The sequence below is a fragment of the Bos javanicus genome, chromosome 27 (assembly GCF_032452875.1).
Source record: "Bos javanicus breed banteng chromosome 27, ARS-OSU_banteng_1.0, whole genome shotgun sequence".
Taxonomy (NCBI): Eukaryota; Metazoa; Chordata; class Mammalia; order Artiodactyla; family Bovidae; genus Bos; species Bos javanicus.
The window spans coordinates 9,135,411-9,279,589 of record NC_083894.1 but is presented as its reverse complement, the minus strand read 5'-3'; the positions used below and the strand labels follow the sequence as shown (position 1 = coordinate 9,279,589).

The 144,179-nt window shown below is 37.7% G+C and overlaps 1 long non-coding RNA gene across 1 annotated transcript; it reads left to right on the top strand.

The window, feature by feature from the left end:
* Positions 1-33,547: 33,547 nt before the first annotated feature.
* Positions 33,548-131,894, top strand: LOC133240124 (uncharacterized). The gene is made up of 5 exons (XR_009734118.1): positions 33,548-33,692; positions 36,286-36,399; positions 123,772-123,860; positions 129,479-129,538; positions 131,598-131,894. It is a non-coding gene; the product is annotated as an uncharacterized LOC133240124 (long non-coding RNA).
* Positions 131,895-144,179: the final 12,285 nt, after the last annotated feature.

Genomic DNA, 144,179 nt, shown 5'->3' with positions numbered 1-144,179 from the left:
GTGTGTCATAAATAGCATTTGTTGAGATATGTTCCCTCTATTCCCTAATATTTAGTTGTTTCCATGAATGAGTGTTGAATTTTGTCAAAAACTCTTTCTAAATCTATTGAGATGATCATATAATTTTCATCTTTAAATGTGTTAATATACTATATCATGCACTAAAGTGTTTTGTGGATATTGAACAGTTATTGCCTCTATAGGATAAATCCCAGTTACTCATGGGGTATGACCATTTTAATGCATTACTGAATTTGGCTTGCTAATATTTTGCTGAGGATTTTTGCATCTGTGTTTGGCAGTCATACTGGCCTGTAATTTTTTTGATGGCATCTTTGTATTGTTTTGTTATCATGGTGATGCTGACCTTGTAGGATGAGTTCAAAAGCATTCCTTCCTCTGCAGTTTTTGGAATAGTTTTGAGAAGGATAGTTAACTCTTCTTTATATGTTTGGTTAAAATCTTTTGTGATTAATCTGATCCTGGACTTTTGTTTGTTGGAGGCTTTTGATGACTGATTCAATTTCATTACTTATAATTGGTATGTTCATATCTTATATTTCTTCCTGATTTGGTCTTAGGAGATTGTACATTTCTAGGAATTTATCCATTTTCTCTAGAGTGTCCATTTTATTGACATATAATTGTTCATAGTAATTTCTAATAACCCTTTGTATTTCTATGGTGTTGGTATAACTTCTCTTTCATTTCTGACTTTATGTATTTGGGTCCTTTTTTTGTTCTTGATGACTAGACTAGATGTTCTAGATGAAGATTTATCAATTTTGTTTATTTTTTAAAGGAACAGCTCCTAGTTCCATTGATCTTTTCTATTTTCTTAGTGTCTATTTCATTTATTTCTGCTCTGATCTTATGAATTCTTTCCTTCTATAACTTTGGGGTTTTTTATTCTTCTAGTTCCCTTAGCAGTAAGGTTAGATTACTTTGAGATTTTTCTTGTTTCCTAAAGTGGGTTTGAATTGCAATAAACTTCCCTCTTAGAATTCCATTTGCTAAGGCCCATATATTTTGGATCATTGTGTTTTCATTATTGTCTATCTCCAGGTATTCTTTATTCTGTCTTTAATTTCTTTACCCATAGGTGTTTTTTTTTTTTTTTAGTAGCATATTGTTTAACCTCCACATGACTGTATTATTGCAGGTTTTCTTGTATTTGATCTAGTCTCATAACACTATGGTCAGAAAAGATGCTTAATTTGATTCCAGTCTTTTTAAATGGACTGAGACTTGTTTTGTATCTTAGCATATGATCTATCCTGGCAAATCTCCCATGTGCACTTAAAGGTAATGTGTAGTCTGCTGTTATGCAGTGAAATATTATTTATTAAGCTTATCTGGTGTAATGTATTTGAGGCTAGATTCTTCTTATTGATTTTCTATTAGGATGATTCATCCAATGATGTAAGTGGAGGTATTAATATACTTTTCTATTGACATTATTGTATTACTGTCAATATCTTCCTTTATGTCTGCTATATTGATGTATTTAGGTGTTTCTACGTTGAGTGCAAAAATATTTACAATATCCTCTTATTGGGTTGATCCTTTGTTGTTATGTAATGTCCCTCTTTCTTTATCTCTTGTTGCAGTCTTAAAGTGTTTTTTATTTGATGTAGTTCTTCTTTTTTATTTTTAATTAGAGGAAATTGCTCTACAGTATTGTGTTGACCCCTGTTACACATCAGCACGAATCAGCCACAGATATACATATGTCCCTCCCACCTCCCACCCACCCCACCGCTGCAGGTCGACACAGAACACTGGTTTGAGCTCCCTGTGTCACTCCAAATCCTCACTTGCTGGCTGTTTTACAAAGGTAACATACATGTTTCCATGCATCCTCTCAATTAGTCCCACTCTCTCCTCCTGCCACTGCTCTCTTCTGTTTCCATTTTTTCCATTTTCAGTCTGTGCGTGCTTTAGATCTGAAGTAAGTGTCCTACAGGGGTCATTGTTTTTCATCTATTTTAATAGATTTTAAAAAATTAATTCTATTTTTTAATAGATTATGGCACCCCACTCCAGTACTCTTGCCTGGAAAATCCCAGGGACAGAGGAGCCTGGTGGGCTGGAGTCCATGGGGTCGCTACGAGTCGGACACGACTGAGCGACTTCCTTTCACTTTTCACTTCCATGCATTGGAGAAGAAAATGGCAACCCACTCCAGTTTCTTGCCTGGAGAATCCCAGGGACGGGGGTGCCTGGCGGGCTTCCATTTATGGGGTCGCACAGAGTCAGACACAACTGAAGTGACTTAGCAGCAAAAATCTATTCAGTCACCCTATGTTTTTTTATTGGAGTGTTTAGTCTATTTACATTTAAAATAATTATTGATAGGCAATATGTGTTTATTGTTATTACACTTAAAGTAATTACTGATAAGCAGTTGGTTTTTGTTCTTTTCTTCTTTGCTCTCTCACCTTGTGATTTGATGACCAATTTCAGTGTTTTGTTTGAATCCTATTCCCTTTTTTTCTATCTATATAGTTTCTGATTGTGATGATCTTAAGTGGATCACTTAAGTTTAAACATGTCCTAACAAGTCTGCATTCTTATTCTCTCCCTTGTGATGTCTTTTTTTGTAAAAAACTTATATTTGAGTATAACCACTTAACAATGTTGTGATAATTTCAGGTGGACAGCAAAGGGACTCAGTCATACATATGCATATGTATACTCTTCCCCCAAACTCCCTCCCATCCAAGCTGTCACATAACAGTAGGCTGAGTTCCCTGTACTATATACAGTAGGTTATCCATTTTAAATATTACAGTGTGTACTATTGATCCCAAACTCCCTACCTATTTTGTTTTGTGTGTTTAATTGCTTATTGTGGCTATAGATGCTTTTACTATTTTTCTCTTTTAGCCTTCCAAATAGCTTTATAAGTTCCGAATCTACTAACTTTACTATAGTCAAGTCAAGTCAAAGTCATTCAGTTGTGTCCGATTCTTGCGACCCCATGGACTACAGCCTGCAAGGTTCCTCTGTCCATGGAATTCTCCAGGAAAGAATACTGGAGTGGGTTGCCATTTCCTTCTCCAACTTTACTATATGTTTTCCCAAATATAAAATGAGATTTTATATTTGTAATTGTAGTATTTTCTCCTTAGAGAAATGTCTTGAACTTTTTTTTGTCTAAAACCAGTCTAATGTTTCAGAATTCTCTTAGTTTTTGCTTCTCTATAAAAGTCTTTATCTCTTCTTCAAATATGAATGATAGCCTTGACAGAAGAGTATTCTTGGTTTGTTTTTGTTTTTGCTTTCATCACTTTGAATATATTTTCCAACTCCCTTATGTCCTACAAAATTTTTGCTGAAAACCCAATTCACCACTGTATGGGAATTCTCTTGTACATAACTAGTTACTTCTTTCTTCTTTCTTGATATTTTTAGTATACTTTAACAATTTCAAAATGCCTTTATTTTCCATAAGTACAGATTTTAATCCAGAAATGTAAACATCCCTGGATCAGAAGATTCATTATCTATATGGGGTTTAACAAATGATTTCCTTCTTTGACACTCATTGTACTGTAAGAATCAATGGTCAGCTTCTGTGTGTGATGTGAAGTTCTGAATTCAGAACAGGAGAGTTACAAGAGTGGCCCTGCCTTCAGGTTAGAGTTGAATAGTAATGGGCAGAGTCCTGAATTAAAGACACACTATTGCTTCCTCGGTGAGCAGAACTAGAGCACAAGATTCTGCTATTTGGAATAGATCAGTGACAAGAATCCCCCTGAGATGCCTAGACTAATGCACCTACAAGGGGACAATGCAGAAGGAATGAAATGTGTCAGTTTTGGGAAAAGTTAAAGGCTGTTAGTGTTGAAAGGTCAGATAACCCACTCCTATTGACCAACACACATTACTTTAAAAAACAGTTCATCATTTTCACTGGTAAACAGCAGTTAGTATAAATTCCTACTTTTTTTAACCTTTAATTTTTGCTATTTTATGTTTAAATTTTATTTTATAATATAGTTGATGTACAATGTTACATGTTAGTTCCCAGCATACATCAATGTGTTAGTTTTAGTTATACATATTCATGTATCCTTTATTTTTAAAGATTCTTTTCCCATATAAGTTATTATAGATCATTGAGTAGACTTCCCTATGCTATACAGTATACAGTAGGTCCTGTTGATTATCTGTTTTATATATAGCAGTGCTCATATATTAATCTCAATCTCCTAATTTATCTCCTCTCTCACCCGACCTTTCTTCTTTGGTTACATAATTTTGTTTTCTATAATGAGTCTATATCTGTTTTGAAAATAAGTTCATTTTTACAATTTTTTTAGATTGTACATGTAAGTGATATCATGTGATATTTATTTCTCTCTGACTTCACTCAATAGGACAATCTCAGGCCCATCTATGGTGCTGCAAATGAAATTATTTTGTTCTTTCTCATTGCTGATTAAATTCCATTCTATATATCTACCACATCTTTATCGGTTCCTCCGTCAATGGACATCTAGGTTGCTTCCATGTCCTACTGTGAATAGTGCTACAGTGAATATCGGGGTGCCTGTATCTTTTAGAATTACGGTTTTCTCCATCTATATGCCCGGGAGTTGGAGTAGCTGGGTCATATGATAGCTCTACTTTTAACATTTTAAGGATCTCCATTCTGTTATCCATAGTAACTGTGTCAATTTACATCCCTACCAACAGTGTAGGAGGGCTCCTTTCTATCCACACCCTTTCCAGCATTTGTTTGTTTGTAGATTTCTTGATGTTGGCCATTCTGACCTGTGTTAGGTGATACCTTACTGTAGTTTTGACTCAATTCTTTAACAATTGTGATGTTGAACATCTCTTCATGTGCCTTGTGGCCATCTGTATGTCTTCCCTGGAGAGATGTCTATTTAGGTCCTACAGCCACTTTTGAATGGGTTGGTTGGTATTGAGCTGTATGAGCTGTTCGAGTATTTTGGTGATTAATGCCTTGTCAATTGCTTCATTTGCAAATATTTTCTCCCATTCTGAGGGTTGTCTTTTGATTTTGTTTATGGTTTCCTTTGCTGTGCAGAAGATTATAAGTTTAATTAGGTCCCACTTGTTTATTTTTATTTTCATTACTCTAGGAGGTGGGTCAAAAAGATCTTACTCTGATTTATGTCAGAATATATTCCTTATGTTTTCCTCAAAGAGTTTTACAGTATTTCACCTTACATTTAGGTCTTTAATCCATTTTGAGTTTATTTTTGTGTATGTAGTTAAGGAGTGTTTTGATTTCATTCTTTTATATGCAGTTGCCAACATCCGCTGGATCATGGAAAAAGCAAGAGAGTTCCAGAAAAGCATCTATTTCTGCTTTATTGACTATGCCAAAGCCTTTGACTGGGTGGATCACAATAAACTGTGGAAAATTCTGAGAGAGATGGGAATACCAGACCACCTGATCTGCCTGTTGAGAAATTTGTATGCAGGTCAGGAAGCAACAATTAGAACTGGACATGGAAAAACAGACTGGTTCCAAATAGGAAAAGGAGTACATCAAGGCTGTATATTGTCACCTTGCTTATTTAACTTATATGCAGAGTACATCATGAGAAACGCTGGACTGGAAGAAACACAAGCTGGAATCAAGATTGCGGGGAGAAGTATCAATAACCTCAGATATGCAGATGACACCACCCTTATGGCAGAAAGTGAAGAGGAACTAAAAAGCCTCTTGATGAAAGTGAAAGTGGAGAGTGAAAAAGTTGGCTTAAAGCTCAACACTCAGAAAACGAAGATCATGGCATCCGTTCCCATCACTTCATGGGAAATAGATGGGGAAACAGTGGAAACAGTATCAGACTTTATTTTTCTGGGCTCCAAAATCACTACAGATGGTGACTGCAGCCATGAAGTTAAAAGACGCTTAACTCCTTGAAAGGAAAGTTATGAGCAACCTAGATAGCATATTGAAAAGCAGAGACATTACTTGGCCAACAAAGGTTCGTCTAGTCAAGGCTATGGTTTTTCCTGTGGTCATGTATGGATGTGAGAGTTGGACTGTGAAGAAGGCTGAGCACTGAAGAATTGATGCTTTTGAACTGTGGTGTTGGAGAAGACTCTTGAGAGTCCCTTGGACTGCAAAGAGATCCACCAGTCCATTCTGAAGGAGATCAGGCCTGGGATTTCTTTGGAAGGAATGATGCTAAAGCTAAAACTCCAGTACTTTGGCCACCTCATGGGAAGTGTTGACTCATTGGAAAAGTCTCTGATGCTGGGAGGGATTGGGGGCAAGAGGAGAAGGGGATGACAGTGGATGAGATGACTGGATGGCATCACTGACTCGATGGACATGAGTCTGGGTGAACTCCGGGAGGTGGTGATGGACAGGGAGGCCTGGCATGCTGCGATTCATGGGGTTGCAAAGAGTTGGACACGACTGAGTGACTGATCTGATCTGATCTGATCTGATATGCAGTTGTCCAGTTTTCTCAGCACCATTTATGAAGAGACTGTCTTTTCTCCATTGTATATTCTTGCCTCCTTGGCCATAGATTAGATGACCATAGGCAAATGGGTTTATCTCAGGGCTTTCTAGTTCCTTTGATCTATATTTCTGTTTTTGTGCCACTACTGTCTGTCTTGACTGCTGTAGCTTTGTAGTATTGTCTGAGGTCAGGAAGCCTGATAACTTGAGCTTTTTTTTTTTTTTTTTTTTTCTTTAAGGTCATTTTGGTTATTTAGAGTTTTTGTGTTTTCATACAAATTGTAAATTATCCTGTTCTAATTTTGAGGGGGAAATGCCATTGGGAACTTGATAGGGACTGCACTGAATCTCTAAATTGCTTTTGGAGGTATAATCATTTTCACAGCATCCATTCTTCCAATCCAAGAACATGGTATATATCGCCATCTGTTTTTTATCACCTTTTATTTCTTTCATCAGTATTTTCTGTATTTCTGAGTACAGGTCTTTTGCTTTCTTAGGTAGGTTTATTACCAGGTTTTTTTTTTAATCATAAATAAGGAATTGTTTATCATAAATAAGGAATTGTTTCCTTATTTTCTCTTTCTGATCTTGCATTGTTAATGTATAGAAATGCAAGAGGTTTACTTGCATTAATTTTGTATCCTGTAGTCTTACTGAATTCATTGATGAGCTCTAGTAGTTTTCTGGTAGCATCTTTAGGATATCCTATGTACAGTATCAGGTCATATGTAAACAGTGACAGTTTTATTTCTTCCTTTCCAATTTGGATCCTTTTAGTTTCTTATTCTTTAATTGTCATGGCTAAAATTTCCAAAACTATGTTTAATAACAGTGGCAAGAGTAGTCATCCTTGTCCTGTTCCTAATATTAGAGGGACTATTTTGTTTTTCACCACTGAGAATGATGTATGCTATGGGTTTGTCATATATGACCTTAAATTGATGCTTTTGAACTGTGGTGTTGGAGAAGACTCTTGAGAGTCCCTTGGACTGCAAGGAGATCCAACCAGTCCATTCTGAAGGAGATCAGCCCTGGGATTTCTTTGGAAGGAATGATGCTAAAGCTGAAACTCCAGTACTTTGGCCACCTCATGCAAAGAGTTGACTCATTGGAAAAGACTCTGATGCTCGGAGGGATTGGGGGCAGGAGGAGAAGGGGATGACAGAGGATGAGATGGCTGGATGGCATCACTGACTCGATGGATGTGAGTCTCAGTGAACTCCGGGAGTTGGTGATGGACAGGGAGGCCTGGCATGCTGCAATTCATGGGGTCGCAAAGAGTCGGACATAACTGAGCAACTGAACTGAACTGAAGTTCCCTCTATTCCCATTTCTAGAGTGTTTTTATGGGTATGAAATTTCGTCAAAAGCTTTTTCTGCATATATTGAGATGCATGTGTAGTCATTCTTCAGTTTGTTAATGTGGTGTATCACACTGATTGATTTGCAGATACTGAAGAATCCTTGCATCCCTGAGATAAATCCCACATGATAGTGCTGTAGGATTCTTTCAATGTGTTGTTGGATTCAGTTTGATAGTATTTTGTTGAGGATATTTGCATATATGTTCATCAGTGATATTGACCTGTGATTTTGTTTTTTATGATTTCCTTGTCTGATTTTGGTGTCAGAGTGATGGTGGCCTCCTAGAATGAGCTTGGGAGTGTTTCACCTGCAGCTTTTTTAGAATTGTTTTAGAAGGATATGTGTTAACTCCTCTTATCTAAATGTTTGATTGAGTTCACATGTGAAGCTATTTGTCTTAGACTCTCATTTGTTGTAGGTTCTTTAGTCACAGGTCCAACTTCAGTACTTGTGATTAGTCTGTTCATGTTTTGTGTTTCTTCCTAGATCAATCTTAGAAGATTGAGTTTCTAGGCATCTATCCATTTCTTCTTAAAGGTTTCCATTTTACTGGCATATACTTGTTTGTATTAGTCTCTTACAATCCTTTGTATTTCTATAGTGTCAGTTGTAACTTCTCCTTTTTCATTTCTAGTTTTATTGACTTGAATTCTTTTTCTTGATGAGTCTGGCTAAAGGTCTTATCAATTTTAAAAGCTGGGGTCTTTAAAAAGATAAAAGTTCCATTGATTTTTTAAAATTGTAGAGTATAATTGATTTATAACATTACATTAGTTTCTGGGGTACAAATGAATCCCTATATGTATATATATGTCCCCTCCATCTTGGACCTCCCTCACACCCCTCTAGGTTATCACAGAGCACCGAGCTGAGCTCCCTGTGCTATACACTAGCTATCTCTTTCACACATGATAGTGGATACATGTCAATCCTAATCTCCAATTCATTCCACCCTCCCTTTGTACCACTGTATCCATTCTCTATCCCTGCATTTCTGTTCCAGCCCTGTAAAAAGGTTCATCTGTACCATGTCTCTAGATTCCACATATATGTGTTAGTATGTGATGTTTGGTTTTCTCTGTCTCTAGATTCCACATATGCGTGTTAGTATGTGATGTTTGGTTTTCTCTGACTTACTTCACTCTTGTTCTATCCACATGTCTACAAATGACCCAGTTGTGCTCCTTTTATGGCTGAGTGATATTTGGTTGTACATATGTACCACACCCACTTTATCCATTCATCTGTTGATGGATATTTAGGTTGGTTCCATGTCCTGGCTGTTGTAAACAGTGCTGCAGTGAACATTGGGATGCATGTATCTTTCTGTATTATGAGTTACTCAGGCTATATGTGCAGTAGTGGGATTTCTGGGTCATGTGGTAGTTCTAATTTTAAGTTTTTAAGGCACCTCCACACAGTTCTCCATAGTAACTTTATCAATTTACATTCCCATGAACAGTGCAGGAGGGTTTCCTTTTCTCTACATGCTCTAAAGTATTTGTAGAAATTTTTGATGGTGGCCATTCTGACCAGTGTGAAGTGATATACCTCACTGTAGTTTCAACTTACGTTTTCTAATGATTAGTGATGGTGAATATCTTGGTTGATTTCCACTACTTAGTCTTCTAGTTCTCTGATCCATTCCTCTATCACCTAATCTACTATAGATTCCTTCTAGTGCACTCCAGTATTCTTGCCTGGAAAATCCCATGGACGGAGGAGCCTGGTGGGCTGCCGTCTATGGGGTCACACAGAGTCGGACACGACTGAAGTGACTTAGCAGCAGCAGCAGCAGTGCACATTTTATTGGATCTGTTTTTATATCCTTTAACTCTGTTAAATTTGTCTTCATCCTTTCTGCTCCAGAGTTTGTTGAACATAACTATGGTCATTATCTTAAACTTCTTTTGGGAAAATTAGTTACCTTTATTTCACTTAGTTCTGGGGTTTTGTCTTATGCCTTCATTTGGAAAATAGTCCTCTAATTCTTTGAATTGATTACATTTTAGGTAGCCCAGTTGCATTTCTCAATCTTCAAGTAGCAGCCTTATGTAGGAGGCCCTGGGCCCAGCAGCACACTCTCCTCTGGGCACCAGAGCTGCATTCTCTACGGCACCCCCATGTTGGCTGGTAGGTGAAGCTATTCCCTGACCCAGTTGGGTGCCAGGCCCTGTCTTGTCCATTTTAACCACTTGTGTGTCTTTGGAGGATTGTCTGTTTAGGTCTTCTGCTCAGTTTTTGATCGAGCTGTTTCTTACTGAGCCTGCATGAACTGTTTGTATATTCTGGAGATTAATCCCTTGTCAGTTGGTTCATTTGCAAATAGTTTCTCCCATTCTGAAAGTTGTTTCTTCATCTTGTTTATGGTTTCCTTTGCTGTGCAGAAGTTTTTAAGTTTATTCAGGTCTCATTTGTTTATTTTTGTTTTTATTTTTATTACTCTAGCAGGTGGGTCAAAAAAGATCTTACTCTGATTTATGTCACAGTATTTTCCCTATGTTTTCCTTGAAGAGTTTTATAGTATCTAGTCTTACCTTTAGGTCTTTAATCAATTTTGAGTTCATTTTTGGGTTAGGGGATGTTCTGAGTTCATTGTTTAACATGTGGCTGCCCAGTGTTCCCAGCACCACTTACAAAAGAAACTATCATCTTTTCTCCATTGTATTTTCTTCTTGCCTCCTTGGTCATAGGTTAGATGACCATAGGTATGTGGACCATAGGTACGTGAGCTTTCTGTCCTATACCATTGAAATACACCTCTGTTTTTATGCTAGTTTCATTGATCTCTGAGTATTCTCTGGGGTTTGACCAGTGACCTCTGGCTCTTCAGGAGACACTCCTAACCCTGTGGGTAGGTCTGTCCTGGGTCCCATTCCATGAGAAACTCTGTGTATGTCCTCTAAGACTGCAGTCTCTGTTTCCCAGAGTCCTGGGAGCTCCTGCCTTCAAACACAAATGTTCTTGGGCTCCTCCTAATGTCAACCCCCCAGGCTGGGGAGTCTGACACAGGTCTCAGAGTTCTCATTCTTGTTAAATTTCTCTTCCTTCTTTCAGCACCAGAGTTTGTTGAACATGTTTATGGCTGTTATCTTAAACTTTTTTGGGGTAAAGTAGTTATTTTCTTTTAACTTAGTTCTTATAAAGTTTTGTCTTATGCCTTCATTTGAAAAATATTCCTCGAATTCTTTGAATTTATTACTACATTTTAGCTGGCCCGGGTGCATTTCCCAGTCTTCAAGAAGTAGCCTTATGTAGGCGGCCCAGCAGCACACACTCCTCTGGGCCCCAGAGCTGCGTTTCTCTGCAGCCCGCTTGGGGGCGCCCTCTGTTTTCGTCTCCTGAGGCAGTTTGACTACTGCAGGTTAAGGAGGTGAGGCTGTTCCCTGGCCCAGCTGGGTGCCAGGCTCCGTCTTGTGCTGTGGTTGGTGACCCACTGACAGGCGGATCCTAGGGCACTTACTGTGCCATCTGGGGTCCCAGGCTGGTAGCAATTTTACAGGTGTATTTCCTTTTCAAAGAAGAAATGTTGGTTTTGGCCAATATTTCTAATGCTTATAGTTTTCTTTCCCATCATTTCTGCTTTTTAATTTCCTTTATTCAGCTTATTCTGAGCTTTAATACTATTTGCTTTGTTTTCTGTGTCTTATACTGGTGGAAAATTTAACATAATGTGGCAGATATTCAAAATTTAACTTTGTTGGCAATTTAGCATGTTTTTATCATTTTTGCTTTTACCTAGAATTAGCCTTATGGTACTTTTAGTGTTTCAGTGACATGGAAATGCTTTAGTGATCATCACAATGCTTTGTAAATGCAAATATTCACTTAGTAATACATTTAAAGCAATTTAGAAAGGATGCAATGCTAGACTGATTTATTGTCATTTACTTGTTAAATGTAGATGCAGAGAACACTCTAGTGGTTATCAGAGGGGAGAAGGGAAGTGTAGGTACAAGATAGGAGAAGGGGATTAAGGTGTCCAAACCTCTAGATATAACACAAATAACATACAACAGTGTAATAATTTTAACTGGAGTATAATCTATAAAAACATTGAATCACTGTGTTGTACACCTAAAACTAACATTGTAAATCCACTATACTTCAATATAAAAAGATAATTGCCTTAAATTTTATTAATTGAGTAATCTAAAATGAGAGCACCCAGACGTCTAAAGAATATTAACTGTTAAGCTAAATTTTCTTGTTTGCCTCTTTATATAATTAAGTGAGTCACATAATTTTAAGTTCGTCACTCTTTAAAACCTTTGTTCTATGGCTAAAGAATTTTGATTGTATATTTTCATAAGTTAAAACATTAAGAAAATTAAGATCACAGCCTTTTAGGTCTAATATACTCAGATAGCACTTAATAAAATAGATTTAAACATTGCATTTCTTTTAAGTAATAGAAATGAACCCCAAGGAGAAAAGCAACAGAAACTCCAGAAGTACTATGTTAGAAGTTGCTTATTTTCATTATTAATTGATATGGCCCTAGTATTTCTATATTCTATAAAACCAAATAATAACAAATGAATGCTGCTAAGTCACTTCAGTTGTGTCCGACTCTGTGCGACCCCAGAGACGGCAGCCCACCAGGCTCCCCCGTCCCTGGGATTCTCCAGGCAAGAACACTGGAGTGGGTTGCCATTTCCTTCTCCAATGCATGAAAGTGAAAGTGAAGTCGCTCAGTCGTGTCCAACACTCAGCGACCCCGTGGACTGCAGCCTACCAGGCTGCTCTGTCCATGGTCCATGGGATTTTCCAGGCAAGAGTGCTGGAGTGGGGTGCCATTAAATGACATTAAAACAAACTCCAAGTGGTATTACAAAGACCACTTTAAAGTATGAGTGAGGTTGCCTAGATATTAAAACCCACCTGGCCATTTCATCCTTTTATCTTTGCTGCTTTGCAGAGATAATTTAGTTCTAAGTCGATATGTCAATCTGTTTTAACTATTAAAATTTCTAACTAAAAAAAAAATCATTTCATACTTTAAAATACTCTTGGATAATAAAATATAGACTAAATTGGAAACACTAAATACAATAGCACACAATGAAATAATAAGTATTGCTTGGGATCACACATATTTTATCTGAAATATTTTAATGGATTCCCACCTGTATTGTGTAGCATTCTCCCTGCAGTGATGAAATCAATGGATCTTTGATTAGTTGCACAGTTGCAGTCATTTTTGAAAGTATTTTCCTATCACCATCACATTACTAGATATAAACAACATTGACCATTCTCAAAATAATTTTATTAAGACACAGTTAATGCTAAACTGAACAAAACCAGACACAAGTCAGTGGTAACTCAGATTACGAACTTTGATGTCAACAGTCTTCTCTTCGAGAGCCAGCTGTAAAGATACCCAGCTTGAGGCATTTAGTTCATATTTCAATTTACTTATTTGTGAATGGGGATAAGAAGAATGCCTGCCTCGTAGCTATTATGAGAATTAAATAAAGCCATTTTTGTCACAGTATTTAGTACCTTAGAGATGTTCAATAGATGCCATAAAATATTGTTAAATAATTAGAAAGTAAATTGATTCAAGAGCTGCACAATGATGGGAAGAAGTTTGGGATGATTTTGTAATGCTATTAGAGTTGCCTGCAACCTTTAATCCAACTCCCAAACCCATCATCAAGACTCTGATACCCACCCTTACTGGCTGGGCAGCATCCCTCTTCCTTCTAAATGAAAGTGCAAATCACCAAAAGTAAACCAACTGGCCCCTCAGATGTGTTGGTGAAGGAGATAGTTTAACAAACTCTGCTAGTCAATCTCAGTATCAGCAATGGACAAAAAGCATTTCAGATGATTTAAATATGGGTCTCCATTCCCTGCTGGTGTGCTGCTCTAGACTGTTACTCTGAGCCTAAAATTGAGCTATTACCATAGGCAAATGTTATCTTCAGAATTAAAGTTGAAGTGGACTAGAATGGATCATGCATGTGGTGGGAAATATGCAAACTTCTAGTATTGCGTTAACAGGAAAAATAACCTAATGTCAATATTGAATGGAGTGTTGCTGAAATAAGTATATCAGAGAAATTCAGTAAGTAAAGAATCTGCCTGCAATGCAGGAAATGGGTTTGATTCCTGGGTCGGGAACATCCCCTAAAGAAGAAAATGGCAATGTACTTCAATATCCTCGCCTGGAAATCCCATGGATAGAGGAGCCTGGCAGGGGTACAGTCCATGGGGTCGCAAAGAGTGAGAGACATACAGAGAAATTCAGTGTATAATAGCATTATGTAAAGTATTTCAACTGAAATTAAAATCCTCATTGCCTAGTTTTGTGATTACCTGAGAAAAGATAAAAAGCATTTAGTCTGTCATATAAATAATATGTTTGATACATGCAGTGACCCAAAAGCCTAAATTTAAAATCATTTTTGCATAGTTTTCATTTTAGCAATGTTTCAGTTTATTCGTTTCTGAAATATCATTTTGGCTTTTCCGTGTCCTTCAAAATGCAAAAGCAATAAAATCCCTTATGTCTACTGAATAAAGGTTTTGATAACAAGGTATTCTGATATAGGTTTCAGTGTTTATAGGCAGTGAAACAAATTTTAATTTGAATATATTGTCCCATAAGGAGGCTTGTCATATAAATCAGTGGAAGCCTCAAACAATGATTCTTTATACCATCTAATTAACTGGAATTGACTACAAATATTCCACAGCACACTCTAAACAAGTTGAGAGCTAGTTGTCTTATTTATAATCAGTACTAAGTTATATGTATCTTAGCAGACAAAGAGCCACTAAATAACCTTTTTCCTAAGACTACGAGCACTTCCTGTGAGTTTTATGACAGTGCTCAAGAAAGAGATACCAGGCACTTACGCACTGGGTACTTATTCTCCACACCGCACAGTCATTGCCATACTGATCAGGAACATTCCTAAAGAACACATTACCAGATTTTTTTGAAATGTGTCTAACTCAGCTCAGGAGCAATTTCTTTTTTGATATGTTCACTTTATTACTTCTTTAAACTATTGGCGCCCATTAGAATTTTGATCTCACTGTAAAATAGGAAACATCACTACTTTGGTACTTGGTGAATAGGACCAACCAAAAAAATAAATAAAAGCTTTTGAAAGTAACATTTTAAAACTAGAAACATCTGTCAGAATTTGAAATAAATAGAATTTTTCTCTACATATTGGTGGAAAATCAGACTAAAGAATGGTAACAGAGAGATGACTACTTATTCTAGCCCCAGGGTGGGGAAAGGGTCTCAATTCACAGAGAGGAGGAATTACAACAAAAGTATGGTGATATTTTGACCCTATAGTAGCACCATCTGTATAGCAAGTACTTGGATTTGCAATGAAAAACAAAGTATCCATACTCCTTACAAGTCTGTAAGGAGTATGGATACTTAGACTGTTAAACATCTTGATGCATTTGGATGTTCAAATATTAAATGGGTACTGGAAAAAAAGTGGTGACTTGATCTACTTAACAATAAATAAAATAGAGTTTTAAGGACAATCAAGGATGGATTAAGGTGAGATGAGTATGAAAGGGATGGAATGGAATGGAATTGCTGAAGTGGGAAATGGTTGAGAAGCTCACGAAGGAAGAGTGGGAACATGGTAGGTAGTGAAGTGGGTGGACTGCAGGATCATTACTACTGCTCTCAGGCTTTGTGCAAGGTGTTTTATTTTTAAAATCTATTTCCACTTTGGGAAAGGAAATAAATTTTGAATGAAACTGTATTGCTTGGGGCTTAACAATGTGAAATAAATTCAGTAGTTATAGAAGGTAGAACCAAAGTCCACGAGATACCAATATATTATAGGTTCCAAACTATTAGGCATTTATCTCAGACTTTGTAGTATAACAGGCTTGTACCAAGCAGACCTAGAATTCAAGGGACCAAGAAATGGGCATTGGTAATGTGTTTCATAATTTAATAGTTTCCTTTGGTGGTTGTTATTTTGAAAAATTATTCCACATTTTACTTGACCTCGGAACACTAAGTTAGAGTAGATGTAATATGGAGTATCTATATGAAACCATGGATATTAGAAAAATAAAATTACAGAAAGTCTATTAATGTTATGTGGAAAATTACATAAATCCTGAATGATGATCTGCTATGATTAGATCAGCTTCTCGATTATGGAAGAGAAAACTGAATAGGGTAATGCACAGTGGGGGCAAAATGAAATGACTCCAACAAAGAAGTTTTAGGAATAGTTGATAAAACATCCACAGACTATTTCATTAAGATGCAAAAAATCAAAGAATATAGTATTTTTAAAACCTAAAATTGAGATATACTTGACATATAGAATTTTTGTTGTTGTTCAGTCATTCAGTCACGTCTGACTCTCTGTGACTCCAAGGACTGCAGCTCACCAGGCTTCCCTGTCCTACCCTATCTCCCAGAGTTTGCTCAAACTCATGTCCATTGGGGCTTCCTTTGTGGCTCAGCTGGTAGAGAATCCACCTGCAATGCAGGAAACCTGGGTTTCATCCCTGGGTTGGAAGGATCCCCTGGAGAAGGGAAAGGCCACCCACTCCAGTATTCTGACCTGGAGATTTCCATGGACTATATAGTCCATGGGGTCACAGAGTCGGAAACGACTGAGTGACTTTCACTCACTCACTCACTCATGTCCACTGAGTCAATGATGCCATCAATCACTCTGTCACCCCCTCTCCTCCTGCCCTCAGTCTTTCCCAGCATCACCATCTTTTCCAAAGAGCTGGCTCTTCAGCTCATATAACAGAATGCAGTATTGACTAACTTATACTGTATTTAGTCTGAGACAGTTTGAGAATACAGATCTTTGATGATCTCTGAACTTCTGTAGCATTTAAATATAAAACTGAGATTTGAATATAGGTGTACAGTCTTCTGAGTTGCTTCTGTTATGTGCTTACTAATTCTATTCCATACCATATAGCATAGCAAGGCCACTCTGTATTAAAAAAAAAAAGTATCCTTGCAAGTGAAGTAGCTATATAATTACCTATAATATTAGAATTTCCATAAGAAATACTTTATTCTGATTGTTTCTTATCTGAATACTTGCAGTTGCTTCATATCTGAATATTTACAAGCTTCATTTTTACCTGTCTTCAATTTTTTGAGCTCAGCTGTCAGTTTTATATGTCCAGATTTCTCGTCTAAAACATGGCTTTTTGCTTCATCTCTACCCAAGAATATGAATGGTTTGTTACCAGGGGGGCTTATACTTTTCCATCCCAGGTACCTACCATTTCCTCCCATTACACATATGGTTCCTTCTGGTTTGGGTTGCTTTTGCGATCTGCATGCGATTCTCTTTTGCTGTCAACATCTCTGCAGGTGTACTCAAGGAGACCACAAAACTGAAAAGGGACCCTAGAACTCAAATAGTGCTATTGGTTTTGCAAACAAGGAATGTGAACCAATAGTGTTAAATATTTATCCAAGATCAAACTGCACGTGTTTGCCTTCATTAGATCCTATATTCCATGCTTCTGCCTATTAGTTATATGTTCTCTCCATCTAAGCATTTAAGCTTAAATTTGTCTACACCAAAGCATGGATTACTAAACATTTAGTCATGAGCCTAACATTATCTAATAAAAAAAATAAGGTAATGAATATCAAATTTAAGTGACATCTTATCAATAAATCTATGTCCAAATACCACTTTCTTCTAGTAACTTTTCAGAGGTTCTTAAAATTACCAAGAAATGCTCCTTTCAAATTAGGTATATGTTCTTCAAATTTCAGCATCTCCGCCCTCCTTTTGAATCCCAGCACTTACAAAACCACTGGATGTTTTCTGGCGTCGTTCTTAGTACCAAGTTTTATGTTTTTCTGGCTGAGTCAGAAAATCAAAAGCTACATTAAGTATTTCAAACAGAGAAAGCTTAATTTGATTGCATAGCACTGTAAAGCCAGAAGAGGGAAAATGGAGAGGTGCTCAGATTACTTCCTACAAGCAGTAGCTGGCCTGGGTCTGTGGGGCGGAGGGAAGAGGTGCGGTTAGACATCAGAGTAGAGAGGAGGGGACGTGGGGATGGGCCTTAAAGTCGGGCAGCTGGTACTTCTTTGTTAAAGCATAGGTTGCTTTGTGTAGGTTCTGGCAACGCCAGAAGAAGCTGGGAGCTGGAATAAGGGAATGATTCGTTGCTACGCACCGATTCTGATGTAGACAAGCAGGAGAGACATCCTGCCCTTCTTTCTCCAGCCTGGTTCCCCTCCAATATCTTCAGCGAGTTAGACATAATCAGGAAAGGCCTGCTGGCAGGGGATTAGAATCTCAGCCGCAGCATCATAGAGGGGGCAGGAGGAGGAACATGGGCACGAAAGTGAGAGAGAGAAGATACTGACCGCAGCCCAGAGGACTAGGAAAGGAGTCGGGGAAGAACACTCCCTTGTGAGGATGTCAGAAAGGCGGGAGAGAAATTAGAAGCAGGAAGTGTGGGCAGCACTTCTGGAGTGTTCAGTATCATGGTTGAGCAAGAAATAGGGCAGGAGCTGCAAGGAGATTTGTTTTCAATCATCTCTATCAAAGTTTATTATGATAAAATCCATCTAATCGAAACACAGAACTCTTTCACCTCATAAAGTTTTCTCAAGCTCCTCCTCTGTCAACCCCATCCCACCCCAAGCTGCACAGTGAGTCTCTCTCAACCAGGCTAATTTAATTAATATTTGTACAACACCATATTGGAAGGAAAGTTATGACCAACCTAGATAGCATATTCAAAAGCAGAGACATTATTTTGCCAACAAAGGTCCGTCTAGTCAAGGCTATGGTTTGTCCTCTGGTCATGTATGGATGTGAGAGTTGGACTGTGAAGAAAGCTGAGTGCCGAAGAATTGGTGCTTTTGAACTGTGGTGTCGGAGAAGACTCTTGAGAGTCCCTTGGACTGCAAGGAGATCCAACCAGTCCATCCTAAAGGACGTCAGTCCTGGGTGTTCATTGGAAGGACTGATGCTGAAGCTGAAACTCCAGTACTTTGGCCACCTCATGCAAAGAGTTGACTCATTGGAAAAGACTCTGATGCTGGGAGGGATTGGGGGCAGGAGGAGAAGGGGACAACAGAAGATGAGATGGCTGGATGGCATCACCGACTCGATGAACATGAGTTTGAGTGAACTCTGGGAGTTGGTGATGGACAGGGAGGCCTGGCGTGCTGCGATTCATGGGGTTGCAAAGAGTCGGACACGACTGAGCAGCTGAACTGAACTGATATCCAGAATACACACACTCTTTTCAGACACTCATTAACAATCACATAGGCCATATCCTGTGCCATTAATAGCGAAGTGTAAAACATGAAATCGTGCGCACTGTGTTCTCTGACCACAAGGGAAGTGACCTAGAAATCAATTATAGAAAGTAACCTGGGAAAGGCTCACACGTGGGGGGAAATTAAACACCATACCTAATATGAAATGTGTGTCAAAGAATAAACCACAAGAGAAATTAGAAAACCTTTCAAGTGAACACTGTTTTTTTGAGTAGACAAATTATGTTTAAATGTTTAGATGGAGAGCATGTAAGTAATAGCCAGAAACATGGACTCTAGGATTAGAGGGAGAGTTTAGAGTACACTTTAGAATATTTGAATATATATGTGTGCTTATATATACATGTATATACACACAATAAATAAAGAACTCAAATCGATGACCTAAACTTCTACCTTAAGAAGTTGTTGAAATCTGAAAGTACAAAATGAAGTTTTAAAAACATTATCAAATATAAATAAATACAATGCCAATAACTTCTTGGTGTGAACACAATTTTAACCAGAATAATATATTTTTTAATATTCCTATATTAACTTTTAATGTAAAAAGGTAAAAATAAGGTAGTAGTAATACAGTTAGCTAAAACTGACCTGTCTTCCTATTGTAACCTTCTTCATTTATAAGGAAGATGTGACTAAAACTGAGGTTTAGAATATGACTGTGAGGCAGTACAACACCTAAAAATGTATGAAATATCAAAAAGGACGATGGACCATTTGTGGAAAACTCGTTATTAATGTACAGCATTTAGAGCTACTTTGTTGTACTGTTCCCAATCAATGCAAAATAATTGATGTGACTGTTGATTTTTTTTTTGATTATTTTATAGATCTGTAGAACAGTTCTGAATTCTTACACTGAAGTGTTGTAATATTTCTGGCCAATAATGACAGTTAGCAAATAGTGAATTTATTATACAACTTTTCTTAGATTAATTCATTCTAAAAGTTACTCTATTTCTATTGAGTCTAAACAAGGTGATCCTTTTGTATTTTTTTAAAGGTGATATAAGAGAAACTACACATTTTTTCTAAAGTAGTAATGGACACAGCCAACAGAAACCATTAAAATGACATGAATACATGTGAAAAAGTTTTCAGACAAAAATATTAATGAAAGACAATAGTGCATTGTTTGGAGCAACTGGAAATTATGGACTGTTGATAATGTCATCTGCCTTTGCAAATTTGAGTTGTCTATAATCTGGTGTTCCCTATGATTTAAATAATTTTTTTGATAACTGACTTTGGGACTGATCAGCCAAGTTAACATTTCAGGTACTTAAACATCTTAATTATCAGTTTGGAAACTTCCAGATTTGTCTTCTTTTAGTGCTAAGTTAGATTGGCTTAGGTGTGCAGATACACGTTCTCCCATAATTATCAGATCGCATGTGTCAAGTTTTCGCCTTTGTTATTGATTGGGAATATTTTACTATCTATCTGTGGGATGACATTATTAGTATGTTAAGAGCATTATAGGGATTTCTATTATAAGTTAACAATGGGAGTCTCCTGCAGTTTCTCAGCCTCTAAGACAAGCATCACACTGGTTTAGGTCCCTGTTCCATATCCTTCAGAATATCTGGTGCTATCCTTGTGAATATTTTGGAGATTCCTAAGAAAGCAAATATTCTTATAGCCCATTGTTTCAGAGATCTTTCTTTCACACGTGCTGTCTTTACTTTTCCCTTTCTTCATTCATGTATGTTCCTTGGTCACATTCTTTGAGTCAGTATCCACACAAATACACACCTACGTACAGGTGTGCACACAGAAGCCTACGTCCTTGTGTAGAGTCTGCCAATTAGCAAAAGTATCCATTTGGCCTACAGGACTTGACTGAAATTAGTGGTAACAATCAGCAAGTGATATTAAAAATCTCATGGCCTTTGTGTTCTTCCCCTCTATAAAGGAAAGGGAATGAAAACAATGGTCAGAAACCTACCTCAGAAGGATGGAGTGATGTAGAGCTAACACTGTCTCTGAGTGTGACAAGATGTATAAAGGGTGTTGCCAAGGAGGACGGAGGGCAGGGCAGCCGGGCTGAGGGCCCTGCCCTGATGCACACAGGTGCTCTGCTCTCTGGGTGCCAGCCAATGCCTCCCACACCTGTCATTAAAGACACTCACCTGCAGGCTTGGCTCTTTTTCAGTCTCCTCCTGCACTGTTTAACAAGCTTCTTTGAGGACTTCCACTGTGGCAAAGTGGAAGTCCTCAGTCATGTCCAGCTCTTAGTGACCCCACAGACTATACAGGCCATGGAATTCTCCAGGCCAGAATACTGGAGTGGGTAGCCTTTCCCTTCTCCAGGGGACCTTCCCAACCCAAGGATGGAACCGGGGTTTCCTGCATTGCAGGCAGATTCTTTACCAACTGAGCTATCAGGGAAGCCCTCCACTGTGGTAAGCAGGGTGCTAAAAACCATAACCATCTTCATGGATAAGTCTCTGTTTTTAAGGAGAAGTAGACAGCAGACAGTGGAGTCCACGATAGAATGAGAAAAAAAGAGTGAGCAATGCCACAGTCAAGGGGTATAGAGAGTCAGACAGCACAGATGAGACTGAAGTGATCTGAGGGAGTGGGCACGAGTTATGCTTGAGCTGTTTCTCATCTATTTCTAACAACAATGACCCTTAATAGTGGACTAATCTTCCTACCTCACTGATGTGCTTAGTCACTCAGTTGTGTCCAACTCTTTGTGACCCCATGGACCCCCACCACGCTCGTTTGTCCATGGAATTTTCCAGGCAAGAATACTGGAGTGGGTGCTCTTTCCTTTTCCAGGAATCTTTCCAACCCAAGGATCGAATCCAAGTCTCCTGCATTGCAGGTGGATTCTTTACTCTGAGCCCCCAGGGAAGCCCACACACTCTAAAGCAGTTCTTAGGAAAGCCACCATTGAGTAGGGACACTCCTCTTAAGAGTCAGATTGTTCTAGACGATTCAATTTTGGGAAAATGTCAGAGAGCAACTCGGCCAACATAGTTTTAAGAAGAGTGCTGTAGCATGATTTAGGAGAAAGGTACATCCCATAATAGTCTCGTGGGATGAGGCTATACCACAACAAGTGTCCAAATTAAGCACATCCCCGTATAATCAACATCAGGGATTCCCAGTCCCTACAGTATTCTTTGCTCACTACTTCAACATTTATCATAATGCTTAAAAGTTTCTAAGTAGGGATGCAGTATTTTGCTGTTGATATTAATTACAGCAAAAATAACTGAAAAAGTATATCTCATTTTTACAGTCACCTAAGAACCTATGGGCTTCCTTGATGACTCAGCAGTAAAGAATCTACCTGCCAATCCAGGAGATGTGGGTTGGATCCCTGGGTCTGGAAGATCCCCTGGAGAAGGAAACGACAATCCACTGTAGTACTCTTGCTTGGGAATCCTATGGACAGAGGAGCCTGGCAAGCTATAGTTTATGGGGTCACAAAAGAATCAGACAAGACTTAGCAAAGAATCAGACGTGACTTAGTCACTAAACAACAAAAATAAGAACATGTGATTCTTAATTTTCACATAATGGACTTAAATCACTTTCCTATCAGTAAGACTAATTTGACATTTCTGAAAATCCCAGCCATTCTTCTCTGATAGTTATCACATATGTGATGAGACCACGTTCTTCAAATTCTCAGAGTTCTAAAGAGGACTTCGACCATAATAAAAACAAACATGTAAATATGTATATGAAAACACGGTTATCAAATGCTTTCCTTTTTTTTCCCTCTGTAATTTTCTCATTGATGTTGAATAGACATTTTATTCTCAAATACTCACAGCTCTTTTGTGGTTAGTCGCTCAGTCCTGTCCAACACTTTCCTATCCCATGGACTAGTTCTGGAGGACAGATGGTAGCTTTTTCCTTTCTCCAGCAGATCTTCCTACCCCAGGAATCAAACTGGGGTCTCCTGCGTTGCAGGCATATTCTTTGAAATTAAAAGACGCTTGCTTCTTGGAAGAAAAGTTATGACCAACCTAGACAGCATGTTAAAAAGAAGAGACATCCCTTTGCCAACAAAGGTCCATCTAGTCAAAGCTATGGTTTTTCCAGTAGTCATGTATGGATGTGAGAGTTGGACTATAAAGAAAGCTGAGTGCCAAAGAATGGACGTTTTTGAACTGTGATATTGGAGAAGACTCTTGAGAGTTCTTTGGACTGCAAGATCCAACCAGTCCATCCTAAAGGAAATCAGTCCTGAATATTCATTGGAAAGACTGCTGCTGAAGCTGAAACTCTAATACTTTTTCCACCTGATGTGAAGAACTGACTCATTGGAAAAGATCCTGATGGTGGGAAAGATTGAAGGCGGGAGAAGAGGATGACAGAGGATGAGATGGTTGGATGGCATCACCGACTCAATGGACATGAGTTTGAGTAAACTCCAGGAGTTGGTGATGGACAGGGAGGCCTGGCGTGCTGCAGTCCATGGGGTCACAAAGAGTCGGACACAGCTGAGCGACGGAACTGAACTTGTGTGGTTATGTGCGGACGTGCACTGAGGGGTGTAACACTTGTCATCCAGTGAGCACGTTCCCAAGTGAGGTCAGGCAAGGGAACACTTGGCCTTCTCATTTCAGAGCCTGCACTACAAATGAGTCCTTTTCGTAGTATATTTATTTAGCCACATGTTTCATATTTGTGTGCTTATTGGTGACCTTGTATGGAAAAGCGCCTATCTGTCGTGCTGAAGTGGTGTCTAGTGTCTGTAACAGTAGAAGACTGAGATGTGCCTTATGAAGAAAACCCATGGGTTAAACAGACTTCGTCCAGGTGTGAATTAACAAATCACCAACACATTTTACATAAGATGTCTAAATAGAAACACACATAAGACAAGGCTGTGTCTTTACAGGTGGATGAACATGTGACCCAAATCTCATAGGAACTGTCTATCCCCAGGAGCGATGGTTCAGTGTTTACACAGACTTTATAGAACTACCACAAATAACAAGAGTTGACTTTGTCCATACTCAAGAAAAGATTTTTTTAAACGTTGTGAATTTTCCAAAATAATAAAAAGAGGTATAATGAGAATCCACATTTTCTAAGTACCCAATATTCACTAAACTCTGTCCAAAGTATAAAGCAAATGCAAATTTGCTTGGTCTTCACAACATGATGATGTAAACAAATGATCAGAAACATCAGATAACTTTCAAGCTTGTAGGTGACACAGCAGGGGCTAGACATATCTTTGTCTTCAGATTTTATATACTTTTTATTACAGCCTGCTGCCTAACAAGAGAGTTTCTAAATTCAGTTGATTTACATTACTAAACGTGAGAGACATTGTGAGTCTGAACTTCAAACTCAATGTTTTCCCTACCTCTCCCCTAATTGGCCCTGCACACTTCTTCATAACAATTAAATATATATGCATTTCTAGCTGTGTTTCACCTTATTATCTTTGGACTGAAATCCCAGTTAAATCCTCCTCTTCTCATTCTATATTCTGTTCTGTTCTCTAACTTCTCAATTCTTAATACCAGTCTTTAAGTTATTTTCTCTTCAATTTTTTTGTTGTTGTTCAAAAATCAAATTCTGCAGCTGCTTATAATTCCTCTGCAGGTGCCACTGATAGATAATTATTCCCTGTGGGTTTCTAGTACAATACCACGAGGCTCATTTATCACATACAATTACATCTATTCTAGTTTTAAAATGTTTTTTGTTTTGTTTTGTTTCTGGTAGACTTACAAGAAACATCATTATATCAATTTTCAACTAACATCTGTGGATAAAAAGCATTATAATACAAAAGAAGTGTCTTCAGGGTGCAGCTCAACATTATGTTTCTTTCTTTACTGCCTAAATAGCACTACACTCATTTTATTGTCTTGAAATTTTGGAGGAAAAGAGAAAGAAACAAAGCTTATTTTACCATGATAAAACTTGATAGAGTATGGTTTGCTATTAAGGACTTGAGGTTGGCAAGAGAGGAAACAGAATAGTGATTTCTTATACAAAGTTCTCACAATAAAAAGCAGCTTATAGCCTAAGTTCTTTTTTAAATATAAAAATAAGTGATAGAGGAAACACCCCCAATGAACTCACTTCCAGCAACTCCCAGGCATGCTACAGACAAGTAACTGAGCTTGAGAGTTATGGATAATGACACACAGGAACAAACCATGCTTTTCTGGGTATTTATGTCAGTCCTAATGTCAAGCCTTTAAGAAGGAAGGGGAAAGCATTTCAGCTAATATGCTTATATGGAAATCTTTCTTTAAAAATTGGTTGAGAAGCATTGTGTTTTTTTATCTTAAGCTAGACTATACTGTTTTAAACTGGTCAGAGAGAAACAGTGCTTGAAAATGGAAGTAATTATAAGAGCTCTTTCTGATAACAAAGTAATCATGTAGTGTTATGGATTGCTTGGCTGAATCAGCAAGAGGAATTTTCCATCAAAATGGCTTGAGAGTCAAGATTAGGAACAGAACTCCCTTGTAAAAATCGGGAGCTATTTCCATAAAAGCATAACCAAGTGGGTCTGAATGTATAAATTTGGAATAAAAGAGAACATGAAAAGTTCTGTTACTGTGTTGGGAGAAACATTTTTAGAGGAATTCTAAGACTCCACAGGGAAAAATGGGTTTGGGCCTTTTAAGATTGAGGAAGTTCTATCATTTCAGGTTATTCTAGAGAGGCTTTTAGGTGATCAAAGTATTTCTAAGTAACAGAAGGAGATGGAAGGTTTGAAGAATCAAATTGCATTATTTTGTTTGTGAGAGACTTGTTGAGTTTGGGCTGGAAGAAATGAGAGAATCTTTTAGAAGATTCTGGAAGGGAGTGGCGAAAGGCAGAGAGAGGAAGCACTAGTGAACAACACATGATCGTCCGCATATAAAACACAACGCGCTGGAGTCTGGGAGGCTACGGAGAGAAGGTGAAGAGAGGCTTACCATAGAGTTCTCTGGGAGGGGACCATGAGGAGGAGACTGGATTTCTGACCTGACAGAGGGTGACAAAATATATTCTTTGTACTTGGGGACAAGTTGGAGGATGGATTTTTGGGGGCTTCCCTGATAGCTCAATTAGTAAAGAACCCACCTGCAACGCAAGAGACCCCGGTTTGATTCCTGGGTTGGGAAGATCTGCTGAAGAAGGGATAGGCTACCCACTCCAGTATTCTTGGGCTTCCCTGGTGACTCAGTTGGTAAAAGAATCCGCCTGCAATGTGGAAGACCTGGGTTCACTCCCTGGGTTGTGAAAATCCCCTGGAGAAGGGAAAGGCTACCCACTCCAGTGTTCTGGCCTGGAGAATTCCATGGACTGTGTAGTCCATGGGGTTGCAAGGTGTCAGACACAACAGAGGGCATTTCACTTTCACTTGGAGGATGGGTTTATCTCCTGAGATATTCTGTGAACATGGAGAATCCATCCTTATGAAATGATTCGAAGTCTCATCTTAAATCACTGCCTCAGTTAGAGTGATGAGATATCCTGGTGCATCAGTGAAGGCGGCAGAGATGAAGGAAAAAACAGCACGTGACACATTGTTTTAAGAGCTCAGGGAAGCATCTCATGTGTGCAGCCCAAGCTTGGCTGGTGAAGTTGGGTAAGAAAGTTGACACTTACGAGGCTTCTTTCTCTAGGGAGGTGCCCAGAATTTGAGGAATCATTGAAGGCTCTCACAAAAAGACTATGATTAATAAGGGTAACTGATCAAACACCACTTGCTGGGAAGTTAATGGGACATTAAGCAAAAAGTATGTGGCTGGGAGAGAAAATTTTTAATATCACCTATCTTCACAGGAAACATCTAAAGCTCCAGGAATTAATTAAAATAATTTGCCCATTATGATTTAATCTAAATGCATACTTTCCACCACTCTAATTGCAAGTGGAAACCTTGCTGACACAGTGAAAAACTAGACAGCCCAGAGTTCAACTTGTTTGCCATATTACAAAGCATATAGCATTTCATTTTATATTTCTTTGTGATTTAACTTTGTGTCTATCTAATTTACTTTTCTCTGAATTCCCCTCCATTTCTGTCATCTTAATCAGATATTTTTCTGTCTCCTTTAATAACTTTATAACAGGATAATGTATAAATAAATATATTTTAATTCTTGCTTTTTTTGGATTTTCAAAATCATGTTCCTCTAACAGAAGACAATTTACTAATAATGCTTGGTTATTTTTATCAAGGCATGTATTGTCTTGGAGCCCTAATGATTTTCTACACCATGACACTGAGTGGTTATAACTAGGTACTGTGCATATTTAGAAGGTTAGCATTGCCACCTGAGAGCAACTTCCACAAATGTTAGTCCACATCCATAAGGTGACTTATATTCAATATTAATCAAGTGTGCAAAATTTCCACCCACTATGTAGTACACTGTAGCTGTTTTGATATATACTTGGAATATACAAAGCAAATAGGCTGAACACTGAAAAAGGTGACATTAAATTTATCAAATTTAACAGCATTCAGTGTCATTTTGAAAATAAAAGCAGTGAACCATTGCTGTATTTTCAGCTACTAATGTACACAGAATACAATACCGTTTTGTGTGAAGGAGAATTAAACCTATTTTCAACTTTAATAGCAATAACAATTTTTTCAAAATTGCTTTGATAATTAATCAAAGAGAAAGGAAAATTTTAGCAAAGGGTATTTTTCCTTTCAGTTAAAACGTAGGCACTGCCAAACTAACAACAAGAATATTGGGGAAAAGCTGTGAGATCAGAGTTTTTAAAACCATCAGAGATTTTGATATAAAGAAACCTAGATAAACTGAAATCCAGAAATAAACAAGATACAAAGCTGCCTTCAATCCTTTAAGACTGGTAGGAGAAAGAACCAACCAGATTGGGGTAAAGAGACTCCAGAGACTTTAAATGAACTTTTCCTAGCTGTCTGTGGCTTGTATGATGAAATCAGACTCAAGATAGAAACCAAAAGTCTGTCCCTACGCACCAGCTCCTTCCCACAGAGCCTTCTCTGTAGGCATGGGTCAGGTGAGGGTAGGGAAGACCTGAAAGCAATCACTCTAACCCTCTTCCTAAAGCTACAAAGGCTCTTCCTGAACGCACATCAGCAACCTACCACACTGGGAGAGCATCAAAGCTGAGCCACGTCAGCTACAGATGGACACGGCCTCCACCTTGCATGGAATAGAACAGGAAGTCCTGCCAAGGGCATGCAACTCCTAACACTTGGGGTGGAGCAGAGGGTCAGGTTCAAGAGCCCAGAGACATACCTAGTGATCCAAAAAGCTAGCAACTGTTCTGTTAAAAAAAAAAAAGAAGAAATCAACCATGGTTTGGAAAACTGGTGACTGGACCCTACAACATAGATCCCTACTCAGACTGCAAACTGTGCTGAAGGAAAAGTCCTAATCCTGCCCTGAAAATAGTGCAGTCCAGTGGGGAACTGAGCCCCAAACTAAAGCTGCAACAAGGCCCAGAAATACCTTAACTATCAATCAGACTGACAGATCTGCTACACTAGCAATCTGAGTGGTAAAGAAAATCTGGAATGTAGATAAGGCAGCACCCCGCCTTTCTCAGTGAAAATTATTACTTTTGTACTTACTGTTATTTTACATATATACAGTGGCAGGAATGCAGTAGATAACTATGAGACCTGAAGAAGCAGGAAATATGATTCATAATCAAAGAGGGAGATAAACAATAGCAGCAGACCCACAGATGACCCAGATGTAGGAACTAGCAGATAAGGACTCCAAGGTAATTAGAATAAATATGTTAGAGGAGCTAGAAAAAAAGCCAGGAGATATCAACAGAAAATGCAAATACTACAAATAAAGATTTAATTTGATTTCACCATAACCTCACTTGTAGAAATGCAGCAGAAATGTGTAAACTGAAAGCCCATACTTAGAAAGTATACAGGTTGAGTAAGCTGGGCTTCAGAGATTTGTGGAATCAACTTGTGTGTGACTGGAGAACCAGATGAAGACAGAGAACAGTTTTGAAGGGACAATGTGAGAATTATCTAACACTGATGAAAAAGCATGAAGCCATAAATCTAAGAAGGTCACTGAAACCCAAAAATTGTAAAACGGCAAAGAAAATTTCTGAAAAATTAAAATTTTTTAAATATTAAAAACTAGAAAATAAAGACATAGCACATAGCAGGTAAGTGATATGGATGATGATCTTCAGAAACAATGGAGGCCAGAGATGGAAGAATGTCATTTTAAGTGATGCAAGTAGGAAAAAAAAAACGAGCAAGTTCTTGTAAATTGAGAACTCTATATCCAATGAAAATATCCTTCACATGGCTGTATTCAAAATGAATAACCAACAAGGACCTACTGTATAGCACATGGGACTCTACTCAATGCTTTATGTGCCAGTCTGGATGAGAGGGGGACTGGGGGAGAATGGATACTACGTATGGCTTGAGTCCCTTCGCTCTTCACCTGAAATGACCACAACAATGTTAATCACCTATCCCCAATGCAAAATATAAAGTTTTTTTTTTTTTAATGTAGAATAAGTACAGTATCATACCATCAAAAATCTGAGAGAGTCATATTCCAGTAAACAAGCAACATGAGAAGTGTACAAAGATCTCTTATTCCTAAGAACAGCAGCAGTAGATGGAAGCCCTGATCTACAGGAAGGAATGAAAAGTGACTTGAATTATAAATAATTATTTAAACAAAACATTTTCTTTTTTTAAGATATATTATGGTGTGCAGCATAATGGCTTCCTAAGTAGGGAAAACCACTAGACCATTCAGCCATGACCTAAATCAAATCCCTTATGATTATACAATGGAAGTGAGAAATAGATTTAAGGGACTAGATCTGATAGAGTGCCTGATGAACTATGAACGGAGGTTCCTGACATTGCACAGGAGACAGGGATCAAGAACATCCCCATGGAAAAGAAATGCAAAATAGCAAAATGGCTGTCTGAGGAGGCCTTACAAATAGCTGTGAAAGGAAGAGAAGCAAAAAGCAAAGGAGAAAAGGAAAGACATAAGCATCTGAATGCAGAGTTCCAAAGAATAGCAAAGAGAGATAAGAAAGCTTCCTCTGTGATCAGTGCAAAGAAATAGAGGAAAGCAACAGAATGGGAAAGACTAGAGATCTCTTCAAGAAAATTAGAGATACCAAGGGAAATTTCATGCAAAGATGGGCTTGATAAAGGACAGAAATGGCATGGACCTAACAGAAGCAGAAGATATTAAGAAGAAGTGGCAAGAATACACAGAAGAACTGTACAAAAGAGATCTTCACGACCAAGATAATCATGATGGTGTGATCACTGACCTAAAGCCAGATATCCTGGAATGTGAAGTCAAGTGGGCCTTAGAAAGCATCACTATGAACAAAGCTAGTGGAGGTGATGAATCCCAGTTGAGCTATTTCATCCTGGAAGACGATGCTGTGAAAGTGCTACACTCAATATGCCAGCAAATTTGGAAAACTCAGAAGTGGCCACAGGACTGGAAAAGGTCAGTTTTCATTCCGATCCAAAAGAAAGGTAATGCCAAAGAATGCTCAAACTACCGCACAATTGCACTCATCTCACACACTAGTAAAGTAATGCTCAAAATTCTCCAAACCAGGATTCAGCAATACATGAACCGTGAACTTCCAGATGTTCAAGCTGGTTTTAGAAAAGGCAGAGGAACCAGAGATCAAATTGCCAACATCTGCTGGATCATGGAAAAAGGAAGAGAGTTCCAGAAAAACATCTATTTCTGCTTTATTGACTATGCCAAAACCTTTGACTGTGTGGATCACAATAAACTGTGGAAAATTCTGAAAGAGATGGGAATACCAGACCACCTGATCTTGAGAAATCTGTATGCAGGTCAGGAAGCAATGGTTAGAACTAGACATGGAACAACAGAATGGTTCCAAATAGGAAAAGGAGTACATCAAAGCTGTCTATTGTCACCCTGCTTATCTAACTTCTATGCCAAGTACATCATGAGAAACGCTGGGCTGGAAGAAGCACAAGCTGGAATCAAGATTGCTGGCGAAAATATCAATAACCTCAGATATGCAGATGACACCACCCTTATGACAGAAACTGAAGAGGAACTAAAAAGCCTCTTGATGAAAGTGGAAGAGGAGAGTGAAAAAGTTGGCTTAAAACTCAACATTGAGAAAACGAAGATCATGGCACCTGGTCCCATCCCTTCATGGGAAATAGATGGGGAAACAGCAGAAACAGTGTCAGACTTTATTTCTTGGGGCTCCAAAATCACTGCAGATGGTGATTGCAGCCATGAAATTAAAAGACGCTTACTCCTTGGAAGAAAAGTTATGACCAACCTAGATAGCATATTGAAAAGCAGAGACATTACTTTGCCAACAAAGGTCCGTCTAGTCAAGGCTATGGTTTTTCCAGTGGTCATGTATGGATGTGAGAGTTAGACTGTGAAGAAAGCCGAGTGCCAAAGAATTGATGCTTTTGAACTGTGGTGTTGGAGAAGACTCTTGAGAGTCCCTTGGACTGCAAGGAGATCCAACCAGTCCATCCTAAAGGAGATCAGTCCTGGGTGTTCATTGGAAGGACTGATGCTGAAGCTGAAACTCCAATACTTTGGCCACCTCATGTGAAGAGTTGACCCATTGGAAAAGACCCCGATGCTGTGAGGGATTGGGGGCAGGAGGAGAAGGGGACAACAGAGGATGAGATGAATGGAAGACATCACCGACTCAATGGACATGAGTTTGAGTGAACTCTGGGAGTTGGTGGTGGACAGGGAGGCCTGGCGTGCTGTGATTTATGGGGTTGCAAAGAGTCAGACACCACTGAGCGACTGAACTGAACTGAAAGATATCTAAATTCTAATCCCACACATTTGTGAACATTTAATTATATAGCAAATGGGAATTAAGGCAGTGGATTCAAGTCCGTCTGCTCCTGGGGCTGATTTTAAATAAGACAGTGGCTGGGCTTATCCAAGTAAAGCAGTGTAAACACAATGGTTCTTAAACATGGAAGGGGAAGACACAAGAGTGAGTATCTAAGTGATGTGACATGAGAAATATTAATAAATGTGTTCACAAATATTCCTGAATAAGTTGTTAATAAATAACTCAAAAAATGAAGGTGGAAACTTATGGGAAAATAAATGAATACTCAGTGTTCTAATCTAACAATATTGTACGATTCCTTTTTGGTGGACATTTTTTCATACTGAAGATCAATTAGCCTAAGAGTCATCGTGGTTCCTGGAGTAACAGGATGCCCCAGTGTCTGTATGTCATGGGTGACACTGAAATATCTGACTACTTTCTTTTGGAATTTGTAGGGCTTCCCAGGTGGCTCAGTGGTAAAAAAAAAATATATATATATATATGTGTATATATATATCCACCTGCCAATGCAGGAGATGCAGGTTTGATCCCTTGACAGGACAATCTCCTGTACTCTTGCCTGGGAAATCCCATAGATAGAGGAGTCTGGCTATCTACAGTTCATGGAATTGCAAAGATTGGACACAACTTAGCATCCACTCAGGACAGAAATCTTCTATATGCTAAGAAAGCTGTTATTTTTCAATGTGTGATTCCTATAAACCAGACAGTTCACTGGAAAATGAATAATGTTATAACTACAGCCTTAATTCATCTGGCACTGTGCTAGGCTGGGGATACAGCAATGAATAAATATAAATCATGTGTCCACCCTTTTTCACTTTCACCTAATCATCTGTACTGAGATGCTATAATTTAGCATTAAGATTCCTGTGTGCAACTGTCTTACTTCCATTATTAAAGAATATTTAAACTTTCAGAACAGAACACAAGAAACAGGCACAACATTATTATATATTTCAAAGTGATTACAGTCTAAATCTGCAATGTAATGAGTACAACTGTACATTTATACACCACGAAGCAGAACTAATGGCATATCTCTTGAGACATAACTTTTGTCATCAGGCTGCTCTAGTCAGCAGAGATCAGAATCTACCACTCACACAGGCTTGGGTTCCTGTATTTCCCCTGTCATGCATCAAATGCATCACTAGGATGGCATGCCAGTATCCCTTATTCTTGGTGAACATGACCAGTCTTTCAGGGTGTGCCACTCTCATTTTCTTTGAACACTAGACTGGGTAAATGCTTGCCTTCCATGACTTTTTTTGAATGGCAATGCAACATGCTGGTTGAGAACACTCCTTTGTATTCAGACTGCCTGGGTTTGAGTCCATTTACCAATTATATGACCAGAGATAAATTATTTTCCAGTGCCTCGGTTTACTTATTGAGAAAATAATGGCTTCTATCTTAGAGAGTTGTTGGGAATTAAATCAACACATGCAAAGTATTTAGAATCAAAGCCAGCACTTAGGTTTTGTGTAAGTAGGCAAAAGATAGGTAAGGCTGAAAAGCCAAGCAATAAATACATGGTTTTGGCCCCTTTGAATTTCCTAGCTTCCAGCTATTGATGGAACCTCTTGACTGAGAGCCATTATGTGGTCACTTGCCAGTCATCATAGAAAAGTTGGGAATCTGTAAAGACAGATTCTACGAAAGACACAGATTCTACAGAGCTTTTCCCTAGAGTCTCTAAGGGACCTCCCAGGAGAGTACCAGGTATGTGGTTACATTTCCCTTCTTAGAAAAAAAAGCCCCCAAACTTCCACTTAGAATTCATTTGGGAGACACTACCATAGTGACATATTTTACTCTAGTGTCCAAATTTATATCATTTTGCCTATTGATAAAACTGACATATGCTAAGATGGAAACAAGGCAGTCAACTTACCAAGTCTATTAACAGTAATGTTTTCTGTTGTGTTCATATTTAAGCCAATTAGGATAGCACTTTGGAACATATCAAAGACCCTTCATAGATGGGTGCAACTGATGAGTTGGAAATTGATGGATAAAATGATCAGAGATACAATGGATATTTATCTTACTCCTGCCAGTTTAATACATAAGGACTGATAAAAGAGCTTACATTAAATCATACTAAAATGTTCATTTCACTGGTTTAATAAAGCCAACTGACAAGAGTGGGTTGTCGTATGCTAGTAAGATATACACTAGACTGAGTTAGGAAAGTAAGAAGAGACAGAAGACTTTTGAAAATAGTTCCAAATTTATTATAAACCCAGGGGTAAGAGTATGTTTAAAACTTTTAAGATCAGCATAGAATAAACTACATTACGCTGTAAGTAAAAAATAATCCCCTGCTCTCAGGGGCTTAAAATCACAGATATGTTTTATTCATGCAGAAGTTGACTCTATATTTGTGTTACAATTGCATAGGCAGAAAGAAGGCATTATGGCTAACCATGCATTGAATGTTAAGGTTCCACCCAAATGTATTATGTCACTTCCACTCATGTCAGACACCGAATCAAGGAGCAAATTTACACTTAATTCAGTGACTGTAGGGAAGCTCAGTCCATTTGCAACAAAATATTTGATGAATACCACTAATGACTCCTCATGACTTTCATTCCCAAACACTGAAAATCTGTCTTTAGCTTAATTTTCATTGGAAAAATAATACCCGTCATATCTCTACCAAAGCAAAGTTGATATATCAAGATTAACTTTCTAAGAGGCTCCATCTGTAATTCTATTACAGTTTTCTAAGTGTGGTAGAGCACTTAACATGAGATCTGCCCTCTTAGCAAAATTTAAGCGTACAATTCTGTACAGATGGTATTGTACCCACATCTCTAGAAATCTTTCATCTTGCATAATTGAAACTTTATACCCACTAAACAGCAATTCCTCAGAAGGAGTTGCTGGTTTATATCTGTCTTTTAATGGATGGATATAATTTCAGCATATGAACTAAACATTTATTTTCCTTAGCATGATGGATATTTACATTTTTCAGCATTTGTGCTATTAAAGATAATATTGCATGTACATTTTTTACCTATTTATCATTTCTAAAGAGAGATTTCTAGTAATCAAATTGCTGAATCATAGTTGTTTATTGTAAGAAAATTACTTTCCAAAGGCTTATCAAATTTGTTCACCCATAAACTATAAAATAGCTTATTTCTATTTCTTTAAATTATGTGGATGTCAATTACTTTGGTATTTTTAAAAATTGAAACAATGATCTTAGGTGTGTTATGGTAAAAAAAAAAATCAGCTTTTACCTTTTTTTGCTCTGCTTGAAAAACCATGGTAAATAATAAATTCCACAAACAAAACAACTAAAGGAAATATATCTTATTGGTAACATTTAAATCTGCAAATTTGAGACCTAGAAAAAACTAGATCTGGCAAAATTAATAAAATTAATGCCTAAAAAGAAGTGACTGAAAATACATTCATTAAAAATTTTATTGATTAAAAATTAATGAAAGGATTTAATACAGATGTATTTTGGATTGTGAAATTTAAACCCACAGAAACTCTACATGCTTGAAATAATGGCATCAAGGAAGCCTTCAATGGCAAGAGTAATAGTTTATTAAAAAAAAAAAAAACTGATATGCTCTAAATAATCAACAAACCAAATATTTGAAATTTTCAAAAAAGCAATTAATCCTGAAGAAAATTATTTTATTATCAGTCCAAAAATGTGGAATAAATTAAAAGCATATAAATGGTGCTATTAAAAAAGCATAAAACAAGGGTTAAATTGGCTTAATTTCATTAGAGGGTGGAATATGTGTTTTGTAATGAAAATGCAGTACATAAATTTTGGTATAAATCTGATTAAAAGGGTTATATACTTAATCAACACTCCAAGCTGTTTGGAATCAAAATGGAAAGGCAAATAGATATAAAGTGTTCAAAATTTCTTATTCAAAACTTGGGAGAAGGAAATGATGCTACTGAAATCCCTTACTAGGCATTAGTCTCTGCTTCTTGCAGCCTCCTGTGCCAAGAAGTAAGAGCCTCAGATTTAGACAACCTCAAGTGGGCACAAAATTCAAGACACCAAAATCAAGTTATTTATTCTGTTTCCCGTCATCTTACCATCTGGTACGGACTGGATTGTGTCCTTCCAAAATTCATACCTTGAGACTTTTACCCCTGATGTATTTGGAGTCCACCATTTTTAGGGAGATAATAAAGGATAAATGAGATAGAAATAAAGAGTCCTAATCCAATAGGTGTGGTGTTATTACAAGAGGAGGAGACACCAGAAATTGATCTTTTCTGATCTCTCTCTTGCTCCCTTCTCTCATTCTTCATGCACACACAGAGAGAAGCCACGTGAGGATACAGCAAGAACTCTGCCAGCTACAACGCCGAACACAAGCCTCACCAGAAGCCAGCCCTGACAGTACCTTGATCTTGTACTTCCAACTCCGGAACAGTAAGGAAATACAGCTATGGGTTTATGGCACTTTCTCTGTGATATTTTGTATGGCATCCCTAGCAGACTACTACACCATTCTAAAATCTCTTTTCTGTCTTGCTATGCCTTATAGGGGCTTCCCCGTTGGCCCACTGGTAAAGAATCCATCTTCCAATGCAAGAGATATAAGTTCAGTCTCTGGGTCAGGGAGACCCTCTGGAGAAGGAAATGGCAACCCACTACATAGTAGTCTTGCCCGTGAAATCCCACAGACAGAGGAGCCTGGCCAGCTACAGTCCATGGGGCCATCAGGCCACAAGAGAGTCAGACGTGACTTAGCGACTAAGTAACAACAATTCTGATAGACGTCTTCATTCTCTTCATAAACAGGGCAGTCTTGTATGTAATTGCTTCCTCTGATGTTGTTGCCATACTTCATAGAACAAACTCCAACTCCCACAGATTCTTGTGTAGCATTTTGTTATAACCTATGGCCCAAAAGTAAGCCTTCCTAATGCCTCCAGGAAAGGTAAGCAATTGAGTTGTTACCACAAATCTGAACTACAAACACCTAATTTCTTCAAGCTTCACAGGCAAATGAAAGAATTAGAACTGAATGGTACAGGTGAAAGCACAAAGATGGGTGTAGTCTAAAAAGAAATGTAATGGAAGGAAATTATATATATATATATATATATATATAAAACAGCCTTGTATGTAGGTATATTATCTCCTTTTATTATAGAAAAACCAATGAAAGCAAAGTCATATCCTAATGGAAAGATACTTGTTATAATTAAGAAACAATTAAAATTTTTCCAAATATCAAAATTCTAAGGGAATGATTTCACTATATTTACAAATCAAGTTATTTCTTTCTTGAGCGTTCAGGTAGAAAATAGTGAAAAAAAAATGTAAGTATGATCACTTGTAAGCAAATATACAATTAATGATTTTTTGATGATTTACTCATCTATTATTTAGAACCTATACACTCCCAAAAAATTTCAAACCTTTTATTACAAAGGAAACATGTATCTTAGCATACTTTTGAAAGCTGGAATAATAACTGTATAAAATAGGTGTGTATAAGTTTGGGGGTTTGTGCTGTGTTTTGGGCTCAGTCGCTTTAGTTGTGTCTGACTCTTTGCAACCGCATGGACTGCAGCCTGCCAGGCTCCTCTGTCCATGGGATTCTCCAGGCAAGAATACTGGAGTGGATTACCATGTGAAGTTTAACTTCAACTAAATATGGTTATTACCTTTGTTCACAAATTCTAACTCTGAGAATTCAGGCAAAAACAGAGTTACATACTATTCAACTGAGTTACATACTTTCCATTCTCTGATCAAAAATATCAAACCTGTTTTGTAAGAGAATCGGAGTTTTCCAGTGCTGAAGTCAAGGAATAATGTGTTCCCTGGACACTTCTTACAAATGACGGAGAACAGGAGAATGGGTAATGTCTTCAACAGTAGCTTCTCAGCAAAGCTGTGAGCATTCTTCCCATGTCCACTTACTGAATCTATCTTTAATACAGCCAGAGCTTAACACTAAAAATAGTGCAATGAAGGCATTTCTGCAGAAGTTTGAGCCACTCAAGTAAGCATTCTGACAACCAACTTGAGAAAAAGATAAGAGTTTAGTCTGATCTGAGATAGGAGAGGCCTTGCTCTTGGCTTGTCTGTTTTGAACATCAGTTTTATCCTCGGCAGGAAACAAAACAACTTCAAGTTCAAACTCCTTGTTATGAGCCAAGAGCATGAGGCTTCTGAGTTCTTGAAAAAGTAGTGCGAACATTTTACAACTGAGATTGAGAACTAATCTATATTCTACACACTGGAAGTGCTACAGAGAAAAGTGAAAGCATTAGGTTGCTCAGCCGTATCTGACTCTGTGCGACCCCATGGACTGTAGCCCGCCAGGCTTCTCTGTCCACAGGATTCTCCAGGCAAGAATACTGGAGTGGGTTGCCATTCTCTTCTCCAGGGGATCCTCCTGACCCAGGGATCGAACTTGGGTCTCCTGCATTGCAGGCATATTCTTCACTATCTGAGCTACCATAAAAACTACAAAGAAGAGGGCCAGAATTTTCTGAATCAATTTGAAGTCTTTTGAAAGCATGTCCAACTGAGATCACACACTGTAGACAAGTATCTCAATTGTACACAAACTCCAATGAGGCTCCCACAAAAGTTTCCTTTTACCTATAAAACTGCATTTTTTTCACCAAGTTCCATATACCACTCACCCATCATCCAATTACATCCTCAAGATAGAAACATTTTATATATATAACTTAATTTTCTTAATTTCCTCTTCCTTCCTTCTCTGCTTCTAATCAATATATACGCTCCACAAGTTTATTCTTAAGAATATTTTTGTTTTCCTTTTTTTCTTCATGCACATGGTTCCTCTTGAACCTTTAGTTGTGGATACTATAGACTAACCAGCATGTCTCTTCATCGCCCTTCTTCTCAAGCTATGCTTCCAACTTGCCACTAGAGATCTTTTTATCACATATCTGTTGATCAGCTCTCATGGAAAAACCCTGATTGACCTTCCCAGCCTTAAGTGAAATGTCTAAGGCCTTTAGCCGGGCATGTGTATGTGTGTGTGTGTGCATGCCCAGTCACTCAGTCGTGTCTGACTCTGTGACTGTAGCCTGCCAGGCTCCTCTGTCCATGGGATTTTACAGGTAAGAATACTGGAGTGGGTTGCCATTTCCTACTCCAGGAATCTTCCCAGCCCAGAGAATAGACCTCTGTCTCCTGCATTGGCAGGAGGATTCTCTACCATGAGTGCCACCTGGAAAGCCCTGGCATAAGGGGCACTAATGACATAGATAAGAAAGCATTCTTCAGTGTTCAATGCAAAGAAATAGAGGAAAACAACAGAATGGGAAGGACTAGAGATCTCTTCAAGAAAATTAGAGATAGCAAAGGAACATTTCATGCAAAGATGGGTTCGATCAAGGACAGAAATGGCATGGACCTAACAGAAGCAGAAGATATTAAGAAGAAGTGGCAAGAATACACAGAAGAACTGTACAAAAAAGATCTTCACAGCCCACATAATCATGATGGTGTAATCACTGACCTAGAGCCAGACATCCTGGAATGTGAAGTCAAGTGGGCCTTAGAAAGCATCACTACAAACAAAGCTAGTGGAGGTGATGGATTTCCAGTGGAGCTCTTTCAAATCCTGAAAGATGATGCTGTGAAACTGCTGCACTCAATATGCCAGCAAATTTGGAAAACTCAGCAGTGGCCACAGGACTGGAAAAGGTCAGTTTTCATTCCAATCCCAAAGAAAGGCAATGCCAAAGAATGCTCAAACTACCTCACAATTGCACTCATCTCACATGGTAGTGAAGTAATGCTCAAAATTCTTCAAGCCAGGCTTCAGCAAAATGTGAACTGTGAACTTCCAGATGTTCAAGCTGGTTTTAGAAAAGGCAGAGGAACCAGAGATCAAATTTCCAACATCTGATGGATCATGGAAAAAGCAAGAGAGTTCCAGAAAAAGATCTATTTCTGCTTTATTGACTATACCAAAGCCGTTGACTGTGTGGATCACAATAAACTGTGGACAATTCTGAAAGAGATGAGAATACCAGACCACCTGCTCTGCCTTTTGAGAAATCTATATGCAGGTCAGGAAGCAACAGTTAGAACTGGACATGGAACAACAGACTGGTTCCAAATTGGAAAAGGAGTACGTCAAGGCTGTATATTGTCACCCTGCTTATTTAACTTATATGCAGAGTACATCATGAGAAACGCTGGACTGGAAGAAACACAGGCTGGAATCAAGATTGCCGGGAGAAATATCAATAACCTCAGATATGCAGATGACACCACCCTTATGGCAGAAAGTGAAGAGGAACTAAAAAGCCTCTTGATGAAAGTGAAAGTGGAGAGTGAAAAAGTTGGCTTAAAGTTCAACATTCAGAAAATGAAGATCATGACATCTGGTCCCATCACTTCATGGGAAATAGATGGGGAAACAGCGGAAACAGTGTCAGACTTTATTTTTCTGGGGTCCAAAATCACTGCAGATGGTGACTGCAGCCATGAAATTGAAAGATGCTTACTCCTTGGAAGGAAAGTTATGACCAACCTAGATAGCATATTCAAAAGCAGAGACGTTACTTTTCAAACAAAGGTTCGTCTAGTCAAGGCTATGGTTTTTCCAGTGGTCATGTATGGATGTGAGAGTTGGACTGTGAAGAAGGCTGAGAGCCGAAGAATTGATGCTTTTGAACTGTGGTGTTGGAGAAGACTCTTGAGAGTCCCTTGGACTGCAAGGAGATCCAACCAGTCCATTCTGAAGGAGATCAGCCCTGGGATTTCTTTGGAAGGAATGATGCTAAAGCTGAAACTCCAGTACTTTGGCCACCTCATGCGAAGAGTTGACTCATTGGAAAAGACTCTGATGCTGGGAGGGATTGGGGGCAGGAGGAGAAGGGGGTGACAGAGGATGAGATGGCTGGATGGCATCACTGACTCAATGGACGTGAGTCTGAGTGAACTCCGGGAGTTGGTGATGGACAGGGAGGCCTGGCCTGCTGCAATTCATGGGGTCGCAAAGAGTCGGACACGACTGAGCGACTGATCTGATCTGATATGAAGGGAATGGTAACTCACTCCAGTATTCTTGCCTGGGAAATTCCATGGACAGAGGAGCCTGGAAGGCTATAGTCCGTGGGGTCACAAAGAGTCAGACACGACTGAGTGGCTAACAAACACTAACATATATATACGTATATATATACACACATACATATACATATATACATATGTTGCTAAATGTATTCTTAGATATGTACATATTATATTTCTAAAACATCTCTTGAAAATAATTCATGCTCTTTTCAGTTTGCACTTAAATTCTATAAAAATTGGAGTAAAGAAATCTTCGTCCCAATGTCAACTTAAGTAGATAACAATAACTGTAATAATCTGTCAATAATAAGTATCAATTATTGAATACCTATTCTGTTTTTCTTCATAAATGTGAAAGCTAAGTATTATTTTATCTTGTAAATGTCTAAGTCCATCAAAGAAGTTAATTTCCAACAGGCCAATAAGAGCCTCTGCGGGTTAAAACCCATTTGGCATTGACTGTAAAGCCTAATTGTTTTTTACTAATCTACCAGACCGTGCAGTTGAAAACAAGTCAATTGTAGCATTCTGGCAAAAAAAAAAAGGAATCAAGAATCCTGATTTTGGACACTCTGTTGCTTATCTTCAAGATGGAATTGGCAGATCGAGAACTACTTTAGATACAAAAGTTGGATGTCATCATTTACAATAGTGTTTTCCTCCCAGGATGGGACTTCCTTCCCATTCTGTTGTGTTGTTATGTCTTGATCATAAGGAGAGTAGATGCTGTATAAACAGTATAAACAGCAGATGCTGTATAAACAGTATAAACAGCATAATGAGACTGGACTGTTCATGAGTAAGTAGATAACTAAGTTTTCCAATGGCTAAATGCTGGGTAACTGACATTCGAGAAGAGCTGGATTTTGACCCTGGCATTATGGTTTGGTGATACTCTAACTTTGAGCAATTTCTAAGCCTCATTTTTACTATATGTTAAATGAGAATAATCATATACACATAATATTGCTATAAAGCTAGGTGCAATCATGCATATTAAATACTTAGAATTTCCACTTCCCCCCTATCTTCTCCTTGCTGACTTTTCGGGGGAGATTTTTCAGTCACAGGGTGCTGTACTGCTTAACAGATACCTCATATTTCATGAGGCTCATTTTGTTTGTGAAGAATTTACCTCAGCTGACAGAAGCAGAGATATGTGCTTCTTAAGGGGCCAAGATATTCTGCTGATCTCCAGTCCTTCTGAGAATTAAGTACCTATTCTTCAATATTTATAAGTGAGAGCAAATAGTAAGGTACAATAGCTAAATAGACAAATGAAAAACGGATAAAGTGATAACATTTCAAAGGCAAACTGCATACACTCAAGGGTACACGACACAGAGGGGCAACAGCACTCTCAGAGTGGTGGGTGCGGTAACCGACTCAGGCGCTCTCCGTGGCTGCGTCCTCAGCGTGGGAGGCACTGCATGAGGTCTGTTTGAAGAACCTCAACAGACACCAGATAAAGAGCCAGAGTCCCAACCAAGCTGAAGTTTCAGCCTTGTAGTTTAGCACTGAAGTCCCTACTGGAAGGCAGCGTATTCCTAACGAACTTGAGAAGACTCAGCTGACTTACTGCTGGGGCATATCTTGAACAGTTCAAGCACCAGACTAAACATCTAGTCACATAACTTTCCTAATTCCTGGAGATTCATCCAAACAGGGCTCACTGCTGTATTTTATTCCTCCAAAGAATTCTATCTGGGCCAACATCAAAGAGTCAAAGAATAAGTTTCAAATTATTTTTCTCTTACACTTCGAACTCCCAAAAAGTTAGGATCCAAAACTATTTGGAAGGGATGATTTATTTGAATTGCATAAAATGTAACATTATACATGTACACGATTAATTATCTCTCAGAATAATACTATGTTGTTGTTCATTCACTCAGTCGTGTTCAACTCTTTGCAACCCCACAGACTGTAGTTGTTTTTGTACTGTTCATTGGGTTCTCACGACAAGAACACTGCAGTTGTTTGCCATTCCCTATTCCAGCTGAGCTATTTCAAATCCTAAAAGATGATGCTGTTAAAGTGCTGCACTCAATATGCCAGCAAATTTGGAAAACTCAGCAGCCCAGTAGCCACAGGACCGTAAATGGTCAGTTTTCATTCCAATTCCCAAAGAAGGGCAATGCCAAAGAATGTTCAAACTACTGGACAATTGTGCTCATTGCTCATGCTAGTAAGATTATGCTCAAAATTCTTCAAGCCAGGCTTCAACAGTATGTGTTCTGAAAAATTCCTGATATATAAGCTGAGTTTAGAAAAGGCAGAATAACCACAGATCATATTGCAACATTCAATAGATCATAGAGAAGGCAATGGAATTCCAGAAAAACTTCTGCTTCATTGACTAAGAGAAAGCCTTTGATTGTGGGGATCACAACAAACTATGGAAAATTCTTAAATAGATGGGAGTACAAGACCACCTGACCTGTCTCCTGAAAACCTGTGTTTGGGTCAAGAAGCAACAGTTAGAACCTTACATGGAACAACTGACTGGTTCAAAATTGAAAAAGGAGTACATCAGGGATGTATATTGTCACCTTGCTTATTTAATTTATATGCAGAGTACATCATGTAAAATGCCAGGCTGGATGAAGCACAAGCTGGACTCAAGATTGCTGGAAGAAATACCAATAACCTCAGATATGCAGATGACACCACTCTAATAGCAGAAAGTGAAGAGGAGCTAAAGTGTCTTTTCATGAGGGTGAAAGAGGAGAGTGAAAAAGCTGGCTTAAAACTCAACATTCAAAAAACTAAGATCATGGCATCCAGTTCTATCACTTCATGGCAAATAAGGGGGAAAAAAAGTGGAACCAGTGACAGATTCTCTCTTCTTGGGCTCTAAAAACCACTGCAGATGGTGACTGCAGCCATGAAATTAAAAGACGCTCGCTTCTTGGAAGGAAAGCTATGACCAACCTAGATAGCATATTAAAAAGATAAGACATCACTTTGCTGACAAAATTCCATATGGTCAAAGCTATGGTTTTTTCCAGTAGTCATGTATGGATTTAAGAGTTGGATCATGAAGAAGGCCGAGTGCTGAAGAATTGATGCTTTCAAATTTGTAGTGCTGGAAAAGACTCTTGAGAGTCCTTTGTACTGCAAGGAAATCAAACCAGTCCATCCTAAAGGAAATCAGTCCTGAATATGCACTGGAAAGCTGATGCTAGACGACAAGACTGTAGCCCGCCAGGCTCCTCTGTCCATGGTTTTTCCAGGCAAGGATACTGGAGTGGGTTGCCCTTTCTGTTTCCAGAGGATCTTCCTGACCCAGTGATCAAACCTGTATCTCCTCCGTCTCCCGCACTGGCATGTGAATTCTTCACTGCTGATCCACCAGGGGAGCCCTGGTCATTATAATCAGTCCTAGACATGGCAATCAGAGAGGAAAATGAAGTATTATAAAAAGAATTGAACTCAAAAAGAAGTAAAACTGTCACTGTTTCCAGATGATGTGATACTAAACAAAGAAAACTCTAAAGATGTTGCCAGCAAACTACTGGTGCTATTCAATGAATTTGGTAAAGCTGAAGGATACAAAAATCACACAGAAAATCTCTTGCATTCCTATATACTAAAAATGAAAGATCAGAAAAACAAATTAAGGAAACAATCACATTTTCCATTGCAAAAAAAGAATAATATACCTAGGAATAAACCTACTTAAGGAGGCAAACGAATTGTACTTGGAAAACTATAAAACATTGGTGAAAGAAATAACACAAACAGATGGAGAGATATAACATGTTCTTGGATTGGAAGAATCAATAGAGTAAAGATGAGAATATTATCCAAAACAATCTACAGAGTCAGTACAATCTCTATCAAATTACCAATCATGTTTTTACAGAATTAGAATATATATATATATATATATATTTTTTTTTTTTTTTTTACAGTATGTATGGAAACACAGAAGATCCTGAATAGCCACAGCAATCTTGAGAAAGAAAATCAGAGCTGGAGTAATCAGGCTTCCTGAATGCAGACTTTATACTACAAAGCTACAGTAGCCAAGACAGTATGGTATTGGCACAAAAACAGAAATTTCAATCAATGGAATAGGATAAAAACCCCAGAGATAAACCCACACACCTATGGTCACCTAATCTATGACAAAGGAGGCAAAAACATACAATGGAGAAAAGGCAGTCTCTTCAGTAAGTGGTACTGGGAAAATTGAACAGCTATATGTAAAAGAATGAAATTAGAACACTCCCTAACACCGTTGCCCAAAATAAACACAAAATGGATTAAAAGTTAAATGTAAGTCTGGATAGTATAAAACTCGTAGGGGGAAACACTGGCAGAGCATTCTTGGTCATAAATCACAACAGGATCTTTTTTGACCCACCTCCTTGAGTAATGAAAATAAAAATAAACAAATAGGACTTAAAAGCTTTTGCGCAGCAAAGGAAACAATAAGCAAGATGAAAAGACAACCCTCAGAATGGGAGAAAATATTTGCAAATGAAGCGACCAAAATGGATTAATCTCCAAAATGGACAAACAGCTCATACAGTTCAATGTGAAAAAAAAAAAAAATAGACCCAGTCAAAACATGGGCAGAAGACCTGGCTACATATTTCTCCAAAGAAGTCATACAGATGGCCAAGATGCACATGAAAAGATGCTCAGCATCACTAATTATTAGAGAAAGACAAAACAAAACTACAACAAGGCATCATCTCACACCACTCAGAATCAAAAACGATGCAGCAAAAACAAATCATGAAAAAATCTATAAAAAGATTAATGCTGGAGAGGGTGTGGAAAAAAGGACCCCTCTTACACTCTTGGTGAAAATGGAAATTGACGCAGCCACTATGAAGGACAGCATGCAGGTTCCTTAAAAGACTGAAACAACTACCCTGGTGGTGGTGGTCAGTTGCTAAGTCACGCCCGACTCTTGTGACCCCCATGGACTGTAGCCCTCCAGGCTCCCCTGTCCATGAGATTTCCCAGGCAAGAATACTCAGGTGTGTTGCCATTTTCTTCCCCAGGGGATCTTTTCTACCCAGGGATAGAACCCACATTTCCTGCATTGAAGGTCAATTCTTTACCATTGAGCCCCCAACTAAGTCCTCCAACCACCTTATGACCCAGCACGCCTACTCCTGGGCACATACTCAGAGGAAACCATAATTACAAAAGATGCATGCACCCCAATGTTCACTGTAGCACTATTTACAATAAACAGGGCATGGAAGCAACCTAAATGTCCATCAACAGAGGAATGAATAAAGAAGATGTGATACCTGAATATGATGAAATATTACTCAGCCATAAAGAAGAATGAAATTGGGTCATTTGTAGAAATGTGGATGGACCCAGAGTGTGTCACAGAGAGTGAAGTAAGTCAGAAAGAGAAAAGTATCATTTATCAATGCATATATATATATATATATATATGGAATCTAGACAAATGGTACAGATGATTTTATTTATAAAGCAGAAACAGAGACACAGGCCTAGATAAGAAATGTATGGATACCAAAGAGGAGGAGGAGTGGTGGGAGGAATTGAGACATTGGGATTGACACATATACACTATTGATACTATATATAAAACAGGTGACCAAGGAGAATGTGTTATATAGCACAGGGACCTCTACTTAATGCTCTATGGTGACCGAATGGGAAGAAAGTACAAAATGGAGAGGCTAGATGTATGGCTGATTAATTTTTCTATATAGTAGAAGCTAACACAACATTGTAAAGCAACTGCAATAAAAATTAAAAAAATAAAATAATAGCATTGTTCTATCATTGCTATTATACACACAGAGTGCTGACATTTATCCAAATAATTTGCTTGGCTTTTTCAACTTACACCATTATGTGAAACAAAGGGCACTTAAAATTCCATTTTAAAGCCCAAATTAATAATGTGCCGCATTTTATTACTTACTTTTAAAAATTTACAGAAGGCCTATAAAGCACACATATGCCTTAATAGTCATCTATTATTTCTTCTGATATGAAATAGCACTTTAATCAGAGATGTCCTCTCTTTAAACTAAGGGTATAAATCTTGCCAGAATTTTATCCTATTGTCATATAAAGCCATCAAATGCAACATTTGATGAATACGAATACCACTACACTACTTGGAACTGCTAAAATCATGAAACATTCCATACAGATGAGTTAACAGTACTAATGCATTCTCCAGCATGTTTCCACTCTAAGATATTTGAGGTAGCTGATGGCCAGGTAACAAGGAAAAAGTGGTCTTAATGCTAAAGAATAACTGCCTTATTGAAGACAAAGAAGTTCATCCATAGGATGAACAAGTGAATTAAACCCCCCTTGTACTTATTTCAGGTGGATATACATATTTTTATTGTGTATAGCAAAATAAGATTAACTTAATATAGAATTATACCAGCTTAATGAGAGGAAATTTCTATTAATACATGTTTTTTTTCCCCAAGACAATATGAAAATTCTGCTTTCTCATGAACCTAAGGAAAAGCATGTACTGACTTCACCACACCCCTAGAACACAACTGCATATTTTGCAGGTATAAACAAAATAAAGCAGATGCTTCAGGCACCACCAAGGAAGCTAAGATGTTAATGAAGACACAGCACAGTACCTGCTACAGCAGGACAGGGCCCTTTCTTAAGTTACATAGTATGAACAGCCAGTTGAACTGGGGTGGGAAAAATCACAACTTAAAACCATTTACATAAGCTGAATTTAGTTCTATGGGTTTCATTATAATCCATCTCATATCAGAAAGGGTTAATGACTGGCTCAAAATAGATGAGGCAACAGTGGAAACAGTGAGAGACTTTATTTTTGGGGGCTCCAAAATCACTGCAGATGGTGACTGCACCCATGAAATTAAAAGACACTTGCTCCTTGGAAGAAAAGTTATGATGAAACTAGACAGCATATTAAAAAGCAGAGACATTGCTTTGCCAACAAAGGTCCATCTATTCAAGGCTATGGCTTTTCCAGTAGTTGTATATGAATGTGAGAGTTGGACTATAAAGAAAGCTGAGCGCCAAAGTATTGATGCTTTTGAACTGTGGTGTTAGAGAAGACTCTTGAGAGTCCCTTGGACTGCAAGGAGATCCAACCAGTCCATTGTAAAGGAAATCAGTCCTGAATATTCATTGGAAGGACTGATGCTGAAGCTGAAACTCCAATACTTTGGTCACCTGATGCAAAGAACTGACTTATTTGAAAAGACCCTAATGCTGGGAAAGATTGAAGGCAGGAGGAGAAGGGGACGACAGAGGATGTGATGGTTGGATGGGACCACTGACTTAATAGACCTAAGTTTGAGTAAACTCAGGGAGTTGGTGATGGACCTGGCATACTGCCCCCCATGGGGTCGCAAAGAGTTGAACAAGACTGAGCAACTGAACTGAATGACTGTCTATGTGTACTACAGACCATAACGCAAGAATCTCATATTTAAGCTAAAGAAAATTGTATAAACTGATTCTGCCAATACCTGTGGTAAATATATATATATATATATATATATATATATATATATTTCCCTTTCAGAATAAAGTGAAAAACATATGTAACCAATTTTGTTAATTCAAGGATTTTTTAGTACTTTTATCAGACCATGTACTAAAACTGAATAATTTATATGCTACTGTGGTATTTTGTATTGAAATCCTTTAATTTGCTGTCTTCATGACTATAAAAATAGCTTTATAATATTTCTATACCTGTACTTTTTTGGGTTTTCTATAAATTTCTCTCTAACCGATTAATGTAAACTCAAGGTCAGTCTACTCATAAAGAGTAACAAGTGTTGGTTTCATTTATAGTTAAATATTTTTCATGTTTGATATTTCAGGAAAGAAATATCTCAAGACCCATGTTTCCTTTTAGTGTTAGCAGAGTCCACAGTTGTTAGCAGGACTGTCAGTCTAATACATTTAAGTCCTTTGGCGAAAGCACAAGCCAAAGAAAGGAAACCCAAAGAAAGGATTTTCCATGGTGGAAAATCTCTGGAGCCAATTATGGAGAAGGCTGCATGGTAGTCAAAGGTAAATTTCTGATGGGATCCAATTAACATTGTTCTTTTAAATAATAACAGGAGAATAAGCCACTAATTTTATGACACTTTTTTTTTTCCTACCTGGGTTTTCATAAGTTGGACTTCCTTCCAGGCTAATTAACCACTAAACATTTTACAAGCAATCCATGCACGGAAGCAGTAAAAGATGAATTGCACTTATGAAATAATTGACAAAGAGCACACTGGGCATTTTAAGCAGCCATGGTGTGCATTCTCATACCGGAAGAAAGGCTTCTGTGTGGCCATTTGACAGGTCGTTAGTTAATCTCAGACCTCAGCATCAGATAACAGGGACTCAAAGCTCACGTGAACTCACAGTCACCAGCTGGGGGTATCTGAGTGCAGAGAACTTCATAGAAAATACTTAGTGTTCTCACCTTAGCATTATCAAACTACCCCTAGTGTTATCTCAGATGAATTCGCTGGTTATTTTATTTTCTTTTGACAGTAAAGTCCAAGCTGACAAACCAAGTCAGTTCTCAAAGAAATTCAATTACGGAAATATCTGACAGCTTGCTTTGCTTCTTAGTACAGTTTCCAAAGTTCCTTGCAGACTGGACAATATAGTCTGCTTTGCAAGACATGAATTGTATTTTATACATAAAATTAAAAAAAAATATCAAAAGAAAGATAAAATTTTCAGAAACAGAAATGCTGACTGACAAAAAAAAAAAAAAAAAGGCAAGGTAATGATAATAGATTTGGAAATAGTCACTGGTTTTTTGGTTTTGTTTGTTTTTGGTTTTTTTTGAGAGCCTACTAGGATTTTAATATTGTTCCTGGCAGTTGGTAGATAAAACCCAAAATTGTTTCTGTCCTTAAGACTGAAATCTATCAAACGTTTATGGCTATGAAATCTAAAGTCACTAAAATAGTTTGAATTCAAAGGTTTCCTTCCCCATTTTTAAAATGTTTTACTTTTGAGTAACAATATTCCTGTGTGTTGAAAAACTGCAGTAAATTACCATCGGAGTAAGTTTAAGTCACAAAGAAACACTTGGGGAAGGGGTGACCCTGTATCTCTATCCCAGGACCATCCCCCACAGGCCTGACTTCTCTGAATGGGCAGAAGAGAATTCTGGCAAGGACTGGTGTTTTTTCTGTAGCCTGCCTTCAAGTATAAGAGAATGTTTTTACTGATTGTCAAGTTAAGTCATTTACCTTTTTCTGCTCTCTGTTAGGCCTTCAACATTTTTAGAAAATAATAATAATAATTATGTTCACAGAACAACTTTTTTTTCCTGAGTTGTTAGGACTTAAAAAGATTTTATCCTCTCATCCCAAAGACAGGCCTTTCTATAACTAGATGCTGTTGGAAACTTTGAACAATCAGGCACTTAATGTTCATCTGGTCCTAATCTCTTCATTAATAATATGAGAAATTCAAAGTTAAATAAATTCCTAAGGTAATATGTTTGTTAGAAAAAAAAAAAAAGCAGATTCACATCCTCAAACATAACATGTAGTATTTTATTATATATAAAACCTACTCACATGATATCAGTTTTCAAGTACCTATTGTTTTTGAACAAATTTTAAAATCAAAATTAGATCATGTATTTCTTGATTTTATTTGATGCATATTGTCTAGGGACTATGTTATATAAGCTACTTTCGATTATACTGCATAACAATAATAAAAAAAAACCTGAATTTTTCTAGTAATATGATGCCAACATGCATTCTTTTATCAACTTCTGTGCTTTCCTGGAGAATCCCATGGACAGAGGAGCCTGGCGGGCTACAGTCCATGGGGTCACAAAGAGTCGGACATGACTGAGTGACTAATACACACACACACGTGCTTGGCTCCAAGCAGAATTAACAATAATAGATAAATAATTACTTGAAACATCGTAACACCTTTTCAACAAAGAGTCAGACTCCAGTGAATGTGACATAAGATTGCAACTTCCCATGATTTCTGCCCAGTTCACCACTTTTCTCCCTCTCCCTGCCTCCCTGTTTTCTCTGAAAACACAACCTCTGTGTTTAAAAATCCAGCTATCCGCTTAAACCATGATGGGCACCGGGAGGAAACAGCTTAGTTGACGCTTCGCTGTACACCAAGACCGCCTGGAAGAGAGCATTACAAGTGCTTCGAGGAGTGATGCGTTTGCTCACTGAACTGTCTTCCACTTTTCTTGGCGACTAAGTCCTAGCTTCTCTTTTTCTCCTCAAGCTGCCTAGACACTGTCAATCAAAATGTATTTCTCACGGTTTTGGTGGCTGGAAGCCTGACACTAGAGTGTCGGTATGGCTGGATGATGGTCCTTTTTACGGTTCACAGTTGGTGCCTTTCTGCCCTGTTCTCACAAGGGGCAGGCACACTCTGTGAGGTTTCTAAGAGAATTAATTCCATTCATGACATATCTCCCCTCATGACCTAAGCACCACCTAATGCCATCACCTTTGGGGCTTTCAACATGAATTTCGGGGAGAGCACAAACATTCAGACTACAGAGCTCTCTAAACAGTATTTCTGGCTGAAGCATTTCCTGAATTTGATTTATACACTCAGCTGTCCATTCCACATTTCGCCTTGTAGGCAATAATACTCCTACAGAATCTTCATTACATACCAGGGGTTCCACCAACTACTACGTGTTTTTATACACACATAGCCTCCCAATAATACTAGTGGGTAGATTCTTACCTTTCTAAATATGAGGGAACTAAAGCAAGAGAATAATAAACTTCCCCACAGCAAATGGCAGAGCCTAAATTTTAACCCAGCCATTCTGGCTAGACAGTCCCAGTGTTCATAGCAATGCTCTGTTCATATTTCATATATCCAGGACAGAACCCTCCTAATCTACCTCTCTCCAAAAAAGACAGAATGTATCTGAAGGGACCTCATCTGGTCTTCTCGGTCCTGCCGCACAGATACTTGGAATCTTATTCACATTGGCTCCAGGAAAGCTCACCTCAACATATGGTCCTAGAACAGGGAACATTTTCCTCTGTGTTTGGATGTTTGTAGGCATCATTTTAACAGCCTTAATCAAGTCTGATCTGAAAAGACACAATATAAATAAAGGAATTACAAATGGTGACATTAAAGCTGTACCAGTTGATAGCCCCACAGATCAAGAATCAAAAACTATCCTGAAGTCCAAGCAGTCAGGGTCAGCAATTTGACATGAAAGGAAAAGCTAACATCATGAGATAATTGAGTAGTAAAGCCTGGCTTATAGGTTATGGGAAATGGACAATTACTTGAAAATTATTATGTGACTCCTAAATGCAGTTACTGTTTTTATTTAATTGTTAATTTAACGTACTTTTGCCTACATCATTTTAATGTAGAAAATAGAAGCTTAGGAGGCTTTCTAAAATGATAATATGGAGGGCCACACCCTTCAAATTGCATAGGAGTACATGCAATTTGTTTATATAAATATGCTATCCAGTGGAACCAAGTGAACAGTATATTCTTAATTATCTACCTTTACAACTCTGATAGCTCAGTTGGTAAAGAATCCCCCTGTAATGCAGGAGACCCCAGTTTGATTCCTGGGTGGGAAAGATCCACTGGAGAAGGGAGAGGCTACCCACTCCAGTATCCTTGGGCTTCCCTATAGCTCAGCTGGTAAAGAATCCACCCACAATGTGGGAGACCTGGGTTCAATCCCTGGGTTGGGAAGATCCCCTGGAGAATGGAAAGGCTAAACTCTCCAGTATTCTGGCCTGGAGAATTCTATGGACTATAGGTCATGGGGTTGCAAAGAGTCGGACACGACTGACACGACTTTCACTTCATTTCAATTACCTCTTTAAATATTCTCCTACTCCAGTTCCTCCCATCTCAGTCAATTTTAACTATATTTCTTCAACAGCTTTGGAAAAAATACCAGGAATAAATTAAATTGTGACATGCATTAACCAGAAAACCCTGGCACGTGTACCTTCATATATGTCCAGCACCGGCCACTCCTCAGATCTTCACTGTGTATATGTGGTGCTAAGTCATGTCTGACTCTCTGTAACCCAATGGACTGTAGCCCACCAGGCTCCTCTGTCCATGGGATTTCCCAGGCAAGAATACTGGAGGAGGTTGCCATTTCCTTCTCCAAGGGATCTTCCTGACCCAGGAATCGAACCTGGGTATCTTACATCTCCTACATTGGCAAGTGGATTTTTTTTTTTTTTAACTACCACGCCACCTGGCAAGCCAGATCTCCATGATGAGCATCCGAATCAGTGTCTTCTCTGGTGTGGATTCATGTGCTCTCATCATCTGAGAAAAACTCAGATGTTTTTCTGAGTCCGCATTTTCCTCCATAAAGTCTGTTCTAAACAATGTAGAGTGAAGCTCAAGACAGCCTGTGGTGGTGGTGGTGCAGTCATTAAGTCAGGTCCCACTCTTGAGACCACATGGACTGTAGCCCACCAGGATCCTCTCTACATAGGAATTTCCAGGCAAGAATACTGCAGTGGGTTGCCATTCCCTTCTCCAGGGGATCTTCCCAATCCAGGGACCAAACCCAGGTCTCCTGCACTGGCAGGCAGATTCTTTACCAATGGAGCCACCAGGGAAGCCCCAAAACAGTCTATTAATTTTGCATATTTTATCTCTCCTGCTAACATCCCCAATGATGTCCTCTTACTCAATGAAGTGCAAAGTCCTCACCAGAGGTTACGGTGCCTAAAGGGCCTGACCTCTAACACCTCTCTCACCCCATCTCCTTCCACTCGCATCTTTGCTTATTGTCTTTTGTCTCTTTGATACACCTAGACACTATGATTTCAAGACCTTGAACTTATTATGTCTGCTGCAAACCTCTTACCATAGATAGCCCCACTAACTTGCTGTCTTGCCTCGTGCATTAGGGGCTTGAATTGTACCCTTTCAGAGAACCCTTCCTAAGAGAGCATGCCCCACTGTTCTTCTCCAATTTACAGTAACATTAAACACATATCACCATCCTGTGGACCATATATTGGCTTGATTGTATGTTTATCGTTTGGCCTCATCTTCCCAATTAAAACAGAGGCTCATTAAAGAAGAGCTTTGTTCGTTGTTGTATCCCCAGCATCTAAGGCACTGCCTCCCACACGGTGGATGCCTGATTAATATACAATAGATGAATAATATATGAACCACAATCCATCCTACTGCAGATTCTAAAATTTGAGGGAAAAAAGGTTAGCATTTGGTTTTGAATTTTACATGCCAGAAAAGGAGGCATATCTTAATCACCATGTATATTCACCATATATTTACCATTTATCAGAAACCAATTTTGAGCCTTCTGGTTGTAAAATATAAGGCAAAACAATCTATTAGATGGTGAAACATAAACATAAAATTTTATAAATCTACAGAAAGTCTAAAATATATTGTGCAGATTTAACTTATCTCTGTACAAATAAGAGTCAGATGAAAGGAATGATCCTGGATCCTTAATATTTATAACAAAGGAATGTTTTTCTATAACACTGCATAACTTGACATTTGAAACCTGAACAATAAATTAGTGGATGGACATTGGGAATACTTGCTCATAGAGAAATCTTATTTCCAGCAGGTGGTCATCCAATTCCTACTATTATAGAAATGTTTTAAATGTAGGAAAATCACTACATTCAAGATGAAGCCAATCCCATTTGGGGCAGTTATAATTATTGGAAAAAAAATGTTTTCCCTGTCAACTAAATCTGCCTCGTGTTCACTTTCTTCCCTTGGTATTAATTTTGCTTCACTAAATTTAATTTGAAAAAAATTGTTTTAGGTATGTGAATAATATTTTTTTTATTTTATTGAAATTTTTATTGTGAAATATTTTAGACACACAAAAGAATATATATAATTTACATATAAGTTATAAAAATAATGAAATTAACACCCATATAACCATCACACAGATTAAAAAAGAAAGACTGTCAACAACTCAATTGAAGCCTTCAGTGAACCATTTCCTACTGTCTTTGCCAGAGATAATTACAATCCTGAATTTTTAAAACCATATTTAAGAAACGAGTTGCCAGTCCAGGTTCGATGCATGATACTGGATGCTTGGGGCTAGTGCACTGGGAGGACCCAGAGGGGTGATATGGGGAGGGAGGAGGGAGGAGGGTTCAGGATGGGGGAACAATGTATACCTGTGGTGGATTCATTTTGATATTTGGCAAAACTAATACAATTATATAAAGTTTAAAAATAAAATAAAATTAAAAAAAAACCATATTTACCTTGCTCTTTTAAAAATACTTTATGTACAATGTTTTCATGTGAATAATATTTTAACTCTTTTTGAGCACAACTAAATCCTTCCACTTTTTTTTTTTCACATTAGCTATGGGTTTACACACTTCTCAACTGTCTTTGGAATCACTAAATTTAGCAACATGTGTCTTGTCCCAGGTTTCCCAGCATCCATTGCAATACATCTTAACAATAAGCACCTCAACCCATAAATCCAAAGTGGCACTGAAATGACCACACAACTAAGAAAACAGCAAACAACTGTATCAGCACTGGAAATTAGTGTGCCATACACTCTTCAGAAGCTTGAATAAATTTCTTCTGAATTGAAAATAGGGAATACTAGATAAAAAGATGTTTTCAGTCCCTGACTTGGAAATTCTACATACTGAAAAAGACTGCACAGTGTCAGGAACAGACATGCTGTCAGAACCACATCGTTCTGCAGCAGTGGAGCTGAGATCAATGTAAGATACAGAAAAGTTGGGAGGTCATTATTCACGACTGGCTGCTAATTTGAATAAATATCACTGGTGCCGACAGACCAGAAGACCTCACACACATAGGATCATGGATGTTTGGGAGGGATTACGAATGCAGGACAGAAACTTCCTAAAACCAACTGTGGTTGTCAGGCCAAACTGGGCTCACTTCAACATAGCTAGGAAACCATGCTGAGAAATACGACTTCCACAGACTCACCGTAGTCCACCGGGTTCTGCTGCCTCGTGGCAGACTGTTCACTCACTGACTGCAGGTCATAAACTTATACCAACTATCCTTCTGGCTTAAGGTCTTTATGTTCTTTAGTAAGACAAATAAGCAAACAGGAAAGTGAAGGGATTCGAAGAATGATCCATCTTGACTGTGGGCCAGTGGTTGAAAAATGATCACTGAAACAGAAGAGCCAATCTAAGAAGCCCTTATGAATCTTTGCAGAACGACTGCTCAGCAGTTATGTATAATAATTATATTGGTTTTATGGATAAGATGTATCAATAGGTGAAAAGGTCAAAATTCCCTAGCTATTTAAACCATTATAAGAGAATCATGTTGATAAATTATTCCTAATAATTTGACCCATTTGGGATAACTATGTCCTCAAATCCTTCAAAGAGATCTCTCAAAAAGCAATTAAAGATTAACCTTATTTGTAACCACATGGATGGACCTAAAGATTATTGCACTGAGTGAAGTCAGACAAGAGAAAGACAAATATCATATGGCATTGCTTATAAGTCAAATCTGAAAAGAATGATATGAAGAACCTATTTACATAAGAGAAATAGAGTCACAGATGTAGAAAACAAATGTATGGTTATAAAGGGGAAAAGTGGGGGAGGGAGGGATAAATTGGAAGATTGGGATTGACATATACATGCTACTATAAATAAAATACATAACTAATAAGAACCTAGTGTATAACACAGGGAACTCGACTCAATACTCTATAATGACCTATGTGGGAATAGAACCTAAACAAGAGTGAATATATGTATCTGTTTAACTGATTACTTTGCTGTACAGCAGAAACTAACAACATTATAAAGCAAGTACACTCCAATAAAAATTAAAAATACAGAGATATAGCCAATATGTTTCTTTTAGCTAATCAAAATGAGATAATGTAAGTGAAAGAGTGATTGCCTCCCAAATTATTAAGACATATAGACAGAGTAGATACGTCACTATATATCAACAACTGTCAAGACTTTTAAACTGTGATGAACATAGCAGTATAATAAAAAGAGAAGCAATTACTGAATGAGTGGTACTGAATTATAATACATGTCAACCATCAAGGAAAAATACCATTCCTGAATATTTCAGTTGACTTTTCACATGATGTTATATGGACCAAAGTAAATGGATTCTTTTTTTAGTATACATTCTAACTGCAAATTATTAATTGCTGCCTATATATCTGTGTGTAGAATACTTACCAAGTAGTCTTAATAACTTTTAAAAATGAGTAGATGCTTCATTCATGTTTTCCAGTTAAACAAGGGCAGGTCACATCCAAATGAGAATGCTGATATACCAACAGCCCCTTGCTTATCTTATTCTCCCCTTCAGATCTGTAGTTCCAATTTTCTATAATGCAGTTTCACTGAGAACACAGCTACCCAATTGGGCAATGCATCTCACAGGCTTTCTAGGAGCTGCTGTGACATGTGAGTAACTTATCAATGACTGAAATGATCAGAAGCAATATGTGCATATTTTTTGGTAATTTACTTAAAAAATTATTTTTCTCCCAACTCTACTTCTTTGAAACAGGATCCAAAATACAGAACCGACTGAGATTCTATCACATGGAAGATGTGTTTCATGAGTTTGTAGAGAAATAAGAAAGATCTGAGGATCTTGCTCTAAAAACACCCAACAGGACCACCTTTAAGCAAGGATCACTCATGTTTCAACCTTATCTGAGAAAGAAATGCACAAATTTTAGTGTCTTTTTATTACAGGAACAACACATATCCTAAATGTGCAACACTCTACGACTTGTAGGGACGAATGACAAATTAGCAGGGGTAGGTCATGAGGTTTTATATCAGACAGAGGGTACCTACTTCAGGTGTGGTTATTACAGAGCCTTTAAACAAGGTAAGAAGTAGTATCAAGAGAATTTCTCTTGCTTTTATGTTCATTTTCCAAAACTCTAATACAGATATATCTGTTAAGTGGGTGACAGGGATCCTGAAGACTGCAGTGCTTAGCTGTCTAGCTTTTATAAGATTGTAAGACATCTTTCAAGGGAATGAAAATGAAGCAGACTCAGTCCACATCAATTCCTGGCTTCTTTACCAAACTTTGAAAAGAATAAAAGTCTCTGTCACCCTTGTAGAAGAAAATGTGCCATGGCAGAGAAAAATCAAGAGTGACCTAATACTTCTCCAGGGAAACAGTCAAAGACAAGAAATATTTAAAAACATGTATAATATTCTGAGATAAAAATGAAGCCCAAGGATATTACACTCAAGGGTGGTGGTCAAATATAAACAATACCCTGACAAACATGTGAATTGCAAGAAACACAAAAAAATGAGCCCAAAAAGAGGTGACTCAAAATAACTCAGGAATGGAGTGATGTTACAGAAGTTCGTGGTAAACACTGAATGCAATTAACTACAAAACTAAAACTAACAATGTGGGATTTATGGATTAGTGTAGGGAATGGTTTTAACGCTAATGATGATTTAGTATTTGTGGAGTTATCTAGTGCTTTTCTTTCTTTGTAGTACTGTTTGATTACTTAAAAGAATAATTATGTTCCTTTTAAATAAATACAATGAAGTCAATATTCCAAGATTAAAGAAGAAATATACAGTTATTTCACAAGAATTATTAATAGCAAAATAATCTTTGTTGGTTTTGAACAATTATTAACTCCCAGTTAAAGTACCAAATCTCATGTTACCTATTTATAAGTTTGATCAGACTGAAAAAATTTGTCTACACAGATGCTTATAAATAAAATCAAACTCAACATTTTTTAAACATTTATCAAGATGACCTTTCATCACTATTACTGAAGCTTTGTATCACTCTTTTGGATTTATGCTTGCTTAGTATATGCTACTGAGGGAAAATTTGCCACCCACGTAGGAAAAGATTCGTTGTTCTGTAGGGATAATAACAACTAACCACCAAAAACTGAAGACTGTTCAGTTGATCATGGACAACTAGTGAAAGAAACCATTTTTGTTAAGTCAACCAGCGTCGCAACTTCGCTTCTGAGGTCAGCAGTAAAGAACAGGCTTGTTCCATAAACACACTTATGAGTGTCATTCACCAACATCTCACCTGTGCACACGTCTACAGATAATGTCAACACAGAGCACCTTCTGAAAGACCATCGATTCCTTTTTCCATGATATCCAAGACTCCACAAAACTGCCAGGCTGCTCTGGGCAAAGGCACTGTGCCTTACTTTACTGAAATAACTAACTTCATAATAATCTTTGTATTTCAGATATTGAATGCTAGTCTCACAATCATTTCTGGAGGTTTGCTTTAAAGACATCAAGTTGACAGAATCAAGAGGTTCTCAGACCAACAGGTGTGTTCACTAGAATTATTTCACCAAAACAGTATTTTTTTCTTTAGATCTCCTGTCTGGTGAGATGGTCTCAAAAGTGATCCAAGTTCCTTATTGCCAAATTCAGACTAAAATTGAAAAAAGTGGGGAAAACCACTAGGCCATTCAGGTATGACCTAAATCAAATCCCTTACAGTTATACAGTGGAAGTGACAAATAGATTAAAAGGATTAAATCTGGTGGACAGAGTGCCTGAAGAACTATGGATGGAGGTTTGTAACATTGTAAAGGAGGCAGTGATCAAAACCATCCCTAAGAAAAAGAAATGCAAAAAGGAAAAATGGTTGTCTGAGGAGGCCTTACGAATAGCTGAGAAAAGAAAGTAAGCATAAGGCAAAGGAGAAAAGGAAAGATATACCCATCTGAATGCAGAGTTCCAAAGAATAGCAAGGAGAGATAAGAAAGCTTTCCTAAGTGATCAATGCAAAGAAATAGAGGAAAACAACAGAATGGGAAAGACTAGAGATCTCTTCAAGAAAATTAGAGATACCAAGGGAACAAATATATCATGGGGGAAAAAAATGAGCACAATTAAGCTTAGAAATGGTATTGACTTAACAGAAGCAGAAGATATTAAGAAGAGTTGGCAAAAATACACAGAAGAACTGTACAAAGCACATCTTCACGACCCAGATAATCACGATGGTGTGATCACTCACCTAGAGCCAGACATCCTGGAGTGTGAAGTGAAGTATGCCTTAGAAAGCATCACTAAGAACAAAACTAGTGGAGATGATGAAATTCCAGTTCAAGCTGAGCTATTTCAAATCCTAAAAGATGATGCTGTTAAAGGGTTTGCACTCAATATGCCAGCAAATTTGGAAAACTCAGCAGAGGCCACAGGACTGGAAAAGGTCAGTTTTCATGCCAATACCAAAGAAGGGCACTGCCAAACAATGTTCAAACTATCACACAATTGCATTCATTTCACATGCTAGCAAAGTAATGGCTCAAAATCCTTCAAGCTAGGCTTCAACAGTCTGTGAACAGAGAACTTCCAGATGTTCAAGCTGGATTTAGAAAAGACAGAAGAACCAGAGATCAAATTGCCACCATTTGCTAGTCATAGAAAAAGCAACAAAAGTCCAGAAAAACATATATTTCTGCTTCATTGATTACACTGAAGTCTCTGACTGTATGGATCACAACAAACTGTGGAAAATTTTGAAAGAGATGGGAATACCAGAGCACCTTACCTGCCTTCTAAGAAATCTGTATGCAGGTCAAGAAGGAACAGTTAGAAGCAGATGTGGAACAGACTGGCTCAAAATTGGGAAAGGAGTACAGCAAGGTTGTATATTGTCACCCTGTTTACTTAACTTATATATGCAGAGTACATCAGCGAAATGCTGGGCTGAAGGAAGCACAAGCTGGAATGAAGATTGCCAGGAGAAATATCAACAACCTCAGATATGTGGGTGATACCAATTTAATGGCAGAAAGTGAAGAGGAACTAAAGAGCCTCTTGATGAAGGTGAAAGAGGAGAGTGAAAAAGTTGGCTTAAAACTCAACATTCAAAAAACTAAGATCATGGCATCCAGTCCCATCACTTCATGGCAAATAACAGGGAATCAATGGAAACAGTGACATACTTTATTTCCTCCAAAAATCACTGCAGATGGTGACTGCGGCCATGAAATTAAAAGACACTTGCTCCTTGGAAGGAAAGTTATGACCAACCTAGATAGCATATTAAAAAGCAGAGACATTACTTTGCCAACAAAGGTCCATCTAGTCAAGGCTATGTTTTTTCCAGTGGTCATGTATGGATGTGAGGGTTGGACTATAAAGAAAGCTGAGCACCGAAGAATTGATGCTTTTGAACTATAGTGTTGGAGAAGACTCTTGAGAGTCCCTTGGACTGCAAGGAGATCCAACCAGTCCATCCTAAAGGAAATCACTCCTGAATATTCGTGGAAGGACTAATGCTGAAGCTGAATCTCCAATACTTTGGCCACCTGATATGAAGAGCTGACTCACTGGGCAGGGGCGGTGAGGGGAAGCCCTCATCCTGGGAAAGATTGAGGGCAAAAGGAGAAGGGGGTGACAGAGGGTTGGAAGGCATCATGGACTCAATGGACATGCTGCTGCTCCTGCTAAGTCGCTTCAGTCGTGTCCGACTCTGTGCGACCCCATAGACAGCAGCCCACTAGGCTCCCCCGTCCCTGGGATTCTCCAGGCAAGAACACTGGAGTGGGTTGCCATTTCCTTCTCCAATGCATGAAAGTGAAAAGTGAGAGTGAAGTCGTTCAGTTGTGTCCGATTCCTAGGGACTCTATGGACTGCAGCCTACCAGGCTCCTCTGTCCATGGGAGTTTTCAGGCAAGAATACTCGAGTGGGGTGCCATTGCCTTCTCTGCAATGGACATGAGCTTGAGCAAATTCTGGGAGATGGTGAAGGACAGTTAAGCCTGGCATACAGCAGTCTATGGGGTCGCAAAGAGTTGGACACAACTTAGTGACTGAACAACAGAGTTCTGAACAGTTTTACTCTGCAGAGTTGTTAAAATTACCTTTTATCCTAGAATTTGTAGCCAGATTAAGTGTTTGTATATGGTCATTAAACCTAGATCTTTATGTAAAATGTTGAATCCTGGCATTTGCAGCTGTACCACTGGAAAGTGTACTGCTGTTTGCTATTAACATGTTTATTCCTCTGTTGTTTTAGTGCTTTTTCTTCTGCTTGTATCTATGTACAAAGTTTTATTTATTTATTTTTTTTACATGCAGGTCTTTGTTCTGTCCTGGATTTGCTTAGTTCTGTTGAAGACATAGAAAGGAAGCTTTCACAGAGAATGGATAGAGTGTACCCAGAAGTTTCCATGTTAACCCAGTGGACTCTGGGTGCTAATGACTAGAAGCTACCAGACCAGTGAAAGTGAAAATGTTAGTAGCTCAGTTTTGTCCAAATCTTTGTGACCTCATAGACTGTAGCCCACCAGGCTCCTCTGTCCATGGAATTCTCCAGGCAAGAATACTGGAGTGGGTTGCCATTTCATTCTCCAGGGGATCTTCTCCACCCAGGAACTGAACCCAGGTCTCCTGCATTGCAGGTAGATTCTTTACCATCTGAGCCACCAGGGAAGCTCACAGACAAGAAACACATCATAAAAGGGGTCAGGGCACACTTTATCCCAGGTTCTTTACGGGTGTCTGTCCTCTCAGTTTGTGAAAGACATGCCCCCGCCTGGTTGCTGGTCATACAACCCCTCAAAACTCTGCTTGTTGGGGGAAACCAAAGCAACATGCAGAGCACACACAACCCAAATGTCATGATTCTGCTTTCCTATTTGCATGGAATTGTCTTTGTCAAAATCCCAATGCCTTTGTTTTTAAAGACTTTTTTTTTTTTTTAACGTGGACCATTTTTAAAGCCCCCACTGAATTTGTTACCATACCACCTCTGTTTAATATTTTGGGGTCTTTTGACCTTGAGACATGTGGGAGTTTTAACTCCCTGACCAGGGATCAAACCCACAACTCACTGCATTGGAAGGGGAAGTCTTAACCACTGGGCTGCCAGAGAAGTCCCCTCAACTTTTTTCTTAAAAAAAAATCTGATTTCTATTTAAAGTCTCAATATATTCCCCGCTCTGGCACTTTGCTTGATAAACAGCCCCAAACAAGTCAACACACAGTATCAATGGCCCTTAAGGGGGTACTTATGACTTGTAAAATATAATGAACTGATAGACTTATGAGAAATTCTATAAAAAATCAGAGGACAAAACATGGAACATTTAGAAGTCAGAGTGTTTAATTGGAGGACTGAGGCCTCAAAATAAAGTTCAAGAAAGTCTATCTTAAAGATCTGTCATCTTTAAAATTTACCCGGCTTCTGTCTTTCACTCTTTTACTCAGCTTTACCTGCAATTTTAAATGAACCCTTTTCTCTAGGCTTTCTTTGGGGAAAGAAATATCACATTATAAAACTCCTAAATCACAAGTATTGTGAGATTACTGGGCCCTGGTCTACAGCCAACTTAACAATTGAAATTAAGGATTTTCCCAAATTTTAATAATACTGGCATAGCATTTGTTCCTGGATGACTGATCTCTAGCAATTAATTCTGTTAATTATCAGCTGCACAGATGGAGGAAAATGTTTAATATAGATGTAGAGAGAAGAGAAGCATTAAATAAGCTCACTGAGTAATATTCTTAAAATTACCTAGAGAAGGTAAGAAAAAATAATGTAATGAATAGGCAATGTCAAAATTTATAGGTAGGATTATAGAAAGATTCAAAATTAGAAATTAAATCTAAATGGAGAAGCCACTGCCGAAAGAGTTGGTACAAGAACAAGGTCAGAAGAGCTGTGTAAACCTGCAAAGCAGATTCTTACTGCCCCAGATATCCCCTTTCTGCATGTAAGGGATGTAATCTGCATGTAAGGGATATAATCTGCATGTAAGGGATGCATGTGATCTACATGTAAGGCAATGCCCCACACACTGCTTTCTGTGTTTATGTCTCTAGTAATGTTACCTGCCTATGACAAGCCTTTAAGATATTTTGGCTCAAAAATTCCCACACCAATTAATATTAATTTGGATTCCTAATGTATGATGGGGGGAAAGCCAGTGTTTTAATTTACAAGAGAAATCCTTTACAAAGGAGCACCTTGGCTTGATCCCTGAGCTCAGCAAAATTTCCTGGGCCCCATTCTGAAGTAGTTATGTATGGATGCAAAAGTTGGACCCTAAAGAAGTCAGGGTGCCAGAGAATTGATGCTTTCAAATTGTGGTGTTAGAGAAGACTCTTGAGAGTCCCTTGGACTGCAAAGAGATCAAACCAGTCAATCCTAAAGAAAATCAACCCTTAATATTCATTGGAAGGACTGATGCTAAAGCTGAAGCTCTAATACTTTGACCACCTGATGCAAAGAGCTGACTCAATGGAAAAGACCCTGATGCTGGGAAAGACTGAGGGCAAGAGGAGAAAGCGGCAACAGAGGATGAGATGTTTAGATAGCATCATCAACTCAGTGGCCCCGATTTTCAGCAAACTCAAGGAGATAGTGAAGGATAGGGAAGCCTGGTGTGCTAGTCCATGGGGTCACAAAGAGTCGGATACAACAGAGTGACTGAACAACAAGAACACTCTAAAGGGGGATGTAGCCTGTTGAACGGAGAAGGCAATGGCAAGGACTCTTGCCTAGAAAATCCCATGGATGGAGGAGCCTGGTAGGCTGCAGTCCATGGGGTCGCTACGAGTCAGATGCAACTGAGCGACTTCACTTTCACTTTTCACTTTCACGCAATGGAGAAGGAAATGGCAACCCACTCCAGTGTTCTCGCCTGGAGAATCCCAAGGACGGCAGAGTCTGGTGGGCTGCTATGTGGTCGCACAGAGTCGGACACAACTGAAGCAGCAGTAGCCTGTTGAAGGCTGTCACATTCTGCAGGCAATCCCAGGGCTAGATTTCTGCCATCTGTGGAGGAGTCCAGCACCTAACTCCCCCCTTCCTGTTTGGTGCTCAAGCCAAGTCCTTTGCAAAACCATAAACACTCATATATGTTCCCAACTCTTCATGGTGTCAAATGGCCTTTAGGTGCTTACCACCATGCTCTGGGGAAAAATCAAGGGAGAGGAATGATTATCCTGCTATATTCTATCCACCAATAACCACTAGATTCCACTTGCTTCCGATCATTTCCTCCCATTAGAAAGATAAAATCTCACATCATGAATTTGCATCATGGTAACTTTTGTGGAGAAGAAAATTGTGGCAACAAAAAATTCAGTGACCGACTAAAAATCAAAACCATTGTTTACATACTCTGCAGACCTGCTCACCCACTGGCCATAAAAAGCAAGATCATTATCGTTTGAAAAGATAAGAAATATTGATCTCAAGTTCAGTAGGAGAAGGGAAACTTTGCCAAGATGTACACATAAAAGTGTAGAATGTATTTTAAGATAAAATTACTGTCTTTGTGCCAGTACCATACTGTCTTGATAACTGTGGCTTTGTAGTAGAGCCTGAAGTCAGGTAGGTTGATTCCTCCAGTTCCATTCTTCTTTCTCAAGATCGCTTTGGCTATTCGAGGTTTTTTGTATTTCCATACAAATTGTGAAATTATTTGTTCTAGCTCTGTGAAGAATACTGTTGGTAGCTTGATAGGGATTGCGTTGAATCTATAAATTGCTTTGGGTAGTATACTCATTTTCACTATATTGATTCTTCCAATCCATGAACATGGTATATTTCTCCATCTATTAGTGTCCTCTTTGATTTCTTTCACCAGTGTTTTATAGTTTTCTATATATAGGTCTTTAGTTTCTTTAGGTAGATATATTCCTAAGTATTTTATTCTTTCCGTTGCAATGGTGAATGGAATTGTTTCCTTAATTTCTCTTTCTGTTTTCTCATTAATAGTGTATAGGAATGCAAGGGATTTCTGTGTGTTGATTTTATATCCTGCAACTTTACTATAGTCATTGATTATTTCTAGTAATTTTCTGGTGGAATCTTTAGGGTTTTCTATGTAGAGGATCATGTCATCTGCAAATAGTGAGAGTTTTACTTCTTCTTTTCCAATTTGGATTTCTTTTATTTCTTTTTCTGCTCTGATTGCTGTGGCCAAAACTTCCAAAACTATGTTGAATAGTAATGGTGAAAGTGGGCACCCTTGTCTTGTTCCTGACTTTAGAGGAAATGCTTTCAATTTTTCACCATTGAGGATAATGTTTGCTGTGGGTTTGTCATATATAGCTTTTATTATGTTGAGGTATGTTCCTTCTATTCCTGCTTTCTGGAGAGTTTTTATCATAAATGGACGTTGAATTTTGTCAAAGGCTTTCTCTGCATCTATTGAGATAATCATATGGTTTTTATTTTTCAATTTGTTAATGTGGTATATTACATTGATTGATCAATGGAATAAAATAGAAAGCCCAGAGATAAATCCACGCACATATGGACACCTTATCTTTGACAAAGGAGGCAAGAATATACAATGGATTAAAGACAATCTCTTTAACAAGTGGTGCTGGGAAATCTGGTCAACCACTTGTAAAAGAATGAAACTAGACCACTTTCTAACACCATACACAAAAATAAACTCAAAATGGATTAAAGATCTAAACGTAAGACCAGATACTATAAAACTCCTAGAGGAGAACATAGGCAAAACACTCTCCGACATATATCACAGCAGGATCCTCTATGACCCACCTCCCAGAATATTGGAAATAAAAGCAAAAATAAACAAATGGGACCTAATTAACCTTAAAAGCTTCTGCACATCAAAGGAAACTATTAGCAAGGTGAAAAGACAGCCTTCAGAATGGGAGAAAATAATAGCAAATGAAGCAACCGACAAACAACTAATCTCAAAAATATACAAGCAACTCCTACAGCTCAACTCCAGAAAAATAAACGACCCAATCAAAAAATGGACCAAAGGACTAAATAGACATTTCTCCAAAGAAGACATACAGAGGGCTAACAAACACGTGAAAAGATGCTCAACATCACTCATTATCAGAGAAATGCAAATCAAAACCACTATGAGGTACCATTTCACACCAGTCAGAATGGCTGCGATCCAAAAGTCTACAAATAATAAATGCTGGAGAGGGTGAGGAGAAAAGGGAACCCTCTTACACTGTTGGTGGGAATGCAAACTAGTACAGCCACTATGGAGAACAGTGTGGAGATTCCTTAAAAAACTGGAAATAGAACTGCCTTATGATCCAGCAATCCCAATGCTGGGCATACACACTGAGGAAACCAGAAGGGAAAGAGACACGTGTACCCCAATGTTCATCGCAGCACTGTTTATAATAGCCAGGACATGGAAGCACCTAGATGTCCATCAGCAGATGAATGGATAAGAAAGCAGTGGTACATATACACAATGGAGTATTACTCAGCCATTAAAAAGAATACATTTGAATCAGTTCTAATGAGGTGGATGAAACTGGAGCCTATTATACAGAGTGAAGTAAGCCAGAAGGAAAAACATAAATACAGTATACTAACGCATATATATGGATTTAGAAAGATAGTAACAATAACCCGCTGTACAAGACAGCAAAAGAGACACTGATGTATAGAACAGTCTTATGGACTCTGTGGGAGAGGGAGAGGGTGGGAAGATTTGGGAGAATGGCATTGAAACATGTAAAATATCATGTAAGAAACGAGTCACCAGTCTAGGTTCAATGCACGATACTAGATGCTTGGGGCTAGTGCACTGGGACGACCCAGAGGGATGGTATGGGGAGGGAGGAGGGAGGAGGGTTCAGGATGGGGAACACATGTATACCTGTGGTGGATTCATTTTGATATTTGGCAAAACTAATACAATTATGTAAAGTTTAAAAATAAAATAAAATTAGGAAAAAAAAATTAAATATGCCGTACAAAATGGGAGCATGGAATTTTTTCTTAAATTCTGAAATAGCTTAATGTTCTAAAGAAACATATTTCAAGGGAAACCTTTATTGAATTATAAGTATGTCCTCCCTCAAACAACAGGAGTTAAAAAAAAAAAAAAAGCAAAATTATTCTACTAGCACCCATGGCACTGCAACACCATAGAAAATCATCAGTTAATATTTGAGGGGTCAAAAGTAAAACCTAAAATTTTGTTCTTATAGGTAGACTATCCATTCTTCAAAAATTCCTTTATCACCTGCATTATCCTTTCCTTTGCCTTTTTATTTGTGAAGCAAACCTCACTAGAGAATACTCTCCATCTCTGTCATTTGGTTATACACTCTTCATTACTTTCAATTTCTTGAGGAGAGCTACATTAAGGCCACCTGAGCCTGAATTTGTGATGGATAGTTTCTCATGGAATCTTAGAATTTGTTGATTTGAGAGGCCTCTATCAGGCCATCTGGTTTATTTCTCTTCACATGGCTATTATTTTTATGATACCTCTTAATCATTTCTAAAGTAGGAATAAGTCATAATTCTGCAACTTTCCTTTGCCATTGATTTCCTCTGCTTGTTCGAACATACGCTTTGTGTACCTACGTGTTTACTTATTGTTGATACGCTTTTATTCTGTGCTATTCACTAAGGTAAAAAAAATCACTTTTATCAGACACCTCAAATTATCTGAGTTCTGCTATCATTTGGTACTACTTGTTACCATAGATTTTATACATTTTATCTAGATGATTTGTTCTATATTTCTATTAAATATTACAATTGTATCTTGCAACCTTATGATTGTACACTACTGAAGGAAAAATGTTACAATGATGTGGTATACAACTAAAACAAAATTGTAATATAATTAGAAGTTACTCATAGTTAAAACACAAATTATTAAAATACCTAGAAATTAAATATTTATTATAATATGAATTACATTGTAATAAAGTATTACAAGGTAACTCACAAGATTTCAAACTAGCTCTCTGGTCCAAAGATATTGCTCTAAACATTAGAGAATGATACTCTAGAAATCATGAGAAGATGTGGCATCATTTTTGAATACATAGGCTTAAAGTGGTGAATGTGTGGAGAGGACAAGATTGATAGAATAAAAAAGAGAAACACAAGGAAATACAGGAAAAGATAGTAAGAGAGAAGAGAAGATTAGTGGGTGATAATACCCACAGTGAAAATTGGCAGTGGGGGAAAATAAGAAAAGAGTAAGGGAAAAAAAGCAAGAGAAAAGAGGACAGTTCTTCAGACATTGATGTCCTAAAAGCCTATACAAATAACTTGATAAATATCACTAAAAATCAGTGAAACATAAGTCAAAACCAAAATGAAACACCAAGACCCACAAACTCCAATAACTAAAATGAAAGGTACTGATAATAACAAGTTTTGTTGAGTATTTGCAGGAATCAGTTTAAATTGATAATGTCTCTTTAGAAATCTTGATGCCATGATCTAGGTTCACCGAAAGCCCAAACCAGGATTCAGCAGTTTCATATGTCAGAGAAACACACACATATGTGCGTCAAAAGACATGGATGAAATATGCTCTACTGTTCAAAATGGCCAGACTTGGAAAAGCTCCAAATGTCCATTAACATTAGAATAGTAACTAAAACCATTTTATCCTTACAATAGAACAGTGTACAGTAATAAGCAAACATGAAAAAACAAGAATAGTCTGTAGTTACATCCAACAGCAGGTGGCAATTCCATTAATACCGTGTTGAGCGAAGAAGCCACACACAAAACCATACAAAAGAAAATACCGTATAATTTTATATGAAATACTTTTACAAGTGACCAAACTAACCTATGGTGTTAGAGATCAGTCTAGGAATAACCTTTGGAGAGGAAAGAGAGGTAACTGTTTGGAAGGTTAATTGAGAAATTTGAGGTATATTAATATTCTATTTCTTAATCCGAGTGGAGGTCACATGATATGCTTAATGTATCATCATTCATTGAATTGCATTTTATGGTTTTGGCACTTTTCTGTGAGTATATTTCAGAAGAACATTATATAAAGTAAAACAAAGATACACACACACACACAAACCAGGGAGCATACACAAGAAGGGAATATATATGTATATAATATATATGTGTGTATTTATGTATAAATACATAGACATTCAAGGAGAAGCCATTTGATCTAGAATAGATTTAAAAGGTCAATAAGATCAGGGGTGCTGAAGGATTTTGTTGATAAAATGTTGAACATACCTAGAAATACATGTTTTTATAAAGATAAATAATCACACACACACATAAAATAGGTGAATACCAGGTAGATTTTTTTTAAAAATACATATTAGCACTATGCTTTAGATAAGACTGTTTCTGGTTTTATGAGATGCCGACTTAAGACAAAGGACACATTTTATTGATACAATAAAGAACTGAAAGGGCTCCCAGGCAGCTCAAATTAAATATGAAGAAAGTAGAAGTCTGAAACGAAGATGAGGTTAAGGTACTGAATGATTCAGTGGTAAAGAAAAAGATGGAGTTACACAAAATGAGAAGTCAGACCAGGCCTTCAAGGCATTTGCATAACTGGAGATGAGTTCTCAGCAGAGAAAGTGGGGTGGGGACAAAAAAGTTGGGACGATGACATCTTTCTAAGATAATGACAGAGGGGAAAGGATTAGCAAGCCGGGAGTGTCCACGTTCCTGCTGTCCTGCCCTTTCCCTCTCCATGTGACGAAGGTGAGAACGTGTTGAAAGATCAAGAGGTCTCGCCCCTTGAAGAGCTAAGAAATACCTGGTTTTCAGGCTGTCTGCTCCCGTCTGTGGCCTTTCTTCCTCCTTTAAATTCAGTCTTGTTCAATCACTGAGCTAGGCTTTTCCCTTTTCTTTCTTTCTTAAAAATCACAGCAAGGGGTTCTGACTTAATGTATCACCATGTCCTTGAGAGCTTGAATTTTTTAATATGACAGTAATTATGGCAGGCTTGGAGTTATTAAAACAAATAAGTCAGGAGGGTTCAGGATGGGGAGCACGTGTATACCTGAAATAAAAAAAAAAAAAAGGAAAAAAAATAAATAAATAAAACAAATAAGTCATGCTCCCTGTCCTTGAAAAGCTCATGACCTACTGAGTTTGGAAAAACTAGGAGATGATTTTGAACTGTCTGAAGTAAGAAAGCATGATGCAGTAAGGAATGGACTCTAAGGCCAGAAAAAGGAACCATAAGCTCGAGTAGAACACATTCTCTGTTGAAATACAATTTTATGACTGGAAGAAACTGTTATGTGAAATTCAGGGGCCCTTGGTTACCATCTGCAAACCTTAGGAGGAGTTCATGAAAAGCGAAACGAAGTAGTGTTAATTGCTCAGCCGTGTCCAACTCTTTGAGATCCCATAGACTGTAGCCTGCCAAGCTCCTCTGTCCATGAGATTGCCCAGGCAAGAATTCTGGAGTGGGTTGCCATGCCCTTCTCCAGGGGATCTTCCTGCCCCAGGAATTGAACATGGGTCTCCTGAATTGGTAGATGGATTCTTTTTTTTTTTTTTAATTGGAGGCTAATTACTTTACAATATTGTGGTGGTTTTTGTCATACATTGACATGAATCAGCCATGGGTGTACATGTGTTCCCCATCCTGAACCCCCCTCCCACCTCCCTCCCCATCCCGTCCCTCAGGGTCATCCCAGTGCACCGGCCCTGAGCGCCCTGTCTCATGCATAGAACCTGGACTGGCGATCTATTTCACATACGGTAATGTACATGTTTGAATGCCATTCTCTCACATCATCCCACCCTCGTCTTCTCCCACAAGAGTCCAAAAGTCTGTTCTTTACATCTGTGTCTCTTTTGCTGTCTCACCTATAGGGTCATCATTACCATCTTTCTAAATTCCATATATATACATTATTATACTGTATTGGTGTTTTTCTTTCTAATTTACTTCACTCTGTATAATAGGGTCCAGTTTCATCCACCTCATTAGAACTGATTCAAATGCATTCTTTTTAATTGCTGAGTAATATTCCATCGTGTACGTGTACCACAGCTTTCTTATCCATTCATCTGCCGATGGACATCTAGGTTGCTTCCACGCCCTAGCTATTATAACCAGTGTGGCAGATGGATTCTTTACCATCAAGCCACCAGCAAAGCCCCTCATAGACAAGAACAATTAGGGAAAAATGTTTCAGGGAGTGGCAGAGCATTTACCTTGATGATAGGGATATTTGAATTTTTTCCTGGTTGGCTGTGACATCTTTCTTGGGAGCATAGTTAAAAAAAAAAATTTTTTTTTTCCCCTGGATTCTGTCCTTTCTTGGGAGCTGGTTCAGAACACTGTGCTTGAAGTTACCTCCCACTTGGTAAGAGGCCTCAGTCTTAAGAGTCATTCCTTTCTCCATCATGCTTTCTTGGCAAGAAGCCTCCTGTTTGGTAAGAGAACAAAGAGTTCTCATCCAGGTTCGTTCACATCTCTTCCATGAAAAGCAGCCCTGGAGGCTTTCTTATACCCAAGCCCTGCTCTCCAGGGGTCTACAATGCATGCTTGGTAGTAGCTGCAAAGATTGACTTTGTCCAGACTCTCTTCCCTGTGGACATCTAAGAAGTGGCCTGCAGCCACTGCAGACAACTGGCCAGCAATTCTCTGCTTCCTGAAAGCATGAACATCTGATTACAATGAACTTTAGAACTTCTTTAGGCAGGCATGAAGTGATTAAAAAAGTAAATGTGCTCAGATATTCCCCCAAAGCAGTCTTCTGTCTTGGTAAAGGAAGCTAATGGGACTCAAAGTGGCAGAAATGAAGTGAATATACACAGAGACACTTCCATCAATTGCAAAATACTAATTTTAGTCAAAAAAAATTAGCCAAGTGCATGCCATTGGTAATTAACTGGGACTGAGTTAAATTCAACAAACACTTATTCCCTATTTTGGTTTAATTAAATGCAAATCAAGGTTAGTCTGTTCCCCCCAAATACTCACTTATAGCCATAGCAAAGGCAAATATTACTTAAGAGAAACACTTACCTTTGATGGATAGCACATAATTCTGCTATCCTAAAATATCACATGCTAATGAAACTTGACTTTGATATTTTACATCAGTGATATATTAACATAGCATTGAAAAATCACATCCATGCTGCTGAATGTACAGTAATTCATTTGCTTTTCCCCTAAACTTGAGTTTACAGAAGACAGAGTAAGATTAGCTAAATATATAAATTAAGTAAAAACATGATTTTGTATCTACAAATAGTTATATTGCCTTTTGTTAGTTCTATGGAATAGAAAGTTTTAAATCTGAGTATCATGAATAAATCCTAATTATAATCACGTCCAGTTAAACTTTGATATTTGAATAAGGGAGAAACAAAACATGTCTAGTTAACAGCTGATTTATTATTAAAACCCCTAGCTACCATGACTGTTAAAGCAAATATCAACTTTTTCCCACCTTTGCAGCCTGCTCTTTGCTTTGTATTACTATTGAAGAAACAAAAGAAAGTCTGATATTCTCTTAAATCAGGATTTAAAATGAGACTAGTTAAAAGAAATGCAAACACATAGCTTTCTAGACTTTGCCTTTTGACTCTTGTGCAAGCTACCAAGAATTTAATGATCTTGTTTCTCCCCCAAACATTCAATAACCAAGTGTACATTTCTATCATATATCTGGAATCCAGTTTCACTGCCTTTCAAAGAATGAGTTATAACAATAAAATGACACCACAGGGTTACAATGTATAAATCCATCTCCTTATTATCAAACTGATAGAAATCCTATCTCTGAATGCTTAACAATGACAGGATATCTCATCCCTAGAAAATCCAGCAATATTCCAGTGGGCTTCTAGAATAGTGGGGAGAGACTAATTGCAGAAAAATTGAAAGATCCATTGTTGGGACATTATGGTCAAGGAAAAGAACAAAACTAACTAGGAATGAAAGAGGTCAAAAGAGAAATGATAAATTTTTGAATTTATCATTTCAAAGGAGCTCAAAGATGTGTTGAGTATATTTAATCCAACAAACCATTGCTACAGCGAGAATCTTTATAGAGATATCAGAAGTGTGACCTCTACCCTCTAGCACGATGTTTCTGGGGAAGTGAAGTGAAGTCAAAGTCACTCACTCGTGTCTGACTCTTTGCAACCCCATGGACTACACAGTCCATGGAATTCTCCAGGCCAGAATACTGGAGTGGGTAGCCTTTCCCTTCTCCAGGGGATCTTCCCAACCCAGGAATCGAACCCAGGTCTCCTGCATTGCAGGCGGATTCTTTACCAACTGAGCTATGAGGGAAGCCATGTTTTGGGGGGACGGGGTCAGTTCTTCTCAAGAAGCAGATACCATTGTGGAACAAGTCTCATGGTTACAAAGATCTTAGCACTGCATTCAATGTTATATTCAGAGGATTTTTTCCACCCAGCCTATGCTTTGCCCTAAGTTTGTTCAAGTTTGCTTTAAAATGAATTATGATTTACTGTACAATATATTCTCTAGAATTCTAGTTTCTCAGTTTGAAACAGACCATCATCAAAAAGCTTATTTATCAGTTATTTGTACCTGGAATTTTGCCAAAAAACAATGAAATATACCATGGCCACGTGGTCACTTGATTACACAAAGAAATGCACACCTAACATACACAGACATGCATGCATACATAAAAAAGTGACTAAGTAAAATTGTGCCAAGAATTTCACTCTATAGAAACTTATGTATTCATCCACCAAGTATTTTTGTTTTTTATAATGCAAGGCACAATGATAGACAATAGTATCAACAAACTTTATAAACTTGTATATGGAAGAAAACGCACCTGAATATTATGAGCATTCTGTATTTTTGTGTGCGTGCTTAGTCATGTCTGACTCTTTGCAATGCTATGGACTGTAGCCTGCCAGGTTCCTCTGTCTATGGGAGTTTTCAGGCAAGAATACTGGAGTGGGTTGCAATTTCCTCCTCCAGGGGATCTTCCCAAACCAGGGATCAAACCCACTTCTCCCATATCTCCTGCAGTGCAGGTGGATTCTTTGCCCACTGAGCCATCAGAGAAGCCCATTCTGTACTTTATATGTATTATTATATCATGTTATATGTATTATGTCAGTGTGGAAAAAAAATGTACTCAAATTGCTAAATTCTGGATACTAAGATAATTTACTATAGAAAAGTAGATTTTTATACTTTTTTTAAAATTTTGATTCCCAGAATCAAATCAAAAATAAGGTGAAGGGCTGGAAATTTCAAGACACACGAGTAGTTGCACCAAGCAACTCCCAAAAGTGGGCATACTTTTGCCCATGTGAAGGGCACCTTTGCCAGCTGTGCGGTCAGCGTGCATCAGGGGTGTCATGTACAGTGGTTCTGAGACACATCCTGAAGAACTATCAAGAAAAGTGGGAGTGTGTAAGGACAACATCCTCCCAAGGACACAACGTAGGCTTTGGGAATAGACGCGCCTTTGTTAGAATCTTGGCTGCAGTACTACTAACAATATGAAACCAAATGAGTGAATTAACAGTTTGAGAATTTCTGTTGAAAGCATACAATAAAACATCCCTGGAAGAGTGGGTTGAGTTGATAGTCTGCATGGTCCCAGTCCTCCTCCAGTGCTGGTGGATGTTGGAGGAAGTCATGGAGAGGGATGTGACCACTGAGGGACCCACTCGCTGGACCTGGGCAATCAGAGGCTCCTCACTCTCTCCCCTGTCCTTGGAGTGTATGCTCTGCCCACTGGTCCCACACTAGGAGACATTTCCAAGGCCACGTTCTTAAGACAGCAGTGTGTCCTGGAGGTCTCTGGGTGGTAGACATGACTGAATGCAGTTAAGGCCTCTCTGTGTGTAAACACTTCATATTCTTGTGGGTAAGTGCAGAGATTCCCTTATCTTGGGGTGAGTGCAGAGATCTCCTTATTTGGGGGTCTCTCATATGTAAGTTACCTCCTTACTTGGTGGCATAAGTTACATATGCCACCATATGTAAGTGATAACTTATGAAACCTGCCACCTACCCACCTAGAGTGGTCAGCCTCTTCCTTGCCCTCTAAATATGGAGCCAGGTTGCAAACCAACAGCAGATGAGGAAGGTCGATGCCAACTTAAGAAGCAGACAACTGGACACACACATTCATAGCAGAAGGGAACCCTCTAGAAGTGTTGGTCTTAGAATACTAAAAGTAGAACTACCATATGATGCAGCAATCTGATGCCTGGATACATATCCAAACAAAACTATAATTCAAAATGACACATGCACCCCATGTTCACAGCAGCACTATCCACAACAGTCAATACATGGAAACAACCTGAACGTCCATTGACTGATGAATGGATGAAGATGTGGAACATGCGATGGAATAGTACTCAGCCATTAAAGGAACGAAATAATGCCATTTGCAGGAACATGGATGGAACTATGCCAAGCAAAGTAAGTCAGACACAATAATCATGGTATTGCTTATATGTGGAATCTAAAATATGATACAAACGAACCTGTCTACCTGTTTATGAAACAGAAACAGACACACAGACATGGAGAACACACTTGGGGTGGCCAAGGGGGCAGGGTGAAGGAGGGAGGGTACGGGAGGCTGGGGTTAGCAAATATAAGCTATTATAAATAGAACGGATAAGAAAGGTCTTACTTTCTCTCTATAGCATAGGGAACTACATTCAGTATCCTGTGATAAACCATAATGGAAAAGAATATAATTGAACACACACATATAATTGAATCACTTTCCTATACAGCAAAAATTAACAAAAGATTATAACTCAATTATACTTCATTAAAACAAAGAGAAAGAACTGGAGGACTAACCATGCTGTATGAGTAGATGAATGTGCCTAAACAATGAATGAGGTGCTACTGGAAATTTCCCTCAGTGGGGATCTGCCATGCTGACATGCAGTTCTATGAATACAGACGTTTTCTCGTTATTTTTTTGTGTAGTTTACAGAAGTATTAATATAATTTTAATAAGTAAATATTTTAGTTTACAAAACTGGTTTTCATCTTTATATAATTAAAATACAGAAATTCTGAATTTGAAGGAAACATTAAAAGGGTACGTATTTGGAGACTGTATAAAATTAACTATGCACATTCTAAGTGGAGTTGCTTAAGCCAGCCTATAGAAGCTGAAGGTGACGATTCATTGTGACCCTGGAACGCTCCAAGAAGCTTCCCAGGTGGCTCAGTGGTAAAGAACCTGCCCGCGATGCAGGAGACATGCAGTCACTGGGTCGGGAAGATCCCTTGGAGGAGGAAATGGCAATCCACTTCAATATTCTTGCCTGGAAAATCCTATGGACAAAGGAGCCTGGCAGGCTATAGTCTACGGGATCAGAAAGAGTCAGACATGACTGAGTATGCAGCAAAGCGTCAAGAAAAGGAGTCCATTGGTTATCAGAATTTTAGGTGTTTTGTTTTCATTTATATTCAATATAATTGACTCAATATTTTAGTCACCTGTTTTTTGTTCTCCAAACCTTTCCATCAATTACTTTAAAAATATTTTCCAAATCATTTAAGTGTACTAATGCAATTTTTTAAAGTTTTAAGTAAAAAACAAAACAAAACAAAACAGTGTCCTTTGTTAATTCAAGTCAGTGCATTTGAACTTAACCTTCTAGTAAATTTGGATGGTTTTATTGGGTTATTTTATGAAGGGTAGGCTTGTAATTAGTTACAGCTGTGAATTTCCATTTTGTAAATTGGGGAGGATAAGTTATCAAATTAATCACATTTGGACAAATCTCAAGTTTTTAAAAGAGGAAAGGTTTGTGTAGATTTTGGGGCAACATTTTGAAAACACTCAATTAAAGAGGTACAAATATTTTAGCTAACCTTGTTCTAAAGACAAAATATGAGTTACCTTTCCTTCCAGCCCCAAGTTAATTAGGCCACTCACCTCCCTTACCTCATACAGAGATTCCTCATTTTCTGAACTAGTCTGAACATTTATTTTATCACCTCTGCACATCTTTAGATGTATACTCACTGTTGCAAGGGAAACTAACTAGATCACCCATCGTCTGCAGAGACTTGGGATTTCAGACTAGCCCTGCAAAATCATCTCACTATCAGGCTATAAGCAATTTTGAAAATGAAAGTACAGCGTATTTACTACACCTGGTGAGTCTCTAATTACGATGGTTTATATTCATTATTTACACACATTTGTCATTTTAATTAATTACTCTGGGCTCAATTCAATCCCTTTGCTGCATTCTAAAATTCCCATTGATTTAAACGGTATGATTGTTGCCATGGAGTATAGACTTTTGGGAACCTTTTTTTTTTTTTAATATAGTCAAGAACTTTTCTAACTATCGTCTTTTGTGGAGTTCAGGTTCCTACCATATAAAATCATTTTGCCTTTCTTTCTCTTATGACTATGAATACAAAGAATCTGAATATTTTAGAAAGTCACTTAAATTGTCTTCAGTCTTATAAGTCTCATGTTTAATGGCACTATAAGTATGCACAATGGTTAGTTCATTACATATTGTTAATAACTGCTTCAAGCAAATGTTAAAGACGTATTTGACAGGTTAAATGTTTGCTTGTGAACAAGTTCATTCATAGGAATCAAGATTATGTTCAAATGCCATATAACATTCCCAATTATTTATATATCTTTCACTCTTGAACTTTTTTTTCAAATTCTAAGTACATTCTTGGTTCTTAATGTATTTGGTAACTTTAGAGACATAACCCATATTATGAAAAAAGTGAAAGTGAAAATGTTAGTAGCTCAGTCACGTCGGACTCCTTGCAACCTCATCAACTGTAGCCTGCTAGGTTCCTGTCCTATGGCATTTTCCAGGTAAGAATACTGGAGTGGCTTGCCGTTCCCTTTATAAGGGATCTTCCCAACCCAGGGAGCAAAACCAGGTCTCCCACACTGCAAGCAGATTCTTTACTGTCTGAGCCACCAGGGAAGCTGCGTCATGAAAAAGTCATTCACAACCACATGGTGGAATTCCTTAGGTTTGGGGTAATATGAAATTCAGGAGAAAAAAAGATTCTTCAGGATCCTGAATTAACTAAATCGGTATCTACGTGAAAACCAAATTAATTTAAGTTGGCTATATGTGCATTTCCTTTAAGAATTACTTATCAATATTAGCTAAAGTCAAGTATGTATATTATCAGGTGACTCCTTACAAGTACCGCATTTATTGTTTACTTTTAGTCAGTATTACTAGGTTTTCCTAAAATATCATATTTTCTGCAACATGCCATCTTCTCTCATCTTTTCACTTAGCATATTTGCAATGATCCAAATGGTTGTGTGTGTCAACTGTTTGCTCCTTCTCACTGCGATATGCATTCAACAGCACAGATATACCAAACTTTTGTTAGAATCAGTGGATGAACATTTAGATTATTTGGATTATTTCTATGATACTACCGAGATTTGTGTACAGGTGATTATGTGCATATGTATTTCATTCCACCTGGACAAAGTTCTAGAACTGAGATTATTGGGTCCTATGTGGTATTTTTTCCTTTATTTGTATTGGAGTATAACTGCTTTACAATGTTGTTAGTTTCTCCTCTACAATGAAATCTATTGACCATATGTATACATATATCCCCTTCCTCTTGAATCCCCCTTCCACCCATCCTCCCATCCCTCGAGGCCATCACAGAACACCGAGCTGAGCTTCCTCTGCTGTATAGCAGCTTCCCACTAGCCATGTATTTCACATGATACTGTAAAAAGAGTGTGTCAAGGCTGTATATTGTCACCCTGCTTATTTAATTTATATGCAGAGTACATCATGAGAAATGCTGGGCTGGATGAAGCACAAGCTGAAATCAAGATTGCCGGGAGAAATATCAATAATGTCAGATATGCAGATGACACCACCTTTATGGCAGAAAGTGAAGAGGAATTACAGAGCCTCTTGATGAAGGTGAAACAGGAGAGTGAAAAAGTTGGCTTTAAATTTACATTAAAAAAAACTAAGATTATGGCATCTGGTCCCATTACTTCATGGCAAATAGATTGGGAAAAAATAGAAAAAGTGACAGACTTTATTTTCTTGGGTTACAAATTCACTGTGGACAGTGACTACAGCCATGAAATTAAAAGACACTTGCTGCTTGGAAGAAAAGCTATGACAAACCCACACAGCATATTTAAAAGCAGAGACACTACTTTGCCAACAAAAGTCTGTATAGTCAAGGTGATGATTTTCCCAGTAGTCATGTATGGATGTGAGAGTTGGACCATAAAGAAAGCCAAGCACTGAAGAACGGATTATTTTGAACTGTGGTGTTGGAGAAGACTCTTGAGAGTCCCTTGGACTGCAAGGAGGTCCAACCAGTCCATCCTAAAGGAGATCAACCTTGAATATTCACTGGAAGGACTGATTCTGAAGCTGAAGCTCCAATACTTTGGTCACCTGATACAAAGACCCAACTCACTGGAAAAGACCCTGATGCTGGGAAAGATTGAGAGCAAGAGGAGAAGGGGACGACAGAGGTTGAGATGGTTGGATGGCATCACCGACTTAGTAGACATGAGTTTGAGTAAGCTCTGGGAGACACTGAAGGACAAGGAAGCATAGTGTGCTGTAGTCCATGGGGTGGCAAAGAGCTGGACATGACTCAGTGACTGAACAACAACAGTATATCTGTGTCTACACTACTCTCTCAATTCCTCTCACCCCCTTCTTTCCCCCACGTGCCACACACCCATTTTCTGCATCTGTATCTCTTTTTCCTGCCCTGGAACTAGGTTCATCTGTACCAATTTTTAGATTCACAGACATGCATTAATATATATTTGTTCTGCTTCAGACTTCACTCTGTAGGACAATCTGTCATATATAATTTTACGTTTAACTTTATCTCTGATGCTAATTTGTTTTCCAAAATGACTGCAATTTTACATTCCCACCAAAGAATGGAGAGTTCCAGTTGCTCCACATGCTCATCAATGTATGTTTTAAATTTCAGTCAAAGTGTCACTGGAGCTTTAATTCAAATTTCCCTGGTGACTTTTGATTATCTTTTTATATGCTTATTGACCATTCAGATGTCTCCTTTTATAAAATGATTATTAAAAATATCTAACCATGTTGGGGTTGTTTTATTATTGACTTGACAAGGACTTACTAGACATTTAAAATAAAAACCCTTTAAAGTTTCATGGGATTCGTCAGGGAAGTCATCTCTTAGCTAAGTTATTTTTTGCAGGGAAGATATTAATTATGAATTTACTTCCTTTCACTGAGAAAGGTTATTTCTATTAACTTTTTTTTTCTTATGTTGCTTATGGAAATTTGAACTCTTTAAGGATAATGTTGATTTTGGAATTAGGTTGCTCACAATAGACCCTTATTACTTTATTTTCCTCAGGACGTATAGTAACATTTCTTTATTCATTATGGATACTGTTCATCCATGTGTTCTCTACTTGTTTGTAACGGGTTTCAGCAGAGTTATATCAATTTTAATGAACTTCTCCAATAATCAATAATTGATTTTACTGATTTTTCTCTTTTTATTGTTTTTATTTCATTGATTTCTGCTCTTATACTGTTTCTTCTTACTGTTTGAAAGATTAGCTTTTTTTCCCTGTGTTTATTAAGACACGTATATCACTGAATTATGATCTTTGATCTTTCCTAATTTAATCATTTAAAACAGTACCTTTAAGAACTGTGTTGGCTGTGCCTCCAGAATTTTTAAAGTCGTGCCTACATTTCCATTTAGTTCAAAATATATTGTCATTTTCTATGATTCCTTTCTAGTCTTTAGGGTTATTTGGATATCTTTGTTTAATTTCAAGTGCTTGGGAGGTTTCTAAATGCTTGTCTTACTGTTTTTCAATGTGATTATGTTGAGGGGATTTCAAGATATTTTAGTTTATTGATAATTTATATTCCAGCATTGATCTGTCCTGGTGAATATATCATGTATACTTGAATGTGTTCAGATTTTTTTAATTGGGGTATAACTGCTTCACAAAGCTGTGCTATGTGTTCATTTCTGCTGTATGACAATGTGAATCAGTTGTTGATAAATATATATATAAAGCAAGAGAATTCCAGAAAAATATCCACTTCTGCTTCATCGACTATGCTAAAGCCTTTGACTGTGTGGAGCTCAACAAACTGTAGCAAATTCTTAAAGAGACAGGGAAATCAGACCACCTTGCCTGCCTCCTGAGAAACCTGTATGCAGCTCAAAAAGCAACATTTAGAACCAGACATGGAACAATGGACTGGTTCCAAATTAAGAAAGGAGTACAACAAGGCTGTATATAGTCATCCTGCTTATTTAATTTATATGCAGAGTACATCATGCCAAATGCCAGGCTGGATGGAGCACAAGCTGGAATCAAGATTGCCCAGAGAAATATCAATAACGTCAGATTGGCAGATGACACAACCCTTTTGGAAGAAAGTGAAGAACTAAAGAGCCTCTTGATGAAAGTCAAAGAGGAGAGTGAAAAAGCTGGCTTAAAACTCAACATTTAAAAAGCTAAGATCATGGCATCCAGTCCCATCACTTCAAGGCAAATCGATGGAGAAACAGTGGAACAGTGACAGACTTAATTTTCCAGGGCTCCAAAACCACTGTGGAATGTGACTGCAGCCATGAAATTAAAAGGTGCTTGCTCCTTTGAAGAAAAGCTATGACAAACCTGGACAGCATATTAAAAAGCAGAGACATTACTTTGCTGACAAAGGTCCGTCTAGTCAAGGCTATGGTTTTCCCAGTGGTCATGTATAGATGTGAGAATTGGACCATAAAGAAGGGTGAACACCAAAGAATTGATGCTTTTGAACTGTGGTGTTGAAAACTCTTGAGAGTCCCCTTGGACTGCAAGGAGATCAAACCAGTTAATCATAAAATAAACCAACCCTGAATATTCATTGGAAGGACTGATGCTGAAGCTCCAATACTCTTGCCACCTGATGCAAAGAGCTGACTCATTGGAAAAGATTATGATGCTGGGAAAGACTGAAGGTGGGAGAAGGGGATGACAGAGAACTAGAAGGTTTGATGCAATCACCGACTCAATGCACATGAGTTTGAGCAAACTCCGGGAGATGGGGAAGGACAGGGACGTTTGGCGTGCTGCAGTCCATGGGGTCCCAAAGAGTCGGACATGACTGAGCCACTGAATAACAACAATATGCATACACACACACACACACACACTCACACCCCTTCCCTTCTGAGCCTCCTTCCCCATGCCTCCCACCCCGTAGGTCATTGCAGAGCACTGAGCTGAGCTGTACAGCAGGTTTCCATTAGCTATTTTACACCTGGTAGTATATATATTTCAGTGCTACTCTCTGAATTCTCCCCACCCACCCTTTCCCCACATAATCCACACGTCTGAGTCTCTATTCCTGCCCTGAAAATGAGTTCATCTGTACCACTTTTTTAAGACTCCATATATACGCATTAATATATGAAATTTGTATTCTTCTTGAGTGTAGTATCTATAAATATCAAATAGATCAAAGTGATTGGGTCATTCACATCTTCTATATTTTTACTGATTTTCAATCTAGTTATTATATTAGTTGCAGAAATAGTTGTTAAAATGCCCCAGCTATCATTGTGGACTCGTGTAATTTGTCCTTTAATTATGTGAATATTTCTGTACATATTTTAAAGCTACATGATTTATCACATACACATCGACAGTTATGAATTCAAAGTGAATTGACATTTTCATCTTTAGGAAATGTCCCACTTTTTTGACAATAATAATTTTTTAAAATTTAAATCTATTTTATCAAATACTGATAGATCAATAAAAGGCCTGTTACTCTACAGTTCGTATAGTATATATTTCCCAGCCATTTGTTTTCAAACTACAGCTGTCACTGTATATAAGACATGTCTTCTTTTTCATAGCAACTTAATGCCTTTTCATTGAAGATAGTCTATTACAGTTTAATGTAATTAGTAGTACTGTATCATGTTAGTATATTACTGCATTATTTGTTTCTCTTTGCCAACTCTGTTTATTATGACTCTGACATTTCCTGACTTTTTTATTGAAATATTTTCATATGTTCTTATTTTCATTACATTTTTAGTAATTTTTCAAGGGACTCCACAGTCTATTTCAAGTTTATGCCACTTTACATAAAATGTGGGAAATGTTAGATCATAAAGGTTAACTTATCCTCAGCCTCATCTTTTCACCACAGTAGAAATTTCTTATCATTTGAAAGAAATTAAGCCATTATTTTTTCAAATGTTCTTTCTGCTTTCTTTCTGCATTCATTTGCTGGGCAGCCATAGCAAGAGACTGCAAACTGAGGGGACAGAAATAACAGAAATTTTGATCCTCATAGTTTTGAAGGAAATTTAAATCAAGATATTAGCAGGCGGAGGGGTATTTCATTGTCTTTATCTACCCATCTTCTTTATCCATCCCCCTGTCGGTGGACATCTAGGTTGCTTCCACATCCTGACTATTGTGAATAGTGCTGTGATGAACATTGGGGTGCATGGATCTCTTTGAATTATGGTTTTCTCTGGACAGATATGAGCTTCCCAGGTGGTGCTAGTGGTAAAGAATCAGCCTGCCAATGAAGGAGATGTAAAAGATGCAGGTTCAATCCTTGGTTGGGAAGCTCCCCTGGAGGAGGGCATGGTGACCCACTCCAGCGTTCTTGCCTGGAGAATCCCATGGACAGAGGAGCCTGGTGGGCTACAGTCCAGGGTCACACAGAGTCAGACATGACCTAAGCGACCTAACACACACACACTGGACAGATACACACTATTGAAACTGTGTAAATAGATAATTAATGACAATATACCACAGGGAACTCTACTTCATGCACAGCGGGGACCTGAATAGGAAGGAAATCACCTGCAGTGATCCTATTTTCAAAGGAGAGTCATATTCTGAAATACTTGGAGTCAGGACATCAACATATAAATTTGGGGAAGATAATTCAACCCATAATACTCCTTCTGGGAATCAACCTTGATCTATTTGATATGATCTAACAAGTCCCCAAGACTGCTTTCTTTTTAAATTTTTTTCTAGGAAATAATCTTAATTGTTATGTCTCCAAGGTCACTGTCTCATTTCTCATGAATTTTCCCCTGGATATCAGATACTTTTTTCAAATTTCAGGTATTGTGTATTTTTATAAATTTGATTTCCTTGTGACTTTTATTGTTTTTGTCCTCTCTAGTAATGTTTCCTATATTTTCAACCTTTCAAAGTACAGAGGAGTCTGGTGGGCCACAGTCCATGGGGTCGCAAAGATTAGGACATGACTGAGCAATTAAAACACACACACATATTTTATGTTTTAGAAGTATATTTTATAAACATATTTGGGGCTTCCCAGGTGGCACAGTGGTAAAGAATCCACCTGCCAATGTGGAAGACATGGTTTCAGTCCCTGGAACAGGAAAATCCCCTGAAGAAGGAAATAGCCACCCGCTCCAGTATCCTTGCTGGGAAATGCCGCGGACAGAGGAGCCTGGAGGGCTACAGTCCACTGGGCCACAAGACAGTTGGACATGGCTCAGTGACTAAACAACAGCAGCAAATTGACATATATATCTATACAAGTAGTTTTCAAATTCTTCTCTGTGATTATCATCACTTATCTTAGGTTAGTTCTCAATGAATTACCTTTGTTCTTAAAAATGGTTATAGATTCTATCAAGTATTTTGGAGTTATTCGTGTATGGCTCTGGTGACTCTGAATTTATTTGTTCCTAAAAGTGTTTTAAGCAAACATTTATTGCAGCAAAATCTTATTTATTTACATGCAAACTGCGCACTGTTTTCTGGGGGAGCCACTAATGATCTTCATTTTGGTCTTTACTCTTTAGCTAAGTGCTTTTATTCTGGTCTATAAATGCATGGTTCAGGGATCACCCAGATAAACAGAAAGACATGATTGGAGTACCATCTTCCTGGCTCTTTCTGGTCCTAGATTGTGCCTTCTCTCTCCTGCAGTCATTGTTGTCTTCACTCAAGTCCCTGGATTCTCAAGCCTTAAGGTTTGAGTTTTCTACCGACAGCCTCACTGTTCTATGCAACTGTGCCTACCTCCAGTCTAAAATTAGCAAAAATGGGGGAATCACCCCATTACTCTCTCCTCTCAGTATGATTATCTGACCAGAATCTGCTCTTTCTGTTCCCTCTCCAAAGCCTTCAGTGTCAGCTTCATATGTTATTTACAGAGTTTATTACAAGAGCTGTTCAAGGGTCAGGCCAATTGACTCTTACTCCAGCATGAGCCAAAGGAAAGCCCTGCCTGACTGTTCTTACTGCACACACAACCATTTCTCTAAAACTAGTGATCCTCTGGCATGGGAAGTTCCCTGCAAGTTTACCACGTGGATTGTTTTATAGTGATAATTAGAGTAGGGAGTGAGAGATTTAACTGTAATTACAGTAGTAACAGAAGTAATATTAGTACTAATAAAATAGAAATCAGTGAATACTTTGGAAGAGGCACTGCCCTATGTGTTTTTCATACATTCTTTCATTTAATCCTGACATTAGTATTGTAAATATAATATATATTTATAATAACATATATAATAATATTATAATTTATCCAAAGTTACATAGCTTCTAAGATACAGGTTTTGAAACCACATCAGTCTGACTTGATGCATTCTCAAGGTCTACCTTCTATAGTGGTTTTCACATGTTTTATCAATACTGATTCCCTGGTGGCTCAGATGGTAAAGAATCTGCCTGCAGTGCGGAAGACGTGGGTTCAGTCCCTGGGCTGGGAAGATCCGCCAGAGAAGGGCATGGCAACCCACTCCAGCATTCTTGCCTGGAGAATCCCCATGGACGGAGGAGCCTGGTGGGCTACAGTCCATAGGGTTGCATAGAATCAGACATGATTGAGCGACTAAGCACACATCAAAGCTGATTATATACATTTACAGTTATGGAATAGCAAATACTGTTGGAACAACTTAAAATGTTCAGCAAAACAAATTGCCATTACTATTCAGTCGCTAAGACTATTTCGTGACCCCATTACTGTAGCCCACTAGACTCCTCTCTCTGTGAGGTTTTCCAGGCAAGAATACTGTAGTGGGTTGCCATTTCCTTCTCCAGGGGACCTTCCTGACCCAGGGATCAAAGCAGTGTCTCCTGCATTGGCAAGTGAATTCTTGACCACTGAGCCCCCAGGGAAGTCCCGCAAAGCAAGTACTCACACGTGTCTCATTTATAGTTTAAAAAAACACTGAGAATTTCAGAAGTTGTAGGGGAGAACTCTTAAGTGTTCATTCAAAAGGGTTGGGGGTGGGGAGTGGAACTAGACTATTACTCTAGGCAAAGAACATGCTACTTGAAAGGCCTGAGTTTGGGATCTGATTGAAAATAGACAAAAAGGATTCCTCACTTTGCTGACGCATTTTGAGACAGGGTTTAGGGATTCAGGACAGAGAATTTTATTAATTATTTCCTCTTACCTTTTTCATATTTTTCTCTGAATATATTCCCCAAAATTTTAGAACGTAGATAGATACTTAAGCTATGAAAAGCTATCTGTCAGTTAATTAACAATTATTTCAATATTCAATTTCAGTATTAAATAAAGCTGTGTTTCATAATAACCTGAGTAATCTGATCAAAACTCTAATTAAGGTCAGAAATTCAGACTGTGCAACAAATATTTAAAGAGGAAACCAGCATTTCAATTTGGCCCAGGTATATAAATCGGCAAGACTTGGATGTATTTTGGATATTTATTACCAATTTTACATAGGTAATTTGGTGTTTATCCATAATAATCACATATGAGGAAATAAACTTTCATCCTGTTTGAAATAAATATTAAGTTCATTATAAAAAGTTAAAAGCCCAAATATGGACAGGGATAAAGCTTTATCCTATTAATTTTTGTACACTGTACTCTGCTTTACTCTACGTATTCAGTAAGTATATTCACCTTAGAAATTCAGTATAAAATGATCAGTGACTCCACTGATTTAAATGATTGATGTAAATGATTAATGGGATTATATTTATTGTTATTAGATATAAAATATTATATGTGAAAGTTCAAAAAATTCATCTTTCAGATATATTCCATGAGTTATCCCAAATAATCAACACATTCAAGTAATTCTATACTTTTAAAACTTTCTAACATCATGAAGGAAACCAAATTCAGATTTCCAACTCTACGACCAGGTCAAAATGAGGGCAAATGTGCCAGCGGAGCAGGAGCCAGAATGTTCCACTCAGCTTCTCATGATAAAGTATAAATGTCCTCAGGGTTGAGAAGCATCAGCCATTGCAGTAAAAAGGAAGAGGAAAATGAGATGGCTGTCAAATGAAACACAAGCCCTGAGGCTAAAAATATTTTAAATAGTGGATTGAAAGGTATTATAGCTGTTGAATCCAAATATTCTCTCTGAATTGAGATTTCTTCTCAACAAACTTTAAGAGGTACTATAAATGCCAGTTTTACCCAGCATCTGAGAACAAATGTGAGCCCCCTGCGTAAATAATCAGGCTTTACATAAAAGGATGTTTTCTTTTTCTTAGCAAAGAAATAAATATGTAAAGAATACATGTTCAAGTTAACAACTGAAGTTCCTTGGAGAAATAGAGTTCCAAATTCTATTTGCTCTGAAACAGCTACACACACTCAAGAATATATACAAATATATATATATATATATATATATTCTTTTTTTGGGTAAAAATTTGGACATATATACAATTAAACTGGGGCTTCCAGGCGGTGCAGTGGTAAAGAATGCTCTTAATGCAGGAGAGGCAGGAGATGCAAGAAACACCGGTTTGATCCCTGGGTCGGGAAGATCCCCTGGAGGAGGAAATGTCAACCCACTCCCGTATTCCTGCTTGAAGAATCCCATGGACAGAGGAGCCTGGTGGACTACAGTTTATGAGGTTTCAAAGAGTCAGATACAACTGGATGACTGACGAACCACCTCCATCCCACCCCTCTAGGTCATCACACAGCACCGAGCTGAGCTCCCTGTGTTACACAACTATGAAAGAAATGGCACCCCACTCCAGTACTCTTGCCTGGAGAATCCCATGGACGGAGGAGCCTGGTGGGCTACGGTCCACAGGGTCGCAAAGAGTTGGACACGACTGAGCGACTTCACTTTCACTTTCATAAACCTGTACACACACACACACACATATATATATGTATAGATATATTTTTATCATTCAAAATTGCATGTATTTTTGTTGTCATATGTATACATAGGTAAACATGTATAGATACACATATATAGAAACATGCATAATACTCATTTTGATATTTAATAAATATCATTTGATATTTAATAAACCCTCCTTCTAGAGGGTTTATTACCTGAAATTCATGTAATACAAGTGGAGTGTTTCAAATTCAGTTTGATCCTGAAACATGTATCATCTTCTGGATCTGTAAATTAGCTGCTCATACATGTAGGTTTATTTGTACGCAAAATGTTAATAAGATCTGCTTCTGTGAAGTGCAGATGATTGAGGTAGACAATTGCTCTCACTGTCAACTACTAACAAGGCAAGATAAAGTTACAAAATCACATTTTTTAAGCCTTCAGAGAGATTTCACACCAATAAGCACCATATTAATTCAATATGAATTAATATAAATATTAATTCTTTATAGGGGACGAACTGTACAGGTATGAGCTAAGAAAACCAAGAAAAATAGGCTAAACAGAAAACATAAAATATTCCGAAAGCCTAAAATGGATCACCAGTAGTCTTTCAGAGCTAAGGATCCAAAGTCCAACCAGGCTGTCTATTGAAAGTTCTTGAGGAACATTCTGGAAACAGGAGTCAACCTCAAGGTATTATAAACATTGAAACCCAGCCTGGACACAACTTGGCCCCAAGCTGGGCTATGGTAATACATCTCTGGCTCTATATTTTAACAGGAGAAGGCATAGGAGGAAGTCTAAACCCTTTCATCTGAAAGACAACAAATCTGAAACTTCTAAGGTTCTTTTTTATACACATAGTTCAGCATACATGGAAAACATATTGGGTTGTCCAAAAAGTATGTTCAGATTTTTTTGAAAAACCCAAACAAATTTTTGGCCAAACCATATATAAAAGAAAGCAACATCTACATAATAAATTTTGATAAAAGAAACTCCAGATGGCAGAAGTAAACAAACAAGTCACCCAGACAGGAAAGAAAGCAAACAACTCTGATGAATTTGTTACAAAAAAAAGAAAAATATGGATGACGTCAATTGGTGAAAGGATGAAAAATTTCCTGTAGAATTTTAATTTATGGGAAAGAATTAAATGATTTTCCAGAACAAATATGTATTATAAACAAATTAAGTCCTCAGAGGTTGTATTAGCAACAGGTTGGATAGCAAAACACAGACTATAAAATGGAAGCTCTGTCATAAATAAGTCAATCTGAAGCACAGAAGGAAAATAAAGAGTGAAAATGTGAATAAAAGCTTGGAAGATTAACAGAACACACAAAAATCCTATATGTAATTTAATAATGGAAGGAGAAGACAAAATGGGGGATAAAAATCAAACTTTGATGTCATCAGTTCAGTTCAGTTCATTTCAGTTGCTCAGTCATGTCCGACTCTCTGCAACCCCATGGACTGCAGCATGCCAGGCTTCCCTGTCCATCACCAACTCCCAGAACTCACTCAAACTCATGTCTATTGAGTCAGTGATGCCATCCAACTATCTAATCCTCTGTCATCCCCTTCTCCTGCCTTCAATCTTTCCCAGCATCAGGGTCTTTTCCAATGAGTCAGTTCTTTGCATCAGGTGGACAAAGTATTAGAGTTTCAGCTTCAGCATCAGTCCTTCTAATAAGTATTCAGGACTGATTTTCTTTAGGATGGACTGGTTGGATCTCCTTGGAGTCCAAAGGACTCTCAAGAGTCTTCTCCAACACAACAGCTCAAAAGCATCAATTCATCGGCACTCAGCTTTCTTTATAAGCCAACTCTCACATCCATCCATGACTACTGGAAAAACCATAGCCTTGACTAGATGGACCTTTGTTGGCAAAGTAATGTCTCTGCTTTTTAGTATGCTGTCTAGGTTGGTCGTAGGTTTTCTTCCAAGGAGCAAGCGGCTTTTAATTCCACGGCCTCAGTTACCATCTGCAGTAATTTTGGAGCCCCAAAATATAAAGGTCCCACCCTAATGCTCTCAAATGTTGCCAAATGAAGGATATTTAAAAATTTAAGAATCCCAACATATCCCAAAAAAGACAAAACAAAAACAACACTTAGATGGACACCCCACTGAGAACCATTAAAGAGAATATCTTAAAAGCATTATATAGACACTGTTGTGGGCTGGATTGTATCTTTCCAAAATTCATGTAGTGAAGCTTTAATTCTTAGTACCAAGAATGTGACTGTATTTGAAGGTGAGGTCTCTTAAAGGGGGATTAATTTAAAGTGATCCCATGAGGGTGGGACCTAATTGAAACTTGATGACGCCCTCATAAGAGGAGGAAATCTGGACACACGACAGTTCTGCAAAGGTAAGAGATCACTGGTGAGTGCTGCAGTGATCATTTTTACTTTGCTAAGTCTTTGCTATCCCTTCTCTTCCTTGGGGATGTCTTTGTTTGGCTATGTTTGCATAAGTACATGTTCTGTTATTGCCTGCCTGTGAATCTGTTGCATATTCAGAATATAGTCACACACCTTATAAGTGGTTCTGACCATCTGTAAGTGCATTTAAGAATTCCTATTATTTCACATACTTCAGTAACACCTGTATCAAAAATAGAGCCATGGTAACAAGACGCTGAAAATCTGTTTGGCTATTTAATCACAATTTTTACAACACTTAAGGATTAAGTGAAGCTTAGAGTCTTTGGGTTTGTGTTGCTATAGTTGTTTTTTTAATTAACCAGGATCACCTTGAAAATAGCATAAACGTGAAATATGTTTTCTTGGACACATTAAATAAGTTGGATTTTACTTTTTTACTCATTTAAATTGATCAACAATTGTATCTTGCCAAACACAGAGACTTTAACTTGCTTTTGTCTTTAATTATGGTTTATTTTGTTCCTTTAAATCATTTTTGAGAAGAGTCAAAGTCAGGGTCATTCCAATTTCATGTGATGAAAAGTAACACAAAAACTAGCTAAACATGATTCTCCTTTAACTTGGGGTATAAGTGCTTCATGAATGTTATTTCATGAAGATGAGGAATAACAGAATATAGTTGGACTAAAAACATTTTCTTAAAAATCATAACTTTCCATCCGCTAGATGCCTTTCTAGAACAAAGTGATATGATTTCAAGCCAAAGACTTTTGTAATACAATTTTCCTCTTTTAGTGTTTTCTTTTCCTTTTTTTATTTTTAAGTCAAATCTAAGATTGAATCAGTATTCTCAGCTTTGAATCCCAAAGAAAGTCAGAGCATTAGAAAAAAAAAAAATTTGCAAGGGCTAGCGTACATGACTACATTAAGTCTGGGAATCTAGTGAAACCCATAGATGTGTTCTTTTTGTTTGACACTATATTAGATTTTACAACCAAACACTAAGTCAGTGATGACAGAGTCTGTCCTTAGAAGAAGAAAATAAATAACTTGCCTTAGACCATCAGAGTGTCAGTGACACGCCCACACAGTATCACCAGCTTCAAAGAACACTGCTCCCACATGGTAGTAACTCTAATATAAATCATCTAAATCATTAAAGAATCAGCCAATACTTATTATATTTCTTAATATGAATAACCATTTATTTCTAGTAATTTTTATATGTTGTCAAGATGTCGCTTTGCACTAAATTATGTGCCTTTCATCTTACTCTTACTATTTTAAATTCATATTAAAACTGCACTCGTCCTAGTAATTATAAAGTATAATTCACACGAATTATAATTAACTTTTACAGTACTGGAAAGCTCTGACCACTCAAGAAGGAGTAATTTTTCTATTTGCATAACCTCTAGATTAAAGTATCAAATATTACTTCATTCTGAGAAGCGACAACACACAGTCCTTTAAAGCACCGTGAATTTCATGTTTATTTTATATTAGCTCATGAAATTTCAATCAGATGAGTATCTATTCTTATTTTAGAAAAAAAAAATAGAGAAAATGAGTCAGTTGCTTAAAGTTTTGAGCCAGAGAAAGTCAGAGATATCTTCCTAAAGCTGGAGTCATCAGAACATTTTAAATGGATTCACTCTGCATATGCAATGGATTAACTGAGAATTAAAAGCTGAAGATAGTCTCAGTTCTAAACTTTCTTTCTCACTTTTTTCTCTTCCTAAACTCTGTGTTCTATTATCTCACACTTAACCAGGAGTGCTCCCAAATCAGTGTTCATTTTCATAGCTGTCATCTTTAACACCTGCTCTTGTTGCCATTAAAAATGCCCCATCTCCTTTCTCCACTTTCACGAGTCCTACACACCCATAAAATTTCCATGAAAATTACCATCTTCCCAACAATGCATCTTCTCAGTATTCTTCCAAAGAAGGCTGAGCACTGAAGAATTGATGCTTTTGAACTGTGGGGCTGGAGAAGACTCTTGAGAGTCTCCTGGACAGCAAGGAGATCAAACCAGAAAATCCTAGAAAGGAAATTAACCCTGAAGGACTGAGGCTGAAGCTCCAATAGTTTGACTACCTAATGCAAAGAGCTGACTCATTGGAAAAGACCCTGATGCTCCAAAAGAGTGAGGGCAGGAGGAGAATTGGGCAACACAGGATGAGATGGTTGGATGGTATCACCAACTCAATGCAAATGAATTTGAGCAAACTCCAGGAGATACTGAAGGACAGGGAAGCCTGGCATGCTGCATCCTTGGGATCGCAAAGAGTTAGACACGACTGAGTGACTGATCAATGAACAACAACCATTCCTTCTCACCACAGTTGTACTTAGACACTTTTTTTTGGTCATGCCTCCCTTACTAGTATAACCTCTATAGCATCATATTCACTTTTTTCTCTTTTATTACCTACCAAGTAAAATCTACCACTATACTACATTTTTCATCAAGTGGAGAAAGGAGTTTCTCTTGATTTAGCAAAAAAAAAAAAAAAAAAGGAACTCAACAAACACTGATTCAGAACTCAACAAACACTGATTCAAGTCAAACCTTTGTATTAGTAATCATCAGACCAAGTGAGTATAGAGCTGCTCTAAACAATGAAAATTAAAAGAAGGTCTCTTGAGTGACTAGCGTGTAAGGAGCACTCAGTTCAGTTCAGTTCAGTCACTCAGTCATGTCCAACTCCTTGCAACCCCATGAATTGCAGCATGCCAGGCCTCCCTGTCCATCACCAACTCCTGGAGTTCACTAAAACTTACATCCATCGAGTCGGTGATGCCATCCAGCCATCTCATCCTCTGTCATCCCCTTCTCCTCCTGCCCCCAATCCCTCCCAGCATCAGAGTCTTTTCCAATGAGTCAACTCTTCACATGAGGTGGCCAAAGTACTGGACTTTCAGCTTTAGCATCATTCCTTCCAAAGAACACCCAGGACTGATCTCCTTCAGAATGGACTGGTTGGATCTCCTTGCAATCCAAGGGACTCTCAAGAGTCTTCTCCAACACCACAGTTCAAAAGCATCAATTTTTCAGTGCTCAGCTTTCTTCATAGTCTAACTCTCACATCCATACATGACCACTGGAAAAACCACTGAGTTAATACAGGTTCTATCTCACTGATGCTTAAGATTTCAGTGCAGCCAGACCAACCCCATGTCCTAAATGTTGGGTCACACTACTCAAGTCAGTATCGACTTACTGGGCTGGCCAAAGATAACATCTTATAGAAAACCCCAATGAACTCTTTGACCAAACCAATACTTCCTCTTCTCTCAAAACTCTACTGTGCTTAGTGGGTTGAAATCTAGAGGAAAGCTTCTACATTAGATTCCACAAGTTTGAATATAAAATAGAACCTTGGGTCAGAAATAGAACCATGGGTCTCCCAGCATAAAGAATTATGAAGCATATCTTTTTAGGGCACTCGGTATTTTAGAAAATGCGCAACTCAGGTTGTGCAACAGCATTCTAATTACCTCATAATAACCTTTATCTTTTACCATTTTTTATAAGTAAACTTCATCTTTCAAACATTTTTATGTTTACAGAAAAATTGATTTCCACAACCTGCACCCAGTTTCTCCTGATCCAAATGTTTTACATTAGTAAAGACATTTGTTGCAATTAGTGAATCAATATTGATACATATTCATTAACTAAAGTCCAGACTTTATTAACTAAAATCCAGATTTCACTAGCTTTTACTTAATGTCCCTTTTCTGTTAAGGGATGGCAACCAGGATAGGTTTAAATTTAAACATCATCTTTCTTGATATCACTTCTTGGCTATGACACATTTTCAGACTTCCCTTGTTTCTGATGACCTTGACAGCTTTGAGGACTAATGGTCAAGTATTTTGTCAGATGCCCCTCTGTTGGAATTTGTTTTTGTCACGATTGCTGTGAGGTTATGAGCTTTGGGGAGGAAAATCACAGAAATAAAATGCCATATTCATCACCTCATACCAAGGGTACAAACTAGCAACATGATTTATGACTGTTAATGTTGACCTTTATCGCCTGGCTGAGGGAGTGTTTGTCATATTTCTTCACTGTAAAGTTGCTCTTTTTTTTAATCTCGCTTCTGTAACATCCTCCCTGGCAGGAAGTCGCTCTGTGCCGCCCACACGTAATGAGTGTGGAGGTGGGCTTCGGGTCTTCAAGGGTGGGTGATCAGCATCAAACACTTAGAACTCTCCTGCATGAGACACCGGCTCTGCTGCCCATTTATTAACTCTATTCAGTCATTCACTTATCATCAGATGGGCTCACAGCCATTTATATTACATGTTGGGTCATAATCGAACACTGTTTACTTTGTTTATTTTATTTTGATCCTGGCTGCCTCCTGTGTCTCTCTGACATACGTCAGAGAGAGAAACAGTGTGTGTTTGTGTGTGTGTGTGTGTGTGTGTGAGACAGAGACAGAGATAGAGACAGAGGGAGGAAGAAAGACAGTTAGTGTTTATGTGTGTGTGTGTATGGCACTTTTCTTATCTTCTGAAACTACAAGGTGCTCAGACGCATCCTGTGTTTGCTATCGCAGCCCTATAATCAACCATTCATCCTAGATGCCAGAGTTCACTTTATAGGAGAATAAGAAACCAAGATCTGAGTACTGGGTATTTCTGTTGCTACTTGTGTGTCACTTTATCAGGTTCTCTCAACTAACAGGGCAAAGAAATCTGTGTGTCTGTGTGTGTGTGTTTGTGCACGCACACTTGTGCTAACCTGTGTGTATACACATACCTATGCATGAGTGCTTAGTAGCTCAGTTGTGTCTAAGTCTTTGCAACCCTATGGGTTGCAGTCCACCAGGCTCCTCTGTCCATTGAATTTTCCAGGCAAGAATACTGGAGTGGGTTGCCATTCCCTTCTCCAGGGGATCTTCCCAACCCCTGGGATCAAATATGGGTCTCCTGCATTGCAGGCAGATACTTTCCCGTCTGAGTCACCAGGTAAGCCCCCAATACGTATACCTATAAGCATGTTTTATATGCACATCTATAAGTATTTTTATATGTACCCATCTGTACTAGACTAAGCCTGTGTTCTTACTTAGCTGTCCACGTCACTTTCACCACCACATGGCTCACTTCAGCCCCCTCTTCTCATCTGTGAATTCACAGTCCAGCAGTGAGTTTTCTGGCTCCCACCATCTGCCCTTCAGATCTTTTGAGCACTTCATTTGGTTTTACTTTCTTTTGTTGCACTTTAAATGCCCATTGTATATTTTGGGTATCCAAAATACTTGCTTTTAAATTGTAGGAATAAAGCTGTCATACTCTTAACATTTTAGTCCAGGGAGATGGCAATACTAGTTCAGAATCTGGTGATAAACTAATAATTCACTCCATCCAGTATTTATATTAGTATTGTTGCAACTGTTTTTGTAGAATCTGTGTCATTTTTGCACACATTGCCTTTCATTCTTTTTTTTTTCAAACAGAAGAACCAACTGACTAGGTAATATTTCTTCTGTAGCCCTCTTTCCCAGGAATAAATACTGCACTCTCTGCTATTTCCTTTACTATTTGTATGGCCCACTTCATCTCCTGGTTTTACCTCTTTGGGGAATAGAACGCATCATATATCTTTCTGAGGCCTTGTTAAATTCTACATTATTTCTTCAAAATGTAAGAAGATAGATATAGCCCTTCAAGGTTATTTACAGACACCTATATGTATGTAAAAATTAAAATAGTAAATAGCACATAAAATGGATATTTTATTATAGCCTCAGAAAACAAAGCAGCAGTATACAGTTTAGAAAAATTCCAGAGACAAAAATTATGAAATCATTCTTTTCTGTGATTTAATATTTACTTATCCCTACATGGCAGACATTCTTCTGATCATTACAGACAGAGCAAATAAATGTACAGAAAGTGTCCAAAGTCACATAGCAGCATTCTCCAAAAGGAGACAATGAAAAAATTAGTAAGAAAATGTCAATTAGTGACAAGTAGTATCAAAAAATAAAGCAGAAAAAAGGTAGTAGTTTCTAGTCTGTGATTCCAAATAATAGTAACTTTAATTACTCTTACAACTAAAGCAATTCATAGACTAAAGACAGCACTGTTTTAACATTCTAGAATTTATCTCCCCTTAGCTATATTTTCTTATACTCAAACCTTAATATGCAGGATGTTTCCAGCATATATTTGAACCTAGTCTTTCTGTATAAAGACTAGAAATTCTCATGCAATGTCATGTGTGAATATGAGTATATCCATTATCATAGTTACAATTTACATAGTTTTCCAGAGAGCATCAGAACATTAGGAAAATATCTTTCCTATGTAAAATGTGCTATGCCGTATTTTGTTATTCTGGAGTCAAAGAACAGAGAGAGAACTATTTCTTGGCATGTACAGGGGCTTCCCTGGTGACTCAGACAGTAAAGAATCTGCCTGCAATGCAGGAGACCCAGGTTCAGCGCCTGGGACACGAAGATCCCCTGGAGAAGGGAATGGCTACCCACTCCAGTAATCTTTGCCTGGAGAATCCCATGGATAGAGGAGCCTGGTGGGCTACATGTAGTCCCTGGGGTCGCAAAAGAGTCAGACACGACTGAGCAACTAACTACCACTTTCAATTTCACATAAGATTGGAATCCCATTTTCTGATCTGAGGGCTCTGCTTTTCATAGCCTTTGAAATAGGGTGTCACGTCACACAATAATTATATGTATTTATACCTCCCCAAATAATGATTTAGGATGTCATCTATGGAGCTGTGTGTACAGCCTGTGGCCTCCGTCAAGAACACTCCTAAGGATTTAGAGCTGAGTGTGTACTTGAATGCACTTACAGCTGAATCATGCCCCTCGACAGAGCCAAATACATTCGAGCAGCCTGCCAAAGTGCTGGTTTATCACCAGTTACATGAATCAAGTGAATGCCTGCCTGATTTTAAAATAATGGGTGGTGGAAATGCTTGGCAGGAAAACTTAGCTACACCTGGATATTTCTAAGGAATGAGTATATAAACAAACCGCATGTGCATATGAATAACAAATTAATTTGTAAGGAAACCACAACCCAGAGAAATACAGGCCAATCACAAACACGTGTCACCATGACACGACACAAAAATGTGCCCTATAAATCTGAAGCGACGGTATTGCCACACCACAGGGACCTGGAACATGAGGAGGAGAAATATGGCTTCCGATGCACATTTCCTTCTAGACCTGATTGGAAAGGCCTCATGTTTTCAGTAGAATCCATTAAAATGTATGACCGTTTTAATGGTTCTAAGGAGACATTCCTTGTATTGAAATCAGTAAACGATAGAATTCACACGAAAGGCCCCAGATCAGGTCTAAATCACATACCTTCACAGTGTGATACACTGAGACTTAAAATCACTTTGGCAGAAGCTCAAGTTTTTGTGGGTCATCTGTCACCATAATATGGACATATGATTGTGAAGTGGTGATAAATTTGTTTTTTAGGGAATCTCAATGATTTGGTTAGTTGACATCTCACCTCCAAAATGCTTCAGCAGGGCCGTATCACTTACATAAAAGTCAATATTAGAAAAAATTGCTTTTCTAAGGATTTCATATCCAATTGCTTTAGGATTTTCTGTCAGGGGCAGAAATGAGAATCCCTCAGACAGTGAGTGGGAAGGTAGGGTAAGATTCCAGGGACATATTTCTGCTGAGGAGCTGGTGCTGGTGATTAATTAGACTAGGTAATCCAATATTCTAAAATAACGCCTTTTCAAAATCTTATGTTCATGTAATATTTTACATATTTTCTAACTAAGTTCTGTGACTGAGGCAAGAAAATGATATTGCTTTTGTAAATGTCAGTAAACTGATCTCAAAGAGGTTTTGTGTCTGGCTTCAAATCAAACCTCCAGTCAATGATCCCCAGACATATGGACACTCATCTCTTCCCAGGCCTGTCAGTATCACACCACACACTGCCTTGTTACAAGAGGGAGGGTAGAGCTGGGGCATTCTCTGTCCCAGACGCTGTACCCGAATCAAACAACACATCTGTGATTTAATCAAACTGTATAGTGGGTTGGCCAAAAAAGTGCTTCTGGGTCTTCTATAAGATGTTATGGAAAACCTGAGCAAACATTTTGGCCAACCCAACATTAACTATGAGAGAAGGAAAGTCAGATTTTATTATTGACATTTTAAGTATTTTCCTAGGTATAATCTCCCTTTTACAGTCACTTTTATTTTTAAAAGGTACAACCTAGTACAGCAGAAATAATATTAGAATAGATCTGAAGATGACTCTAACTGGACCAATAACATAATAAATATCCTTGAGACATTTCTCAATTTATTTAGCTTCAGCTATACAGACTGAGGAAAAAAACATTAGCTATTAACTGGTGCTATTCCAAAAGAGAGCAATTACTTACTTGTATAAATCACCTAAAAATACAAATCCAAAACATTAGCACAAATGCCATCAATTTGATTTTTAATTCAGAAAGATTTCATTATCCCAGTCTGCTGCAAAGTCTGAACATGGTGCTTATCAGAAAAACATCCATGATACATACGTGGATGAGAAGCCCACTCTCGGACTCTCGTCAGTGCAGTGAAGGGAAGTGAACTTCCCAGGCACCTCCGCTAGCTACACCCCACCCTTCCTGGGTTCCATCATCTGACAGGAAAGAGTACAGAACCTCTTGTGGCTTTAATGTCACAATCCCAGTCAAAGTGCAGAAATAGAGTAAAATCACACAATTTTGGCTCTTAGAACATTGGTTTAAAATTCCCTGAGAACAAGAAATTTTCCACGAGTAATAAAGGATCTTTTCTGAGGGAAGGTATGGTAGTGAAGGATGTGGTCTCTGCTCCCTAATAAGGGGAGTCATGCACCCCAGACTCCAAAACAATCTATGAATATCTGTCACCCAAGGAATAGCAACCACATACCGTTACATGGGGAAGGTGCTAATTAAATGCTTAATAAGATAAATATCCAATTAAAAACCTCTACAAGTTTTCGCATTTTTATAAGCAAAAGCAAGACCTGAAACTAAAAAAAAAATGTTGGTCAAAGACTGAATTCATCAAAGTTTAAGCTTGCCTTTTTCTCCTTAGTACCTAAAGAATATCAATATCCCATCTACTTGGTAGATCTTTTTCAGTATTGCTCTACTGAACAACAATTATTTGAAAAACCCTTTAGAAAATTAGCCCATTTTTTTTTCCACATCCTTAGTCTGGGTCCAACAAGACACGTTTTGTAGATAATAGGAAGAGTTCCAGAACTCACACTGACTTTTTATTTAATGAGAGATACATTTGATTTCCTCCTGCCACTTAAAGAGATTTATTCCAATACTCTCTTTGAATCTGAACAAAAGTCAACCCAGGCTCATTTTAGGGATACAAAGAGTCATTGTAAAAGAGTAAGCCATCACGTCAGTGAACTGTCTAACCCACATGAGCCTGGTGTGGGTTACTGCTTCCTTGGGAGTGTGAAGAGCTGTACTGTGCACAGGAATTCTGGAAGGGGAAAATAAGGAAATCCCAGCAAATAGAAATTTGCTATCCACAAGGCAACCAGATGTTTTCCATGGAAGATTTTACCAAAAATACACATTTTGCAAATTTCATGTTCCTTGACTGCATATGAGGCTAACCTGGCTAGAGGATAACCTGGCTAGAGGATAAAATAAATATTTTTAAATCTCATTTGTCCTCTAAGAAACAAAAACAATTTGCATTCTTGAGACATATTTTTGTCTTAAGAGATGGTGGATTTAATGATTTCTCAAGGTTCATATTTCAGTGATGTTCCCAGGATATTGTATCTATTAGAAATACATTTAGAGGCAGTTCATATAACTTTACCCTGGAATAGGAAATGGCAACCTGCTCCAATATTATCGCCTGGAAAATTTTATGGAATGAGGAGCCTGGCAGGCTACAGTCCATGGGGTCGCAAAGAGTTGGACACAACTGAGTGACTGAGCATGTGTAGCTTTATATAAGCTAATAATTTTCTAATAAATGTATCTTTTAATAAATACAAATGTATGATGAAAATTTTTCAGTATCTATGTATATATGTGTGTGTATATACATGTGTGTGTGTGTATATATTATGTCAGTTGTTATTTTTATTTTGTTGGACTTTATTAACGGGAAAGAAAAATAAATATTACTTATCAGTGAAAGATAAGTCCAAAAGTTACTTGAAAATTTAAGTTGTAAAACTCTTGATTTATTATAGTGGGGCAAGACAACACATACTGGATCACATTTGGTTTAATGACATGGGCACTGGGGGAAGAAACGTCTGACTCAAAAATTTACTCTTTCCCAGGCAATTGCTGTCAGCAAACAATAATCAGATTTAATATAAAACCGTGTTTTCAGTTCACTTCTATAACTCCCTAGTGTTGCTCTGTCTTTAAGTAATAGGTAATTGGAAAAGGCATGATGCATTTTATAAATGTTTTCCCTCGGACTGCTGAAAAGGTGACTTTTTCAAAAAATAAAAGCCAAAGCATTTCTTAGAGAAATCTCATATAATTAAAGCCTCCAGCAGCATGCATTTTTAATATCACAGACAACATAGTAATTGACATATGTGATTCTGGATCATACTTCAGATTTTAAATTATTTTAGCCTGCTGAAATGTGTTGAAGTGTACTATCCAGATATACTTTCAGTCATTCAGCTGTTAATGACTATCCTTCACTTCATAGCTACTTTGATGTTAAAATAGTCTAAGAAATAATGTAATTTCCCCACATGCTGGTAAGGTTATAGTCAGATGTTTCTTAAATATTTCATGTAAGAACTCTCCCTGACCCCTACCACTGTGAAAATGTGAGGAGATTTTACTTAGAATAATTTTATATCTTGTAGTTCACTAAATTAACTGGAATGATCAGGACCTCAACCAAATTGATTGCTGAACCAAAAATAAGATCAAAGCAATAAATCAGAAGGATACAGCACATGTAAAAATATAAATTACAAGAATAAGTTCAGAATAATTAATATCTGCAAAGCTGCTCTGCTAAAGATCTTAGAAGGTGTAAAGCTCATAGCACATTAAAAATCAAAATTTTTAAATAGGTTCCTGAACCCAAAAAAGACTACTAATTCCTACTTATTTGCTGAAAAGCTAATAGACATGATATCATAGAGCTTTATTAACAATTATACTATCTACTTTCTCTAGTGCTGTAAACCTCTTGCTGCCAGTCTTTTCAGACATATGAGATTATTCAAAAGATTTCCAATCGCTTATTGTATATATCAGCCAAGACTATAATTTCTACATTCTTCTCTTTAAATTCTTTAGACAAAAATTGGATGCTTGGGGCTAGTGCACTGGGACGACCCAGAGGGATGGTATGGGGAGGGAGGAGGGAGGAGGGTTCAGGATGGGGAACACATGTATACCTGTGGTGGATTCATTTTGATATTTGGCAAAACTAATACAATTATGTAAAGTTTAAAAATAAAATAAAAATTTTAAAAATTTATATATAAAAGAAAAGCATAGAGTACATTACTTAATTAGTTAAATTTAATAAGCATCCAATAACTCTATTAGGGAACTATCAAATTGTTTAGGTATATGAAGAGATAAAATCAAAACTATCTATATATGTATATGTGTGTATATACATGTGTGTGTGTGTGTGTGTGTGTGTGTGTGTGTATCTATATCATGTCAATTGTTATTTTTATTTTGTTGGGCTTTATTAACGGGAAAGAAAAATAAATATTTTTCTTGTCTATTTTTCAGGCATCAAGTGAATGGTTATTTGTGTTAATAGAAAAGTTCAGCAGAGGAAAGAAAGGATATTGTGAAACATCTGGATGTTTTTTACCTAATATAAGGACTGTAGTCATTACATAAAAAGAAAATTCTTATACTTTTGTAGTCCCAGGAAAAATTAGCTCTTATTTTTGAAAGATATTTGATGAAAAAGAATTGAATTTAATGTATTTTAGTTGGTCATTAAATACTGATATTAAAAGAAGGACATTGGTATGCAGAAAGTTCACTGAGTTGTAACCTCAGGATAAGTCTATTGGAAATTCCTACAGAATTTCAAGGGGTTCTGAATAGCCAAAACAATCCAAAAGATCAAATTTGAAGGACTCACATCTCTTGATTTCAAAACTCACTCCAAAGTTACAGTAATCAAAAGAGTGTGGTCTGATGTATTGACAGACACATAGACCAATGAAACAGAAATAATGAGCCCAGATATCAACTCTCACATGTACAGTCAAATGATTTTTGACAGGAGTGCCAAAACAATTCAATTGGGGAAAGGATAATTATTTCAACAAATAGTGGGAAAACCGGATATCCACATGCAAAAGAATGAAGCTGGACTTTATCTTATACTGTGTACAAACACTACATACTCAAACTGGATCAAAAATCTCAAAGTAGAAACTAAAATAACAGTTTCATGACATAGATTTTGGCAATGATATATTGAACATGACAGCAAAATAAAAGAAAAAAATTAGCAAACCAAACTACATCAAAATTCAAAACTTTTGTGTGAAGGATACTATGAAGAGAGTGTCTGTGGGCAATCCCAAAAATAAAAAAATTATTTGCAAATCACATTTGATAAGGATTTTATGTCTAGGATATACAAACAACCACTACAAATCAACAACAAAATACCCAACAATTCAATTTAAAAATGAAAAAAGCTTTTAATAGACTATTTCTCCAAAAAAGATATACAGGTGGCCAATAAGGACACGGGATGATACCAAGTATTACCAATTGTTAGGGAAATGCAGACCAAAATGACAACGAGATATCCCTTCACACCCATTAGGAAAATAAATATTAATGAGGGAACTATTAGAACCATTATGGCTTAAACCATTAGGAATGTAAACTGGTACAGCCACTTCTGAAAATATTGTGGAAGTTTCTCAAAATATTAAACTTATCATATGTTTAATTATCATATGATCTAACAATTCCACTCCCAGGTATATACCCCAAAGATTTAGAAATAGGGAGGTACCTTTGTATACCAATGTTTATAACAGCATTATTCACAATGGTCAAAAGCAACTCAAGTGTCCATCAATAGATGTATGTTTACAAAACGTTCCATATACATACAATGGAGTATTATTTAGTCTTAAAAAGGAAGGGAATTCTTGATTTTACTGCAACATGAAGAACCATGAAAACATTATGCTAAGTGAAAGAAACCCAACATCAAAACACAAATGCCACATGATTCTGCACATATGAGTTACTTAGGGTGGCTACAAGACAGAAAATAGACTCATGTTTTCTAGGCTTGGAATGAGAGGGAGTTGGGTAGCTAATGTTCAATGGTCAGAGTTTCAGTTCAGGATGATGAAAAAATCTTGGAGATGGAGCTGTTTGCATAATAATGTGAATGTGTTTAATCCTACTGGATTGTATGTGTAAAAAAGGTTAAGATGCAAAATATTATGTATTGTTTACCATAAAAAAAATCTAAAAGAGGAAAAAAGGAATGTGCTGTGGAGAAGGAGGAGGATGAGCAGAGAGGCGCTCACTGCAGGGAGGGCAGAAGGAAGACCCAGCACCTCCACAGTGAGTGCTGGGCCTGGGATGTCTCTTCAGAACTGACTCATCTTGAGGACAAGGTAGGGAGCTTTATACCAACTACACCTAAGAGGTGCAGGTAGAGGCTGCATCCAGAAGATGAAGCATGTCTCCTGTGGCTACTCCATTCTTCAAGACTCCAGTGCATGGATTTAAGTGCTCATCATCTGCCACCAGCACTCCTGGCAGCTGAGGAGGGAGCCTCAGGCCTCTAGGAGGGATTTGGCCAACAAACCACACCACTTATTACCATCCGCACATTGGGTCCCTGACTTAACCCTCCACCCTAACAGGGGCATCGCTCCTTCACTTACTGGTAACTTTTCCCAGCACTATGAGAGCTACCCTAGATGGTGATTCATAAAAGGCGAGTGATTCCCTGCCACTAACCTGTTTCACATACAATCTGAGATTTCTGCCCATCTTAACCCAGCACCCTCAGAACCCCATTCATTCCATACACCCTCCAGCTCCTTTTGTTACATGTTGAATAAATCCTATAGCTCCATCAGTTCTAAAACATATTACTTCCTAGCATGACTGATGCGACTTAGCAGCAGCAGTAGCATGAATTCATAACATTTGTATAATAATAATTCTGATGACTTTTTAACCCATTTCTTATTTCTCTTTCTGAACAACACTCCTGATTACCCAATTAACCTCCACTCACTGAAGACTGCATCCTCTGTTGGTAAGAAAACAAGAGCAACATTTTTTTTTTTTTTACTTTCACCATGGAGTTGCAAAGAGTCAGACACAACTGAGTGACTTTTACTTCAGATGTTTTACCCTACAAATATTGTTCTTATATGGGCTTCCCAGGTGTTCAGCAGTGTAAAGAATCTGCCTGCAATGCAGGAGATACAGGAGATGCAGATTCAATCCCTGGCTGGGGAAGATCCCCTGGAGGAGGAAATGGCAATGCATTCCAGTATTCTTGCCTGGGAAAGCCCATGGACTGAGAGGCCTGGTGGTCTGTAATCCATGGGGTGGCAAAGAGTCGGACAGAACTGAGTGACTAAGCACACACATTGTCCAAATAACTGTGAAGAAAATTTTATCTCAACTTCACAGAATAAGAACCTGAGACTCAGAGAAATTAACTGACTTGAAAAGGATAAATAGCTAATAAGTAGTAGAGGAATAATCTGACTGCAAAATCATTACCAATTACTTTCTTATTAGTAATAATAAAGAAATATATTTATCGAGCATCTATTATGTTATATACAATGTGAAAGCCACTCATGTTTTAAATTTAACATGTAGAGCCACCATAGAGGAAATAAGGATAAATAATATCATAAATAATATTATTCCAATGTTTATAGCTGGGAACATGAACCTCAAACAGGCAAAATCCTTAACAAGTTCACTCCATCTACCATTTTTATCCCAAGATGCTCTGTTTTATGGACGTGCCATATGAATCCCTTAGAAACGTAGGTGTGTTCAAAAGCATCAAAGAAAGAAAAAAAAAAAAAGCATCAAAGAACTTATATCTGTCTATATGTATATATATACATATATATATATACAGATACATATATATGTATGGAATTGTTTGGGCTTCCCTGGTGGCTCACATGATAAAAAAAACCTGCCTAGGATGCAGGGAACTTGGGTTCAGTCCCTGGGTCAAGAAGATCACCTGGGAAGGGAATGGCTAACCCCTCCAATATTCTTCCCTGGTGAATTCCATGCAGAGGAGCCTGGCAGGCTACAGTCCATGGGATTACAGAGAGTTGGACACAATTGGAACAACTAACACACACACACACACACACACACAGAACTACTCAGTTATAAAGCATTCCTTTTATGGATGTATAGCCCCAATTTCATTGAAAGTATTTTGGCTTAGAAAAAAGATCACAGAATAACTATCTGGCAAATTTAAACGGCTTTTTCTCCACCACAAAATAGTTGATTTGTGTCACCTCCTCTTTAGTATGAAATATAAAGTACACAAAACAGTATGTGCTTAGAAATTAATATATAGAATATTCTATGCTAGTTTTATGCTACTCAGAAAAAATCTCCATCTCCTTTATAGGGTATCCTAAATGCATTATTTTTCTCCCTCACAGATAAAATGGAAGTTTACTACGATTTTAATTAGGCTTGAATGATTTAAATTGGCAAGGACAAATCACTTCATTACGGCTAGGACTAAAAACGTCATTGAGTTATCTGTAGTTAATGTGTGTGCTACTCACTCAGTCATGGCTGACTCTGCGACCCCATGAACTGTAGCCAACCAGGCTCCTCTGTCCATGGTATTCTCTAGGCAAGATTCCTGGAGTTGGCTGCCATTCCCTTCTCCAGGGGAATTTCCCAACCCAGGGACTGAAGCCAGGTCTCCAGCATTACAGACAGATGTTTCAAGGTCTGAACCACCAGGGCCAGGGTTGTTAGCAGTACAATCTAATGGATTAAGCTCTTCTCCTGAGGGTACCCAGAGGCGGGGGTGAACCACAGTGGTCACTGCCTTCCAGGGTTAATAGACAGTGTAAGAGCAGTGTGTGCATATGACCTACCTGTGCCTCTGGTTAAAATAAGTGTGATCCCCAATGTTATATTAACTTGCAAGTGGGAAAGCAAAACCCTAAACAATCACCAAAACTGAAATAAAATCTGAACACATTATAAAAAATAGTAGACATGCCAGAATACTGTTTCAGATAATAAATGACCAGTAGAAAATCTTGAGGAGGTCAGTTCAATGTGTGGTGCCAAAACCTTGATTAGAAAAACTTTCAAGCGATAAACTGGGCCCATGGGGAGGGAGGTATACTGTAAATGCACTCTTCGTTTAGAAATACATGAACTAGAGATTATGTTTCCTGTAACACAGGTTCAACTTCAGATGTGTTAATTTTATGAAATTCTTCCTAAAATGGACTTGATAACTCTTACCTGTATAATCATGCTTTATTTAGTCTATAAATATTCATTTGGAGATAACAAGTGGTAACTGCCACATATTGGATTTAGTCCTTTCAATCCTGTGCATAAAAGACCATGAATATTAGAAGTAAAAGGTGATAAAGCAGCATAATTACTGAAGTTTTTCAACAAGAGTGAACAACACTTGCAAAACTTCCCTATCTGAATCATTGTAACTCAAAGTTTTAATAAAACAAACTAAAACAACAAGAGTTCTAAACAGAATATATGACATCATGGAATTGATTACACAATTATAGAATCCGGGGAAATGAAACCATCTATTCACTGAACTGTTAATGTTTGGGGTTTTATTTTTTAATAATATGACGTTTTCTACATTTTAGCAGGGAAATCAATCAGAAGAGAAAGGAGTTGAACAGAATGAATTTTCTTTTACCAGGGAAGAATGAAGTTGAATATGACCATTGGTACAAAGTAGTAATCTTTATTAAATATGACTTTGTTCACTTTTCTGGTTTTACAATGCAAATATGCTGCTGCTGCTGCTAAGTTGCTTCAGTCGTGTCCGACTCTGTGCGACCCCATGGATGGCAGCCCACCAGGCTCCCCTGTCCCTGGGATTCTCCAGGCAAGAACACTGGAGTGGGTTGCCATTTCCTTCTCCAATGCATGAAAGTGAAAAGTGAAAATGAAGTCACTCGGTCGTGTCCGACTCTAGCGACCCCATGGACTGCAGCCTACCAGGCTCCTCCATCCATGGGATTTTCCAGGCAAAAGTACTGGAATGGGGGGTGCCATTGCCTTCTCCACTGCAAATATGAGACTTTTCCAAATCTTAGAGTTTTGTCTACCAAAAAAAAAAATTAAAGTAGTATTTAAAACAAGGATAATGTTTTCTCTACATTATTAATACAGATGTCTTTAGTTGCTAATTATATCAATCCTGAAAAAGAAATAAAGTGAATTATACTGCAATGGAAAATTAGTCTAAGCCATATAGTTGATTTTATAAAAAAAAAAATTATGACTGTGGCTAATTTTCCCAAGACAGGAAGGGCATGTGCAAGAAAACCCTGAGAAAAAGCAGGGAATGCAACCATGGGCTCAGGCGGAATTTGTATAGCTCCACCTAGCAACAGACACACTATTCTGACTTGATTGTTTCAGGATATAAGCCTATTATACTCAGCAAATGAAGACACTAACACTTCGCTGTATTGGTTGAAAAGATTAATGGTTCACAAAGAATAGGACCAACTGTACCAAATTAAATATATTAAACTCTGAAGGCTTTACATTCGACATGCCCTCCACTGTAAATGCACATACTATATACTTTAAATGTTCTTGGCAGCTCCCTGAATGATGCAGTGGTGTGTCAGCTTTGGAGATGCAGTTTAAATCTTTGCTATTCTGTAATAAAATATGGCAGGGTGTGTTTCTGCAACATTTCTAAGTATGCCTAGTGAAGGGCTTCCCTGGTGGCTCCGACAGTAAAAGAATCCACCTACAAGGCGGGAGACCTGAGCTCAATCCCTGGGTTGGGAAGATCTGGAGGAGGGCATGGCAACCCACTCTAGTATTCTTGCTGGAGAATCCCATGGACAGAGGCGCCTGGTGAGCTACAGGCCATGGGGTCGCTAAGTCAGATACAACTGAACGACTAAACACACAGCAATAGTGATGGGCAAATAGTGAAGCAGGATATATTTAGAAGTGCACACACACACAAATATATATATACACACACACACATTATACATACAGACACACTTATGAGGTCACTCCTGCCCTGACATACCTTAACAGACTCAGGAAGCAAAAATAGTTATGTAATATATATTTAAATTTTCACACACAGTTAATACAGTTTTAATCCATCTTAAAAGTCTTGATGACTTTTGTTTTTACTCCTTTCAATTCAAAGTTCCCTTTAGTTATTCATTTCTTTTTAAAAGAATTTGTCTCCTTTCATATGAAATAGATTCCATGGAATCATAAGTTATTTTATCTGCTTCCACTTCATTCTCCTCATATGTCAGCTACTGATATTCACACCAAATCTACAGATTTGAAGTAAGGATTAAATCATGTAATATTTTAAAGCATTTATTAAACACTATAATGTCTAACATAGAGGAGGAGTCCAAACATGTTATATAATAATGCTAATGATAATAATCAGTATCTCACACGTATATTGCATGATCATCTGGTATTTATTTTAAAAAACCTTAGAGAATTGAAAAACTTGTCTAGACTCTGGAAAATATACACTGCTTTGCCCACCACACTTCAGGTGCTCCCAATAAATCATTAGAACTAACCTCACTGCTTCCTCTCCTGTAAGACAAAATTCAGCACTGTGTTATATTTTCTCCACTAGAAATACATAATATCCCAAAAGGCTTTTCCTGCCTGCCTTGATGAATAACACAAAGCATGAGAAAACCAGGTTTCCTACTCACATGCAATCGAACCACACCTCCCATTATAGCTGTAGGCAGACTCTGTGCAGTTCCACATGTGTTAGAGAATTCTGCATCATTTTTAAATGCAAGACTGCATCTAGCCCCGTGCTTATATGCACATATATATATCAAAAGTCACATTTGTACATTATTCAATATGATGGCTTGCCTTGGTAAAACTTTGTGGTTGATATTTTCAGAGTCCTGAAAACTAGCTTAAAATGGGCTGTTTACAGGGGTTAGTGAAGTCATTCAGTCGTGTCCAACTCTTAGTGACCCCATGGAGTGTAGCCTACCAGGCTTCTCCATCCATTAGATTTTCCAGGCAAGAGTATTGGAGTGGGTTGCCATTTCTTTCTCCAGGGGATCTTCCCGACTCAGAGATCAAACCCAGGTCTTCCACACTATAGGCAGACGTTTTACTGCCTGAGCCACCAGGGAAGTCCTAATTTACAGAGGTTAGGAAGACAAACTGATTTGGTAAATCTGTAGACCTCAAACTTCTTGCAACTGCCAATTATAATGAAATAAAAAATGAAACAGGATGAAGACAATCCTGGACATCATTTAGTAGGAATTTGCTATCACCTTCCCAGATTGGCATCAGATCCTATCATGCATCAGATAACTTCCTAAACTTCCCCACACGTGCACCCCAATGTTCACAGCAGCACAATAGCCAGGACATGTAAGCAACCTAGATGTCCACTGACAGATGAATGGATAAAGCTGCGGTACACACACGCAAGGAATTACTACTCAGCCATGAAAAAGAATGAAATTAGGCCATTTTTAGAAATGTGGATGGACCTAGAGAATGTCATACAAAGTGAAATCAGAGAGAGAAAATCAAATATGATATATTAACACATATATGTGGAATCCAGGAAAAAATGGTACAGATGAACCTATGCACAAAGCATAGAGAACAGATACAGAGAATGGACATGTGTACAGAGGAGGGGAAGGGGAGGGTGGGATGAATTGGGAGGGTAACACTGACGTATATACACTGTTGCTGCTGCTAAGTCGCTTCAGTCGTGTCCGACTCTTAGTGACCCCATGGATTGTAGCCCACCAGGCTCCTCCCTCCATGGGATTTTCCACATATATACACTACCATGTATAAAATAGCTAGCTACCATGTATAAGATAGCTAGCTGCTGTATAACAGAGGGAGTTTAGCATGGTGTGCTGTGATGACCTCAAGGGTTTGATTTTATTTGAAAATGCAAACTATTTAAAAATGTGACTCAGGTCATTAAAGAATTAATGTGTGTGTGTGTGTGTGTGTGTGTGTGCATACACATATTGAGAATACCAAGCAGAAGCAGATTTTTAAGCCACTAAATCAAAGCTTTAATACCTATCCTAATATCCCAAAGGCTGAATACCAGGATTCAACTTTTTATATTTTTATATCATCTCTCTTCCTGCCCCTCTACATAAACAGAATCAAAACACTGTTGATTATAGAATCCTTATGTTGCACTTTCTCAAGGATGTTGATAAGAGTCTGGGGGGGAAAAGTAATTACTGAGAAGTCATGGCTTGAACCATCACTAGCTTGCCTTTTTTTGTTGTCTTTTTTTTTTTTTTTTGGAGTAGAATTGTTTCACAAAGTTCTCAGTGTGTGGAATATGTAGAAAAACTAAAGTTTTTGTTTTCCACCCAATTCACAGTACTTTAAATTCTCAATAATCATTAATAATAGCTGATGAATTTCAAAGGGGTAGATTTAAAAGTGAGAAAAAATAAAAAGCCAGAATATGGATGGCAAATACTTCTTCAAAAGACTTTGAAATGTCCTTCCTGACTCTGGACAATTATTTATAAAGTAATCTGTTTCATATCAGTTAATTATTACAAAACACCGAAAATTATTCCAAATGACTGAAAATTGAAGAAATTCTCTATGCTGGTGACCTTCTAAATATACATCTCTCAAGACAAAATTATTTCAGCATTTTCCAAATAACCATTTCAGCTTGAAATCTAATATTTACCTCCCTTGCCTATATCAGATCAGATCAGTCGCTCAGTCGTGTCTGACTCTTTGCGACCCCATGAATCGCAGCACGCCAGGCCTCCCTGTCCATCACCAACTCCCGGAGTTCACTCAGACTCACGTCCATCGAGTCAGTGATGCCATCCAGCCATCTCATCCTCTGTCGTCCCCTTCTCCTCTTGCCCCCAATCCCTCCCAGCATCATAGTCTTTTCCAATGAGTCTTTGCGTGAGGTGGCCCAAAGTACTGGAGTTTCAGCTTTAGCATCATTCCTTCCAAAGAAATCCCAGGGCTGATCTCCTTGCAGTCCAAGGGGCTCTCAAGAGTCTTCTCCAACACCACAGTTCAAAAGCATCAATTCTTCGGCGCTCAGCCTTCTTCACAGTCCAACTCTCACACCCATACATGACCACAGGAAAAACCATAGCCTTGACTAGACGAACCTTTGTTGGCAAAGTAATGTCTCTGCTTTTGAATATGCTATCTAGGTTGGTCATAACTTTCCTTCCAAGCCTATATCAAGTAGGTTACTAATATTTTAACATTGTATACCTGTGGCGGATTCATTTCGATATTTGGCAAAACTAATACAATATTGTAAAGTTTAAAAATAAAATAAAATTTAAAAAATAAAATAAAACAAAACTAAAAAAAATAAATAAATAAAATAAAGAGATTGGGTTGTTTGCATTTAATGATTTTGTAAGATATGTTTTAATACTATTTTTGAATAATATGTTTTTGAAAAATGCTGTAGAACAGAACTGAATCATTTTGATAGGATTTTCTGTGAGAGAAGTCATTTCCCTTTCTAAGATGTAAGATGGTACTTTTACGATATTTATATTTTTTAAATTTATGACCAAGACAGCCATAATAAACTACATAAAGACATATAAAAGATATAGGTGCCTAGATATATAGATATGACTATTAATATGCATTATTTGTAAGTTTACTTTCTGAATCAGATTTTTAAAACATACTTAGAAATATTAGCTTTAAATATTCATAGTTTTACACATATTATGATACCTTTCTTGGAAAAATGTGAATTTCTCTTTATAAAGCTACTGGCATCATTAGAAATCTTGCCAAAAGAATCACCTCTTATCAAATTTGGCTTGCTGCTTCATAATTTCATGTCATCTAAGCAAGAACTGTTTACAGAAGATGCTCCATAGATATCTCACAAATACTGTCTCCAGCAAGACCAACACCCATGGCAGACAGAGCCTGAAGCTGTGTACAAAAGATCAGGCCCAGCTAGGCCACCCATGAAATCCAATGTTGTGATGCTGTATGAAAGTGAAAGTCATTCAGTCGTGTCCAGCTTTTTATGACTCCAAGGACTGTAGCCTGCCAGGCTCCTCTGTCCATGGGATTCTCCAGGCCAGAATACTGGAGTGGGTAGCCCTTCCCTTCTCCAGGGAATCTTCCCAGCCCAGGGATTGAACCCAGGTCTCCACATTGCAGAAGGATTCTTTACCAGCTGAGCCACCAAGGTGATGCTGTATATCCTAACTATAAGCTGACCTGACTTTAGACAAACCAAATATAGTGAAAAGTGCATTATGTAACCACCTGTAAGAGTATATTTGCATATAAACAATTGAAGGGAAATATTTAAGTTAGAACAAAATAATGATTATGAATTTGTGATTTAAGAATTAAACATTGAGTGGGAAACTGATATTTCTTTTTTTAATTTAAATTTATTATTTTAGTTGGAGGCTAATTACTTTACAATATTGTATTGGTTTTGCCATACATCAACATGAATCAGCATAAACTGATAAATTCTATTGCTAAATAACAAACCTCTCATTGCTGTGTTAGATATCAATTTCACTTTTGCTTCCCCCACAGGCAATCAGAAAGTTATGCATTATTACATCAGCTTAGTCATTTAAGATATTGTTGTCCTTTAGTCGTGCAGTCGTATCTGACTCTTTCGCAATCCCGTGGACCATAGCCTGACAGGCTCCTCTGTCCATGGGACTTCCCAGGCTAGAATACTGGAGTGGGTTTCCATTTCATCCTCCAGGTTATTTTCCTGACCGAGGAATTGACCCCGTGGCTTCTGCACTATAGGCAGATTCTTTACCACTGAGTCACCATGGAAGTCCATTCAAGATATTAGCAAACAACAATCAGGAGAGGAATATTAGTTATATATTTTGATTCATGAATTCATTAAGCTTTGAGCACAAAATCTGAATATATCTCATTCTACATTTAATAAGCTTGCCATCTAAATGTTGTATCAACACAACAGAGTCAGAGAGAAAAAAAAAGTTTTGACTATCTTCAAATATGTTATTGAAATTATGAGTGACTTTTAGTAAGCTGGTCATGTTTGAATGTTTTACCATTTAGAAAATCTTTCACAGGATACCATAAATACTTCTAAATGTATCTCAAAAACTAGATCGAATAAAATCTGAAAATACTTCTTTGAAAACTACTCTTTGGGAAAACTATAGCAATTCTCTCCCTCAAGTAGAAGAGATCAATTATACTGACATTCAGATCCATGGAGGAGTCAACCCTGAGGTCCCACAATGACCAGTTCTCTCAGAGGAGGTCAGAGTGTCTTGGGGTTGATAACATTTCATCTTCCAGTAAAACAAAAAACAAATCCTCTCTACGAGAGAGTATCTCCAATTAAACCCTGGTTCATGCAAATTAAAATCCAGGAGGATTTTTTATCCAGCAAAGCAATTATTCAAGGCTGAAAAAACAAACAAATGTGCTTTCAAATGTACAAAATTGATTTTTTTTTATCACCACAAACACAGTCGTACTGAAGGAGCCCCCTAAAATCCTACCTTCAGAGAGAAGGAAATCAATCTGAAAATAAGGGCTGTAATGCAAGAAGGAAAGGTAAACAAACAAACAAAAAAAAAGCTGTTGAACCTACAGGAAAATCCAAAATATTGTCCCTGTATCATAATCATATTTTATGGAATTAAGAAAAAACAAAATTGAAATACATGATCACAAGAGCCCACTCGCGGGTATTGTCTCCAAGTGCTTAATGCAAAATAGGCAGCAGCAGTAAAATACTTCCAAGTAAAAACAATGGTCATTATAAGATGCATGCAGTGTGAGAAAAAAATGCCTATTTTTAAAAAATAAACTAATATAACTGTCCCTCAAGCCATGTGAAGATTTATCAGACCTATTTTTGCAGTTTCACATTCTCAAGAATAATGTAGGAAGAAAAGATTTTCCTCTTGCTTCAGTTACTCAAGTTATTCAAGGCTTATGTCCCATCCTCCTAGCAATCCTCACTCTCCCTGCAGACTCTGGGGTGGATGTTTTCTTGTGATGCCCTTTTCCATCTTTATGAATTACTTTTCTCAGCAAAGAAGATCAGAGGTCCTACAAACACAATGTCTCATTCCTGCTAGTTGTAGCCCCTGCAGTGAAGTATCAGCTTTATCTTCCAGATCAGCAGGATAAATATGAACAGAACAAGCTGTGTATTGTCTGAGCAATATCGCTAGATAGCTCAACATTGCCAAAAAATTTCTGTTCAAAATAGCTTTGGTGGATTTCTTTGTCTTATCACCAGTTACTTAATATTCTATGTCAAAATTGAAAATCACCACAAAAACCAAGTTAACAAGGACACTTTATGTATTTTTATATACATATATCAAGATGTATAAATAATCATTAGAAATCATAAAACAACCCCTCCTTTGTTTCATCTGCAGCATAATGTTAAAAATATAGATTTGTGTCCTCCTTGTTGTTTTAATTAAGGCCTCACATTGCCATTATTTGGGCAAAACAATATTGAAGATGTGAATAAACATCTAACCATCTCAGAGTTACTTGTACACCGTTTACATTTTTAGTTAGTAGGAACACTCAGGAGTAAAGTGGTACCAACAGGGTTTTACTTATTTTCCCAAATATTATGAAATTTGGGGTCATGAGCAAATATTATTTTAATTCTTCCAGTAATCAGAATTAGTAACTTAGAAGTTTTGACTCAGTTTCCAACTGACAATAAATATCCATCAACTAAGTCAATGTAGATCCTAACAAGGGGCAGGTTTTCGAAGTAGCTAAGCTTATCAGCAACTTAGAAAGGAGACTGAGAGAGATGCCCGTGGACAGAGTTGCTGCTGTGCTGTGAGTCCCAGCACTGTGCGGGAACTGTCCAATGGACAGTTTGGGAAGTGCTCTCTCCTCCTGAGCCCTAGAGACAGGTAACACTCCTGGACAACCCTGAAGTTGTCTGTGTCCATAGAGTTTGGAATGGGGAGCAGACTCTTGTCCTGATTCCCAAATAAGCAAGAGAAATGTGATGCTGAAATTCTTTGGTAGTGAACTGAGCCTTCACTGGAGAACTGGTCAAGGTAAGTGACAGGTGAGTCATTTCGGTCAAGGTAGACAAGAGAACCAGATACTCTGTCATGTGGGAGGAGGGGAGGCAGCCTGGAGTCTGTGTGACTTGTACTCAAGAGCATTGTTTGGGTTATAATGAAACTCAAGTAAAGAGTTTTCCATGGAGGAAAGCCCTGAAAAACTAGGGTCTTACAGGGAGTAATATGCAGCAGGAGGGTATCCACAACCTATGACAGAAGAGAGTCCAAGTGAAGGATCCCCAAAGACACCATTTTTCCCAAAATTACAAGCAGTTTAGTGAAAAATGCCATAGAGGTACAGCCCATCACTGGAGTTTATAAAGAGGCCAAAACTATGAGAATTTTACAAGATAATGAATTAATAGCTGGGTTACAAAATGGGAAATTAAAGCAGCTAAGGTCAGTAGGCCATCCTTCTGAACAGTTCGTTGGACCGTGAAATAAACAATTTTTTTAAGGGAAGCAAATATGGTCACCAGGCATCTGAAAGGATGTTATCAACACACCAACTGTCATCTCTTTGAGCACCCACTTCCTGCGAACTCTCTTTACTTTCTTGTCCTCAGAAGGGAGAGGGATAAATAGTGTAATTTTTTTTTCCCTTTGAAACAATAGGAAAGGATTAGGAAAATACATTCTCCAGTTACTCAGGAAGACAGATCACAGACTGGGAAAGTTCCCCAGTCCCTCTAAGGAAAGGTGAGACTAGACTAGTAACTAGTGAAAGTCAAGTGTAACCAGGCTTAGAGAACACCAGTTCATCTTAGAGAAGTGCTGACTTTAAGTCAATACTTAAAGCCCTTTGCCACACCCCCTCCCCACTCCCACTTGGTGGGTTTTGGGAGAAAAGTGAGCAGCAGAGAGAGAAATAGGTCACCACTCGTATTCCCAAGGAGCAGGTGACCTGCCTGAAGCCGGTGCCATATTCACAGTGAAGACCTGTGTATTATAAAGGACTAGGCATTTTAATTGCTGACTTCATACTGTATATAATCTAAAATCACCACGGACTCCCCCAAAGTGAACAGAAGAGTTACAGGAACCACCCAAACCTTCATGTAATGGCAAAAGAACACTTTTCCTCATTTAACAGCATTAAACAGATAACAGGGGCAAATAATTTGCAGGTATATTAAGAAAAAAAGTCTCACCAGTCACGTTCATTCAGTATCTGTATGCCATTGGCATCAATGATCATTTTTTTTTTTCTGCTCAATGAAGGACAAATTATATTTCAACCATTAGATCAATTTAGTCTATAAAGACAGTGAAGTGGGAAAGAAAACATTATCGGAGTCCTCTTTGTTCCGGCTGTCCTTCTTAGTATCACCATCTGGCAGTTATCCTGTGACAATTACTGTAGAAACAAGTGGCTCTTATCCCAGTCGTCATTGAGACACACAATAGACATTTAGAAGAAAGAGAAGCTCCAATCACACGCAACACAGATGTCAGAAATGTAAACTGGGTGGATGGAGTTTTCTTTCTCTTCTCTCAAAGTTGTACAAGGCAAACAACAGATTTCAATCATCCTTTCCATCGGAGGGCAGTGATTCATCTAAAGCAGGGTCTCTGTTTCTTCTCAGTAATGACATTCAGGGCCAGCCAACACTTTGTTTCATGGGGCTGTGTGTATCGGCGGCTTCACCAGTATCCCTGGCCTTCATCCGCTAGATGCTGGCACCTCTCCCCACTTATGACAACTAATAATATCGCAGACATCATTGAATGTCCCCCAGGCAATAAAATTGCTCTCCACCCACTCCCACTACCATGACAACTACAGGTTTACAATCAGCTGGCATACAAAAACGTTGGTTTGCAATGGAATGCTAACATACTTTATTTTTTTAACATACTTTAATTTTATTGAGTAGTTTTTAAAAATTCACAGTCTAATGACACAATGCAATATAAATTGTTAAATCTCATTTGGAAAGAGTTGATACACTAGAGGAGTGTTGAAAATTAGACGATTTTGTTTCTCTACAACCTACCATGCATATGTGTGTGTGCCTAATCACTCAGTTGTGTCTGACACTTTGCAACCTTTTGGAGTGTAGTCCACCAGGTAAGTGTCCTTGGGATTCTCCAGGCAAGAATACTGGGGTGGGTTGCCATGCTGTTCTCCAGGGGCTCTTCCCTTCACAGGGATGGAACCCATATCCTATGTCTCCTGCCTGGCAGGTAGATTGTTTACCCAATGAGCCACTGGGGGAAGCCCACCAGGACTTTCAAAGACAGACTATTTGCGGTACTATTAAAATGTCCTACAAAGTTTAGAAAACATAGAATCACTTTCATAAACAGCCATTTTATTGAAAATTAAAAAGACTGTATCTTAACTCTAAGACTCTAATATTAGTCACCTCAAGAGTAGCTAAAGTTGCTAATCCCAGCCTGAGTTGAGCAGGGTCAAAGCATCTATTATCTTCCCTAGATTACCTGAATGTCACTATCAAGGACACTCTTCCTGCTACAATGTATCTTGTTTCTATTATATGCAGCCATAAGAAAATACTCTCTTCTGATAATCTAATATTTTATTGCTTTATAAAACTGCTTGCTTATTAAATATTGAGGATCTCAGTCTTAGTATGAAGACCAAATGTCTTGAATATATTTTGAGTCAAACTAGGTAAGCATGGTCTAAATTTTCATGACTTTTTGACATTATTCAGACCATATTACAAATTTTCTGATGTACTAACCACAATTAAACATTTTTTAAATTCTAAAAAATAGCTTAGTCTGTAGATTTTATTAACTCTCTTGTAATAGAAATGGAATTGTCAGGGTCTCACCAAACTAGGTTTCTGTTCTTGAGAACATTTTTGTTTTGTTTACCCTAGGAATGATTACTCTAGAAATTAGAATGAAAATAGTTAAGAAAGAGAATCAAAAGAATATAGATCAAACATGTATACTATTATGATGCCAATCCACTTTTGATTAAGAGAGACAGTCACTATTACATTCTGATAGGTTATTTTATATTATATATTGATATTTATTTATATTTATATTATACAGTTTATTTATTTATTTATATATTGAAATTTATTTATATTTATGTTATACAGTTACATATTGGTAGATTGTTTTATAAAGAACTAACAAGAAATATTTTAAAGGATCCCGTTTTAATGGACAAATTATTTTAAACTAGGGAACAACACAGAATAGAATTTCTTTTCTTTTTAAAAACATATTTTCTTCTCTAAGCTCTATTTCCTCAATTGATATCAAGTGGAATCATATGTCAGGCCAGCAAGTGCTCCCAGCACAGCTAGTGTACACACCATCTACTTCTCCATCCTTAATTCCTAATGTGAGTGTGAATGAGTCTGAAATTGTGTGCAGGTGTGTGTGTACAATATAGGTTTCTTCTGCTTAAGATAGGAACACAATGGTGTAAAAACAAAGGCAAGATATGAAGTAATAATGGCCTTTAAGAAACTGATCTAGGGTATTCCATGAGCAGTGATATATCAAGAAGAGATCACATACAAAACTTTACATAAAATTATGGAATGCTCCAACTCTCTCTCTCTTCTCAAGGCTAGAAAACTGAGACCCTCTGGGTAAAAATGACATTAATAAGGTCCTGCTGAAAAGCAGTGCTTTTGCCAGGACTACAGAGAATCCACAATCATTTGCCTCCTCAGGAGACATTTCTTTCATCACACAGTTTGCTGCATATAATGCATTGAATGGAGAGGGAAAAACAAATGTATGTTACTTCAACAAAAACTTGAAAAATAAGCACTATAATAAGTGCTAAAGTGCAGGAGTGAATTTGGGGACATTAAAACATTCAAAGATTTATTTCTATGTCATAAACATCCCTCAGTGTGCTTATGAAGCCCTATATTTTAAACTCCTGGTAGCTACTCCAGTTGCTATGAACTTCGCCTACATAACCAACATTGCAAGCAAAGAAATGACTACACACACACACACACACACACACTAAAAGTTAACTGTATTTTTAGATGCTATGGGTGTGATACTTCAATGCATGATGGAGCACTGTGCAAATGAAAAGACAAGTCACTTAAGCAATAATGTAGCTAATGCGGTGGCCAAGAGTGAAATAAAAGAGGAAACAGTTGTGTGGAACACTGTCATGACAATGCAACAAAGGAACAATAGAATAAGCTAAATTTGCTCATTGTGCTCCTAGGAATAGTGTTACCAGACAAAGACATTGTTCAGGCTTCAGTGAGACAATTGCCACTCACCTCAGTGACAGGCTCCATGCTTATTTGTTAAATTTCCGATGAAATCTTTATAAACAAACACAAATTCTAATTAACCAAGTCATTTTACAAAGGGAAACCAAAAACACTTCTAGGCCGCATTTTTTTTCCCTTCAATACACACACACACACAAATCATTATATAGAGTCCATTTTTGTTTGGAAAGTGAAAATGTTAGTCACTCAGTCGTGTCTGACTCTTTGCGACCTCATGGACTGTAGCCTGCCAGGCTCCTCTATCCCTGGAATTCTCCCGGCAAAAATACTGGAGTGGGGATTGCCATTCCTTTCTCCAGGGGGTCTTCCCAAACAATGGATCAAAGTTGAGTCTCCCACATTGCAGGCAGATTTCTTACCATCTGAGCCACCAGGAAAAAATATTAATGCAATAGATTTGCAGTAATACTGTAACTGACATAATGTAATGAGAAAATGAGCCATGGCCTTTTTCTTTAGTCAAAATAATGTGTGTTATTATTTGGGGCTTACTGGTACTATCTTCAAAAACACTTAGTCTTTAGGACATGCTAGATCAGGAACCAGAGGGTTTTAGAGACTGGAAGTTAAACTGGCAATCAGTCATACAGCATTTCACCATAACATCACTGGTTAACTATGCCTGTTCACATTCAACAAAATGTGCATCGAATTACAATGCATATTTAACAACCCAAGGACCCCGTGGCCTGAACCGATTTGGTAAATGTAAATAAGGAACAGTCATGAGTCCAGTGTGTCTGCAGTGGAATCAACAAGGGAAAGGGAAATAGAAGAGGAAATCAAAGAGAACAGGAGGTGGAAAGGGAAAATTTGTATCAGCAGATCATTCAAAGTCACAGGCCATTGTGAAGATCTGGGTCATATTCTGCATGCCAAAAGAGGCCATTGGAAGATGTGAAGGACAGGAATAGCAGCATATGATGTTTCTACAAAGGAATCTCTACAGGCTCAGGTGTAAAATATATAGAAAATGGCTTGCAACTGTGAATCAGATGAGCCGAGGGTTTGCAATAGGCCATATGAGAGATGATCATGACTTGAGCTATTGGAAGGCCTAGCAGGAGACTGGATACATTTTGAAGACAGATAAGAAGCTAATATACTAGGAGTCAGATAGCTTGAGAGTTTGGTTGAAACTCATTCTCCAGGAACCTCCTGATACTGGGAAAGGTGAAGGCAAAAGGAGAAGGGGGCAGCAGAGGATGAGATGGTTAGATAGCATCACCAACTCAATGGACATAAATCTGAGCAAACTCCATGAGACAGTGCAGAACAGAGGAGCCTGGCATGCTGCAGTCCACGGGGTCGCAAAGAGTCAGACACTACTTAGTGACTAAACAACGATTCTCTAGCAAGTTTCAGAGCTGAAACTAAACTTACTTCTCTCTGCCCTCAAGAGCATGTTCTTCCCATGATTCAGTGATTTCAACTCAGAATGATCATCATCATGCATAGCAGTATCGACAAAATACAGATTCCTAATTTCAAACAGAGCCTTGCTCCAGTGCTACAGAAGTGGACCATCTTGGAAAGGGGACTGGAAAATTATTATGTCAGATTTTCAACAAGGTTTGTAAACCACCTCATATACTGTGCAGTGATCAGTATGATGGATATGGATATAGGATACAGCCCCAGCACCATGAAAAATGACTCTATTTTTGACGTGTGAAGACAACACCTGAGTCAGAGTATTTCACAAAAGAAAAACGTAATCAGAGCTTGAAGCACAAACTGTAGTTACTGAACAAAGAATAGATTCAAAGAAATAGACTTCAACCAGAAATCTCAGGAGGAAAAATCTTTTAAATTCTTCTGAGTCCGGGAAAGAGAATAGAAGAATGGAGATATTGTTACCATCTTTCTAAATTCCATATATATGCATTAGTACACTGTATTGGTGTTTTTCTTTCTGGCTTACTTCACTCTGTATAATAGGTTCCAGTTTCATCCATCTCATTAGAACTGATTCAAATGTATTATTTTTAATGGCTGAGTAATACTCCATTGTGTATATGTACCACAGCTTTCTTATCCATTCATCTGCTGATGGGCATCTAGGTTGCTTCCATGTCCTGGCTATTATAAACAGTGTACGAGACAGCAAAAGAGACACTGATGTATCGATCAGTCTTATGGACTCTGTGGGATAGGGAGAGGGTTGGGAGATTTGAGAGAATGGCATTGAAACATGTATAATATCATGTATGAAACGGGTCGCCAGTCCAGGTTGGATGCACGATACTGAATGCTTGGGGCTGGTGCACTGGGATGACCCAGAGGGAGGGTATGGGGAGGGAGGAGGGAGGAGGGTTCAGGATGGGGAACACAGGTATACCTGTGGCGGATTCATTTCTATATTTGGCAAAACTAATACAATATTGTAAAGTTTAAAAATAAAATAAAATTTAAAAAAAAAAGAAGAATGGAGATAAGTAACGACACTTTTTTTTTAAAAGACCAGTATCAAATCAAGTTTAAGTCAGTTGATCTCTACTTTCTCTGTAAAATAGAAGATGAGTTTAGCTGTTGAAGTAGCAGGTGATGATGTATATTGGGGCAAGAGGCTTGGGGAAACAAAATTTTTTGGATCATGGCAGAAGAGAATGAGGAAATGACCTGGAATGAAGGGCACCCAGGGTGAAATTTCAGAGAACACACCATAGTATAGAATATGCTGAATAAATTACAAATTTATCTGCTTGACTGTGGGATTTTGCCTCATTTTGACTGTGGGATTTTTCTTTACAGCCTGGCATGTGAAGGAAGACACAATATTGAAAACTGACCCAAATCTGAAGATTTCTGGGCTTTGCAGGTGAATACCACAAATTTTACAGGTAAGAACACATGTTTGGTTTAGGGGCTGTGAGAGCTTAAGTGATTCATTTAACTTTGTGAACCCCAACTTCACTGCACAATTGAGATAAATCTTAACTCACTGTGCTGTGGGGATTAAGTTAGATATGCTAAATTGATCACTGTATGATAAATGGTAAACAGTCTAAAACTGATAATCATGATTGCTACTGCCATTGCTATGAAAGTGTATTCTTAAGTGGAATACATATAAATGATCAGTATAGAGAAGGCCAAAAATTAGGATAGGATTTTGGAATGTCCGTGGGCAGAACCTTGAAACATCAAAAATAATGGGAAGAGGCTGCATGAACAAATGGAAAACTGACGTGAAGAAAGTGAAACTATTTTTACGTCTTTCCAATTTGTTGGGACCACTGTGCAGCCATAATCCTGCCGTCCCAATAGTGCAATGTGTTTGCTCTAACTTCTGGCTTTGATTCATCCATGGTTTCCCTTGATTTACTTTTTATATCAACACAGTGATTTATCTAAGTCTTTGGGTTTTAACTCCCAAGGGTGAATGAGAAGGCAGGAAGGGATGTTAATACATTCGGTTTTTTGTTCCTTTTTGCTTGTCACTGCAAGACGGCAAGTTTCCCCCCGACCTCCTGTTCACCCAGATCCATTTCCAGTATGGCCCCTAGCCCCATAATCCATCGAAAATGCTCCTCTAAAGTCACACACACTATGATATATAAAATAGATAACATAACTAATAAGGACCTACTTACTGTATAGCACAGGAAACTGCTCAGTACTCTGTAATGACGTCCATGGGAAAAGAATCTAAAAAAGAGTGGATATGTGGATATGTGTAACAGGTTCACTCTAATGTACACCTGAAACTTACAGCATTGTAAATTGACTATACTCCAATAAAATTTTTTTTTAGAGTTACAAGTGACAACCGTGTAGCCACACAGGATCTTTTCTACAACTCATGCTTCTGGACATTTCAACTGCTCCTTGAAAGCCTTACCCAGGCGTCTGTGATACCACTCTCTTCTGTCTTTTCTCTACCTGCACACTGCCCTGTCACATTCAGATATAACAAGTTCAACAGGCACTAAGGGATCATCCGGCAAATCACATCTAAATTTGGACTCCTTAAATGCTTATAAGAAATATGATTTCTTCCTACAGACACACATGGGTATGTCTATCCCTCTCAAGGTAGAGTTTGTCAAACTTACTTTTGTTCCTCTAATGTGACCTTCATATTTTAACATTTTTTCCAGGGTATGTGCAGACCTCTCTTTTCATGCACATTTTCTGCAGAGAGAGGCCGATCATCACCCAAGGAACCTTAAACCATTTATGCGCCAATCATCTTTAAATAACGAGTCTAAGTAGTCTGCTGTCAACTCTAGACTCAACAGTTCAAAGGGTGTTCACTGCCTCACAGGTGCCTCAAATTTAATGTTAAAAACAAGCAAACAAAAACAATTGAGCTTTTACATTGAATTTGTATTTTCCATTTTTTTAAATTTATGATTCTGTCTCCTCTTTTTCTATAAATCATGTTATATTAATTATAAATTAAATTACTATTAAACAACCAGACTATATCTTTACAACACAGACATAAGAATTTGCTGTAAGCCTTCAAATAGCTTCCCACTATACATCAGAGATGGATAAGGAAATGGCGACCCATTCCAGTGTTCTTGCCTGGAAAATCCCATGGATGGAGGAGCTTGGTAGGCTACAGTCCATGGAGTTGCGGAGAGTCGAACACAACTGAGTGACTTCACTCACTCAATCACTCATACATTAGAGAAAATCCAAACTCCACAATAGACCCTAAAAGGCCCTTAGTCCGGCCTGGGACATGTCTCATGAATCCCTTTCTATATCCGCAACATTTTTAGGAACGTGGACCTCCTTCCAGACACCTGAAGACATACAAGTTCCTCTGTCCACTTTAGGGAACACAGACCCTACTTGAACCTAGAACCCTCTTCTCTATTCTTGACTGATTTCTTCTCATGATCCTAGTCTCATATTAAATGTCACCTCTTCAGAGAATATACCATTAATATCAATCTGCTCCATTATTGTCCATCTCTTCACCTTGCTGTTTCCTACCTGGTATTTATCACACTTTTAATTATACGTAGTTCAGGTTTATGGTCTGTTTTTCTTCCCTCTACACACAGACACCATGGCCTTGAAAGAGCCATGAGCCTGACATGCTGTTTCCCATTCATCACCCAGCACATAACTCATACCTGGTGCATGATAGGCAAATCAAAATACTCCAAATGAATGAATACATAAAATACCAGCTCACTTTCTAGCCTTGTAAAATAGATGCTTTTATGCACAAAGAAACTTTGATTCGTTAACAGCAGAAAAAGCTCCAAGAATATTATCTCTGTAAATCTCCCTAAACAATATATCACTTTATTTTTATATTTTACCTTACCTTTGACATAGACTTTTCATCTCATGATCCAGAAAGAAAACTGCTTTTTATCAGGAAAGAAAAATGTCCAAAATCTATATAACACTTGACCACATTAAGTTTTAGATTGTATTTATTTTGATGAGAAAGGTTTTCATTGCAATAGCCAACTCTAAAGGGAAAGTTATATTAAATATTACATATACATTTACAATTTAGGATTGAATTCAGTTTTGAATCTTGAAGCAAATTCAAATAGGCTTAGGTTGATATTTCACTGAAACAGTGTATTTGCCAAACCTCTAGTGACCCTAGTCAGCTTTTCCTTCTAAATGCCAGAAAATGCATCAGAGTTTGATTAGAACCTACCTTAACACTGGTGTATATTTCTTAATAATAGAATTATCTTGTTAATAATGAAAATCATTTTGTAACTAATACAGCACTTTTGGAATGAACAATAATACTTCCCTAAAAATGCTTATGTACTACAAACTAGCATGGCATAGCTTGCTTCAGATTTCTGTTTTTGTTATTGGGAAGGTTTTAATATATCTTAATAGTTTCATCAAATAATTATATTAGTTCATATAAATGTCAAATAACAGACCCAAATTATACTTTTATGTCCTCCAAAATTGTTTTCAAAAAAAGACAAAAGAGTCAACTTTTTGTTAGCTAACTTTTCTTATATAAAAATATTTATCCAAAAATAACATCATAATTCTTGCCACAATGAGACACTGTGAAGCTGCCAGTCATTGCCCATGGTATAGAATTGCATGTGAAAAAACTTTCATATTGTAATTTCATGGTTCTTCTTGAACATAGAAAATCTGATTGATTGCAATCATTTACACAGCCAGAGAAGAGAAGAATATTAAAAAAAATTCAAATATATCATTTTAAGCCTCTATCTACAAAGCTTTGGGAAGTGAACTAAAATGAGAAATCCCACACTCCGTCCAGATTGCATAAAGCAGCTGTGAATTCAGATTCCACACTTCATCTTTCATTTTGATGTGCATTCTTTTGATCCCTGGAAAGAAATATATTTATAATTTCCCAAAGAACTGCCTCAGAGGTAAGTGGTATCCAAATATTGTTCTGCAGAGATAAAAAATATACAATGTCAGTGGTATTTGGCTATGGATTGATGATGCATTGCACAAGAATATAGAGACATCATTCCTATAAAACTGGTACAACATGATGGTTTAGGGACTATTTAACCTTTAACACAAATCATTTTTATTTTCCCACTGGAATTTAAGGCATTTTATTCTGTTACATTGCATTTCCTTTTGTTTCCCCATTTTTTCCTGCACTAAATCCATGGAAAATTTTGTCTTCGGCAAGCTGTAAATAAAAGAATAAAGAATGTGACTGCAAGGCAAACAAACTGAAAAAAGATGTAGAACCAATTTCCAGAGAAGTTATATTTTAATGTAAGTAGGCTTAAGTCCATGCCAGCAAAAAATTTTTAAAAATTAGAAATAAATTGGTTCTATGTTTTTTCTGAAGAGTTCTGCCAGATAAACTTAGGTGTAAACAATAACAAATTGACAATACGATAGACAAACATACTGGCAACAGTACATTTTATCCTCATATTCTTCCTACTCAGTGTTATAGAATGTTCTATTAGAATTACTTGAAGGCACATCATTGACAAAAAAGAGAAGAAAATCAGACAATAAAGAGAAGAAAAAGTGATCTTGAAAATTAAAGAAAGGGCAAGTCAGAGATAACTTCATTTCATAAATAATCTGACATCAGTGACAATTTTGAGTCTTCCTTTTGCTCTATTTGGCAAAAACATTTGCATTCCTTTAAGGAGTTCTGCAGAGGTAATGCACATGTCTTTCCTTTGTAACAGAGTAACATTGTAGTTGGTACACAGTGTTAAAGAGAAATAAATAATAAAATGTTTTGAGTTCTGCTGGGATGATAAAAGTGATTTGTATTAAAGGTTAAATAGTCCCTAAACTATAATGTTACAAATTTTATAGGAATGATGTGTGTATATGCTGGAGCATCAGCAGTTAACTGCCAAGAACCATGACATTGTACATTTCTATCTCTACAGAACTGTACTTGGATAGCTGCTGCTGCTAAGTCACTTCAGTCGTGTCCGACTCTGTGCAACCCTATAGACGGCAGCCCACAAGGCTCCCCCATCCCTGGGATTCTCCAAGCAAGAACACTGGAGTGGGTTGCCATTTCCTTCTCCAGTGCATGAAAGTGAAAAGTGAAAGTGAAGTTGCTCAGTCGTGTCCGACTCTTTGCGACCCCATGGACTGTAACCTACCAGGCTCCTCCATCCATGGGATTTTCCAGGCAAGAGTACTGGAGTGGGGTGCCATTGCCTTCTCCATACTTGGATAGCAACTGCCTCTAAACAGATCTTTTCAGATATGGGAGCAATGGATATCTTATCCAATAATGAAATGAGGGATCCTGACCCTAAATGGCACAGTAGATCATTCGTCATAAAGTTCATTGGTGAAGTGTTGATCATCTGACTCCATTTTGTGTTTCATCAATTGTTCAAGCAAGCTAGTTTTTTTTTTTTTTTTTTTTGCATCGAGTGGGGAATAGCTTGATTTAATATAAATTAAGATTTGAAATAATTAACTTTGCCTTTTTCAAAAACATCCTTGAGATGTGGAAGTTTTTCAAAGCTTACTAATTAATTATATTTAGGAGGCAGTTGTATAAAAGGATGCACAGAATTGGCAATTATCTGTTGAAGGCAGGTTATACAAAGTCATCCAAGGAAACTTTAAATATTTTAATTATATTAATGTCAAATGCAAATATGCTCCATACATTCAGAAAAGTCTAACTGGATATTAAATTATTTCTGCATATGGGAAATGTGTCAGACTCCTTAAAATAACTGTAAGAAATATGACTTGATAACCTCTATTTTAATGTAGTTAACTTGTGTTTCTTCCCAAGTGAAGACATTCACAATAAGTAAATAAAAACTTTAGTGGAACATTGGTGTATTATATTAGAATATTTTTCACAAAAGTCCTTACATTTTAAGTACAGTTCTCTTAGACCATAGGTTTCGTAGAGTGTAAAATATGATGTATACATCACTTTGATGAAGCGTAAAAGATTAAGGATATGTTTATATATAACAAACCAAGTTAATTAGTTTCTGATATCACTTTTCAGAATGATAAAAGCCCATTTTTAGGTATCCTTAAGTCTGCGATCTACATCATGATGTGCAGGGTGAGTTATATACATTCTTTCCAAATTTTCCTGATCATTAGCTTGGAAGTTATCAGTTGATTTAACTTTAGATCTAGAAGCAGATGATGAGATGAGAGGCATATAATACAAATGAGTGAAATAGATTGGTTGTTAAAAAAAAAAGTCAACTGCCATATCACAAACATCCAAACTCTGTGTGTTCTAAAATAGGCTGTAATTATATTGTAACAAAAAAAGGAGGTTACTGGAAAATTTGAGATCAAAATCTCAAAAAAAAAAAAAAAATTCCATCATTATCATTTCCTTTGATTTGCAAGGTAAACCTGAGACCCCCTGCCTCTGTTATCAAGCTTAGGTCTCTTACTTTATTTACACTGTGCTGTGCTTTCACATTGAATGAAACTTGGCTTTCAACCTCTTAACAGCAGTAATATTTAATTTTATTCAGTTTCTTACTGGAAAACAGATACTTCCATAAAACTAAGATACTTCCCTACACAGAATTTTTACATCACAGCTTTTATATTTAGAATAGCTATTACAAAGTTTTCTGCAAGACTCAGACATTTCAACATTGCTGCCTTTAATGTTTAAACCTGCATTGCTCCATGATAAAATTTCTAACTCTAGCTCTTAACTCTAGTCATATTATATGACTGAACACTGTGGGGTCATTGTTATCAGTTTTAAGTCTGAAATTGTATTTTTCTTTCCTTCTTTTAAAAAGATATTTTAGGAGTTATTTAGACAATCCTGTTAAGTTCCAGAAGAAGGTGATTTCTGATTAGTAATATAAGCCAGGTTAGTCTTTGACAAAGGGTTTCCAAAGGCATAATTTCACAAGAAATTGAGCATGTAAATCATACACTATTTCTTGCTACATAGTATTTTATAAGGTACTTAGAAGATGAATAATAACAAAGGGATAATGTCATTGATTCCATCTTTACTTGGAAGCTAAGATGTGTTTTTATCTTAGATGATAGAAACTCATTGCATGTCACATCTCAATGAGGTTGTTCAGGATCAAATAACAAATCAACTAACTTCCAGGCAGTTCAGTAGACAATGGCGAAGCCAAGGAAACATATGCAGATGACTAGCTTAATCTTCCTCTACAGCAGGAGTTCCATTTAAACTTCTTACTTAAAGCAGATCAAGGTGAATGATGAGGGTTAACTACTTTGTCATCACAACATGTTTCTAAATACTATTTAAGAGATACATTAAGTCCGAAATTAACTGATCACCTTTGGAACATTGCCTTGAGTCATTTTCCTTGGCAATTGTATATTAAACCTTTCCAGAATGGTCCAACATACAGGCATACATATAAATACACTCACACACAAAATCAGGTTGTGAGGGAATTGTGGTCATGAACCTCATGTCCATAAGTTCCAAACCACATCACAATTCCCCTGATAATGCATCACAAATACGTGACATCAGCAGGTGAAAACAACACAGGTCAGTTTCGTTTCTTATTTGTTTTTTGCTTAATTCAAACTGGGTGTGTTCTGGGTATGTTCAGCCATACTTTATATATTTTCAGCATTCTGGGCAATAAGCATTTAAGTTAATCTAATATTTGCCAATATTTGCTGCATTTCTATATTTTTTCTTCATATAATATCTCCAAACTAATCAGTTTAGAAAAGTATTGATATAAAAAAAATTGTTTTCATTCATGATATAACTGCCTCTCAGACTAGCAATACTTCCATTAACAAATAAACCCTCTTACACTTTTAGTCTTTTCCTTTCAGTTCATTCTTTTTCATGACATGTCATTTCTTAATGTAACTCATCACTATGACTGTTGTTTAAAACTGGTGCCTCGAACTGCACTGTTTTAACACAGATGTACTTGGTTTGCATGTTAAATACGTAAGAATATTATTTAGTTCCACTCACTAAATAATGCGTAGTTTTCCTAAAACATTCATCTTCTTGGTTTAACATTTATAAATTTTCTTTTGTTAGAAACACTTATACAGAAGAATATTATGTATTTTTTAAAAGAAATCTTGTAAGCACAGTGACAAATGGAAATACTGTTTAATTTTGGTGTCAGGAGGAGGAGGCAGGAAGAAATTACGGGAACTGTGATCAACTACAGATCAGCCAGTGATCAGTTCTACACAACCATGGCCAAGAGAAGATGTTGGCTTTCAGTTTGGAGCTCTTCCAGTTTTCCAAATGAACCTGGGATTTGCAATTTTGACCTGGTATCTCATGATTTTTGAGTGTTGATTCAAAATTGTTTGATTTCTGTGGACGAAACTAAACATGATAAAACCTGGATCTGACTCAAGACCAGTGTCTTTGATGTCTAAGCACCCCAAACCAGCCTCTATCTTTTTATTAACGAGGAAACTAAGATTCAGAAAAATGAGGTGATTTGCCCAAACACACAGGTTGAGGTCATCAAGAAATAAACTATGATACAAGAGGATATAATGGGATATACCACACTTAAAATATGTTTAACATTAATATTTTCACTGTGATTCACTTCTAAATCAAGCCGTAAACATTAACGAACACCAAAGATGTAAACTCTACTGAAATAACACAGATCACAATCTGTCTTGGGTTATTTCAAATTCAACCTGAATGCAGGTTTAGGACAGAGAATTTCTGAATATTTTTGCAGTTGTAGAAGGAAAAAGGCAGAACTCCCAATTACATTTTAAACTAAATGCCTTATGGAAAAGTAAATTTTTAAACGTGCAATTACTCCTTGACTTCAGATGGGCATTAACAACTAGCATGGGCCCAAAATTCAGCAGGACTAAATTGTGTTAACTGGCCCTTTGGACAGCATCACTGTTAAAACCTAGCTGCCTGGTTCCACCCTCTGACATTTAAACAGCAAGGCCAAAAGAATCTCATTTAAAAATGAAATGCATTTGGTAAACATTCAGGAGAGCCAAGGCCAGCTGGAAAATGGAGTTCTGTTGATTTTGCCAAACTGATTTTGGTGAGCAGATGAAAAGGTTATAAACAGGTATTTCTTCTCTCTCAGTATTACTGTCTCAAAAATATGTTACTTTTCTAGGCTAAAGTAAGTAAAATTGTGTCTTGACATAAAATATAGTGTAAACTGTGTGTGTTTAAAGACAGTGAAAAACTACTGGATACCTTTAGGTTAATTAGTTTAAAAGTTTTAAATGCTAAATACCTAACATATAGCCTTTCAAAATTGCCTTTTCCTCAGCACATAAAATAAGGTTAAAGTGTTGTTAAGAGAATGCTTTTAAAATCAATAACTGGCACTCAATAAATTCCTCTATTCTTCCTGCAATTAGAAATGTCTAAAAAGAGGGGCAGCAAATCTCAGCATCATTCTTTCTTCCTAAATATACCACGTTAAACTCTGCCCTACAATTTGACATAAAAGGAGATCCTGAGGCATAAAGATGTCAGCCCAGTTATAGCTCCTTCTGTACTGAGGTATTTTTCCCAAGCACGAAATTCTCTTTAAATTAATATGTCCCATGAATGCATGTGGGGAAATGGAAACAAGTAAGAATTATACACTGTAGTCAACTCTCCTCAACTGCACACGATAAGGCCGAGGCATGAATTTTTAAATCACACTGTAGCTTTGTCTTTGGAAAACACCTCACACTAGATATAATTCACCCCGGATATTGGGGTGTAAAGATTTGGTGATGATATTTCTGTAGGGTGACAAAGCCCTGTGAGGAGAGGATCTGAATTTTTGTTGCATTCCTTCTGATATCCCCTACTTACAGCTCTTTTTGTTTCAAAGACTATCTTGGCACTAGTGGTAAAGAATCTGCCTGCCATTGTGGGAGATGCAAGAGACATGGGTTAGATCCCCAGGTCAGGAAGATGCTCTGGAAGAAGAAATGGCAGCCTGCTCCAATATTCTTGTCTGGATAATCCCATGAACAGAAGAGCCTGGAGGGCTACAGTTCATGGGGTTGCAAAAAGTTGGACACCACTGAGCACACACACACACACACACACACACACACGAACACACACCCATCCTGGCTGACTTAGCCGTTCAACAAGCATTTCTTGAGTGCCTGCAAAGGGCAGGGGCTCTTTTAGTTACTGCGCACACAGCAGTGAACAAAAAGGACCACATTCTCCCCCCGAAGGGCTAACATTCTTGTGGGGAAAGACAGATTTAAAACACACTCACACAAGGACAGTAGACACATACAGATCACATGGCCACAACTGCAATGGACAAAAATCAAATTTGGTCAAAAGATGGAGCGAGCTGATGTTGATCTTTGAAAATAGGAGCTAAAATTTTACTTTTCTGAGCATTTTATCAAGAATCCTTAATCACAGTATAAATACCTTCATTTCTATACCTTTTCCATCTTGCTCTTCATCTCAGTAATGGGTCTTAAGTTATATGTTAGGATAAAACGTCTTGAAGAATAAAGAGCCTAGACTACTTGGTGTTACAGTTCAGTCATCAGGATGCTGCAGTTTACTTCGAGGAACCACTTCCGCCCTGGTATCGTCTTTCCTGGCAGATGTTCATCCTAATAAATCAACAGTCTTCATGTCGTGCACACATTATGGTCGGGGTCGGGGGTTGTTCTCATTCATTCTTCTGCCACTAAGTCATACATCACCTTATCAGTCGTCCACTTGATGTAGGTGAGTAAGAATGCTTTTCTGAGGCTCAAGTTGAGATCGGAGGCTCTATTAGTCAAGTGGAAAGAATCCTCCAGAGTGAAATCATCCTCATCCTCATCCTCACTATTAAACCGATGAAAGTGATTTTGCACTTGAATAGTGCAGCTGGGCTCTTTGGAGAATATTAACACACAAAGTATATGAGAGACTGAACAGTGTGCTTCTGTTCAGTGAAATACAGCTTGTAGAATGCTTAATCCAGGACATGTGCAACACCAAGAAAAACAATTATTTTTACATATATATACATCAAAAACATATATAGAACTTCTAGACATCTTTATTTAGATTAGGTGTAGATTATAACTGAATTGGCTCTGAATGGTATTAAGTACCTCACTTTTGCTTCATAACTTGCTTTTTAGCTATGTCTGTCTTAGTCACTTTATAGGAATTTTTAATTGTGTGACAGAGGAACAAGATTCAAAAGTATCTTTCCATCAGGGGAAAAAAAAAAACCTACTACTTAAAAAAAAAAAAAACTAAGGGTATTAGAGGGTTTTTAATCAGCACATTTCTAACAATTCACAGTTACCTAAGAGTAAAAAAGAAAAACTACATATTGTATATCGAGACAAAGTTTAGACAGAATTTAAAGGGATTTAAAAAGATGCAAGGATAGTCCTTTGAGCAAACTCTGGAAGATAGTGGAAGACAGAGGAGCTGGGTGTCTACAGTCCATAGTGTTGTGAAGAGTCAGACACGACTTAGTGACTGAACCACAAAGGATAGTTCACATATGGACGGATGCAGAGTAAATCTTAAAATGTGTCTGTCTGCATGTATATACATGTGTGTGTATCTGTGTGTGTGGGTATCCATGACTGCAGGTTTGTAAGACAGGTCAATTTGTGGATCACTCCTTCTAAAGGCAATATATATACCAATGTGGGGTTTTATTATTATTAATGAGTCAGATCATGAGATTGTATACAGGTAGGAAGCAGGATTGTAAAAGATTAATTAGCTCATTATTTCAGATAGATTCTCAGGAAAGAATGGAGATAAGATATCTCCAACACCTTTATCTTGAAATTTGTAATACTTTAAATGGAAGGGAGTGGATATTTACCAGGAAAAGGACTGATGGAAAAGAAGGGGACCAAGATAGCTAATGACCACCGAATGTTCTTATATTATTTGAAAACTAATATACTGATTTCTGTTGTGTGATTTTGTCACATTGCAATTCTCACATATTAGTGACTCATTATTTAACCTCTGCTCCCTGACCAATGAAACAGGGGCAAACTTGACCATGTTTTACTTTTGTTCAAACTGCAGGAAGTCTCATTAATAGTAAATGAGGAAACTAGTTCACTAAAGCTGAGAATGCTCAGAGAGCAGAGAAAATGAGCTTGGTTAAGCTCCAGTTGGGCTAAGCCTGTAGCATTAGGGAAAGCATTCATTTCTTTACAGACAATATATTAGGAGGGCAAGAGAGAAGACAGTAGCAAAAAAATCACCTTAACACTGCTCAAGATTTACTTAAAAATCATTGATTTTGAGGGGGAGAGGGGAACTCAAGACTTGTTGCTATTCATTCAACAATCTTTTCCGGAAATCTAAAATCATGCCATGCAGTCCCATCATTTCATGGCAAGCAGATGGGGAAAAAGTGGAAGCAGTGACAGATTTTATTTCCCTCAGCTCCAAAATCACTATGGATAGTGACTGCAGCCATGAACTAAGATGCATGCTCTTTGGAAGGAAACCTATGACAAACCTAGATAGCATATTAAGCAGAGACATCATTTTGACAACAAAGGTCCGTCTAGTCAAAGCTATGTTTTTTCCACTAGTCATGTATGGATGTGAGAGTTAGACCATAAAGAAGGCTGAGCACCAAAAAAACTGATGCTTTTGAATTGCGGTGCTTGAGAAGACTCTTGAAAATCCCTTGGACAGCAAGATCAAACCAGTCCATACTAAAGGAAATCAACCTTGAATATTCATTGGAAGGAATGATACTGAAGCTATCGCTCCAATACTTTGGTCAACTGATGTGAAGGGCCAATGCCCTGAAAAAGACTGACGAAGGGAAAGATTGAAGGCAGGAGGAGAAGGGGGCGACAGAGGATGAGATGGTTGGATGACATCGTCGATTCAATGGAAATGAATATGAGCAAACTCCAGGAGATAGTGAAGGACAGGGGAGCCTGGTGTGTTGCAGTCCATGGGTCACCAAGAGTCAGATACAACTTAGTGACTGAACAACAAAATCTCTACTGGACAGATTTCTATCTCTGCCATGGTATTTCCAGCTTACACTAAGTAGTAAATATTATCCCAAAGTAGACAGAAAAAAGGAATCTAACATATGTACATTCAGTTCAGATCCTAGTCTCTGAGGTTTATGTTCACTTCAACTTCCATATAGAAATGTTTTGAGTAAATGAGTATTTACCTTTTGAGTTAATTATTTTTATACTGATTCAACTCTATTGAATCTCAAGTTTTCTAAGCATTCTATGTTATGATGTAGTCCTCTGGGTACCTATACAAGTTCACAGCCTTTGGAATTCAAGCATGACTTTCAGCCACACAATTCTGCTGCCTTATAACCCTCTATAAATTTAGAGCCTTTTCCAAGATTTCTTCAGAAAGCTCAGACATCTAATCAGTTTCCCTTTGGAGAATGTGACTCAACAGTTCAAGGGGATAGAGATGTTACAAGTATTCAGGTCAGCTTGGTGACTACCCAGGCCCTAACAGTATATCATATACCCAGAAAAGTTTAGAACTTCCATAAAACTTTAAGATTCTTGGTTTTATTTCTCCCACAATGTTTTTAGCCCTCCTCCAAAGCTTGTAATAAAATTTAATATGAGAAAAGAAGAAAGGGTAGGAAACTAAACAAACTGAGACCAGGGATTTCAAAAAGTTAGCCTTATTTAAGAGGACAAGGATTTGTTACCCAACTAATAATTTTACTGAAAGCACAATGACCAAAATTAACTTCTACCTTTGCTAGTTATGAATGTGAATACCTGAAGACTGATCCTCAGCTGCAATATTCTCTTAAAGTATTTTCAGTGGAGTATTGTAAAATATCTATAAACGATGTTATTAAATTGCCCTCATTGTTTGCAACTCCCACAGAAATAAACTACAAAGAAATGCACTTTAGGCATATTAGCAGAACTTTATTATCTAAAACCCATAGAATTTCCAAGCATATAGAATTGAGAATTTTAAGTTTAGCTTCAAAAACACTACTCATGTCACCAAGAAAACCAATGTGGTGGCCTCTGAGTAGATTAATCACAAAACGAGAGATTGGTAATGAACAAAATAGCTTACAAATAAATAATAGCTCATCGTTGAGATAGAAGTGCTATTAGGGTATTTTGCACACTGTTTTCCCGTGTTGGTAGAATTCACATTGAGTGATGAACACTCTGCTGTTAAAACCAACTGATTAACCTATTTTATGAAGATGTGTATCTTTAATTGCACTTAATTGATAATCCTATCTTGACTGAGAAGTGTAAACTTTAATAACATGGAAACATTCCAGAATCCTGGAATGCATAGGGCTTTTCTTTTGTTTTTGTTTTGTTTTTCCCTACATGCAGAGTGAAAGAATACTGCATCTAATCCAAAAAGAAAAAGAAGTGTGATCTCAAGGAAGTGCATTTTATTGGTTATAGCAAAGGAAGGGGAATGTTCAAGCCCAATGGCTCACACCACTTGGTCCTGATACACATGAACTTCACTGAGGAAAGAGTGAGTATGAGGTAATACCACCGTAAATGATTGCTTGAATCAGCCCAGGATTACAGAAGCTTGGATTGTATAAAAAGAGAAAGCCCTGTAAAAGTGAGGCAAGCTCTTAAGGTAATTGAGGATTTTCCACTGGACAGAAGCTTTATGTAACACATGGCTTTAAATCATCTCAGTTTGGAATTTTGTCTAGCTAATAACTACAGATCAAAGCAGCTTCCAAATTTTTCACTATTACAAACAGAATTAAAGGGGCTAATGGAACGTACACAATTAAAGAGGCTTCCATCCAACCTTGTACAGCGTCACGAGCAGGAGAGGGTGTTTGTTACAAATAGCTAAAAAGCTTTTAAATGTATTTCTCGTCTGAATATTGAAATCAATATTGATCCATACGTTTAAGAAAGACAAATCAACAATAGGTTTAATTAAGACCGTTAACATAGATGAGTAGAGTTTCCAGGATTTATTCTTGCCCGTTTTGGGAATGCCTAATATTAAAGACGGAGTGGAAAATGTAATACCATTTATATGGTAAATTTGCTATTTTTCCAAAATGCCTTCTGACCTCAATATAGAAAGTTTAGAATACTCTTATCATCCTCCTTCTTTCACAGGGAGATTAAGAAATGTGCTTCAAGTCACACAGCTGGGATGTAGCCACCAAGCTATCAGTCCTATGGAAGGCTATGTCACTTTTTATTTTTAACTTAGTAATAAAGAGAAACTTGTAATCAAAATAAAATTAATAGTAACAGTTCTATTATGGCCAAATCTACATCAACATTTTCAAAGATTTTACTTGTTTTTAACTTAAAGTTGAACAAAATTAATAGATAATACTAGAAGGCAGGTACCCTGCTCAGTGACTCGCATCATCATTTCATTTCACCAGAAACACTTCATGAGAAATCATCTCGGTGTTAGAGTTGAGGTAATTCTGAAGGAGATCAGCCCTGGTTGTTCTTTGGAGGGAATGATGCTGAAGATGAAACTCCAGTACTTTGGCCACCTCATGCGAAGAGTTGACTCATTGGAAAAGACTGATGCTGGGAGGGACTGGGGACAGGAGGAGAAGGGGACGGCAGAGGATGAGATGGCTGGATGGCATCACTGTCTCGATGGACATGAGTCTGAGTGAATTCTGGGAGTTGGTGACGGACAGGGAGGTCTGGCATGCTGCGATTCATGGGGTCGCAGAGTTGGACACGACTGAGTGACTGAACTGAACTGAACTGAACCATAGCATGGACAGGGTAAACCCTGTGATGAGCCCAATAAGCAGTCTGTTAGGAGTTCACCCCGACCCAGGAGGCCACGTCGGCAGGGGCTCAGAGCACAGGCTCTGCAGACGGACGCTGGGGTCTCACCTCTGCCACTCGTCACCTATGGGGCATCTGTCAAGTTCGTGACTTTGGCTTCAATTTTCTCTTCAGTAAATTAGGGTAATGGCTTCAAAGGTTTATTATAAATATTAATCATACTAATATTGTTAAGATGCCATAAAAAAGGATTGGTAAATCAACATAGGACATCTCTGAATTTTCAAAATAGCATTTTCCTTTATATTTTACAATACTGCCCCTTTCCTGTCTTCCCAGAGTGGTTTGTTTTTGCTAAATATATCATCTATTGGCCCTCCCTGATAGCTCAGTTGGTAAAGAATCTGCCTGCAATGCAGGAGACCCTGGTTTGATTCCTGGGTTAGGAAGATCCCCAGGAGAAGGGATAGGCTACCCACTGCAGTATTCTTGGGCTTCCCTTGTGGTTTAGTTGGTAAAGAATCCACTTGGGTTGGGAAGATACCCTGGAGAAGGGAAAGGCTACCCACTCCAGTATTCTGGCCTGGAAAATCTCATCAATTGTATAGTCAGTGGGGTCACAGAGTTGGACACTACTGAGCAACTTTCACTTTCATCATTTATTAAGTATGTGTAGGAACCAACTTGGGAATTTATATCTTGCTAAGAGTTGATTTTTTTTTGTTGTTGTTGTTAAATGAAACTCATTTAAGAGACAGTTTGTGCAACTGATGAAAATAATATAAAAGGAAGATTCTAATGTGTAAACCTGACAAACCATCAACTTCAAAAACATGTACAAGAGAAAGCCCACTTTTTCTTTTTAGCAAAAATTAAAATATTACATCAGAATTTATTTAAGAACTATACAAGTACCTATAAACTCACAAGAATGACTTAATAGATTTTTAAAGTAATTCTTATTTAAAATAGGATTTTCCCAAGATTACAAACCCTAGCCTCTATTATTCCCCTTAAAATATTTTTCAAAAAGTTGTATCATGAATTAATGTTAACCTGACATTTATATAATTTCTATTTGAAAATAGGATTTATATTTTTAAGAAATTTCCAGAAGAAACCTAGGAATTATTCTCACCAAAAGACACAGAAATAAAATAGGATTGCTGGATGCAATTTTGTCTACAAAAGCCTTATTTTTTATCTATAAAAATTATGCCAACAAATTACATATATTTCAATTGTTTGTTCAGAAATGTATTTGATTGCTATACATGGTAAATAAGTTCCTCATTGTACAAACTCATGTATCTTGCACTGCAGGCAAATTCTTTACCATCTGAGCCACCAGGGAAGATAATGCAATATAGCATAATTCAAGAATATGTCTTTATAACATAGACAAAATACAAAGCCTAAAATATATCATTAGAACATAGACTAAAGCTCAGGATTTATTTTAATTCTCTAATTCTAGCATAATAAAGGAGAACTTTCTAACCTAATATGGTATTTTTGTATTTACTTAGTCCATAGGTCTAAACTAAGTTACATGACTAGTATCAGGCAATTCCCTTTTACATATAATCACAGATTGGCATAGGAAGCAGTACATCCTATAAATATTTAAGCACATGAAATGAAAGTGAACTTAATAGTGTTTCAACCAAGTAATAAAGGTATGATATATTGATAAATATAATGTACTAAGCAGATTACAGATATATTTCATTTTACTCAACAGATGCCTAAAATCTTGTATGTAAATCACATTTTTTGTCCAAACTGAACCATAATTTAAACACAATTGAAGAACTTGTAGAAAGTTCTGCTTTGCCTCTCACTTCCCTTTCTTCCTCTTAAGGTAAAACTGCATGTAACTGCAAAAAAGGAAAAAAAAAAAAAAAACTAGAAAAAACTCTCAAAATACTTTCATCTCTTCTCATGTTGCAGAGAAGAGGAGGAAACATTACAACGGAAAGGCAAAATCAAAACTATTTTTAAGTGGAATTGCATGAACCACTACCAGATCGTGGTCACAACAAAAGGATAAGAAACCAGAAGGGAAAGAGACACGTGTACCCCAATGTTCATCGCAGCACTGTTTATAATAGCCAAGACATGGAAGCAACCTAGATGTCCATCAGCAGATGAATGGATAAGAAAGCTGTGGTACATATACACAATGGAGTATTACTCAGCCATTAAAAAGAATACATTTGAATCAGTTCTAATGAGGTGGATGAAACTGGAGCCTATTATACAGAGTGAAGTAAGCCAGAAGGAAAAACATAAATACAGTATACTAACGCATATATATGGAATTTAGAAAGATGGTAACAATAACCCGGTGTACGAGACAGCAAAAGAGACACTGATGTATAGAACAGTCTTATGGACTTTGTGGGAGAGGGAGAGGGTGGGAAGATTTGGGAGAATGGCATTGAAACATGTAAAATATCATGTAGGAAACGAGTTGCCTGACCAGGTTCGATGCACGATGTTGGATGCTTGGGGCTGGTGCACTGGGACGACCCAGAGGGATGGTACAGGGAGGGAGGAGGGAGGAGGGTTCGGGATGGGGAACACATGTATACCTGTGATGGATTCATTTTGATATTTGGCAAAACTAATACAATTATGTAAAGTTTAAAAATAAAATAAAATTAGAAGAAAAAAAAAAACAACTTTCAAAGGTTCTAGGAAATCAAAATGCTTAAGAAATAAACAAGTGGAGAACTAAATTGTACAGGGTAAACTAGAATACTTTAACCAAATGTATGAAGTCTCTCATTGTATAACCTACAGTGAAAATGACTCAAATATCAAAATATCTTGAAATTAAATAAAGAAGGGAGAATATTGTGAAGGGCTAAACTGTTAGAGTTTTAAGAAATGCCATCAGATAACAGTCTCATCAAGAAGTATGAATATTTTCTCCTAGGTTATGAGTTCTGGTATGTCAACCACATGGAGAATGTTCAGTTACACAGACATAATGTCTTTAGGTGTCATGAATACATCTCAGTATCAAGAATGTTTCCTGAAGTATATTTTTTTATATGACCATCTTCAATAAAACCAAGTTCCTTTCCAAGGTTGAGTACTCGTGTTATATTACTGAACCGTCACTAAATATATTGTACAAAGAGAACTGGATACCAGGCCCTGTTTTGTAGATGTGTTGATTAATAAAGTGGCAGTAATTTTTTAAAAGTACTTAAGTATTCAATAAGAGGACAGAGATAATATCCATAAACTGAACATCACTGAAACAGCGGTGAACATACAGAGGCATTTGTATCTCCTTGCTACAAATTTCAATTAGCATTACAAAAAAAAAATAGAATGCATGTACACTATGGTGATAAACCTTGCTATAGCTTCCTATCATGGTTTATTTCTCATTTTGAACATGTTTTACACTGACTTTTAAAGGGCTTCTTAAAGAGAATGTCCTTCCCAATGACTATTTTAACTAAATCTATATAATATATAAAAAAAAGTATACCAAACTTATAACATGGAATTCAGGTTGAAAGTGAAATAAGTGTTTGTTGCTCAGTCACGTCAACTCTTTGCAACCCCACGAACTGTAGCCCACCAGGCAACTCTGTCCATGGCATTCTCCAGACAACAATACTGGAATGCATTGCAATTCCCTTCTCCAAGGGATCTTCTGGACCTAGGGATTCAGGTTAAGTCTAGAAAAATCTAACCTTTTTTTCTCCCATGCTTGGAATAGCAGACCATGTTCCAGTGACTGTGTCAAGAATTAATAATACATTATTATTTGAGTGTTTTTTTTAATATAAATTACATAGGTCACCTCCCTATGAGAGTGACATGAATCACTGCTGAAAAAATCAAAACCATGCTTACCCTCTAACAAGCAGTCAGGATATCTAATTATTATTAACCCCATAAAACAAAGAGATTACCAGGTAGTGTAGTGGGAAAGAATCTGGCTGCCAATGCAGGAGACACAGATTCAAGACCCTGGTTGGGAAGATCCCCTAGAATAGGAAATGGCAATCCACTCCAACACTCTTGCCTGAGAAATCCGATGGACAGAGTTACATGGCCAGCTACAGTCCATGGGTCACAAGTGTGGGACATGACTAAGAACATACAAATAAAACAAAATTCATGCGAAGAGTTGACTCATTGTAAAAGACTGATGCTGGGAGGGACTGGGGGCAGGAGGAGAAGGGGATGACAGAGGATGAGATGGCTGGATGGCATCACTGACTCGATGGACGTGAGTCTGAGTGAACTCCGGGTGTTGGTGATGGACAGGGAGGCCTGGCGTGCTGCGATTCATGGGGTCAAAAGAGTCAGACATGACTGAGTGACTGAACTGAACTGAACTGAACTGAAGAAAGCTGCCCAATCCTTCTAACAGTTCTTCAAAAATATCAAAATGGAAATAAAATGTGCAAATAGAAAATGGTATTAAGGATTGTTTCACAACATAATAGTGATTAAATTTTCACAAGTTATCATACTGCCAACATGAAAGGAAAATGTTCATTTCAGTATGTAAATATACAGCTTCTTGTCACCAAGAGGAAAAAAGTGATTGTGTGTTGATACATGATGCCTCGGAGAGCGTGGTACGAAAACCACTCCTTGTCTTCTCGCAGCTTTCAGTGTGACAGAGAGCATCACTGTTGGGTAAGAGGAAGGTCTATAATAGAATTATTTTTATTGGCTGAAGGGCTGAATCACAACGCCATCACCTTATGTAAACAATCTATGTCAAACAGCTCTTGGAGAAGCTGCACCTAACTTTGCTCTCAGTGGTCACAGCTGAAACTCTACTTTTCATCATACAATTGATTCACACCTGAGCCTTCTCCTGGGCAGGAAGTTCAACAGGAGTGGGGATTGTTTCCTTGCTCACTGTTGAATCCTTAGCTTCTAGCACACTGCCTGGCCTATTTGGAAGGAAGGAATGAATGGCAGCAGAGAGA